The sequence below is a fragment of the Haemaphysalis longicornis genome, unplaced genomic scaffold, assembly GCF_048455015.1.
Source record: "Haemaphysalis longicornis isolate Haplotype H1 unplaced genomic scaffold, Haemaphysalis longicornis Haplotype H1 scaffold_12, whole genome shotgun sequence".
NCBI lineage: Eukaryota > Metazoa > Arthropoda > Arachnida > Ixodida > Ixodidae > Haemaphysalis > Haemaphysalis longicornis.
Genome location: NW_027526225.1, coordinates 62,741,701 through 62,843,915, shown reverse-complemented (window position 1 = coordinate 62,843,915; position 102,215 = coordinate 62,741,701). Strand labels below are relative to the sequence as shown.

General features: G+C 47.2%; 2 protein-coding genes and 2 long non-coding RNA genes across 8 annotated transcripts; 3 read left to right on the top strand and 1 right to left on the bottom strand.

The window, feature by feature from the left end:
* Positions 1–1,317: 1,317 nt before the first annotated feature.
* Positions 1,318–6,746, top strand: LOC144162743 (uncharacterized). Its single transcript, XR_013320758.1, has 2 exons — positions 1,318–1,406; positions 3,219–6,746. It is a non-coding gene; the product is annotated as an uncharacterized LOC144162743 (long non-coding RNA).
* A 4,462-nt stretch (positions 6,747–11,208) lies between these two features.
* Positions 11,209–76,069, bottom strand: LOC144162742 (uncharacterized). 2 transcript variants are annotated; one of them, XR_013320756.1, is made up of 5 exons: positions 75,881–76,069; positions 73,610–73,774; positions 72,651–72,828; positions 69,043–69,101; positions 11,209–16,527 (listed from the first exon to the last, which is right to left on the bottom strand). It is a non-coding gene; the product is annotated as an uncharacterized LOC144162742 (long non-coding RNA). The 2 variants fall into 2 exon arrangements; XR_013320757.1 differs by lacking the exon at positions 11,209–16,527 and having other exon boundaries at positions 65,787–69,101; positions 75,881–76,068.
* Positions 76,070–76,294: 225 nt separating this feature from the next.
* On the top strand, positions 76,295–101,934 carry LOC144162740 (uncharacterized). 2 transcript variants are annotated; one of them, XM_077693379.1, is made up of 6 exons: positions 76,295–76,486; positions 79,810–79,902; positions 82,201–82,375; positions 83,741–83,939; positions 91,023–91,346; positions 100,871–101,934. In XM_077693379.1, exons 1-6 carry the CDS (start codon positions 76,477–76,479, stop codon positions 101,372–101,374), a joined length of 1,305 nt encoding a protein of 434 aa, XP_077549505.1. In that variant the 5' UTR covers positions 76,295–76,476; the 3' UTR covers positions 101,375–101,934. The 2 variants fall into 2 exon arrangements, with proteins under 2 accessions (XP_077549505.1, XP_077549504.1); XM_077693378.1 differs by lacking the exon at positions 76,295–76,486 and adding an exon at positions 79,599–79,671.
* LOC144162741 (uncharacterized) lies at positions 91,359–94,049 on the top strand. Of its 3 annotated transcripts, XR_013320754.1 has the most exons (4): positions 91,359–91,908; positions 92,280–92,514; positions 92,730–92,827; positions 93,631–94,049. XR_013320754.1 is itself a non-coding variant. In XM_077693380.1 (3 exons), the coding sequence occupies exons 1-3, from the start codon at positions 91,779–91,781 to the stop codon at positions 92,752–92,754; spliced, it is 390 nt and encodes a 129-aa protein (XP_077549506.1). In that variant the 5' UTR covers positions 91,359–91,778; the 3' UTR covers positions 92,755–94,049. The 3 variants fall into 3 exon arrangements, 1 of the variants encoding a protein (XP_077549506.1); XM_077693380.1 differs by having other exon boundaries at positions 92,730–94,049; XR_013320755.1 differs by having other exon boundaries at positions 91,359–93,717; positions 93,781–94,049.
* Positions 101,935–102,215: the final 281 nt, after the last annotated feature.

Genomic DNA, 102,215 nt, shown 5'->3' with positions numbered 1-102,215 from the left:
ACCCTGACTTGTATATCGGAAGTTTCATCTGCATATTACTAAAATTAACCCTAATTTTCTAAGATTTTGAAGCACATCACCGACTCTAACGATGATCTCTTTGGGGAAGGGTATATAAGAATTGAGCACCGCGGCCGCTATGAAACGTGTGCAGCAAGTTAACCGTGTTCCCGTATAAAATGTTTTGGACTGTATTAAGCAGGATGTTCGGACTCACACTTCGAATGAACACTCGTTCAAATGATGTGCTGGTGCTTTTGTTTTGTGGAGAAATCATGGTGCTGCATGTCTTCGAGCCTGGCCGCAACGGGCAATGTCCCCACTGTTGTGGCGTGTCCGGTCGATTTTCATGGCTCACTTAGAGCATGAGTTGGCAGCTCTAGGGGAGGAATCTTTCCTTTTGCACTGGTGTACATGCTTTATTGTAATCAGGAGCAACCTCCTGAGCGTTTCTGTTGTGCCGTATTGAGGTCAGCATAGTTTATGAAATCTTTCTGTTAAACTGGTGAACTCACGGTGAACTGATTTACTAGTAGTAGCTTGTTGCCCATCTCATACAATTGTTGTGCAGTGTATAGTATGATCATGTTGCATAAAAACTGACTGGATAATTCTGTTTGTAGGGCAGCGCTGCTACCACCCAGACAACACCAAACATCCTAAGGACATCCCAAAAAAGGCCCTAAATCCCATGTCCCAAACAGCACAGCCTATGGGCATCCCTGGGACTTCCGCACTAGGAGTGTCCTAAAAATGTCCACGAATGGCTGTGATTGGGATGTATGCGGAAGCGCATGCGTGCTTTTTGTTGATTCGGTCAGCCCAATGTTTTGTTTTTGTGCATAGATGAATAAAACGCATATATAGGCGCGTGTAATGCGCGTGAAGGAGGTACAGCCGTAAAGCAAATGCATGGAGGAAGAAAAACTTTTCTTTCTTCCATGAGCAAATGCCTCGCGTACCCGCAGGTAGCGCGTGATTGTTACAGGAAGTGCTTCAGAGAAAGGCTCGTACACTGATTAAACCAACTGAAAACGCTGCTTTTGAGCACGGCAACTTTCTAAGGGAGGAAAGAACCGTCCCGCTCAGATAGCCTGCTGCTTGGTTCTGGGCACGGGTTCTGGGTCTGCCTTGTTGCCATTTTATTTCGTATTTATGTACAATATTTCAAACTATAAGTTAAAAACTGAAATTTCTATTTTATTTTAATTATATCTCAATACATTTTTAAAGCTTCGTTGTTATTCTACACCATTAGAGGCGTCTGTGAGCTTTTTACGAAACTGATTCAGCCGATTCAGCCAATTCAGCCATCGCAGTTTTATAAACATGGCCGCCCGCGGATGGAAATGTGCGCCGTGCTCCCGTGCTACTGTACCCGTGCTGCTGGAACGTCATTTCACAAGGTAACTATTGCAAGTCGTTTATATGTACCACTCAGTGTTTAAACCCTTCCAATGCCCCTCTTGTGTTTTATGCATGATTTCTTGCTCTGTGGTCGAAGGTGGGTGCTCAGTGCGGAAACGGTCGAAAGGCTTCTCCCGGGGTGGCGGGAGAAGTTGCAACGCTTGCTGCACTGTTTCGCGTCGCTCAACTTGTTTTGTACCTCTAGCTGTTGAATATTTTACATGAATTTATTATACAACTAGCGTAGAAGGGCATCACTGCAACAGATAAAAAAAACGCCGCAGATGCCGGAAAGCCGAGCAAGAACAACTCTAGACAAAGAGACATTATTGGGCCTCAATAGTTTGACTAACTAAAACTTCTAGCGTAGCTTAGTTCTTGGTTCTAGGACTCAATCATCAGTCCCGCGCTACCCGGAACGAAATCACTCATTTCTCGCATGTATTTAGATAAAACCACGTCTCGGGTTTTGTCAACGCGCGAGACAGTCCAGTGACAGCCCTCGGTACTGACTGCGTTTTTTTTCTTTTTCTTTTTTTTTCAGAAATGATAGAGCGGCATAGCGCAGGCTTTATGCGTTATAATTTACGCGTTTAACATTTTTCACTGAGTAGCATGTCAGTGTGTGATGTGCTCAATTTACTCAGCTCGCGTGATCGCCTGCCCTTGTATGTGCTAATGACTGTGCTGCAATCTAAATGTGGCTTGCTGCTGTAACTTTGCGGCCGTTTGTAGATGGGCATGTTGGCGACTACACAACCTCCAGAGTAAAGAGAATTCCGGCAAACTATGCAACAAATGGCAACGTGATCTGGGCCGCTTTGACGACTGTTTTAAATAAGGGCACTGTGGGGGTAGTTGTGCATCATGTTTAAAGGGCTGCGAAGACTGACTTCACAGTGCGGTTACTCTTTAAAAGCCTTAACAATTTTTCATGAGCGGCGAACACAACTTTTCACTCATTTTGTTTGTAATCTTTCTCAAATTGCACGATATGCTCTGAATATAGGTATTGCAGTCAGTCTTTAACTGCCAAGCAGCTATATTTCTTTTTTTGCCAGTTTCCTGTAGCCTCTTGTCGGCAAGCAGACACTCAGAGATGAGTTAGCAGTTTTTACAGGCAGCTTTAAACCTGGTGGGCATTACCAGAAAACTGCGACTCCCGTGTCTAGTGTCGTCCTTGTTATTGTTACTCTGTTATATTTCATTGTGCTTTGCACCATTGGATCCCAGGGAAGACTAATGTAATGGTGCATTTGACAAACGTTTAATGGTAAATGGCTGCAGTAGCTTGCATGTGTGTGATGCGTTGTGCCAACAAGCATGATTGTAAGAGCCAGTTCAAAATCTCTTGACTGAAAATTATTTAGAAAAACTGTTTCATTTACATCTGAATCAGGTGAAATGTTTGGGCAATCATGGAATGTAAAGGTCATGTCCATGAAACAGAACTAAATAGCAAAATTTCTATCACACATCAAATTTCTGCGCAAAACAACCTGCAAGCTCCTCAAGGTTTCACGTGGCAGCGGGCTGCTTCAGTGTTGCAAGTTCTGGCCGCGAGGTTTATTTTGACTGTAGCGCAATCACGAGAACATGTAACAGGAAAGGCATTGTGAGAGATCAGCGAAGCTCAGCTTGTACTCGTAAGCATGCCGTTTTACCCATGGTGTGAAATCACCATGGGTAAATGTTTATCTGTACACTTCGGTAATGCTCGAGTTGTGTTTCCTTACTGGCAGTGTTCAAGCTAGCCGGTGTCTGCACTGTTCATTGAATTCATTACAAGTTGTTTTCTAAATTATGTGCAGGCAGCTTCATGGGCCATGGAAAGCCTCCCCAGCCACAAGGAACTCCAAAGGATAAGAAGACAGCAACACAGTTCTGACGTGCTCCAGAAAGAGCTGCGGCACACTAGAAAATCCTTGGAGCTCCAATGCAGTGACTGCCAAGGAATGATATGAAAGTCGTTTAATCTGATTTTCTTTTTCTTGATTGCTCATGTATATTTTCCTGACACTAATCTAAACTGTTTTTTTTTGTGTGTGTGGTAAGCTACTACATCGTAAAAAAACTACGGATTTCAGGGCATCATGCCAGAATAAGGTGCATGGCACCAGTACTCCCTCAGGGTGTGGTTGTCCATTTGGACGTTTGTATGGTCTCTGCTGTGCGTCAACTAACACCACATACATGGCTAACATACTATTACAAAGTGCAGCCTGTCTAGTTTTGAGTGATATCAATATTATTTATCTTAGTGTATGAGAGACAAATTCAAATTTAAAACTCGAGAAATCTTATTTTGCTTCACTTGCCTCTGTATTTTCGAAGTTATTGAAAACAATTCAACAGAAATTGGAGAGATTGCTGTGCATTCATAATACATACCAAGTAGTGGCTGCATGACGGAATTCAAGTGGTTTCAAAATTTCTTGATATTTCTGCTAAAAAAGTCTAAAAAGGGAAATCTTCTGCTTGATATTTACATGACTCAGTGCAGAGCAGTGATAGTTTTTGTACATGTTGGCTGTAGACTGATTTTTTTGCCGTCAAAATTTGGTTGCATTTATTTGGAATTTTTTAATTGCCAAGGTTAAAATGTCGCAATATACATCCTTACACGGTCCCATATTTTCAACGCTAACTGATAAGCATGCATGCACATATATTTCCACATTTAGACCTCAATGCGTAAAATGGTAACAAAATGCAGCCAAATTTTAAAGGTAGGAAAATATGCACACAGCCAACAAGTGCAAAGTGTTATTCTTCTGCTCTAAGCCGTGTAATGTTACCTGTTCATCAATTTTCCTCTGTTAGCTTTTGTTTGCCTTTTAGCAGACAGGTAAAAACCTATTTGGCTGAGAACAAATTTGTCATCATGTGGCCAATTGGCTTGTCTTCTAAGCACACAGCAAATGTCCACCCTTTACGTTGAATAGTTCTACATAATTCTTTTCGAATGTAGGTACACGTGATCCAAAATTTTATTTTATAAGTTTTTTTTTCATTTCATTTCATAGTATTTTATATCAATCAGAACTAGATCAGCTGGCCTTTCGAATGGTTTCTATGTGTGTGTGGTGCAAAGCGATGCCTTACGGTAGCCCCGTAGTGTTCAAAAGTGGCCGCGCGGCCTGAGGGAGTGTGACTGCCACATTAAATGGCCATGCAGACAAAATACAAGCTTGTTTTCTTCGGAAGATTTGTGGTTTTGTAGTGCCCTTTGCATGTGTCGGGCAGCAAATGATGCTTTATTCACGAAGAAATTAATCAGTTCAAGTTAAAATTTTGATTCTCCCGCCAAATCGTGTGTTTTGTGACGTCTGCCATGACATCACAAGGAAGGGTCTTCAAGCTAATTTCAAGTGCGCCGTCCTGCCTGCAGCGGACTGCGGAGCCTTGTTTACCATCAATCCTCTTAAATATCGCCACCATGCTGTCTTCACATTTGCTTTGTTTTTGACTGTATTTGCACCTGGCTTGGTTTTATTACGGTAGGTACTAATTGCTTCGTGAAACATGGGGTACGTCTACAATTAGGGTCACGTAAGACAATGTCGCTTACACCGCTCGGCCAGTGTCGTCTGAGACAACCCCAAAGCGCCACAGTGCTGTGCTGCTATAACAAGCATAGTGTGCGCAATAGTTAACAGCAATATGCACTGGTTCTTCTTTTGTAACTTCCATTGTTTCACCCCACCATTCTTACTGCTATAAAATGAATATGCATTACACTTAAGCGAAAATAGCTTATTCTGCAAGCTTATAAGCCCTGCCTAACTTGCGTTTGCTTTTGCTGGCCTCAGCCAATCGCACGGCTGTGCGTATGGTGTCATGTGTCCTAGTGTGGGAAGTGAGCTAGTGGGTAGCATGGCAATTCCCTTTTTTCCTAATTATGTAGCTTATTTGAGCAACGTTTACATTTAAAGGGGCCATGAAGACAGGTCAAGTTTGGTTCCTTCAAAAGATTGCCTCGGTAGAATCAGGTTGACACCACTTTTAACGTAAACTTCACTCAAATAAGCTACATAATTAGGAAAAAAAGGGAATGGCCATGCGACCCACTAGCTCATTTACCGCAGCAGAACCTATGATGTCATATGCCGAGCTGTGCGATTGGCTGAGGCCGGCAAACGCAAATTAGGCAGAGTTCATAAGCATGCCCAAAGAGCTATTTTCATTTAAATTTAGGGCACATTATTTTTATATCGGTAAGAATGGTGGGACAAACAGTGGAAGTTAGGAAAGCACACATAAACATTGAAGTACCTCTGCGTACTGCTGTTGGTACTGCACGCACTATGCTTCGTTTAGATGCATAGCACTGCGGGGCTTTGGAATTGTCTCAGACAACACTAGTCAACTGACGCAAGCGACGGTGTTTTACGTGACCATATTTGTCGAGCGAGCACCATGTTTCACAAAATGATTATTTTCTCCATGAATAAAAACAAGCCATGTTTAAATACGGTCACAAACAAACCAAAAACATAAGACTGCTTTCCGTGGTGTGGTGGCGCCATCTAGGTCAACTAACAGTAAACAAGTCTCCGCTCCACACCAACTTTAGCTGAAAGACCTGCTCTTATATCACTGCAAACGTCATTCAACACACGTTTTGGCGTTAAAATCACAATTTTAGCTTAAATTGATTAATTTCGCAGTGAACAAACCATCGTTTGCTTCTGGACAAGCGCTGGGGGCACTATAAAACACGAAATCTTTCGAATAAAGCAAACTTGTATTTTGTCTTCATGGCCCCTTTAAAGTCGTGTCAAAATGTTTCTATCGAGGCAATCTTTTTAATGAACCAAACTTGTGTTTTGTCTGCATGGCCCTTTTTCAGTAATGGTTTTCAGTAACTTTCTGTGCACTACTGTGCAGTTACTTAATGGTTTTCAGTAACTTTCTGTGCACTAATGTGCTTTTCCTTTGTCGTGAAACATGTTTCACCTTTTGGTATTTCATAAAGTACTGCACTTTCAGACCTTATTCTTTATGCCATAAATTGCTTAGAAATTAGGTTCACTCTATTTTGTAAATGAATTATTCAGGTGCATGGCACATTTCTGATGTAAAAGAGAAGAGATGATTCTTATCTTTCTGTACATAACTCGTGCTACCTTTAGAAATTTTTCATGTGAAATTTCACTTCTGCTTCAGCTAGTCGAATTTATTGTGAGAAACAGAAGTAAAGTCATGCATCAAGTTATAAAGAACTTTTGTTTGTGGTATTAAAAGTGTATGGTGTACCTTTAAGACTTAAGTGCTGCTTGATTTTGCCACTGATCTCTGTTATGTACGAAATTCGTCCAATAAAATGGTTTTGCAAGTTTTTGCAGAGTTCTAATTGTGCACTTGAGTGGAGGAAAAGCTCCATTGCAATGGAATGTTGAGCTATAACCGCAAGCATTAATGAAACGTGTCCTAAAAAGGACCTACGAGCACCTTTTTGGAACATCCCAAAAATTTCCTTTCTTTGTTCTACATGGGATGTCAGACCTCCCAGCAAAGTCCTGGTCTGGGACATCCCAGCGAGGTCTTTTTTTGTATCACTTGGGATGTTTTTGGAACTTAAGTCGGATGTCCCTGGGAGTTCCCGAACTCCCATGTGGGACATCCCTGGTACTTACCAAGGATGTATGTGCGTTGTCTGGGCACTAGTCGCTGTGCTCTGATATGTGAGTTATAAATTCTCTTTTCACGCGCTTGCTCGGCAGCGCGTCGGTTTGCGGTGTAGTATTCGTTATAGGTGCGGCACTCCGGTTCCAACCCCCCCTCCCCCCCCTCCATCTGACAACGGTAAGCTTTATTGAAATATTTGTGTTCCAGGAATTTTTACTGAACATTCAAAATACATCCAATTTCATACGTCCGTTGGACGTACGGAAGTGTTAAATGCGGACGTCCCACGGACGTACATGGTATGCCCGTCAGGTCTGGGAAGGCCGTCCAGAGTGGGAAGGGACGTGTGCGGAAGTCCAGTGGTTGCTTGGAAATTCGAATACTCAGGAAGACGTCTGAAATCCTCTCCACGTTCGGCAGCTCGTTGAACTGCAGTGTCTTGAGCACTTGAGCGTCGTCGGAAACGCCGCCGAAGTGGAAACGGAACGTGCAGCGCATCGCGCAGCAAACTGGGTACGCGCGTGAGGCTTTTGGCAGCACGTCTGATCGGTTCAGCTAGGTCATTAGGGCGGCATTCGGCCGCGGAGGCCGTGGGTGGTCGAAGTCGCCGAAAGCGGTGTATGTCTAGCAGCCTGCAGAAGCTGCGCGGTGCCTCATTGTAAACAGCGATCGTTGGGGGAGGAGGCACCCGATCGACGGCAGGCTTGGGTGGTCGAATGCGAAAAACGGCATGTACCGATTTCGCAACAAGTCCCCCACGAACCCTTGACAGCGACGGCAATTTAGGTACCATTCGTATTGTCGCCGCCGAAGAGCACTACTACGGTCACTTTTTGCGGTTGATGAGACACCGAAGGCTTTCGCGTTGGAAAATGATAGGTCGAATCATTCATATGGTGTCGGATTGACCAGTGAAGTTTCGGTTTCATTGCGTTGCACACATTCATGAAAAAAAAAAAAAAAAAAACAAGCACGTTTCGTGGCGGGGTCCTAAGTGCGCAGAACTGCCGCGCCTTTCCGGCCGGCACAGCGGGAGCAGTTGTGTCGCGTTCGACACCGCACTCTCCCTCGCATTTCCTGTGCTCCTGTCAATAGAGAGTTTTAGCATTGCGAGTACCGTCCGCTAACGCTGCGGCGGCGGGCAGTGGGGCCCGACTGGGCAGGTGCACATTCGTCCCGGTAGGGTGGATTAGTTCCGAGGGCCGGCCTTCGCCATGCCCGCACATTTGCTCCGCTGAGGGGCAACTTCCTCGCCCTCCCCGTGCGCGCTTACGCAGTCGGGTCCCGGTACCCGCCACCGTAGCGTTAGCGGACGCTACCCGCTATGCTAAAACTCTCTATTAGAGAGTTTTAGCATAGCGGCTACCGCAAGCTCAGTGGGAGGCTCACCGGAGGACTTGACTGAACACTTGCGGATTCATTCTGGAAGGGTGGATTAGTTCCGCGGGCCGGCCCTCGTCCCAAGCAACAACCGGTCGTCCGTCGGCCGCCCAACGGATCCAGCGGACGTCCGCTGGATGTCCGCTTCAGAGCCGATGGACATACCATGTACGTCCGTGGGACGTCTGCATTGAACCCTTCCGTACATCCGAAATTGGATGTATTTCGGCAGTTCAGCAAAAACTTGCAGAATCACAAATGGAGAAGCGTAAGTTCCTACACCGCAGACCGCACACTCCTGGGCAGTTAAGAATTTCCACTGCGCACTGGGCGCCGCCATTTTTTAACGACCGGTGCGCCATCTGGCGGGCACTTCTTGGGGACTGCGCCGCGAGCAGACGACGCCGCAGTCGCACGCTGTTGTTCCGTGCCGCGCGTGCATATCAGACGTCCCAGCGGCATCAAAAATCGGTAAGTGTCATTTATTCGGTATGTCAGCAGCGCGAAGTTTAACAGTGATTTAAGGAGAACGTTCAGAACGTCCGAGAGCTGTCAGGTTTGCTCATAAATTCCGTTCTCAACCCGCTAAGCCGGCGTGCCACCCTACGCACGCTTTGTCCTCACGGGGGTTGTCTGTGAGGCTACGTTTCGCCGCGCCAGCAGGCCCGACTTTTTATCCCCAATGATGATTATTTTCTTAATTCTGGGCAGGTTGCCGTAATTACCTTTACTTTCGATGTAAAGAATCTGCTCGTCCTGGCGTCACTACGCCGTTGTTGGCTGCAATAACAATCAGCGTAAGCGCAAAGTGCTCAACAAGAAACGTGCGAAGTGCACCACGACAAAAGAAGTGTTTGCATGTGCGGAGTCTATTCGCTGCACAAATTTCCTGCGTTCCTCGAGTGCCGCCGCGAATGAGTCGTCACGCTGAATCGGAAAGATTTCGAACCTAGCAAATTTAGGAGGGCAAGTATGGTCGTACGCTGATTTTTGGAAGCACTGTTTATTCACCCTCATGCTCAATCCTTATCGCACATTTCTGCGCTCTGGAGGCATTCTCTGTTCATTTTATTGACGGGAAGCGAACAAAAATCAACCCGACACATATATGCTGCAGCACGGGTACGCGAAAAAGGCGAGCCGAAAGCGAAATAGTAGCGTCGCGGTATGTTAAAACTCTCTAGTTTTAGCATAGCGGGTACCCTCCGCTAACGCTACGGCCACGGCTAGTTTTAGCATAGCGGGAACCTTCCGCTAACGCTACGGCAACGGGTAGCGGAGCCCGACTGGGAAATTGCAAAAAAGTCCCGACGCTACACTTTCCCGCGCCCCTCCTGACGCCGCGCTTTAGTGCCTTGAATACCTAGGCACTACAGCCGCGCCCTCACTGTGGCTGCAAAGCAGCGCTGACGGTGCCACTCTGCTAACCCTCTACCGCACCTCGAATCACAGAGAAAGAAGTATTCTTGCTCCATGCCTCGAATATTGCTGTTCCTTCTCCCCTCCTGCAGCCCCGACCAACGTTACAGGGTATATCTAGTTGCGCTGGCCCCGACGCAACACTCTCCACCCCCTCCGTGACGCTAACGCAGCGCCAACGCCACAATTAGTTCACCCTCTTCTGCGCCTTGGCTGCTGCCGCGTCCTTTGCGCCTATCCGGTTTCTGTACACGGATCATGAGTACTGTTCGCGGACACTTCCTGGTTCGGGGTCCACCAGTGAGAAAGCATGCAGGGGATGCATACAAAGGCTAGGGACAAACAACTTCGCCGTAAAAGAAAAATGAACAAACGACGTCTTCTTGCATGACACCGAAGCTCTGCAGGAAAGCCATGCCAGGCCGTACGCGCGCACTGCGCTGTGCAAACGAAACCCTTTTCGGACTGCAAATCTCTGCACAAACGCCAAATAAACAAGAGATATTGTTCTGCAGTGCACAACCCAAATGATCCACAGAAAAGCTGAATAAACGAAGCTCTTGATGTTTATTTCCATTTGGTCTTTCCACTTTACGAGGAAGCCCTGGAAATTGGTATAATTAAAAAAAAAAGATCAATAAGAAAAAGAAAATAACACAGACGCTCCCAGTTTAGTAAGGGGGGGTTGTAAACGTTTTAACGGAAAGTTTCAAGCATAGGCGCTCCCCAAAGGCACCTTCCTCTTGCCGTTTGGCCGCACGTCACCGGAGCAGTGCAGGAAAACCGACTGCCGCTAGCGGGGAACACCGAAGCATGATTTCGCGCTAACCGCTTCGATACCCAAAGGTTTCGAATATTCGCCACACTTTTATAAGAAACCTTTAATTTAGTCCATCCTCATGACATGCCCAGGGTCATGCTGGTTGTATGTTGTTGCAGTCGAAAAGCTTTAATTTTAGCCTTGTGATGTCTTGTACTGGTTGGCGATGTTTGACTGCAAAGCACAATGACAGACTTAACATCGGGCTGTTGCATACGCACGCTGCCACCCCTTTTTAGTGCACATCAACCACTGTGCAAACAAGGTATAAACAAAAAAAATACAACCACAACTAATTTACAGACGAGCAACTAATTTTTGTGCACAAAGAATCGTTCAGCCCAAACTGATGCACTGCTTGAGTGGCATTTTTATACCTGAGGTTGGTTGGATTTTTCTATATGCTTTGCTTGCGTAAGCACCCGGAAAGACAAGAGAGAGACTTCAGCTGCAGCACTGCTTAAGAAGTTAAGCATTTCGGGCATCACAAAATGCATCCATGCTAATAAACGTGCCAGTAAATCTGTGCACTTTGAGAAAAAGCTCTCGCCATTCGTAGAATTGGAAAAAAAAGATCAGTAAGAGGGAAAAAAAAAAACACAGATGCTCTCAGGCGGGGGAAGACAAATTATTGCACAGATCAGCATACAAGTCCTCTGGTGGCGGTGATGAATTCATGAAGGTGGGAGCAAACTTCTTTCATTGCTTTGCCCGGGCTAAATGACAGAGGTACGGAGGTTTTTATTTCAAGTCCAAGGAATTTGAATGGGACAGCTAGGTAATCTTTTCTTTGCTCCGACAAACAGCGGCATTCAAACAAAAAGCATTCCAATGATTCGGATTGATTACAAAACAGGCATGCGTCGGTTAATGGAACCGTAGGATGGAACTTACATTTGAACAGGTCTTGACTGGTTAATGCCAGTCAGGCCTGTTCAAATATAAGTTCATCCTACAGTACCTTTGTACGGACAACTGTTGAAATCTCGTCGCTAGTGGTGGAAGTTGAACCCCAAGGTATCAGCAATAAATCTAGGCAACTCAAGAAGTGAGCACAGAATGTGTTTTAAAAACATATAAAGGGGCCGTAATTTATAAGCGGCAGTACCAGAGAAGAGTGCACAGCGGAATTACAGTACGGGATGAACATACAATTTGTACAACGCTAACAGCGTTTCAGGGCACATTCCTGATTTGCAGTAAGCAAGCCTAGAGTCCGTTCCCCTTTCAAAAGTACGGATTCGATGTGGGAGCACCGACTCAAAGTGGGATCACACTTATAATGCCAAGGTATTTCAGCGCACACAGTTGTTTAATGGTCTGATTTAAGTATGCAAGATAAATTGACACGTCCTGTTGTAGAGGAAACACTAACAAATAACAGTTTTTGCGTCAAGTGTCTAGAGTAATTTTTCGATTTTCGCCTCCATCACAAAAGCCACCACCGGCACCAGGGTGGAACCCATGTCCTTGGGCTCAGCAGGACGCCTTAGCCACTGCGGCGGGTCACAACCAAAGTAAGGCGACATAATTGACATTTTGCAAAATTTATACGGCCAAAGTAAGGAGGCAAATGCGGCAAAATAAAGCAGGTGTCATACAATAAGATTTGTAGTTGATTCAGCAAATTTAAAACTGTTGTAGATGCGAAGGACGCATGGGGAGTTCTTTCAGTTGACCTCGCTGTTGCAAAATTGTGAATTCGCAACTGCTGACACAGTGCCGAGGGTAACGTCTTAAAATAGGGCCAGGGTCAATTACTAAGCACCGCAGAACCACTGCGCTAAGCCTGGCAAATAGTGGAGCTTGCAGTACAAAGGCGTGCAACTTGGTGGACCCAACAGTACTTTTAAAGAAGGCATGCATGGCAAGAGAAACATTTTTAAAATGTTGCACTCCCTTGTCCTCTGTTATGCCATTTAGAACCACTCTCACGTAACCAGCTTGTCAAGCCTGGCATTAAAGTAAAAAGTAAGAAATTAGCTTGAGTGACCTTGGACAGTTCCACACAGTTAAAATAAGCAGCTGTGTTGCACCAATGACCAACATCCGTTTATTGCACGAGTCACATCTGCAGTACCCACTGAGTGAAACTCTTGCATCTTGGAGCACAACTCCCAGACTTAAGCCAACAAGAAAAGGCTTGCTCTGAGACAATGTTGATAGCGTCAGGTACAGTCAACTCTTCGTGCCACTTTATTTAACAACACATGTAGAGTACACATTTTCATGACAGCTTGCTTAAAAATAAGCAGCACTTCCCAGGGTGTTTGTTGTTCAAGGAAGTTCCTAAACTTTGATTGATCACACAATTGCACTATCCATACATTCTCTGCACACAAAAGAACTGCCAAAGAAATGTGCGACAAATGAGTTGTGCACTCATTTCTAATCATACATCATTCCTAATACATCAAACACATCATTCCTCATCAAACACGTTTGTGCAACACAAGTGAACACAAGACACAACACGCCCAACTACAGGAGGCTTCTTTCAATACATCCCAATTAAAACTAACGATACAAAAGCTATTCACTTTGAAAACAACCCCATAGTAAGGGGTTCACTGTTACTAAAAGCAACCATACAAAAAGGATTCCCTATCACTACAAGCAATCGCGCAAAAAACAAGTTTGAGAACCCTAAAAAACAGTTGTACAAAACGTGGCAGTGAGAGTTATTTCATTCTACAGATAAATGTCCCATGTGTTTGCATGCATGTATACACTATTAAACAAAGGTGGCAGTGGCAGTTTCTTTTTACGTTTCTTATCATACTGTCTTGCTTGGGAACCTGACCTGTTGCTCTTTGTACAAAACGGATCACTAAACACACACATGCACAAGCACATATAAAAAGGAGAAAAAAGTGGTCGTTACAAGATAAATGCTACTACCACCAGAATCTAGCATCTTGGCACAGCTATCACCATTTTCTACCCAAAGCAGGGCTGCCAACTCGAGGGAAGTTTCCTTAATTAAGATAATTTTAAGCTCTGTGGGGAATAAGGTGAATCTTGCTAGTTGGAGGGAAATTTCGGGCTCTGGATGCATATGGAATTTTATAGGTCAATTATAACTTTTTTAAGATAACATTGAATTTCAGAGATTTTGGCTACCTTCGGTTCCTTCCCTCCAGACGTCTTGTGCCTTGTTGTGCGACCATCGGGCCACACTGCTGCAGCTGTTCCGCCAGCAGCAACAGTGCCTGTTTGAGAAGCAGCGACATGGCACCCTGAAGGCCTGACGAGAAATCAATGTGACCTGTTGCACAAGCGTTCTCAATTCTTTTTAAATCTAAGCTAAAGCAAAGATTACGGAAATTGTGGAGACCCGTGACCGTTATTTGGTGTTTGCTATCGGGAAGAGACGCGAGTCGCACTCAGATGAGGTGCAGCTAGCAGACGACGCACCAAGCACGTGGCTCCAGGCTACAGTGCACTAGAGGGGCTTTGGGTAGTGTGCTCGGGAGCCGCGCGCGCCACGCATAGCAACGAAGCGGTGAGTGTAGAAAGGCTCAGATGCTGGTGGCGGCGCTGCAGTCGCGTGGGCTGGCAGTGGCGGCGGCGGCGGCAGCGGCTTCCTCGGCGCGGCTTCTCGGTGCGTATGGGTGTTGTTTGGGTTTTTGAAGTTTGAGCAGAAATGGCGAAGCGGAAACGGCAACGCCACTGCTTTGCCCCGGGGTGCCAGACAGGGTACAAGTGGACAAAAGGTCGGCAGCCGTCCCTGTTTTCCGTGCCAAAAGACGAACAGAAGCGAAAACTGTGGGAGCGCAACTTGCACCGGCAAGACAAGAGCCTGGACGAAACGTGCCGTGTGTGAGCTTCATTTTGAGCCGTCGTGTATTATCAAAGACTATGTGCACGTTGTGAATGGAGAAGAAGTGCGGATCCCACGTGGGAAACCGGAGCTCACCCCGACGCGGTACCCACGGTATTGCCAAACGCTCCTTCCTATTTGTCAAAAAAAGCAACGCAGCCGCGACCGCCGAGGAAAAGGTTGAACAATAACGCCCCTTCCCCAGTTGCCACGAAGAGATCGAGAATTCGCGCCAATGAGCAAGCCGACAATTTGGATTCAAGTAGTGTCTGCTCCACTGATGTAATGTCAGAACCTGTGCCCACTGCTTGCGGGGCATCATCCGCTCCCGAATACCTACTGGCCCTTAATGTGCCCTCCATATATTGGAGTTGCCATCGTGTGGCTGATCGCACATTTCCTCTCTACTGCAAGCTGAAAATGGATGGAAATGAAATTGCATCAGAGAGAGTAGTTATCTTTTCGCACGACGGTGAGAATAACCAGCCCGGCGTCGCCTACACTGCCTACCTTTGGGGTCGAATGATTGAAAAGGGACACGTCGCTGGACCTGGAGAAGCCGAGGATGTTCTACGAAACGTTGATTCGTACGCTGCGTGCAAAGGTGCCTTGTCAACAAAAAGCATGCCAAAGTGTGAGCTGACAAGTGGACTGCAGGAGCAAGTGACTACCCACGAAGGCACCTATTTCAGCAAGCGCTGCCTAGGAAAAGGGCCATCAGAAGGTACGATTCATTGTCGCTAATGGGTTCTGTGAATTATTGATTAATTGCTTAAGCTTTCAGTATCAAATATGGTAGTGTAGATGAGTGTACACTACGTCAGCAATGTCTCATTTTGTTACTGTCTTTTTCAGGTCAAGCGTGCATCTCTTGCAAATACCTCAGAAAGGCCCTTTTAGCGAGGCAGTCAAGGCTCAAGAGGTCAGTCAGGAGGCATGTCATAAGCACTTCTCAGAAGCTCCGTTCAGCGAGGCAAAATATCAGGAGGCTGTCGTCTCGATCAGCTAACCTCAAGGACGAGCTCCGCAGAATGCAGGAGGTAAACGCCTCGAAATTAGAAGACGTACTTCATGCTCAGATTGAAACTTTGCCACCAAAACAACAACAGTGCGTCATGCAGTGTTTTTCAGCTGCGAAGAAAAGGAGCTCCAAGGGAAATGTCTACTCCAAAGACTGGATTTTAGAGTGTATGCTCATGAAGATGAAGAGCGCGAAACTCTATGAGCACCTTCGCAAACACAACATTATTTCCCTACCAAGTAAAAGTACCTTGAAGCGATACCTCAGACTGTTCAAAAGCGGATTCGGATTTAATGAGAAGGTGCTGAGGAAACTAAAAGAAAAGACAACACACATCAGTAGTTTCAGAAGACGTGGTGGGCTCTTGGTTGATGAAATCAAGCTCTCCTAACATTTGACAGTAACTTCTACTGGACATATCGAAGGGTTTGTCGACATGGGCCCCTTCACGACTGATGGTCAAAATGTGCCCTGTGACCACGGCATGATTTTCATGTTCGTTCCATTGACAGGAAAATGGAATCAGGTTATTGGCGCCTTTGCAACGAGCTCCAATGTTAAAGGAGAGATGCTTGCAAAAATTTTGATTGAAGCAAGAATACTTGCAGAAGCCAGCGGTCTATTCGTTGATTTTGTAACATGCGATGGAGCCGCGTGGAACAGGAAAATGTGGGACATTCTGGGAATTGGCGTGAAGTCGGGCAAGATCACCAGCAAGCTTCCGCACCCCGTGGATTCTTCCCGTTATCTCCACTTCATGTCGGATTTTCCCCATCTCCTGAAATGTGTAAGGAACACACTCCTCAAAGGCACTCTCAATACTCCAAATGGCAAGGTATGTGGCATGATTTTGTATCTTGCAATGAGTTGTAATTGTGTGACACTCATTTAATTTTGGGGGGCTTTTGACGCAAAGCAACTTGAAGAAACATTTTGTTCTCTAAAGCCATGTTTATTAAGTACAAATTAAAGAATGTAAATCTGTGTCTTGATATACAGTGCTTCTATTTCAGGTTTCCATCGAGCCTATAAAGAAAGCATACGAAATGGATTTCAACAACGTCAAACTGAAAGCTATGCCTGGCCTTACATCTGTGCACCTAGAGCCTAACGATTTCGAAAAGATGAGAGTGAACTATGCCTTTCAGCTTTTTGGTGACCGTGTGATCACTGGCCTCCAGTTTTACAAATGCAGATTAGAGCCTCCATGGGACAAGATTGATGCAACGTTGTCATTTTTCAGGTAAGGATGAAAATTAAAACTTATGTATTGATTTTATCATTCCTGTTGTTCTTGCTGTTAACATAAAAGAAAAAATAAACATTGCAGTTATGTATCTATTTTCTTTTCAGATTGATCAACGGCCTGATCACAACTATGACTTCGCGCTTCCTTGAAAAAGCTCTCCGTCCTGGCTACAAGGGTGTGCAACTGCTGAAAGACTTTCTTGAGTTCTTGTCTCAGTGGGAAACACATGTAAAAGCAGAAAAGAAACACATGCACGGCGCAGTGAACGTTAAAAATGCAAAAGGAGCCAGTGGATTTTTGAGTAAATCAACTGCCGACGGTTTGAAGGTGACACTATGGAGCACCCTTCACTTGTTGGATTATCTTGCAGCACATGGATACAAGTACATTATGACATCTCGGTTGAGTCAGGACCCCTTGGAAAACTTTTTCGGGATTATCAGGCAATCATTCGGCTCCAACAACCACCCCACACCGACACAATTCCTCATTGTCGTGAACTGTCTTTCTTTTTACAATCTTGCTAAGGTAGTTGGTACAGGTAACGCCGAGCAAGTACAAGGTAGTGAGGATTTAAGTTCTCTTCTGAGTGCACATGATGTTGGTGTTCGAGACACTAGCGTTAGCACGCTTGATACGTTCATTGAGTCAGGAGACTTGGCTTCAGCTGAACGCCTACTCCACAGGGTTCCTGTTGATCACAAAGAGTGCCTTGAACAAAGGAGTGACAGCCGACTCGTACATTACATGGCAGGGTACGTCGCTCGCAAGTTTCTGTCCCATAGCAATTGCGAGAAGTGCAAAGGTAGTCTTTTGGACAGCTCTGTCAACAAAGACAGAACATGCCAGTTTACAGTAATGCGTGACAAGGGATGATTGTTGTACCCCTCACAGGCAGTGTTTAAGGCAGTCAAGCAGTTGGAAGACATATTCACTGTGCATTTCAGCCAAGAGAAGCTGTGCAGTGATAGCATTCTTGATGTAATGTCACTAGCGAAGTTGCAGTTTGGAGAAAGTATCGGCTGCTCGCAGCATGAAGACAGCCTCACAACTGAACTAATCAAGTTTTATGTTCTGACAAGGCTTCATTTTTATGTTAGAGGACTGAATCAGTCACGAGCAGATCGCAGGAAGAAGAAACTGCATGGGAAGATTAGTCGTTGCTCATGAGTGTATTGCTCGACCTGTGAAATAAAAAGTTCGCATTGGTTACGAGGACCTTGTTTTTTTTGCACCATGTCAGCTTATAGTCGCCCCAACAGCTAACTTTCGTTTGTGGGGGTTAATAGTTAATTGCTTAGCGGTAGCTGGTCAGAGTTTTTTTTTTTCACCAATTACCTTTCAGTCGCTAAGCTTAGTAGTGTTTCTTCAGTAATTTTCAATCACGCGGATTAGTAGCTAATTAGAATACTATTCCTCATCACTCTTGCAATCTGCAGCCTTACGTGTGGCCCAGCAGCTAGCGTCATGCGAAAACTAGAGTAGCTTTTCCCTGGCGCGCTTGTCTCCCTTGCCAGCATTTCTGCCTGCCGTTTTGGTAACGCCCTGCCCTTTAGAATAACCGGGAAGAGCCATTTTTAATGAAAATCAGTTGAATAGTAATTGCTATGCAAATTCGCTGCAGTTGGCATAGCAGCCCGAGTGCGGCCGCCGCCAACGCGTACAGCCGATGCAGCCGTGGCGCCACCTCGCGGCGTCGACATGAAGCGCGTCAGCCGGCAACCTTTCCTGAGCACACTACCCAAAGCCCCTCTAGTGCACTGTATCCAGGCACTCTTCCGCGAAGAGGTTCAGTTTGGCCCCACCAGATGGCGCCACCGTTCCACGCACGCGCTCAAAACTGGATATTCACAAACGCTCCACTATGGAGGAATGGACTAGCCAAGTCGAAGCTCGCTGCTGTGCCTTCTTAAAGAAGAAATCTTGGGTACGAGAGAAATACTGTGATGATTGGGAGAAGAATCCTGAGTTTAGGAATTGGCTTGCAAGTAAGCAAGACAGGAGAGAACTTCTTCCACTCCAGAGCATGCAACACCAATAGTGGAGCCGGACTCTCGGAAGTGAAGAAACATGCCGCTGGAAGCAAGCACCAATGCAACGTGGTGGGACAGAAGACACAACCTACGCTGTTCGAGCTCTGTCCTTAAAAAGGATGCTGACCTCTCGTAACAAGCTACAGAAGGCAAAATCCGCATGGCAGCTTTCATTGCGGAGCATAACTTGCCTTTCGCGGTTGCAGCTCACCTCCCGGATCTGATGAGAACCGTCTGCCCGGATTAGCAAACTACAAAGAATATATCTTGCGGGAAGCTGAAGTGCTCCAGGATCCCCACCAACGTGATTGGGGAGGTGCCTCGTGAAGGACTCGAAGAAACTTTGCATCAAAATCCATTTTCTTTGATTATGGACGAGTCAACAGACAATGCAAGCACAAAGCACTCCTGCCCGGTTGCTCGATGTTGACGACAACCTGAATGTGAAGAATCAATTTTCAGCCCTTCTTTTTGTAATACATGCGTTGGCTACAGGCCTTCATAAAGTTATCGTTGAAGCTTTCGAAAAGCCAGGTATACCATACAAGAACAACATGATCGGATTTGCTGCTGACACTGCCAAAAATATGATGGGTTTAAACAACTCAGTGTCGACACTACTTCAAAGTGACGTGACAGGCCCGTTCGTCAAGTGTGTGGGCCATTCGTTTCACCTTTGCACCTCACACGCCTGAGTAACATTACCTCGGTTTGCCTGTGATGTTTATGGCTACTTTCAAAGTAGTTGTAAGAGAACAGCAGAGCTCAAGGAGTTTCAACTCTTCATCGATGTGAAGCCACACACAAGCACCTACACCCCTCGCAGACACGGTGGCTATCGTTGCTGGCTGTTGAAAGGCATCTCTTAGAACAAATGCCTGCCCTGCCCTGAAGCTGTTTTTCAGCAAAGCTGCTCTTATGGACAAGGGAGCTGCAGATCAGAGGACAAGCAGCTTTCGCATCCTTCGACAGTCCTGTCCTTGCTGTTTCTAGACTACGTGTTGCCATTTTTTGCAGACCTAAACATGGAGATGCAGTTTGAGAAGCCCAAACTGCACGTGCTCTAAACGCGGATCGAGACGTGCTACCGGTCGCTTCTTGACTTCTACACAAAAGCAAAGTACCTCAAAAAGACTGAAATTTCTTCGGTACAGTACCAAGACTCGAAAAATTTCGTGCCTTTACAAGAGATTTGCCTGTGGGGTAAAGTCTAGGCGCTCACAAGAGAAGACAACAAGCTGAATCCAGATGAAATCAGGGCATATCGAACCTGACGTCCGAATTTCCTGATCAAAAGCGCCTACCAGAGCTACAAAAGGTTTCCCTTTCAAAAGTTCGGTGCAATCAAACAACTGAGCACCCAAGAGCATGATCAGCAAGCAAGTCGGATCATTGGGACCCCTCATTTGCCCGTTCTCAAACCAGGTCGATGAGGCCAAGATCAATGATCTAGACAGGGACTGGTGACTGCTTCGTAACGAGGATCTTACGGTTGCTTCAGAAGATCTGTGCGACTTTTGGCTACATGACGGAAACAAGAAAGGTAGACGAAACAGAAGTTTCCGACCTTGATAATGTTCATCCGGAAGTTTCTTTGCCTTCCCCATTCGACTGCAGCAGTTGAGAGGGTTTTCTTTCTTATAAACAACATGAAGACCAAGGAAAGCAGCAGTCTGAACACAGAAAGCATTGTGCAGGGGGTTATCCAGAATTTCGATTTTGGGGGGGTGTAGAAATCCTCCTGGGGAGGGGGGGGGGGGGCGTATAAATCCCTGGGCGGGGTGCTAGTGGTTGTGAAATCTTTTTTGAGGTGTGTCAAAATCCTTCTGGGGGGCTGTTGGGGTGTGTGTGTATATACGTATCACTGACGTCGTGGGGCTGTTGCATACAAAACGACAAATCAGTAGGTCGGCATGCTCCAAGTCTCATATGGACCTTTTTAACATATCAACGTACGTGTAGCACATGTGGCAAGTTACGAACTTTGTGGAAGATACGGCCTTACCAAGAATAATATTTCGTAAAGTGCTGTGCACAACAACAACATGAACACCAACGGCCACTGTGTGTTGTGTTTTGTGTGTTCGAGTTGTGTTACACTTCTTGTTTCGGACTGACTATTGCACAATTAAAGTATGAATAAAGTTATTACAGCAGTGCATGTTCCGATGACATGCACAACATCTAAGGCTTTTTAGGGTTTGTCTTGTCACTTTGAATCTATCGGTAACACCTCCCCTCTCCAAATTTGCTTAGGCCCTGTTTTCTGCCCAGTTGCCCCATAAGCTCATTTTTTTATGAAATTACACAAGGGGTGAAGGCTATATAATATATCTCATCATAAACATGAAAGCGATGCAGAAAATAGTGAATATTTAGCACTATATAATTACTGGGGTAAACGAGGGAAATTTTGGCTGAACGAGAGAAATTTAAGGCATTTGCTAGGGAAATTCTGACTTTTTGTGTTAGCAGCCCTGGCTGCACTGCTGCCACTGCTACTGATTTATCAGTAGATCTGCTACTTTTTTCAATTTTTGCTGATTTAGTGATAACAGTGCAAAATCTACTGATCTTTTTTGCTCCTTGCACTACAGGTTTTCCAACGCTACTAATATTTTGATCTTCTGCTTGAGTTGGTAAAAGTGTCACCACTTTCCCAAGAGCCCGTGCTGATTGGCTTTCAGTGCTGTCACAAGAATCGAAAGCCAATCAAAAATGGCCTTTTTGACACCAGATTGGTATGGCAGCACCCAATGTCGAGAATAGGAGCCCAGACTTGTGATTTTTACGTTGTAGGCAGTGCTACTTAACCCAATACCTTTCTCATTCTATATCTGCACCCTCAAGCTTGCAACACCACGCGAGGCACTACCATTCATGCACTCCGCCGCCATCGTTGAAGCTCCCTTTCGCGTTTTACGTGCACTGCCAAGCCTCTAAATGACATCTGCAGACTAAAGTGACTCGTGTAAAAGCACCTCTGGCCCGAAACCGCAAAAGGAGAAATATCAGCAAAAGTACACAGTACAGTATCTTGGAAATGCGAGAACGGCTCTGAAATGTGGGGAGCTCAGACCAAGTAAGAAAAATGCTGTTTACGCATACTGTACGGCATGCAGCATGGATTTAATTGCTGGAAAGACCCTTCTACGTTGACAAACGAAATCAACGAAACATCTAGCTAGAAATCGTGGTGATTCTAGCTAGAAATGGCAAGATTCCAGCTAGAGAAAGGGGGTAGTTCTAGCAACAAAAAATGATTTCTAACTGGCGATGAAGCTTGAAACGAAAGATTTCCAGCTGGTAATGATGCTTATTCTAGGAAGAAAATGACTATTTCTAGCTATAAAAGAAGCTAGAAATTTCGGCGTTCCAGCTTGAAGTGGGGAAGTTTTCCAGCTCGAAAAGCAGCTGCTGGTCTGGCAAGAAAATTTATAGAATGATTTTCTAGATGAAAATTTTTCTAGCTGGATGGAAGTTCTGGTTCAATATTCCAGCTAGAAATAAAAAAAATATTTTCTCCTGGGGAAGAAAACAGCAAAAAATGCAGTCAGCCTATGCTTCTCAGCATGAAAGCATGGATGGCCACAGTTTCAATGGTATAGGAAGCTGAAGTAAGAATGGCATTGTTTGTCACAAAGCACAACCTTCTGTTTGCCGTAACGAACACCTGCCAGAACTCGTGAAAAGGATTTGTCCTGACTCTGAGATCACAAAGCAGGTTGCTTGCAGCAGGACAAAGACACCTGCCATCACTAAGGCCATCACCGGTGAAGAAGGCAAGTCACAGCTATGGCGTCTGCTCTGACAAAACAAATTTTCAGTGATGATCGGCGAGTCGACGGACATCAGCTCCTCAAAACACCTGCGCGTCATGGCCAGAGTTTTCGACAATGAAAAGGTTAGTGATGCCTTCTTTGACCTGGTTCATGTCGGGGACGCTTCTGCAGATGGTCTATACAAAGCCATCGTTAGTGCGTTTGAGAAGGCGGCAGTGCCTTATAAAGAGGAGAACTTGGTAGGCCTTGCTGCAGATGTCGCAGCTGTAATGATGGGGACCAATCACTCTGTGACGACGCTCCTCAAGAGGGGTGAACCCAACTTGTTTATCCTCAAATGTTTGTGCCACTCCTCCCACCTTTGCGCTAGCTACGCCTCTGATAAGCTTCCTCGTGCAGTGGAGCATCTCTTAAAAAGAAATGTGTATAGCTACTTTCGCACAAGTCTCAAGAGTCCTATTTTCAAGATGTTTCGGAGCACTATTCTGGAACTTGTGCTTGTGGCTGCAGGTCACTGGCAGTACGATGCCTTAGAAGCATATTTTGCCACCACTGCTTCTATGGATAGGTTTCTGGCGTCAGAAACAGTTAATGCAAGGCTTCACGACCCAGTGAATAAGCTGTTTGTGAAGTTTTAGAGCTTTGTCTTGCCCGTATTTAACGTTTCAAACAAGCAAATGCAGAGCAAACCGCCCCTGCAGATTCGCAAGGTTGTAGAAACTGCCACAACAGCCCTCCGGACCAAGATGTATCAATGGACAATGGACATTGTCAATAGCTTGCCAATGGACAAGATGTCAGTGACAAGTAGCACATCGGTAGACAAAGTTGAGTACAAAAACCCGCAATCCTTTGTGCCACTGCAGGAAGATATGTATGTTGGCGGACATGCCGCAGCTTTTCTTTTGTGTGCAGACCCCACAGCAACACGAGAAGAGTGCCGCTTCTTTCGTCTAAGGTATCTAGAGTTCTAGGTGTCTGACCTAGACCTAGGTCAGACCTGACCTAGACCTAAACCTGACCTAGACCTAGGTGTCTGACCTAGACACCTAGAGGTGTCTAGGTGTCTAGATACCTAGGGGTGTCTAGGTCTCTAAGTGTCTAAAGTGTCTAGACTTCTGTGGAGGAGATTCTGAGCCAAGTGCCTTTCTGGGAAGCAACAGTAGCAAATGTGGAACTTCTAGACCCTGCCATTGCAAAGACTGGGTCAGCATCATTGATTGCCCCCTGGCAACAGCATTCGCCAAAAATGTGGTTGGTTTGGGCTACCTGCAGACGTTGGACAATGACTGTTAATGCCCCCTGCTGCAGATATGCAATGCGCAGTTCATCAACCCAGAAACGAAGTGTTCCTCAAGATTCTGGCAAAAAGTTGACGCTACTCTCTGAATTCGTCATTTCCCGATCTCGGACGCTCCAAATTCTATCACTGATGGCAGTATTTTGCGCGGAGCACTGAACACCTATGGGTTGCCGGACACATTCAAGGTCACCCTGAGCTGATTGGTGTTGTCTACCTGACGGTCGCCCGTAGGTAACATGATGGGAACGACAGGACAATGTAGTGCATCACTGAGGATGTGAAACGCTGGGCAACAGACTGGGAGGTGATACTACTGGGGGATTCCAACAGGCATATCAACTCCACTGAAAGGGCGACCAAGATTGAAATGGGGAACCGTTGCTTAGGGGTGCACAGGAACTGTCCCTCGAAATCGTCAACCTCCACCCCGACTGTAGGGCGAACCAACCTGGTGCGCCCACGACTATCACTTTACTTTAGACTACGCGCTTGTATCCCCGAGACTCGCCACCTGAATCACCCACATTGACGAAGAAAGGCACATTAGGAAATGACCACAATCACCTGCGACTATCGTTCTCAGGCTATGCCCACAAGGCTAACTGGATGCAGCCCCAGCGGCGACCCCACTTGCGCCTGCCAATCCGTTCAATAGAACGGCTTCCCAGGAGTTCGAGGAGCGCCCTCAAAGGAAAAAGGCGCACACGTATTGAGAATTTGTGCACACTTTGCACTCAGTCACGTACATTCACATGGTGCTGGATAGACGAGCAGCACACAAACCATGGAACCCATGTTGGGACAAAGAGGTTAAGGCGGCATTGAGAGCATGTTGCCACGCCAACCGCAAACACCAGTGGGCAGTGAAAGGTCTAGACACTGAGGCCAATGTGGCTGCTTCGGCGCTGTATCTGGAAGAAAAGCGTAAGGTGCAGGCACCTGTGCAGAGCAAGATTGTGGATCGTAACCTTCGGATTATGCAATCCATAAGGAGTGAAGGCAAATCCATGGCCCAAACATACTGTACTTAACCAATTCTAACGCGCCCCGATCTCTAACGTGCACCCGCATTTTCTGGCAAAAAAAAAAAAAAAAAGCACCTCCGTTTGTAACGCACACGGAACTTTGTGAGCAAGAACAGTGAATGCGAGAGAAATGGGCAATTTATTTCCCGAAGTAATCTCACTCATCTTACTCCTCGTCGCTCTCCGAGAGCTCCTTGTCACTTTCCGCTGACTACAACATCTCGTCCTCGTCCCTGTCCCTACAACATCTCCTCCTCGTCCCTTCAATCAAGCCGACCCTCAGCAGCTATGGAAGGTTTGGACAGTCTGACGATGGTAAGGTGTGATAAGTGCGGCTGGGTGACCGTCCGCAGCGATGCGCCGGAAGGCTTCACGTGTGGAGTGTGCCGAATGGTGGAGCAGTCCGGGAAAGCGCTTCAAGAAAAGCTGGACCGGCTGCAGGAAAGGTTATCCGAATTGGAGGAGCAGGTGCAGCAAGCGGACTCTGAGCGGACCCTAGTAGCTCAGCTGGTCTGCAGGGTGGAGTTGTTGGAGAACAAGCTTGCGGCGCGGGCGAGCAATGAGGAGGAGGAGTCACGGAAGCAACAGGGGATCGAACCTGGCGTGGGAAGCCAAGTTGAGCAGAAGCAGGAGAGTGAACCTGGCGCGGGAAGCCGAGAGGAGACGAACAGTGGCACGGCCAACCTGATGCTAAGCCAGCGGGGAGGAGAGCCACATGGGCCTCTGCAGGAGCCGATTGAATGGGCGAAACAGGCGATGCTTGTAGATGGAGAGGGAAAGGACGGGACAGGAGACACGGAGGAAACCCAGGAGGTACAAGGAGTCTCTTCACCAGGACGGAAGGATCGGGATGAGCAGACTAACACATGTTCGAAACCCCCGACATTCGAGAAAGGCAAACACTCAAGAAGGGAGTCAGGGCATGGAGAGCGGGCAGTCCCTCCATCCCAAGGCTACCAAGTACCGCGGGTGGGACTTCCGCTCACGGTCTCTAGAGAAGTCATCGTGGCAGGGGACGGCAATGTGGGCTGTTTTGCTAAAGAGCTGGTCCAAAAGCTTGGAGGCGACGACAGTGTGGAGTATCTGTACCGGAGGGGCGCGACGGTGGACCAGGCACACAAGTTCATCGGAGACTACGAGAAGCAAGCCAGGGAGATGCCCCGCATATTTCGTGCTGCATGTCGGCCTAAAAGAGGTCTTGAGGGGGGAGGTGGACAGGTTCGGAGCAGAACTTGAAAAGGCGTGGGCGGACAAGGGCTCGAATCTGGTCGTGTGCTCAATCCCTGAGATTATAGGACGAGGACGGACCTCACAGGCGTACGTTGTTCTAGCGAACGAATGTCTGCAGGCAATATGGATGAAGACGGGAGCACGGTTCCTGGACCGGGCAAAACTACTGGGCCCAGGGAGCTCCGCAGCAGCAGATGGGCAGTACACTGGTGACAGGGCGCGCCACGCGGCAGGAGCTACAGCCGAAGCAGTGACCCCTTTTTTAGGAAGGAGCGACCAATCAGGGACGCCACGAGGGTCAAAAAAGGGAGGAGCCAAAAAGGAGCCCAGCCTGGAAGCTCTCTGGGAAGCGGTAGAGCTGCTTGTGTGGAGGCACCGCAAGGGACGTCTCCAAAGAAAGACAGGAGGAGCGGGTGCCCAAGAAGCCGTCGTCTCAGGGGGAGCAGGAGGCACAGGGCGGCGTGAAGCTGGCATTCCTTAACATACAGGGGGGCCGCACCCGTCGCAAGTGGGAAGAAATCTTCCAGGCGATGGCCAAAGAGTGACTCACTTTGTATGCTGTGGCGGAGACCCACCTCCGAGGGGATGAAACTCCCCCAGGTCACCACGGAGTGTGTTGGGAGGGATGCAACAGGAAATAAGGAGAAAGGAAAGGGGGAGGCGTCGGCGCTCTTTGCCTACCCGCTCAAGGGTGGACAAGGGCAAGACAGAGCTGTAAGGAACATCTGCGGATGACCGGCAGAGTGGCGGGGCGACCGACAGCAGTGGGGGTAGTATACATGTGGACCGGTAGAGCCGCCAACATAAGGAACCAGGAGCTATGGGCGTGTCTGCAGGAGGATATCCAAGCAGACAGACAAATTGTGTTATTGGGGGACTTTGTTGCCCATCCGGATGGAGCGCAAGTCAGCAGCGAGATGCGCCAGGATTACAATGGCTCCCAGCTGCTGGAGACAGCAGAGAGGTTTGGCCTGGTCATCGGAAACTTGCAGCAGAAGTGTGAGGGAGGAACTACCTGGTCGTCAGGAGACCGGTGTCGCGAAATTCATGTCTCTCCTTGACGGGTTTTCTTGCCGCTCGCCATTTTTGGGCCGAGAGGAGGCGTACCGCGTAGCGAGGGAATGTTTTCGCCGCCATTGTCGCACCCGGGTCGGCTGGCCATGTGTTTCGGGGAGAGAGGTGGGCGAGAGTGCCGCGGCCTACGGAAGGCTGCGCCCAGCGAATTCTCGGAAGACGCGCGGCCCGATGGAGTGTGTGCGTGGGGTTGGCGGGGAGAATGGGCTGAGAACTTGCGGTGGCCGGACGGACGGCCGGGACGCGGTGTCGGCCTTGAGGGCTGTGCTAGGGAGGCCGAGCGATGACGGCGGTGAACTCCGGGCCCCCGAAGATCGCCTCGAGGAGGTGAAAGTGCGCGGCCGAAGTTCGCCCAAATTGCGTCGCAGATGAGCGGCGCCCCACCACAGACGACCAACAGCCTCCGTCACCCCGGCGAGACCATCAGCCGGACCACAGCTAAGATGTTCTCCCCTCCTCCACCCTTCTTCGGACTCTTTCTACTCGTCTTCTCTGTTGTATTTCTATAAGTGGACTGCACGGGCTTCTTATCCGCCTCCTTCAGTGCACCACGCTGTATGTGTTCTTCGCGGGCCTTTGTTAGCAGTTGGGGGAAGCCTCCAACCCTGCCTATTGTACACTCTACTATTCCCTTCATTTACTGTCGCCTCCTTCTTGGGCTTGTGACTTACAGCATGGAAGAGCTCAAGGACTGGTACAAGGAGGGAAAAGAGGCGGCGGGCCTAACTGAGGGCACCAAAGCAGCTTGGAACGGGAACGCCCAGACGATCATGTGCCTTCTCGCCCTGTTTAGTGAAAGGTTTAAAGAAGTAAGATTCACACCTGTCGGCATCACCGTTGGGAAAGAGAGCAACGCTGAAGAGGTCATCACAAGGACTGCGGACTTCAGATCTCTTGGCCTAGGGACCCAGTCCAAACAGCTCTGCTATGGGGCATCTTTCAAGCCTTCTGTCAAGAGCGGACTAGCACAGTCACTCGGACCCTTGACCCAAGCCTGCCATTTGGCTCTGAGCAAAGATGACCAGTATGGCTCGAAATGGGAGCAGGCCTTCATCCGGTGCTTCAACTACATACAAGATGTGGAGCAAATTGCTCGCTACCTGAAGTCAGCACCTCCTGGCGAATGCAAGACATCGCTCCTCCATCTTGCTTCAATTGCCATGATGATAGGCGGCCGAGAGCAACGAAGGGTGACCTTCCCATTGAGCGCATTGTACCAAATCCTCACAGAGTACGTCCCTGTCCCAGTCGAGAAAGACTCCACTTCCACAGTCCTGAAACCCTTTTTCTCTGAGAATAAGGCCAAGGAACTTGATTTCTCAGGGAAAGGTGCCTTCGCCGCCTACTACTACCTGATGAACTCTGGCACCAAATTCACGTTGAACCTCAGCAACACCTCCCTCTCAGAGCAGGCCTTGTTCCACATAATGTTTGGCACGTACGTAGAAGACTTTGGGGTCCTGTCAGCGATAACAGTGAAGCCCAATTGGAACAAAAGAGAAGACTTCAACGCCAGTTTCGAGACTCTGAAGGCTGCGGCTCCCAAGCTACCTACTGCTGTCAGCCATCCAGAAAATGCTCTGGTGCACCTAGACGTCGACACCAGTGTAAGGTCAACACAAGGTCAACCCTAACGCCCGGGCCATCAGGCGCTCCTAGACCCTCTTGAGGTTGCCCCTTAGTTTCCTACATATTGTGCTCATATACCATCGCGTGCATATGCTTGCAAGATGCTTGATGCCAGGGGTGGGCAACCACCCTCTTCAAACTAAGCATCTTACGGCGAGTACCGTTTCATTCGTTCTTATCAATGTGCTCAATGTCTGTCCCTTGGGAGCTCTGAGCCCAATGGGGTGTCAACTGCAGTGTGTTATTAAGTTGTCAAACCTTCTGTCTGTCTGTTCTGGAATTCCTGTGTATGTGGATAATGTAAATCTGCCTTATTTTGAGGCTGTTATCCTGTGCCCCGTCTTGTGCCTCACGCCAGCGGCCAATCAGGTGTGGACCTAAGTGTCATGCTAGAGACAGGGAAGATCCCTACGGATTGGAGGTGTGGCCGCATGCTGCTTCTATACAAGGGGTCGGGCGAGAGGAGCAGGTTTGTGGCCTACAGACCAATCACCGTAATGTCCATCATGTACAGGGTACTCGCCCAGGTCCTCAGGCGCCGGATTCAAGCTTGGGCAGAATGAACTGGAGTTCTGGGCGAACTCCAGAATGGGTTTCGGCAGGGGCGCCGCTTAGAGGACAACGCCTTTGTCCCTACGCAGTGCGTGGAAGTCACACGCTCGGAGGGGCGAGAGCTGTGGGCAGTATTCTTGGACGCAGAAAAAGCCTACGACTCGGTGGAGCATGTGCTTTTGAACAGGCTGCGAGCTATGGGCCTCCCGGAGCTGGTGATCCAACGAGTCCAAAGCCTGTATTCTGGCACCGAGGTGGTCGTGGAGTGGCAAGGCCGAAGCTCGCTGCCGGTGCCGAGAGGGTGTGGACTACGTCAGGGCTGCCCGCTGTTGCCGCTGCTCTTTATGCTGCTCCTGTGCGATCTGGAGGGGGACTTGCAGAGCAGCGGTAGAGGGTTTGACCTCTCGCACATGGAAGGTAGCAAAGTTGTGCAGCAGCTACTACCCGGTCTGCTGTTTGCGGACGACTTTTTGCTTACAGCGAACTCAAGAGCAGAACTCCAGGAGTTGCTAGATATCTGCTCGCAGCATGCGGATTGGCTGGGTCTGAGGTTCAGCCCCCGAAAATGTGCGGTGTTGCAGTGGGGGCACTCAGGTGAGGTACTGGATTGTAGACCCTTGAGGCTGCAGGGAGAACTGATTCAGGTTGCGTCCTCATACACCACACCTGGGGGTGTGGTGTCGACTTAGCCAGACTACCTGCGGCAGCATGAGCAACGAAGGAGAAGGCAGTCTTGGGCCAGAATGTGCTCAAAGCGAAAGCCTTATGGTCCTTAAACAGGCTGGAGGTGCTAACGGGGCTTGTGGAAAGCGGTGTCAGTGCCAGCCCTTACGTTTGCGAACAGTGTCCTGTGTCCCTCAGCTGCTACAAGGGAGTTCCTGGAGTGCTGCCAACGTGAAGTCGGCAGAATTGCTCTAGGGTGTCACAGGACGACACCGAACGAAGCAGTGCAGGGTGATGTTGGGTGGGCGTCCTTCGAAACCAGGGAAGCCATTGCTAAGCTATGCTTCGAAATGAGAGTCTGGTCACTGGGTCGGGAGAGGTGGGTACACAGGGTGCGTAGGTATCTCCTCTTTACTGGGCGGACAACTCGCTTGACAAGGCGCCTGGGAAAGCCATCGTCGAAGTACGAGGTGCCGTTGCCTAGTTTGAGCAGGCTGAGGGAGACCAGTGTGAGTGGGAAGGCAACACGGGAATGCATCAAGGTGGTGGAGACCCAGCACTGGCGGGAAAACGCTGCCAACAAACAAACCGGCAATGCAAGTGCATATTGCCCACAAACAGTCCATTCGCCAGGAGCGTCTGTATGACAATGCTGTGGGGAGCGGCCTGCTGTTTGAAGCGCACGCAGGGGTGTGCTGAGAACCAGGGAATGGCAAGTGCGGTGTAGACTGTCAACCCGTGCTGGCTGCACTTTCTGTGGCGCCGAAGAGGAGAGTGTGGAACATGTAGTGCTGGCATGCCCACAACTTCAATCGGCCCAACCTAGTGGGCTGACTCTTGAGCGAGCACTGGGCTTTTGGCCCGACCTGCCACCAGGCGGTACTGCAGTGGCTAGTGATGTGGCTAGTGAGGTGAACCGAGCGGGTGCCGGTGGGGCTGTGCAGGTGGAGGTGACAGGAGTGATCGAGCAAACTAAGCGGTGATTGGAGTGCTGGAGGCAGCGATCACTGGAGTGTACGAGTGCAGCAAGGACTGACTGACGTGAAGTGTTAGATGGTAAACTATGTGGCTAGGACACCCATAGCATTGTCCAGTGAGGTAGTTTGCCCTTAAATCCGTATCTGCAATCCGTATGCAGTGCCGCCAAGCGCATTAGCGATGCCCCACTTCTGAACGAACGTTCAACCATGGTCGATGGGATCGTGGCCCACGCCTCGCATGCCCATCCCGCGAGCCTCTCCAGAGGCGCACGCCTCAGCCGACCGCTCGTTTGATTGAACGCGCGAGAGCTGCTGCTGCCATTGCTGTTATCAAGCGTGCAAGTGAACGATTTGACGATTTGTGTGAATGCCGATAGAAAAGCCTAGGCGCCTATGCTTCCTGCGTCCGAAAATATGTTGCTAAAAGCTTTGGCGCCATCTTGAGATGGCGATGGCGATGAGTAGAATGAAATTTCTGCTGTTTCGGCAGTTCAGATTTCGTATCCGACTCTAACGTGCATGCGATTTTTCGGCCTATTTTTCCGGAAAAAAAGTGCGTGTTAGAATTGGGTAAGTACGGTACGTCCGGTCCTTGGACTGAGCTGTCCCCGAGCCACCTCCTCTCATGGATGCGACAATGGGGTGGGAGGTCACTGAGCTCCGCGAATATCTTACACAGCATTTTTGTCTGGTTTTCAGGCCCACAACCCCTACTGGTCACACCCTTCTGGCCGTCAAGACGGGCAACCCTAATGATCCATCCTCATCTGAAGGGTCACAAAGCCAAGATGGCCCACGTTGGGCCCTGTCGAGATGCACGATTGGCAAGGCCCCAGGCCCCCCCAACATGCCAGCTCAACTATTCAAGTGCTTGGGGGCTGACTCGAGGGAGCAACTTCTGGGTAGTGTGTCTTTGGTTTTGAAGTGGGGGGGAGATGCAAGGAAGATACAGGACCATCGGCCCGTCACCGTCACCAACGTGATCTACCACCTGTTTGTAGGAGTAAGCAAGGAGTGGATCAGTGCATCGGCTGAGGCCAAAGGTCTGCTAACAGAACTTAAAAACAGCTTTCGACCAGGTAGGCGCCTAGATGACAACCTGTTTGCCTTTATGCAATGCGCCGAAATACCAAGGAAGGAAGGACGGATGCTGTTGTGTGGCTTTCTCGATGTAGAGAACGCGTACGACAGTGTTCCACATGTGCCCCTCTTCTCCTGCCTGTCTGCTGTCAGCCTGCCACCGCAGCTCCCGTCGACCATTCAACGGCTATACAGTCGTAACGTAGTCACTGCACAGCTAGGCACCGCAGTGTCTGACCCCACTGTGGTCACCAAAAGCATCACGACCAGTGGCGGAAGCCTCCAAAACAAACAAGCCGACGAAGGGTCCTGGCAGCTGTCTTTGTCACGCTCGCAGTGCAGGAAGGCCGCCCGCAAGATGAGGAACGATGGGCCCAAGCTCCCGGCCCGTCCCACAGCCCTCGGCATGGTCCTCTTCCGCACGAAGGTCTCCTCTACGGCGTTCGGGGAGCGCATCAGACAGGGATGTTTGCTCTCGCCCCTGCTGTTCGTTCTGTATGTGTCCAGACTGGAGCGGGCACTGCTGAAGTCCAACCTTGGATTCAGTCTACGGTTCAGTACCACCAGTGCCAGTGAAAATCACGGCATGCCCACCTTGACGTTTGCAGGCGACCTGGTGGTAATGGCAGAGAACAGTCAAGACCTACAGACCAGGTGAAAATATTGTGCCTTGGCCTGCACTTCAATGCGCGCAAATCAGTGGTAGTGCGTCTCGCCAGAGATGATGCTGATTCTACTGCCCTGACTCTGGATGGAGAGCCCCTGGCTTCTTACGATGAGTGTAGGTACCTTGGGGTTACCCTCTGCTACGAGCAAGCAAAGTACAGCAGGCACGAAAGCGTGCTTCGGCAGGCGTCTCTCCAATCCCAGCGGACCCTTCCCTGGCGGTGCATGTGGGGCTGCAACCGCTTCCTAATAATCCCCTATCTCTGGAAGCTGGTTCACGTATCAGGCCTCGCAGCCGTTAATGCAGTTGGCGATCTCTCACCCAGAACACGAGGGGGGTTAGAGGGACAGCAACGGGAAGTTGGAAGGGCCGCCCCTGGCTGTCATGGCCAGGTCGCCAATGGGGTGGTACAGGGAGACATGAGCTGGTCGAGTTTCGAAGCCCGGGAAGCCTCCAGCAAGATCTCATACTGGGCCGTCTGCTTTTTCTGCCTTGCACGCGCTGGGCACGCACAGTCTTCGAATGCCCTATTTGCACGATTCTTACGTGCACCCAACTGTAACGTGAAGTGAAGGTTTTGTAGGAAAATTTGAAGAAAAAAAAAAGACTTTACGCTGATTTTGCCACGCAGATTTAGAATTGAATTTTGAGAAAAGTTCGTGCCCATGGCAATGCTGCTGGCCCCTTTGAAGGTGATTTCAGCTTTGAGCACAATTGTAACGTGCGTACAAATTTGAAGGCTAATTTTAGCAAAAAACTGTGCGCATTAGAATCGTGCAAATACGGTACCTCTCGGCGACCTGCATGAGGACCGATTGGACACGGCGAGTGCATCACTTGGTGAGGAAGTACGGCTTCCTCACAGAACCCGTCATAACTGATAATGCAGTCCAGTGGTCGCTTGAGGTCCGCCGGCGAGCGAAGGAGGTGGAGAACACTCCGCGGTGCGGGGGTATGGAGCATAAGTCCACCCTAGACTCCTACCGTCGTCACAAGCAAGAAATTGCCGCTCTCGACCTCTAAGACAACAGCATGCGCAACAGTCTCTTGTTTGAGGCGAGGTCAGGAGCACTTTGCACCCTCGTGTACTGTAGCTGCTTCGTCAACATCACTGGGTACACCATGTGCCGACTCTGCGGAGAGACTTGAGAACACCTGGCCCTCCATTGCGCGACTCTCCGGCCCACCCCGGTGGATGGCACCACACTCCCACGAGCACTCGGCTTCCCCCAAAAGCCCAATGGAGGTGGTGACTGGCTGGACGTACGAGAGAGGGGTGGGGAGGCCAGGCACATCACGGCACAAAGGTTTGCGGCTACGGTCACCAAACACAGGCAGCGACTGACTCAGTGGTGGACCAATGTGCGCTGGGCCTAATTCAGGCCAGCAGTTTGTGTTGCTCGGTTGGTTGGACGAGCACAGATCGGATCGTCAAGTGGGTGCATGCGCGTGCGTGCAATCGTGTGTGGATCACCGCGCGTTCACTGCGAAACTACTTTTTTTTATAACTGTATTTATGCTCCCGTGTGTGTGTGTGTTTTTTTTTCCAGTGTCCACCCGCTACAAAGGGACAAGCCATTCCTCATCATCATCCTCATCATCACTGTTTACAAAATGGCGTCCCTGTTGCCCGTGGGAGGTTCCACGGGCAAGGGGAACTACCGTATTTACTCGTGTAATGAACCCACTTTTTTTTTCCAGAAAATTCAGCATGAATTTGGGGGGAGGCTTCATTATGCAGAAAAAAATTTCAACAGTTTTAAAGGTTGAAATTCCACACAATAAATTTGCTCAGAGAAGCACTGTCAGAGCCTCGCCATTTTTGTAAAAACACGTAGGTAATTATGTAATCAAACTTCTATTCCTAATGTGGTAGTGGCCCCCTACTCGCCATGCAGCTGCCCTCCTTACTAAAGTCGCTTGCCGCCTCAGATTCGTTGTTGGCCCACAGCGCACCGTCTTCCGTGCCATCAAGGCACTCCCTTTTTCTACACCCAGAAACAGCCCCGCTTTGGGCCCACGAAACACACGGAGATCCCTGTTCCCCACCCAAAAACCTCTTTCTCACACGCAGTGTACACGCAGTCGGTCAACACTGACGTGCCGCCCAGCCGCTCGGCTTCCACGTGCATCAATTCATGCTCCACCACCTTCAGTTTAAATCCGGCTGTGTAGCTCATGTACTGGCCCATTGTACGGCGCGTACCAGGAGCACAAAGAAAGGTCGGAACACAGCTGAACAACAAAACCACAGAGCGAAGTTGCGAAACAGCAAGAGCAGAGGAGTGCGGAGTACGTTTAGTGCTTTGTTCCACGCAGCAAAGTTTTTATGGTGGAAGGTTTGTTTTGCGTTCAGCAGGTGGCGCTCCGCAAGCGCGCAATTTTTAAATTGTGAGCCATGGCATTCGCGCTCACGTCTCCGGCTACTGTTGAGATTTATTTGTGTTGGAATGCGTTTTTAGCATTTCTGCCCGCACTGTGGTGTGATATTAAGTTACTGCGATTGTCTACAGGATCAGCAACCACGCTGAGATAAAAACATGCTCCGGCTGCATTTTTTATTCAAAGTAAATCTCAAGAAGACAAGTGGGCGGAGGGTTCATTATACGAGTGGGTTCATTACGAAAGTAAATACGGTAATAACTAATAAAATCTTTCAGACAGGAACCCCATGCTGCCAAACTGTAGAGCAAACATGTTCCTTATCTGTCATATGCACAGTTCTGCCTCTCGGACATTACTTGAAGCGCAATATTTTTGCAGATGTTGCAGATGTTGCATATATGGAACGTGACAGTTTTCTTGAGAACAACAGTGTGCATGTGCCATTTTGTGTAGAAAAGCACAAGAATTGCAACTCGTCGCTTCTGTACAATTGACTTAATTAGTTCTATTGTTATTGCAGGCTGCACTTACGTCTTCTACGTTTTATGGGTTGTCGAGAACGCGAAGAAAACATTTTCCTGGAAATGACGACTTGCTTCACCACATTGACTGCAACCAGAGTGACATATCCGATGACAGCAGTAACGATCAAGAGGACGAGGCATTTGCTGATGGAAGCAGTGATGAAGAAAGTCTGTCCATGGAGTTCGAGGACGAGGTCCCCGCCCACACCCCACAACAGCCTTGAAAGCAATATATGCGAAAAAGTGCTACACATGGACAAAAACATAATTTGAAGTCAGAAAGCTGTTTCAAAAATCACTTCCCTTTGTCTGCCTAAGAGCCTCTCACAGCAAAGCAGCTTTTCGATTTGTTTGTGTCCAGAACGATGTTGACACACATCGTTGAAGAGACAAACGAGTACTACGTGCAGAAAAATGGAACACCTCTCGACTTGACACTTGAGGAACTTACATTTGTGCTTCTAATGTTTTTCCGTACAAACCTGGTGGATATGCACAGGGTGTGTGTGTACTAAGAACCGAGAAGCAGGTATGAGCTTGTGGCACAAGTTGTGTCTCACAACCAATTCGAAAAATTAACCAGTCATTTGCACTTCATCGGCAATGATACTGCGACGGAACAGACTATGCAACACAAATGCTGGAAAGAATTTCGGGAAAACATGTTGAAGATTTCGCAGGAAAACAAGTTGTGCATTGATGAGATTTTGATTCCGTTTTACGGAAGGTCCCCGGAGTATCTGCCAAACAAGCCAAAGTGCAAGTGGGGTCTCAAGCTTTGATAGCTATCTCCATCCTGACCACTCGACCACGCCAAACTCTGCCGAGGAGCGCATCATTTCGGCCGGCCCGCCTCCCCTAGCGGCGGCGGCGCCAAACGATTGCGCAACGGCGGCGCGCTCCGCTCCACACACAAACATGAGTGCGCCCACGTTGCCCACGCTCCCTGGGCTGGCGGGCAATTCAAACACTCCTCCGACGCCGCTCCTACCTGAAGCCCCTGCAATGGCCAACAACCAACCGCCCCAAGCCGACAACACCTCCATCTTCGTCACTTCTGCCGGGGTGCAATACATGGTGGAAGACGACGAGATTGACCCCGACGTCATGCAAGAGCCCGGCTGGCGCACTATCCGCGCCCGCATTTTCGCGGCGGCCTCCAAAGGGTTGCCACCATCTACTAAAAGCACCGAACCAGAGAGCAAGCCGAAGCGTCAACAGAACACCAAGAAGAAACCAACCATCCCGCGTGAAGACCCCCTCCCCCCCGACGACTACAAAATCGTCATGCGCCCGCAAGGCGGCCTTGACCTGAGCAAGGTAAACGCCGCTCTCCTTGCCGACGCCATATTCATACAAGCTCAGCTCACCAACAACCCAGAAGACCAAATCCGCGTCAACATCCGATCTAATTTCATTGTGGCCAGCACCCCATTTGAATCCTGTGCGCAACAATACCTCCAACTTGCCTTCCTGCAATGGCACAGCACTACCTACCCACTCCAGAACCATATACCACCATCGAGCACAACAACCTCTGGAGCCATCTTCCAAATCCCCCCAGAAGATCCTGAGCCTCTCATCATGGAGAGCCTCACTCGCCACAATCCAACCATCACCGTTCTCGACGCCCGCCGCATGAAGGGCACTGACGCCGTCCAAGTCCTCTTTCTTGGCCCTCACGTGCCCTTCTGGGTGCGCTACCGTGCCGTCACATTGCGGTGCTACCCGTACAAGCACAAGACCGAAGTCTGCATGGCCTGCTGGTCAGCCGGCCACCGCTCTGCTATGACTTCAACGCATACCCAGCGTCTAGTGAGGGTTTTTATGGTGATCAAGGCGGATATGATCTCGTTCTTGGGTCAGGGGTTGCAATCCAGTTGTGTTCAAGTCTCCCTGGCCACGACCGCAACCGCATTGTTGCTGATAACTTTTTTTCAAGTCCTCATTTGGTCACTGAGCTGACACGCAGGAAAATTTCCTACATTGGTACCGTGAGAGGGAACAGACTGCAAACATGCAAGTTGATTAACGAAAAAGAAAGAAAGAAAGAAAAAAAAAAAAAAAAAGGCCGTGGCACATTGGACTCCTGTGTGGCATCTTGTGGTGAGCAAGAAAGAGTTGTAAATTGGTTTGACAACAGGCCAGTGACGCTTATCTCCAATTCTATTGGTGTCGAACCAATGACAGCCGTTTAAAGGTGGGACAAAAGGCACAGGACCCATATTCCTGTAGGGTGCACCGCTGTAGTGCCCAAGTACAACATGTCGATGGGTGGTGTTGACCTCCTAGACAGGATGTGCTACAGTTATTGCTTTCCGATGCAGGCAAAGCAATGCTACATGTACATATTCTGGCACACTGTCAAAGTGGTGGCAGTCAATGCATGGTTTTTGCACAAACGTCACGCACAACAGCAAGGCAATGGTACCATGCCTCTTCGTAGTTTTCTGTCAGAGCTTGCGACTGTATTGGTACTCTACAGAAAACGCCCACCTGGGCGGCCACCTCAGGAAAATCTCCCACTTGTCAGGAGGGTGTCCTCACCGAAATTCCACGACACGTGAGAAAGGAAAGAGCAGAGCACTGGCCACTTTGGAACAAGCGCAGGAACCGGTGCCCAGCGAGCTGCACCTCGAAGTGCCAAATGGACCTGTGCCTGAATAAAAGGGTCATGGTTTGGGCCTGTTGGTGATGCATAATGGGAACTGAAAGCGCAAATTAGACACGGACAAAGAAAGGGGACAACAGGACGAGTGCTAACTACCAACAAAATGTATTTGGAAAAAATTCCCGCGCCTTCCCGCGAGGGGAACACGAGTAAATGCAGAGCATTGGGGCCTCAGTACTGATTGAAGGCAGTGTTGCTTCCATCGCTTCTTCCGTGATGCTGGAGAAGCAGACACGAGTAAACGTGGGCACGAGCGTCAACCAAGGAAGGAAGGAGCAACGCATTGACTGAAACACGAGCGACCGCTAGCCGCTATATTTGCAGCGCGCGCAGTAGAGGGAGAGCAGTACGGGGGGGGGGGGGGGGGGGGGGGGGGGGGAGAGCGCGCATGCGCAAGCAGCGCGCCCCCTTCCACGCCCCACCGCGCTGCTATTACGCGCCTGTTACGCCGAGACCGCGACGGAGCGAACGGGCTGACTACGACGCATGCGCGCGCCAGCTGCTGTTGAGAGAGAGGAGGGAAGGAGAGGCGCACCTGCTGCGGACGCGAAACTGTTGACACCGTCCGACGCAGGAACAGGCGAGGCTAAGAAATGCTCTGCATTTAAAAACCACAATATATACATGCCACGCTTTCCACTTGCATACCACCCCACATGCGCAGAGACACTTAGGTATAATCGCCTGAGATAACAGAGTTCTTTTTGAGAAAGGAATACAGATGGTGTGCTCACGCACTGAGACTGCAACCTATCTATTTTTTCAGCCTCTATAATTTCTCTGGTTAATCTATCTTTATTCTTGCCGATTATGGTGCATTTGTCGAAGAGCGGTTCGCAGTGCGGTTTGTGGTGACACGTGGAACAGTGATGCGCTAACCATCCGCCACTCCCGTTTTTGACATTGCCAGAGTGCTCGCGGAGCCGGTCATTAACACAGCGACCAGTCTGCCCAATGTAACGTTTGCCGCAAGAAAGAGGAATTTCATATACCACGTTTTCTGTGCATGTTGTGCGCTTACATTTATGTTTTATACCGCAACGGCTAGAGCGTTGACCCCAGGGATTGCTCATCCTGCATAACTTGCCCAGTTTTTCTGGGGTAGAAAAAAACACTAATATGGCACGCCCAGCAATTTTCTTTAAGTTGTGGGAAATATTGTGGAGGTACGGTATAACCGCATACTTTGGACGGTTTTCGAGTGAAGCCGGCTGCTCTCCCTGCATTCGGGCTCGCAACTTTTTTAGCCGGGACTCAGCAACAGCGATTTGCAACTGAACCGGATACCCAGAGTTGGACAATTTTTGCGATTGTTGACGGAGGCTGGTAGCCAATGAATGGTCGCACGATTTCTTGATAGCGTTCTTAAAACACGTTTTAATAAAGACAGAAATTGTTTTACCGACCTCCACCAGGTTTAACCCCACTGACAAGCCAGTTGGGAGAATTGCATTTCATTGCCTGGCTTCTTGAGAAGAAAAAAAAAGCGCAATAAAAGCAGTGGCGGCTTAGCTTCCCTTCCGTGGCCACCACTGAAGAGGCCGGCGCTGCGATTGTTTTGACGTCACTTGTAGGATCCCGTTACTACTTTGCTGCGATATGGCCCTTCTAGCCACCATAGCTGCGTAGTTGGCTTGCAGCGTGTGACATTTTGTTTAAGACGCGCCTTCTAAGTGCATTTTCGTGTTAATTTTTGGCATTTGAATTTAATTATCAGTGCGTGAAGCGTAGGTAGTTTTACCTCATGGGGACTTTATAACCGCATCAACCGTGGTAGGCAGCCCGCAAACGACTAGAGTGGGGTGGTATATACCACGCCACTCGAGTCTGCATATATATGCGGACGTATGTGACCGAACCCGGCGTAAGTGTAATGCTATGTTCACACTACGGTCGTAAGGCGCCGATTTTTCGTAACACGTGCAAGCGGAAGCACAACAAGCGTATGCGTCTAGTTCAGACTGTGAACGTACCAACGTTCCCAACGAACACATAAATCGTGGGTGAGAGTGTTAAAGGCTAGGCAACTGTTATGACTGCGATACTACGACCGTTACGACACAGCCAATGACCGATCAGCTTTCGGTCTTCAACAACCGGTCACGAGACCCGACGTGACTTCCGTCCTCCCGGCTGCAGCAGCATCGCGGAGGCGATGGCAGTAGCTGCCGGCGTGGGAAGTGCTAATTCGCCATTCCGCGGTGACGATTGGGTTGGCTTTGTTTGCCCGCGACATGCGTAAAAAGTTGTTCCGCGTGGCCTGTCATACTGTCTTCATTTGGTGTGGTTTATTCGCTGGACATTTGTGGGAAGTGAAAAGTGTGTGCAATGGATTCGCTTGCAAGCGACGATTTATTAATAGAAGAAGTGCGCTGGCGACCGTTGCTGTACGACCATCGTCTGAAGACGTACCGGGATAAACAACTTCAGCGAGATGCATGGGAGCAGGTGTCCAGAGTACTCGGACAAAGTGGTAAGTGCGAATCAATTTACCATTTGTGTGCTCGACAGTGACGTTAGCAGGACTGTTGAAGTATATCAAAACGAGCAGCTTTTCTCGGTGACAGCGTCATCCGGCAGTGTCTGTGCTGCCGCGGTCTACGGCTCTCTCCGTGCCGTGCGCGTCAATTCGCTCATTCGCGTGCTCACTCCCTGGGCGCTTTGTTATGCTATCCAGTTTTCCACCATGCAAAGTTTTGTAAACATTGCGATACTGTCTAGGTGAAACAGCTAGGAAGGGTATTTATGACCAACGTGGTTGTCTGATCGGTGCATGTGAATTTGGAGCATTCCGTGAAAGCACAAAACACTGCACCAAACACAGTGATGGGCTAGCGAAGGAGCTTAAAGGAGCCATGAAGAGAAAATACAACTTCGTTTAATTTGAAAGAAATTCAGTATCTCACTCAGCTCCATTACAGCCACAAAATGTGTTTTTTTAACAAAAAAAAAAAAAAAAAGCAAGACGTATTAAAAAACTTTCAAATTTTGCGCCAGAGTGATGTGTTATGAGCAAGAATGACGTCATACGGGCCAACAATAAAACATAATTTTCAGTGCTTTAACTGCAGCACGTTAGCATTCAAGTGATGCGGTCAAATGGAACTAGAGGCCCCATTACAGACGTCCAGTCATGTGTCGTCCCGACAGGTCAGTTAGGCGGCCGCCAATCGCACAAACAAGGTTCCGTGACGTCATAGAAAACTTGCGGGAAATTGGCTAGGGGGTCGCGACTGCTTCACACATTTTCTTTAATATCTCCGCAATTTGTTCAAAGATTGCGATGATATTGGTATCATTGTTATCGGGGCTAAGCAGTCTTTCTAATAAACCAAACTTGTACTTTGTCTTCATGGCTCCTTTAATGAACTGTAAATAACATGATATCAGCTTCAAAGTTGTCACAGAAATATTGGATTGGAATTTTACCAGTTGGTTAAATCATGCTTTCATCGTTACATGTATTCGAGAAAAGTATTCGAGCTAACAATCGGTATTGTTTTTCTACGTCACGCCTGTAGGTTTAATAGCTACAGAGTGCCATGTATAGCAATTATATCAGAGTACCATGTATTTCTTTTCTCTTTTCACTCGTGCAGTGCCTGGTATTGAACACAGACGGCAGAGCCTCCGGCAGAAGTTTCTCCGGCTTCGGAAGGCGTACGTGAAATCTGGAAGCGGCTCCGACGCCGTCAAGAAGAAATGGGCCCTCTTCGACAACCTCAAGTTCCTCAACGACACCATCCAGAGCAGAAGGCAAGCTATCCGACGTTGGCGTTTTTGAGTTGCTCATTGCCAGTTGGTGCGCTGAGCGCCCGCTAAGCAGTGCTGTATATATACCTGCCCCGATTCCTCTCTCATTTTTCCTATCACCACTTCTCTCTGGAATAGTCTTCAATTTAAATTCATGCTATTCCTGTGCACTAGTTGTACGCGTTGATGTGAGAAAGATATTTTCAGCATCCTGATATACTGTTCAACACCGACAGTTTAAATACGAAACGTTACTGCGTGCATCTCAATATTATTTTTAATTGAACCCAATGTTTACGTTTGAATAATTTTGAAATCCTTCGCATCCAATAAAGTAGTACAGAGTGCATGGCATTTTCCCCTTTTGATTGAATACTTCATGCGCGGTCACATATGTTGTTCTCTTTTTTTTTTGACGCAGTACTGTGTCCAGTATGGAAAGAGGACCCCGTCATTTGCCACCGGAAGTACGACCTCCAAATACATTTACTCCAAGCAGTAATTCAAGCACGTCGGCAGAGGCACTTCTTCAGCAAGGTTCGTACGGGCTTCAAAAGCAAAAATTCAAGGGTTTTCAAGGAGTTTCAAGGACCAGAAATCACATTTTCAAGGTCCCTACCTTATGTTTTTTCTGGGAATATTTATAAATTTTCCAACACAATGGAAAATTTTGATATTGCCTCATACCTAAGAACATTAATGCACATTTAGATAGGCGCTATGGGTGCATGAATGCTCCCCCAGCTTTATTATTTCATAGTTTATATTTAGAGGTTTTTCTTTTTTCTTGGTGTTTTGCTGAGGCTGTTTGATTTCAAAACTTAGTTAATGTTGCCTGCATCTCCTGCTTTGTTAGCAAGAGTATCAGCTGAAATTAACTCAGCAAGTGTTGCTGCAAGGCAGGATGAACTATCTACACGTCCACCATTTGCATGCAAAAGCAAACGCAGATGGAGTGTATCAGGCACAGCAAACATGCAATGAAAGGCCGTCCACAGACTAGATGGAACATGCAAGATAGAGAACAGAAGCCGGTTTTTACGGGATTGTATCGTGACATGAATTCTATTGAGGAGTGCTGCTCCCAATGTTGCCTCGTAATAATGAGAATCCACAACTCGTAATTTCACGCAATACACTGAAACTTGATTGTTACACTGTTTCTTTACATTTTTAACACCTAAAATTTACGACAAACACTTTAAATTCTTGTAAAAAGATAGGGCCACTGGTTAACTCCAGAAAAATCAAGGGTTTTCAAGGACCCTTTAAAAATTCCAGGACTTTCCAGGCCTTGAAATTTACACTTCTAAATTCAAGGGTATTCAAGGTTTTCAAGGACCTGTGCGAACCCTGTTCAGTCATTGCATATGGACAGCAGCGAAGATACCGATAGAACTCGCGACGTTCCCCCTGGCCAAGTTGCAGACGTCTTAGAAGTCGGCGACCAAGTAGCTGAGCCAAGCTCACTGTCTGACAATGACGTTGTTGAAGACGACCATCAAGGACCTCCCGGAAGCGAGGCAGGTTCAAGCCCGTGTGCCACTGCAAGGCCCACCCCACCTACAGGCGCCAGGATAGCTTCCTCACAGAAGAGAAACCAAGTCGACATTGATGAGCTACCCTAACAGAAAATGGGAAGTGGCTGAATGAACTAAAATCTTCGAACTCTGATCAAGATGAACTTTTTTTGCTCAGCAAGAAGCCGCTCCTAGCTAGGCTAGAAGACCGCAAGAAAGAAATGACAAAGATCACAATTCACAAGTTGTTAGTGGAAGCTGCTTTCCCAACTTGTGAGCTGGGAAAGGACAGTGAAGGTGTTTGAAAAAGACGCACGAAGTGCTGTAAACGGCATTTTATTGCCAATGCATTTTTTTCTGGGGAGATTGTTATATTTGTTTGTGGTGGAGCTCTGCTGTGCTCTTTCCTACATAGCAAACATAACCACGCTTCTTTCTGCTGGCGCGATTTTTTCTGAGTGAAATCAAAAGTGGCTTCTCAAAAGCATCAAAATAAATTGTCATGTGTAATAAACAGTTGAAAAGTAAACAGTACATGTAGACAAGACTTCTTCCTCTAGGTAAACTGCCATGGCACTGCGCCAGGACCATGGAAGCAGCTGGCAAAGCTGTCGCGAACGTCTGCTGCCCTACTTGGGTAGGTATTAGAACCTTGTCGGTACGCTTGGTGGGGTGGAGTTCCTCCAGTCCCCTGAAATGAGCTCTCATGAGCTTCCAGTGGTGTCTGCGAACTGCGGAGGGCAGTAGCCACCAACCGGTCTACCCTCCTGCATTAGGAAATTGTGTAGGCAACAGCAGGCCTCAACACCCTCCAGCGTGCACATTTAACGCCAAAAGCATTCTCGACGCACCTGCGAGCTCTTGAGAGCCTGTAGTTGTACATCCGTTTTGCACTGTTAGCCGCCTGCGTGCCAGGGTACGGCTTCATCAAATTTGCCTTGAGAGGGGAAGGAGTCATCGGCCGCAAACACGTAAAGGAGCACTGGGCATGGCAGCGGCATGTCACTAACGAAGCCTTTCTTCTGCCTTGTGCAGGTTGGTCCTTGTTTCGGTTTCTTTAGGAGCGATTCGCGATTTCTTATAGTCCTGCCGTGCCCCCACCAGTGCTCTGTGATTGCTTACGACTGTTTTTGTGCCATGCGGTTGTTATTACGCAGAGACATTGAATCTAATCCCGGACCTACTGTCGAAGAATTACTTCTGAAGGTTTTAGAAGGTCAAGACAAATTGTGGCTTTAACCTGCTTTAACCTGCTTTAAACCTGTGGCTTTAAGGGTATGTTTGTGGATATCAAGCTGCGGTTCGATGGTATTGAAAAAGATGTCACTGAACTTAAGGCCAAATCAACCAAACTAGACGAACTTGACAAACTTGTTTCAATATACCAAAAATCAGTTAGCTTTCAGACATAAACTTACTGACCTCGAGGATAGAAGTAGGCGCTCAAATTTAGTGGTTTTTGGTATTTCAGAAAGCCCCAAAGAGACTGAAGCGGAATTGAAACAGAAAGTAATTGACGCAACGTTCAAAGATAAGCTTGGTGTCACGTGCAAATCGGTAGGGCGCATTCACAGAATAGGGAAACCCGATACAATGAGACCAGTTATCTTGTTCTTTCAAGACTTCAACGAAAAATCCTCTGTACTAAAGAATGCCATAAAACTCAAGGGAACTAAAATATTCGTCCAAAACGACTACTCCAAGCAAACCTTAAAAAAACGGAAACTGCTTTTGGACAGTGCACAAGATGAAAAATCCAAAGGGAAAAACGTTTGTCTAGTTCACGATAAATTGCATGTTGACAAAGAAGTGTTTGTTTGGAACGAAACGGCGAATGAACGTAGAAAAGTCACTCGAAAGGAACAGCCTGCGCATGCTGAGAACGCCAAAAGTGTTGGGAGCAATGATCATGAAGATAGCGATAATGGTAGCTCATGACATGTGACCAACCAACATGTAAGACTACTAAATATAAACGCTCGTAGTATTACAAACAAAACTGAACACCTTGAAGCTATACTTCTAGCGCACAATCCTCACCTAGTTGTCCTTACCGAGACGTGGCTTCACACTTTCGTCCGTGATGATGATGTGGTGCCGCCGGGTTTCAAAATTTTTCGAAAGGACAGGGCAACTAGGGGGGGTGGTGTGGCGGTTATTCTGAAAGACTGTATAAGAGCTACATTGCTATCTCATGTGCCCGATCTTGAGTGCTTGTGTTTAAATGTTACACTTGGCGGCCAGAATTTCGTGTTGTACACAGTGTACCGGGCTCCTGATTCAATTAGCGATTACCTAACAAAATTGTATGCTCACGTGCTACAGTTCAACGATCGAAAAGTAATATTAGCAGGAGATTTTAATCTTCCTGGTATTGACTGGGAAAAATTAGAAGCTGGCTCTGACTCTGTCAATATTTCTTGCATGTTTGATATTATGATTGACCACAATCTTGCGCAAGTTGTGGTTGATCCTACCCGTGTTATAGAGTCAACATCTTCATTGCTTGATCTGGTATTTTTACATCGATCAATTGTCCAGTATGACGTGTCCGTGATCGCTGGCATATCGGACCACAGTTTGGTTAGTGTTTCGTTCCCCTTGCATGTAACCCGCTCTAAGGATACGCATGCCACAAAATCTGTTAAAAATTTTGCGCGCGCTCAAGATTCGCGAATATTTGAGTTTTTAGATGATCATGTGGCCGAGTTTTGTGGCGACAATGTGGAACACCTTTGGAAAAAATTCAAGAACATCTGTAAGTTTTGTTTAGATACATTCATTCCCAACTAAAAAAACACACTAATACCCCTGACACACGGGCGCCTAAAAGGCCTTTGCAGAGAAGGACTGCTACCGAAACGGCGTTTGCCTCCATGACACATGACAAAGGAGAATCTCCTTCACCGCAGCGGGCATTTCCCGTAAGGGGTGTTCGCCTATCTCCTTTCCCGAACGAAAAGGAGCAGCTAGCGGCGCAGCCTCGTAAGCAGGCACTTGCAAATCATAAGCTTCTCAGAACTTAGTGCGACCAAATGCGATTTCATAATACTTTCAGAAAATTTTTAAACTGCAATGAAATTAAATTGCACTAACAAGCCCAATCGTAATGTATTTTGTAAACATCTGCCCGCTGTTGCCAGATTAGGCACAGAACATAGGCCAAAAAAGCACTCCATCGTTGCTGTTTAATACAAATATGTGAAATTACCCATTTATTTTTTTAAACAACAATAAAACGCACGGTCCCTCTCTAAAATAATGAAGAAGACCTATTATCTGCACTTTATTTTTGTTATTGTGCATGCTTTTTCCACAGAACTGCTAGCGCCACTGTAATGGTGTGTCAGTTACGGGAACTACATAAAGGAGATCGGGGGTTGCTGTATGTCAGGCGCGCAACTCCTTTCCACAAAATGTCTTTTGACGTGGCAAAAGGGGTTTAGTTTAAAGGAGATCTAGCGTTGCCGTGTGTCACAGGTATAAGTTTACTCCATGGGTCACGAGACATATACTGCAGTTAAAACGAAAGGCTGAATGTCTCAGGAAAAACAGGGCAGCTTCCCACCGCCTAAGTGAAGTTCGGTCTGCTTTACATGAAGCGATTCAACGTGAGAAAAGCTTTTATTTCAATACTACTTTGGCTAATTTTATTACAGATGATCCCCAGAAGTTCTGGGCCTACATTAGCGATCGCAAAAAGAACGTAGAACAAATTTCCATGAATGGTTCTCTGATATCGGATGCGAAAGCGATTGCTGATCATTTTAACTCCTTTTTTCATAGTGTTTTCTGTCAGTCTTCTCAGCCTGTAGCTTTTGCACATGATCCAAATATTCCAACATGAAATTTAGTTTCATATGAAGGAGTTCTAAACATGGTTCTTCGAATAAAAGTAACATCTTCCGGTGGGCCAGAGGGAATACCGAATGAATTTTTCCGACGGTATGCCGAGCCCTTGTCCAAATACCTTGTTACAATTTTTGAGGCTTCAATCCGTACTGAAATATTACCTAAAGAATTGAAAATGGCTCGTGTTAAGCCAATTCCCAAAAAGTGAGACCCTCTTCTTGTCTCCAATTATCGGCCAATTTCGATTACCGTACTTACCCGATTCTAACGTGCACTATTTTTCTGGAAAAATAGGTCGAAAAATCGCATGCGCGTTAGAATCGGATACGAAACCGAAACTGCCGAAACAGCGGAAATTTCATCCCACCCATCGCCATCTCAAGATGGCGGCAAAGCTTTTAGCAACAATGTTTCGGACGCAGGAAGCACAGGTGCCTAGGCTTTTCTATCGGCGTTCACACAAATCCTCAAATCGTTCCACTTGCGCGCTTGATAACAGCAATGGCAGCAGCGGCTCTCACGCGTTCAAAACGAGTGGTCGGCTGAAGCATGCGCCTCTGGAGAAGCTCGCGGGATGGGCGTGCGAGGCGTGCGCCACGATCCCATCGACCATGGTTGAACGTTCGTTCAGAAGTGTGGCATCGCGAACGCGCTTGACGGCACCAAGGACGAGATGTTGTGGTCAGTGGAGAGCGACGAGGAGTGAGATGAGTGAGATTACTTCGAGAAATTATTTGCCCTTTTCTCTCGCATTCGTTTTTCTGGCTCACAAAGTTCCGTGCGCGTTGCAATCGAAGTTTTTTCGTTTTTTTACCAGGAAAATCCGGTGCGCGTTAGAATCGGGTAATTACGGTATATCATCTTGTAGCAAAATGTTAGAACACATTGTCACAACATTCATATCAAAACACCTAGATGAGCATAACATTTTATCTCCGTGCCAGCATGGTTTTCGAAAAGGGTTCTCAACAACAACTCAGTTATGTACAGTCATTCATTCTCTTGCATCTGTGATTGATAAGGGCGGCCAAGTCGACGTCATATTCTTAGATTTCTGCAAAGCTTTTGACTGCATCCTTCATGATAAACTTATGGTTAAATTACAGCTTATTGGACTTCCCAATTTTCTATTAGCCTGGATTTCTAACTACTTGTCTGATCGCTCCCAGTTTGTGTGCATTAAGGATCAAAATTCAATTCTTCTGCCTGTTACTTCAGGTGTTCCACAGGGCAGTGTACTCAGTCCCCTACTTTTTTTGATATACTGTAATGATGTAGTAAATTGTGTAAACCCACCTGTTAATGTTCGTCTTTTTGCGGATGATTGTATTCTGTTTAACTCGATAGCTAATCCTGACCAAGCAGCTCTCCAGTCCACCCTAAACAATATATTTCTATGGTGCAACCAATGGGGAATGAAACTGAACTTGGATAAATCAGTTCTGCTCCATGGCACTAACAAGAAAAAGCCCTTCCTAACTGAATACACGCTTCATGAAGTTGAGGAATACTTCATGAAGTTGAGAAATCTTGGTGTCACTCTAACAAATAATTTAAGTTGGAATTCCCACATTAAACAAGTATCTTGGTGTCACTCTAACAAATAATTTAAGTTGGAATTCCCACATTAAACAAGTTTCTTCCGCAGCTTTCCGCAAATTATGCATGCTAAGACATGTGAAACACTTAGCTTACCAATCCTTGATACTCCCGAAATTAGAATATGCATGCGTTGCCTGGGATCCTTATACTAAAACTAACATTGACGCATTAGAAAAAATTCAACGGAGGGCAGTTCGTTTCATTTATTCTCTCTATAAGCCTGGTAGTTCTGTCACTAATGTTATGCTTTCAAATGGTATCCCATCATTGCAGTCAAGAGGCAGATTATTGCGCCTAAAATTTTTGTACCTCCTTTCAACCGCAAGCTTGCTCTGAACCCTGACCCCTACCTCATACCATTAAGAACACGTCAGACCCGGCATTCACACGCACTTTCTTTAACACCATATTTTGCTCGTACTAACTTGTTCAAATTTTCTTTTTTTCCTCGTACCATTGAAGAGTGGAACAGCTTGCCTGCAAGCAGTTTACACTCTCCTGAGCTTATTTACGCCGAAATTTGAAATTGTTTTTCTAGCTATTACAGTAAAACCTCGTTACAAGAGACACTCAAGGGACCCAAGAAATGTGCCTCTAGTAACCAAGGTCTCTTATATGCGATGTTGCTAACATGGCAGACATAAGAAAACTAATCAAACAGTCTTAGTTCAAATGTCTCTTATAACCAAGTGTCTCTTGTAATGGTGTCTCTTGTAACAAGGTTTTACTGTACAACTATTCTGCGTTTCCCTCCACACTCTTACCTTTCATTGATTTTTTATAAAAATGTTACGCATTCCGCTTTCTATTTTTCCTGATTTTTGTGATGTTGTAACTGAAATGTTGTGCATAATACGCCTCGAGCTTCGCGATCGCTGCGCCGCCTTCCGCCGCTTCTCCGCGGCGTTGACGGGATTTGCGCTGCGTGACTGATAGGGGTTCGTGCAGTGTTTGGTTCTATTTCACTTCTTTTCGCCTTTCCGCGCCCTAAAAAAACTTGTTATGGTGACGACTATAGGCAAAGAGTACGTTTAGGTCACTTACGTCTTCGTAGAGTACGCGATCGCCTGCAAGAGCTACCCGGGGACGTGGTTCTGCGCGCTTCGTCGCCGTTCTTCCGGGTGTCGGCGACGGCAGCAACATATCACCCATGTCACCTCCAAAACATCAGGTACAAATGAATTCTACTGACGCCTTGTTTAGACCTGATACTGGCACAATGAGAGGCTGGCTTCATTTTGCAGCGTGGACAAGGAATGCGGCTTCGTTTCGCATATATACGCCGCAGAAAAATATGTTTCGGTGATGTGATTACCCAGTCCCGGACAATAACTTATGCATTTTATAAGAATATAAACCATGCGAAAATGTAAAGTATATTCCAAGCCTGTGCGTCGTTAAATGTGTGCCCACATACGCCATATAGCAAGAACCAAGGAAATGAAACCACAAAAAAATAAATGCTGTGGCAATGCGTAATTTAGAAACATAATAGCTCTAACGAAATAAAAAAAAAAACAGCGCAGCTTCTGGCATGCTAAAGACGTTCGTCTAAACTTAAGCCAGGTAGGTTTCACTAGACCAACTGTATACGCGAAATGCACTGCTATTTCGCGAGAATTCGGGGGGGGGGGGTGGTGCGGAGGGGAACGCCGTGTACAAATGCGGAGCGTAATCAAGCAATGGACGTTTTAGTAATCCCACGCACGAATCTCGCGTCACTTTCCTTTTGTTTTTCTACTTCAACGAAGAGCTGATCGTACGGCGGACGCATTTTTGGAAGTATACAGGGTAGGCTGTTCAACAAGCGATGAAATGTGTCATTGGAAGGGTGTGGTATGTGATAAGGCCCTCTGATTTCAGTTTCTGCTTTATTCTGCAGGCTCCCTGTGCCATATGACGATATTTCGACGAAGCATTTAGTCGCGGACGTGGATTATATTGTAAGCCCGTCTCCGCGCTGCTCGCAGAGGATATATGTAGCAGATGAAGGTCTGCGGGCGCACACCTCACGACAAGACGACTCTGTCGTGTGCTGATCCCCGAGTATAATTGTGTATTGTCCATCGTACTTTTGTTGAATATTCCCGAAATTAACACAGAATGGCTTGTAAATGGTGGTGATCAATATCTGAGGTATAATATTGGCAAACTTAACTGGTGTCTGTCAGGTATGAGTGCTCCGCTGATTATGTAAGCGCACAAAACCGATTTAAATCGTAGTGTATAGCCGTAGCATGAACATCTGAGGTACCGGTGGTTACGGAGACACGGCTAGTAAATTCAGGTCAGTGTAACTACAATCGGCTCCATCATACGCCCGTTCCGCGACGCTGGCCTGTGACACACACCTGCGCTTATACAGACCGAAAATACCACACTAAGATCGTGTCGGAAACATTTACACTCTCGTAAACACACCCCATTTTCGAACAGAGTGACTGCTCCACACAAACATGAAGTTCAAACGCCCACAAACGGTAAATCTCAGTCCTGAACGTGCCGCAAAAGCAGCGGCGGCACTGGGGAGCGGGGCGCGGACTCCCGCGCCTGCTTTCGAAACGGGCCGCTAGGGGGATTTCAGTGGCGCCCCTACAGGCCGCGCTCGAGGCGTATAACTGTATCACCTTGCCCCTCCTGCTTTGGCCTCTGGCCAGCGGAATTTGTAAATAAATAAATAAATAAATAAATCAAGTTAATGCTGAAGCCTTGCTTCTATTGAAATATAATGTTGCAGAGTTTGGTGGTGCATCTAAATGAATGTGCTTTCCGTCAATCGCCCCGGCGCAGTTTGGGAAGTTCCACTTGCACCAAAACTGTTACGCAATAGCCTCTATGCTTTGCTCATGTAGTGGCTTTAGAAATCTAGGCTGAAGAACGGTCCACATCGCTTGGCACACCTTCGGGACAAGCTGTGAAATCGTCGATTTGCCGACGCGGAAGGTGTACGATAAGAGATTGGTAGCTGTTACCAGTGGCCAGGAAATGCGGACAACGAACAGCTCGATACAGGAGAAAATGTTTTCATTACAGGACGCGGACATGATATACACTATATTAGCTCTGCACGATTTGCTTTCGAGCGTAATCTTGGCTCTCGATTGCTTTGTCTTCTGGAATCCAGTCCTCTTTAACATCGTGAAGTGAGGACTGGCTGTAGAGCTACGGAAAAATTCCGCACCTGGGCTCGACATTCTACGCGCGCTGTGGGTGGACCCCAAGGGCACGAACTTGAACACAGCAGATGTGCAGGGAATCATGCAGCGAGCCTTGGACGCCATCGATAACTACCTCCCTTCCACTGGCATGCAGCCGTCACCGGAAAAGACTAACCGCCTTCTGGTAGGTGGCTACGACTCTGAGCGAGCGAAGAGAAGCCTTGCACTGGCCGGCAAGACTATCACCCGACCAGCGGAGCAGTGGGCCAGGATCCTTGGGGTTCCCCTTAGTGAATTTGGTGGACCGAAGGAATGGATCCGTCAGCTTAAGCCAATGTGGCGCCGACACCTCCACCTCATCCGCCGCATGGGCAACTGCTAACGCACCATCAGGCAAACGCACCATCAGGACATTATGCCTGGCAACTTTCACTTCTAAGGCATGCTACGGAGCAGCTTGCTTCACACTGAACCAAACACGCTACGCACAACTGGAGGTCCTCCATCTCGAATGTCTCCGCGCAATAACTGGCCTGCCGCGTCACACGGGGACTGAAGAGCTCTACAGGTACTCCGGCCTCCCTCCCCTCAAAGCCTTTACCGAGGCACACAATGAAGGCCACAAACTACGACGGCAAAACACAACTGCGGGCAGAGGACTCCTCACCCCCACAAAAGAACTACCCCCCGATGCACCCAAACTGCCACGCCTGCTGGAGCCTTGGCTCAATGTGCTCCTCAAGCTTCCAAAACCACTCTCCAAAAAGTGCCATCAGCAGGATCATGAAGCCGAGCGTAGAGCAGCAGCTGCCCGTACTGACAGAACCTGGAACTCTGTGTTCATGGCAGCCACCTGGGAACCCATCCCGCACAAAGCCAGGCTAACTGCGATCTCCCCAATTGGCACATGCAGACAGATCCACGTGTACAAGCACCAACCCAGCCCAGACCAGATTTCACTGTCCGCCATTGTGTGTGCAGAGGACGAGGTTTGTGGGGAGACCTGCCGAGGACTGAGGCAGACAGGGGAGAGGGTGGTGATCTACACAGACAGTAGAGAGCCCATAAAAATCCTTGGCCGCACCCCCAGGACTGGCACGCTTGCTCACAGGATCAAAATGGCAAGCACAGTGCTGTACCAGCAATATGGAGTGGAGGTGAGGGTGGACTGGGTACCAGGTCACGCCGGTGGCATTGGCGATGGAGCCGCACAGGCGTTGGCGAGCGAGCTAATGGACGACCGCTCCGCCCTGGTGACCCAGACTATGCCCGCACCAGACGACCCCGACCCAAGAGCCAAAATTCTGGCAGCCAAGAAGGAGCGAAGGCGCGCCCTTTGGCAGCACATCCCCACCAACCACCACCCACTGCCCCAAGGACTGCCACGGGGGCTGAAATCCTCATCCACAAGACACGTGCGGGGGCCGCACTAACAGAAGACGTGCTCACCAAATGGCGGGCCCACCACCGATACAGGCCTGGGGCTACCGACGACGACGGCGACCACGAACAGGGCTCCATAGTGAGCTGTTCCACATGCACCATGGAAGTGTGCCCAACAGTACTGACCCACCTGCTGTGGGAGTGCCCTGGCTACCAGGACCTCCATGCCCAGTACCTGCCACCGCACATCAGCACTCTGCATCAATGGACCACCCCAAACAACAGCAGCCGTGACACACTGCTCTCCCTCTGGGCGTTCGCTCACGGGGCAGGCATCGATCGCCGCATGTGATTGCAAATGCACACCATGTACACGCATGTGTGTACGCACTTCTTTCTCTTCTTTCTTTGTTTCTGTCTTTTCTCCGACACCCTTCTTCCCCCCCTATTAGGCCAAAGAGCCATTCCGCAATAAATAAAGACTTTTCATTTATTCATTCACGGTCTGGCGAGGTCGAGTGCATAAAATGGAAGACTCAGCCCTCAGGAGGCATGTATGAAGTTGGCAAAAAAAGCCAACCCCACTATGAGTAATTACGGCCAAGCCATTAAGCAAAACAGTGCTCTATTGGCCACCGGATATACGAGACGCGTAGGCCAAATTGCAGCGAACAACCAGGAATAGTGTGCAGCACAATGCTTAAAACCCTGAAAAATACAATATCTGCTCATTATGTAATACGAATTGAATTATCACGGTCTGGCGAGGTCGAGTGCGTAAAATGGAAGACTCAGCCCTCAGGAGGCATGTATGAAGTTGGCAAAAAAAGCCAACCCCACTATGAGTAATTACGGCCAAGCCATTAAGCAAAACAGTGCTCTATTGGCCACCGGATATACGAGACGCGTAGGCCAAATTGCAGCGAACAACCAGGAATAGTGTGCAGCACAATGCTTAAAACCCTGAAAAATACAATATCTGCTCATTATGTAATACGAATTGAATTATCACGGTCTGGCGAGGTCGAGTGCATAAAATGGAAGACTCAGCCCTCAGGAGGCATGTATGAAGTTGGCAAAAAAAGCCAACCCCACTATGAGTAATTACGGCCAAGCCATTAAGCAAAACAGTGCTCTATTGGCCACCGGATATACGAGACGCGTAGGCCAAATTGCAGCGAACAACCAGGAATAGTGTGCAGCACAATGCTTAAAACCCTGAAAAATACAATATCTGCTCATTATGTAATACGAATTGAATTATCACGGTCTGGCGAGGTCGAGTGCGTAAAATGGAAGACTCAGCCCTCAGGAGGCATGTATGAAGTTGGCAAAAAAGCCAACCCCACTATGAGTAATTACGGCCAAACCATTAAGCAAAACAGTGCTCTATTGGCCACCGGATATACGAGACGCGTAGGCCAAATTGCAGCGAACAACCAGGAATAGTGTGCAGCACAATGCTTAAAACCCTGAAAAATACAATATCTGCTCATTATGTAATACGAATTGAATTATCACGGTCTGGCGAGGTCGAGTGCATAAAATGGAAGACTCAGCCCTCAGGAGGCATGTATGAAGTTGGCAAAAAAAGCCAACCCCACTATGAGTAATTACGGCCAAGCCATTAAGCAAAACAGTGCTCTATTGGCCACCGGATATACGAGACGCGTAGGCCAAATTGCAGCGAACAACCAGGAATAGTGTGCAGCACAATGCTTAAAACCCTGAAAAATACAATATCTGCTCATTATGTAATACGAATTGAATTATCACGGTCTGGCGAGGTCGAGTGCATAAAATGGAAGACTCAGCCCTCAGGAGGCATGTATGAAGTTGGCAAAAAAAGCCAACCCCACTATGAGTAATTACGGCCAAGCCATTAATCAAAACAGTGCTCTATTGGCCACCGGATATACGAGACGCGTAGGCCAAATTGCAGCGAACAACCAGGAATAGTGTGCAGCACAATGCTTAAAACCCTGAAAAATACAATATCTGCTCATTATGTAATACGAATTGAATTATCACGGTCTGGCGAGGTCGAGTGCGTAAAATGGAAGACTCAGCCCTCAGGAGGCATGTATGAAGTTGGCAAAAAAAGCCAACCCCACTATGAGTAATTACGGCCAAGCCATTAAGCAAAACAGTGCTCTATTGGCCACCGGATATACGAGACGCGTAGGCCAAATTGCAGCGAACAACCAGGAATAGTGTGCAGCACAATGCTTAAAACCCTGAAAAATACAATATCTGCTCATTATGTAATACGAATTGAATTATCACGGTCTGGCGAGGTCGAGTGCGTAAAATGGAAGACTCAGCCCTCAGGAGGCATGTATGAAGTTGGCAAAAAAAGCCAACCCCACTATGAGTAATTACGGCCAAGCCATTAAGCAAAACAGTGCTCTATTGGCCACCGGATATACGAGACGCGTAGGCCAAATTGCAGCGAACAACCAGGAATAGTGTGCAGCACAATGCTTAAAACCCTGAAAAATACAATATCTGCTCATTATGTAATACGAATTGAATTATCACGGTCTGGCGAGGTCGAGTGCGTAAAATGGAAGACTCAGCCCTCAGGAGGCATGTATGAAGTTGGCAAAAAAAGCCAACCCCACTATGAGTAATTACGGCCAAGCCATTAAGCAAAACAGTGCTCTATTGGCCACCGGATATACGAGACGCGTAGGCCAAATTGCAGCGAACAACCAGGAATAGTGTGCAGCACAATGCTTAAAACCCTGAAAAATACAATATCTGCTCATTATGTAATACGAATTGAATTATCACGGTCTGGCGAGGTCGAGTGCATAAAATGGAAGACTCAGCCCTCAGGAGGCATGTATGAAGTTGGCAAAAAAAGCCAACCCCACTATGAGTAATTACGGCCAAGCCATTAAGCAAAACAGTGCTCTATTGGCCACCGGATATACGAGACGCGTAGGCCAAATTGCAGCGAACAACCAGGAATAGTGTGCAGCACAATGCTTAAAACCCTGAAAAATACAATATCTGCTCATTATGTAATACGAATTGAATTATCACGGTCTGGCGAGGTCGAGTGCATAAAATGGAAGACTCAGCCCTCAGGAGGCATGTATGAAGTTGGCAAAAAAAGCCAACCCCACTATGAGTAATTACGGCCAAGCCATTAAGCAAAACAGTGCTCTATTGGCCACCGGATATACGAGACGCGTAGGCCAAATTGCAGCGAACAACCAGGAATAGTGTGCAGCACAATGCTTAAAACCCTGAAAAATACAATATCTGCTCATTATGTAATACGAATTGAATTATCACGGTCTGGCGAGGTCGAGTGCATAAAATGGAAGACTCAGCCCTCAGGAGGCATGTATGAAGTTGGCAAAAAAAGCCAACCCCACTATGAGTAATTACGGCCAAGCCATTAAGCAAAACAGTGCTCTATTGGCCACCGGATATACGAGACGCGTAGGCCAAATTGCAGCGAACAACCAGGAATAGTGTGCAGCACAATGCTTAAAACCCTGAAAAATACAATATCTGCTCATTATGTAATACGAATTGAATTATCACGGTCTGGCGAGGTCGAGTGCATAAAATGGAAGACTCAGCCCTCAGGAGGCATGTATGAAGTTGGCAAAAAAAGCCAACCCCACTATGAGTAATTACGGCCAAGCCATTAAGCAAAACAGTGCTCTATTGGCCACCGGATATACGAGACGCGTAGGCCAAATTGCAGCGAACAACCAGGAATAGTGTGCAGCACAATGCTTAAAACCCTGAAAAATACAATATCTGCTCATTATGTAATACGAATTGAATTATCACGGTCTGGCGAGGTCGAGTGCATAAAATGGAAGACTCAGCCCTCAGGAGGCATGTATGAAGTTGGCAAAAAAAGCCAACCCCACTATGAGTAATTACGGCCAAGCCATTAAGCAAAACAGTGCTCTATTGGCCACCGGATATACGAGACGCGTAGGCCAAATTGCAGCGAACAACCAGGAATAGTGTGCAGCACAATGCTTAAAACCCTGAAAAATACAATATCTGCTCATTATGTAATACGAATTGAATTATCACGGTCTGGCGAGGTCGAGTGCATAAAATGGAAGACTCAGCCCTCAGGAGGCATGTATGAAGTTGGCAAAAAAAGCCAACCCCACTATGAGTAATTACGGCCAAGCCATTAAGCAAAACAGTGCTCTATTGGCCACCGGATATACGAGACGCGTAGGCCAAATTGCAGCGAACAACCAGGAATAGTGTGCAGCACAATGCTTAAAACCCTGAAAAATACAATATCTGCTCATTATGTAATACGAATTGAATTATCACGGTCTGGCGAGGTCGAGTGCATAAAATGGAAGACTCAGCCCTCAGGAGGCATGTATGAAGTTGGCAAAAAAAGCCAACCCCACTATGAGTAATTACGGCCAAGCCATTAAGCAAAACAGTGCTCTATTGGCCACCGGATATACGAGACGCGTAGGCCAAATTGCAGCGAACAACCAGGAATAGTGTGCAGCACAATGCTTAAAACCCTGAAAAATACAATATCTGCTCATTATGTAATACGAATTGAATTATCACGGTCTGGCGAGGTCGAGTGCATAAAATGGAAGACTCAGCCCTCAGGAGGCATGTATGAAGTTGGCAAAAAAAGCCAACCCCACTATGAGTAATTACGGCCAAGCCATTAAGCAAAACAGTGCTCTATTGGCCACCGGATATACGAGACGCGTAGGCCAAATTGCAGCGAACAACCAGGAATAGTGTGCAGCACAATGCTTAAAACCCTGAAAAATACAATATCTGCTCATTATGTAATACGAATTGAATTATCACGGTCTGGCGAGGTCGAGTGCATAAAATGGAAGACTCAGCCCTCAGGAGGCATGTATGAAGTTGGCAAAAAAAGCCAACCCCACTATGAGTAATTACGGCCAAGCCATTAAGCAAAACAGTGCTCTATTGGCCACCGGATATACGAGACGCGTAGGCCAAATTGCAGCGAACAACCAGGAATAGTGTGCAGCACAATGCTTAAAACCCTGAAAAATACAATATCTGCTCATTATGTAATACGAATTGAATTATCACGGTCTGGCGAGGTCGAGTGCGTAAAATGGAAGACTCAGCCCTCAGGAGGCATGTATGAAGTTGGCAAAAAAAGCCAACCCCACTATGAGTAATTACGGCCAAGCCATTAAGCAAAACAGTGTTCTATTGGCCACCGGATATACGAGACGCGTAGGCCAAATTGCAGCGAACAACCAGGAATAGTGTGCAGCACAATGCTTAAAACCCTGAAAAATACAATATCTGCTCATTATGTAATACGAATTGAATTATCACGGTCTGGCGAGGTCGAGTGCGTAAAATGGAAGACTCAGCCCTCAGGAGGCATGTATGAAGTTGGCAAAAAAAGCCAACCCCACTATGAGTAATTACGGCCAAGCCATTAAGCAAAACAGTGCTCTATTGGCCACCGGATATACGAGACGCGTAGGCCAAATTGCAGCGAACAACCAGGAATAGTGTGCAGCACAATGCTTAAAACCCTGAAAAATACAATATCTGCTCATTATGTAATACGAATTGAATTATCACGGTCTGGCGAGGTCGAGTGCATAAAATGGAAGACTCAGCCCTCAGGAGGCATGTATGAAGTTGGCAAAAAAAGCCAACCCCACTATGAGTAATTACGGCCAAGCCATTAAGCAAAACAGTGCTCTATTGGCCACCGGATATACGAGACGCGTAGGCCAAATTGCAGCGAACAACCAGGAATAGTGTGCAGCACAATGCTTAAAACCCTGAAAAATACAATATCTGCTCATTATGTAATACGAATTGAATTATCACGGTCTGGCGAGGTCGAGTGCATAAAATGGAAGACTCAGCCCTCAGGAGGCATGTATGAAGTTGGCAAAAAAAGCCAACCCCACTATGAGTAATTACGGCCAAGCCATTAAGCAAAACAGTGCTCTATTGGCCACCGGATATACGAGACGCGTAGGCCAAATCGCAGCGAACAACCAGGAATAGTGTGCAGCACAATGCTTAAAACCCTGAAAAATACAATATCTGCTCATTATGTAATACGAATTGAATTATCACGGTCTGGCGAGGTCGAGTGCATAAAATGGAAGACTCAGCCCTCAGGAGGCATGTATGAAGTTGGCAAAAAAAAGCCAACCCCACTATGAGTAATTACGGCCAAGCCATTAAGCAAAACAGTGCTCTATTGGCCACCGGATATACGAGACGCGTAGGCCAAATTGCAGCGAACAACCAGGAATAGTGTGCAGCACAATGCTTAAAACCCTGAAAAATACAATATCTGCTCATTATGTAATACGAATTGAATTATCACGGTCTGGCGAGGTCGAGTGCATAAAATGGAAGACTCAGCCCTCAGGAGGCATGTATGAAGTTGGCAAAAAAAGCCAACCCCACTATGAGTAATTACGGCCAAGCCATTAAGCAAAACAGTGCTCTATTGGCCACCGGATATACGAGACGCGTAGGCCAAATTGCAGCGAACAACCAGGAATAGTGTGCAGCACAATGCTTAAAACCCTGAAAAATACAATATCTGCTCATTATGTAATACGAATTGAATTATCACGGTCTGGCGAGGTCGAGTGCATAAAATGGAAGACTCAGCCCTCAGGAGGCATGTATGAAGTTGGCAAAAAAAGCCAACCCCACTATGAGTAATTACGGCCAAGCCATTAAGCAAAACAGTGCTCTATTGGCCACCGGATATACGAGACGCGTAGGCCAAATTGCAGCGAACAACCAGGAATAGTGTGCAGCACAATGCTTAAAACCCTGAAAAATACAATATCTGCTCATTATGTAATACGAATTGAATTATCACGGTCTGGCGAGGTCGAGTGCATAAAATGGAAGACTCAGCCCTCAGGAGGCATGTATGAAGTTGGCAAAAAAAGCCAACCCCACTATGAGTAATTACGGCCAAGCCATTAAGCAAAACAGTGCTCTATTGGCCACCGGATATACGAGACGCGTAGGCCAAATTGCAGCGAACAACCAGGAATAGTGTGCAGCACAATGCTTAAAACCCTGAAAAATACAATATCTGCTCATTATGTAATACGAATTGAATTATCACGGTCTGGCGAGGTCGAGTGCATAAAATGGAAGACTCAGCCCTCAGGAGGCATGTATGAAGTTGGCAAAAAAAGCCAACCCCACTATGAGTAATTACGGCCAAGCCATTAAGCAAAACAGTGCTCTATTGGCCACCGGATATACGAGACGCGTAGGCCAAATTGCAGCGAACAACCAGGAATAGTGTGCAGCACAATGCTTAAAACCCTGAAAAATACAATATCTGCTCATTATGTAATACGAATTGAATTATCACGGTCTGGCGAGGTCGAGTGCATAAAATGGAAGACTCAGCCCTCAGGAGGCATGTATGAAGTTGGCAAAAAAAGCCAACCCCACTATGAGTAATTACGGCCAAGCCATTAAGCAAAACAGTGCTCTATTGGCCACCGGATATACGAGACGCGTAGGCCAAATTGCAGCGAACAACCAGGAATAGTGTGCAGCACAATGCTTAAAACCCTGAAAAATACAATATCTGCTCATTATGTAATACGAATTGAATTATCACGGTCTGGCGAGGTCGAGTGCATAAAATGGAAGACTCAGCCCTCAGGAGGCATGTATGAAGTTGGCAAAAAAAGCCAACCCCACTATGAGTAATTACGGCCAAGCCATTAAGCAAAACAGTGCTCTATTGGCCACCGGATATACGAGACGCGTAGGCCAAATTGCAGCGAACAACCAGGAATAGTGTGCAGCACAATGCTTAAAACCCTGAAAAATACAATATCTGCTCATTATGTAATACGAATTGAATTATCACGGTCTGGCGAGGTCGAGTGCATAAAATGGAAGACTCAGCCCTCAGGAGGCATGTATGAAGTTGGCAAAAAAAGCCAACCCCACTATGAGTAATTACGGCCAAGCCATTAAGCAAAACAGTGCTCTATTGGCCACCGGATATACGAGACGCGTAGGCCAAATTGCAGCGAACAACCAGGAATAGTGTGCAGCACAATGCTTAAAACCCTGAAAAATACAATATCTGCTCATTATGTAATACGAATTGAATTATCACGGTCTGGCGAGGTCGAGTGCATAAAATGGAAGACTCAGCCCTCAGGAGGCATGTATGAAGTTGGCAAAAAAAGCCAACCCCACTATGAGTAATTACGGCCAAGCCATTAAGCAAAACAGTGCTCTATTGGCCACCGGATATACGAGACGCGTAGGCCAAATTGCAGCGAACAACCAGGAATAGTGTGCAGCACAATGCTTAAAACCCTGAAAAATACAATATCTGCTCATTATGTAATACGAATTGAATTATCACGGTCTGGCGAGGTCGAGTGCATAAAATGGAAGACTCAGCCCTCAGGAGGCATGTATGAAGTTGGCAAAAAAAGCCAACCCCACTATGAGTAATTACGGCCAAGCCATTAAGCAAAACAGTGCTCTATTGGCCACCGGATATACGAGACGCGTAGGCCAAATTGCAGCGAACAACCAGGAATAGTGTGCAGCACAATGCTTAAAACCCTGAAAAATACAATATCTGCTCATTATGTAATACGAATTGAATTATCACGGTCTGGCGAGGTCGAGTGCGTAAAATGGAAGACTCAGCCCTCAGGAGGCATGTATGAAGTTGGCAAAAAAAGCCAACCCCACTATGAGTAATTACGGCCAAGCCATTAAGCAAAACAGTGCTCTATTGGCCACCGGATATACGAGACGCGTAGGCCAAATTGCAGCGAACAACCAGGAATAGTGTGCAGCACAATGCTTAAAACCCTGAAAAATACAATATCTGCTCATTATGTAATACGAATTGAATTATCACGGTCTGGCGAGGTCGAGTGCATAAAATGGAAGACTCAGCCCTCAGGAGGCATGTGTGAAGTTGGCAAAAAAAGCCAACCCCACTATGAGTAATTACGGCCAAGCCATTAAGCAAAACAGTGCTCTATTGGCCACCGGATATACGAGACGCGTAGGCCAAATTGCAGCGAACAACCAGGAATAGTGTGCAGCACAATGCTTAAAACCCTGAAAAATACAATATCTGCTCATTATGTAATACGAATTGAATTATCACGGTCTGGCGAGGTCGAGTGCATAAAATGGAAGACTCAGCCCTCAGGAGGCATGTATGAAGTTGGCAAAAAAAGCCAACCCCACTATGAGTAATTACGGCCAAGCCATTAAGCAAAACAGTGCTCTATTGGCCACCGGATATACGAGACGCGTAGGCCAAATTGCAGCGAACAACCAGGAATAGTGTGCAGCACAATGCTTAAAACCCTGAAAAATACAATATCTGCTCATTATGTAATACGAATTGAATTATCACGGTCTGGCGAGGTCGAGTGCATAAAATGGAAGACTCAGCCCTCAGGAGGCATGTATGAAGTTGGCAAAAAAAGCCAACCCCACTATGAGTAATTACGGCCAAGCCATTAAGCAAAACAGTGCTCTATTGGCCACCGGATATACGAGACGCGTAGGCCAAATTGCAGCGAACAACCAGGAATAGTGTGCAGCACAATGCTTAAAACCCTGAAAAATACAATATCTGCTCATTATGTAATACGAATTGAATTATCACGGTCTGGCGAGGTCGAGTGCATAAAATGGAAGACTCAGCCCTCAGGAGGCATGTATGAAGTTGGCAAAAAAAAGCCAACCCCACTATGAGTAATTACGGCCAAGCCATTAAGCAAAACAGTGCTCTATTGGCCACCGGATATACGAGACGCGTAGGCCAAATTGCAGCGAACAACCAGGAATAGTGTGCAGCACAATGCTTAAAACCCTGAAAAATACAATATCTGCTCATTATGTAATACGAATTGAATTATCACGGTCTGGCGAGGTCGAGTGCATAAAATGGAAGACTCAGCCCTCAGGAGGCATGTATGAAGTTGGCAAAAAAAGCCAACCCCACTATGAGTAATTACGGCCAAGCCATTAAGCAAAACAGTGCTCTATTGGCCACCGGATATACGAGACGCGTAGGCCAAATTGCAGCGAACAACCAGGAATAGTGTGCAGCACAATGCTTAAAACCCTGAAAAATACAATATCTGCTCATTATGTAATACGAATTGAATTATCACGGTCTGGCGAGGTCGAGTGCATAAAATGGAAGACTCAGCCCTCAGGAGGCATGTATGAAGTTGGCAAAAAAAGCCAACCCCACTATGAGTAATTACGGCCAAGCCATTAAGCAAAACAGTGCTCTATTGGCCACCGGATATACGAGACGCGTAGGCCAAATTGCAGCGAACAACCAGGAATAGTGTGCAGCACAATGCTTAAAACCCTGAAAAATACAATATCTGCTCATTATGTAATACGAATTGAATTATCACGGTCTGGCGAGGTCGAGTGCATAAAATGGAAGACTCAGCCCTCAGGAGGCATGTATGAAGTTGGCAAAAAAAGCCAACCCCACTATGAGTAATTACGGCCAAGCCATTAAGCAAAACAGTGCTCTATTGGCCACCGGATATACGAGACGCGTAGGCCAAATTGCAGCGAACAACCAGGAATAGTGTGCAGCACAATGCTTAAAACCCTGAAAAATACAATATCTGCTCATTATGTAATACGAATTGAATTATCACGGTCTGGCGAGGTCGAGTGCATAAAATGGAAGACTCAGCCCTCAGGAGGCATGTATGAAGTTGGCAAAAAAAGCCAACCCCACTATGAGTAATTACGGCCAAGCCATTAAGCAAAACAGTGCTCTATTGGCCACCGGATATACGAGACGCGTAGGCCAAATTGCAGCGAACAACCAGGAATAGTGTGCAGCACAATGCTTAAAACCCTGAAAAATACAATATCTGCTCATTATGTAATACGAATTGAATTATCACGGTCTGGCGAGGTCGAGTGCGTAAAATGGAAGACTCAGCCCTCAGGAGGCATGTATGAAGTTGGCAAAAAAAGCCAACCCCACTATGAGTAATTACGGCCAAGCCATTAAGCAAAACAGTGCTCTATTGGCCACCGGATATACGAGACGCGTAGGCCAAATTGCAGCGAACAACCAGGAATAGTGTGCAGCACAATGCTTAAAACCCTGAAAAATACAATATCTGCTCATTATGTAATACGAATTGAATTATCACGGTCTGGCGAGGTCGAGTGCGTAAAATGGAAGACTCAGCCCTCAGGAGGCATGTATGAAGTTGGCAAAAAAAGCCAACCCCACTATGAGTAATTACGGCCAAGCCATTAAGCAAAACAGTGCTCTATTGGCCACCGGATATACGAGACGCGTAGGCCAAATTGCAGCGAACAACCAGGAATAGTGTGCAGCACAATGCTTAAAACCCTGAAAAATACAATATCTGCTCATTATGTAATACGAATTGAATTATCACGGTCTGGCGAGGTCGAGTGCATAAAATGGAAGACTCAGCCCTCAGGAGGCATGTATGAAGTTGGCAAAAAAAGCCAACCCCACTATGAGTAATTACGGCCAAGCCATTAAGCAAAACAGTGCTCTATTGGCCACCGGATATACGAGACGCGTAGGCCAAATTGCAGCGAACAACCAGGAATAGTGTGCAGCACAATGCTTAAAACCCTGAAAAATACAATATCTGCTCATTATGTAATACGAATTGAATTATCACGGTCTGGCGAGGTCGAGTGCATAAAATGGAAGACTCAGCCCTCAGGAGGCATGTATGAAGTTGGCAAAAAAAGCCAACCCCACTATGAGTAATTACGGCCAAGCCATTAAGCAAAACAGTGCTCTATTGGCCACCGGATATACGAGACGCGTAGGCCAAATTGCAGCGAACAACCAGGAATAGTGTGCAGCACAATGCTTAAAACCCTGAAAAATACAATATCTGCTCATTATGTAATACGAATTGAATTATCACGGTCTGGCGAGGTCGAGTGCATAAAATGGAAGACTCAGCCCTCAGGAGGCATGTATGAAGTTGGCAAAAAAAGCCAACCCCACTATGAGTAATTACGGCCAAGCCATTAAGCAAAACAGTGCTCTATTGGCCACCGGATATACGAGACGCGTAGGCCAAATTGCAGCGAACAACCAGGAATAGTGTGCAGCACAATGCTTAAAACCCTGAAAAATACAATATCTGCTCATTATGTAATACGAATTGAATTATCACGGTCTGGCGAGGTCGAGTGCATAAAATGGAAGACTCAGCCCTCAGGAGGCATGTATGAAGTTGGCAAGTTGGCAAGCATCCACGATTCCGCTTTTCTGTCGACAGTAATTTGCTCCCAATGAACCAAGTTCTTTGCCCCTGTGTTTTTAAATACGTGGAGTGCTTAGCGCATCGCCCCTCGCGCAGCTCCGTATCATCGTGACATCGCTGACTGCCCGAACGAAGCTTTGTAGCCAGGCCAGCGACCGAAGCGGTGTGTGTGTGTGTGTTGCGGGCGTGTTCACGATGAAATGCGACGTTGTGTTTCTGCGGGTGGACAGTGCTTCTCGTGCTCTGGATTATCTTTCTCGAGCGACGTACGACTCAACCTCACATTGGGTATGTACAGTGTGCGTGGCTAAAAGCCCTCTCGGCTTGAGCGCCAGAGTCCTCGGCTTGAGCGCCAGACTTGCTGTCCCACCCCGCAAACCGCGCGCGAGGTGAGTGCCGAATTTACAACGGGCAGGAGGAGGCAACTGATCGCCAGTCGACCGCAGTTCAGACTTGCAACGCATGTCGTGACGTTGTGTTCGTTCGAAATGCCTCTCTGGATTGTTTTGAAGTTGAATAAAATGTGTGCGTCAAACCCGGGCATTCAGTTCAGGGCGTTCTGTGCGATTGCACGAAAGAAGTTCTGCGGGACTTCAACGCTTTTTTTATGGAACGTACCCAGGTAAGAGAATATTCATGTCGTGTTATGGCCGTGTTGCATTCAATACTAACGGGAAAGCGTTTGTTTACAATTGTTTGGATAGTCGTAAAATCTCCAAGCACACCGGCACTTCGCTCGCAGATCAGCCGGCGAGTCATTTCGCAAAACATGAGAGATGGCGCCGTATGCATTAGCGTGCCGCTACGCAAAACTGATGAGACGCTCTACTAAAACTCCGCTCGCGGTGTTTACGCAGTGGGACGCAAAAATTTAGCGTTTAGCGTACGCAAAGGCAACAAACGCTGTACTGAAACTCTCTATTGTCTTCACCGAATCACCATGTACCGAAACTGGAGGCTAACATAGAGAACCTCCAACAAATCAGAAGTGATGCAATTGAATTGGATTCTGATATATTTAACTTGATCAAAGAAGAAATTGAGCAGGAGGTTGAGGAGGTGCATCGATACATGCTCTGCCTTTTTAGAGCTAACGCTTACCTCCAACATTGGTTACAGTGCCTCAAGAACAAGCAGCTTTTAGACGCGAGATCTACATTCTTTTTTGAAATGGCCAGCTCCTTCAAAACCCCGAGAGAGTTTTTATACTAGTTAGCCGAAAAACTGCCTGTTCGTCACAATGGGGACATCGAGAACTTACCATCAACCACGGAGCTTGGGAAAACAGAAACGGTCGCTATCGAATTGAGCGTAGCGTAAGCTCCTGAAGAAACGTGCATTGAGCCGTTACCAGGTCAGTTTGAGTACATCTTCGTCCCAGACTTCATGTACGGCGAAGGCTCCCCTGAAAATCTCGAAGCTGTACCTACACACGCATGCAACTACTTGCCCCCACCTATTGTGTTTGAAAAAGGTCGGCTTGATAGTGTAGGCCCACAAATTATGGCATGCATAAAGCCTGTCCACAAAGACATGGTTACCCACTAGGCAAGACTTGTATAGGAGAAAGCATCGTTGGCGTGGAACCTCCAGTCAGTGGAATGTTCCCAACACCTTTACAGCACCGAAAAGTGATTACAAGACTAAAACGCAGACATGGAGACCCGTGAACTGCAGATACAGCCAACATCTATCACTGAACGTAACCGACCGTACACTCAAGTTCAAGACTCAGCAGAACTTTCGGAAAACAGCATTTGCACGTGCCAGAGACGTGCACCATCAGCGCCGAAATCAAGGAAATGTGCAGTCTGGCCTTTTTAATACCAATACAAACTTTCTGTTGTTCGTGTCACCGCTACAACACTCAGCACTTCTGAAGCGGCAACGCAAGTTGAAGCACCGCTGGAAACAGAAGTGATGAACACACCTGGAAACCACTGGAAGGAGAAATGTTACGGACAGAAAGTCCAAGTTTTAGGACGATAGACTATAATTGTTCATGCCCGCCCCATTTCTTACGGGCGGGAGTAAAGGATGTGACAAGACACGACCACCGATATTGTACTGACGCTGTTCAAACAGGACGACGACGAAGCTGCCAACAACGGTGAACGTGTCTAAAGATGTCGACGAAGAACCAATCGACCTTGTTTTGTCACTGCGTGGCTCAACTCACAAGATGCAGCAGCAGAAGCAGCAGACTGTCAAGTAAAACAGCAGCGTCGGAATTCCCTCGACAAGCAAAGTGACTCGCGTGCTTGCCGTTGAGAGGTACACTGAGCGCACATCAAGAGCGGTGCACCAGCGCGAGCCTTGACGAGGAGCCTGAGCTTCTACTCAGGTGTTTCGATGAACTGCAGGATTCGCTGAGCTATAGAATCGTTCTAAAAAGAGCTGCAATGCCCAGACATTACCGATCGCCAGCAGAAACAAAGGTATTGGACTGCCAGCAAGACTGGCAGCCTCCCTGTCCGTTTCATGCTTGTAGCTGTTTGCGGCAGACGCATGCTGCGGCGGTGGGAGTATGTTAAATCCCTTGCTTTGGGTATGTGCAATCAACATCACTATCATCGCACACATAATCCAGTCATTAAAGCAGAGAACCCCGTTCCAATCAGCGATGACACCGAACCCTGCTGCCTGTATTCTCTTGCCTTAACAAGGCACACACAACCAATGCACGTGCCAATCACAGCATACTTGGTACTTTGGTAACTACACATTGATTGGCCCTCGATGAAGGATGAACGAGCAACAGGTATGTACACACTTTTTCACCCCTAATATCTGCCTTTCCCGAAACACCCACCATCAAAGCAACTCCGTCCATACACGTGCACACACTCAGAACCCGCCAAACACTACCCTACTAGTAGCTGAACAAATGGAATTCATAATAAGGCACACATTACAGTATCAGTGGGAGCAGCTCACAGTTTGACCAAGGGTCGCGAGAAGGCAGTCGATCACCTTTCATCAGATCGGTAAAGCTATTGATGAAGGATGCTGCAGTACACAATGCCCAACCATCTTATAGTATGACGTACAAAACGAAAGGAGGGGAGCAAATTCCTCCCCTTCAGCAAGTCTGCTTCATCACCTGTTGAACTTGGTTGGCTGCCTCCATGACATGGTTCTTCACCACCGCAGAGTTGAAGCCTGTGAAGAAGAGAGTTTCCGACCAATCACCATCCTTGAATTTTCTATTATTATTTTTTAAGCAAGTTAGAGTCGCTTCGGCCCCATCTCACGAAACAACACTACTCGCAAACCAATTCATAATTTAACACCACAGCTCTGACGCTGAAGTGCCGCAAAGCAGCGAGCACTCCTGGATACTCGTCAGGGCACGCACTTGATTTGTTTTCACTTCTTCGCACAGCGCCAAAGCTGAGTGGAGAAGCCAACTGTGCACACTATGCCGTCAACAGCTCATTTACAGCACATTTTACAGCTCATTAACTTGGTGTTTGAAATGGGCACTAAAAATGGCTTTTTGCAACCGGTGCCACCAAAGTTTAATGAGCTGTAAAATTAGTTCTAAGCAGTGCATCAAAAAAGCGATTCTCTTACTGCACTTACCAGGGTTCAGACAGAGTATTGGAAAATATAAAGATTACAGTTTTATGGCTTACACTGCTTTGTCTATTGTTCCTCCAAAAATAGCAAATTGTCTCTAATTATGTTGGTAACTAACTGACTGACTCAAAAAAAAAAAAAAAAAAAAATCCACATTTGAAATCAGAGGGGAAAAAGCAGCAAGACTGACAAGTTCACAGAGTTTACTTAACAATTAAGAAGCTGTTTTAAGAGCAGAGCAGCAGAACACTAACACCCCCGTCCTCGTCATGCAAAAATACGTTCAGTCAAGGCTTTAGGAGAAATCAATGGCAATTTAAAAAATAATTTGCATAAAATAGTGTGCACACCCTACAGTGACCAAATATGGAGTATTTTGCTAAGCAAAGCCTGTTGACTCGGAGCAGCACGCTTTCGTTATGGTAACGACCTTGCACGCAACGTTTCAAACTGTGTGACATGCACTGCCTGAACTAGACGTTCCCTTCAGACCAAGGACACCCCGTAATCATGCAGAGTAAAGGCGTTAGCAATTCCCAACACAAAGTTGCTTCACATCCACCCCCGACAAGTAAAGCAGCAACTACTACAGTGCCTGGTGATAGAAATTCCAAAAGCATTATTGGCGTTTACTCTCGATTAACCACATTTGTGTGTAGTCCCTTAGAAACTGAGAACCAGATCAGTGTTTGGCTGTAGAGACAAGGTTAGGGCAGAGAAAAAAACATGGGAACAAGGAGGAGGATCAGCTTTCAGAGCAAGTAATCTGCAAGTGACGGGTTTCCCGTACAAACATGAGGCACTAACAGTTCGTAAATAGAGTCTGTGAAAATAGGTTAGATTAATCTTTATGCTTAGTAATAATTTCAAGTGCTAGAAAAGAATTACATAACCAAGTACTGTACCATTTATTCCCACTGAAGAGCAGTTTGCTCTCATTTGAACCCCCCCCCACCCTTCCGAAACACATGCAGGCTGCCTGGCTGCCATTCTGAACTTGTGAACATGACAGAAGACCAACGTAATACATGGGAAAGCTTTTTAGTTGTATTGAGGCACCTAATGAAGACACAAGATTATAGCACGGACGATGGCTGTTGGATAGGCCACAGTATCAGACTGCATGGAACTTTCATTTCTCCTTTCTTCAATACAAAAAACATTTTACTTTTGGCTGCTTTCTGAGACCGAGCTTGAAATCCAGCCCTCGAGAAACACGAGTTTATGCATGCGCATAAAATCCACTTTGCAGGTATTTTTTACAGCAAGCCTAAGGTACATCATGTGCTTCTAACTAAGCAGTTGTTGTTAGTTTTAAAACAAGCAGGGGATGAAAAAAAAAAGGGGGGGGGGGGAAATAAAAACAGAAAAAGAATGTAGCTACTATCACACTTTTCTCGTCCAACGGTACGCAGACTAAAAATTTTTTCGCCGGCATTCTTCTGGAGAGCTGAAATTTTCGATGCAGGATTTACATCTTTGCTTTTGGTGGCCCAGCGCTGGTGCCTTAGCTCCTTGGCTGATAAATGATGTAGTGTGCCTGGCACAGCATTTAACCCATAGACAATGAAAATTGTGCACTCAGTGACAGAGGCTCGCGCTTTGAGCGCAGTGAACAGTTCAGCACAGATGAGGCTGTAAAGTGACACCCCAAAAGGGCCCTCCCGCCCCACCATCTTTTTAGGGCCATGCAGACAAAACACAAGTTTAATTCATCCGAAAGATTGCCTCATTACAATCACACTGACACCACTTTTAACGCACACTTCACTCGAATAAGCTATATAATTAGGAAAAAAATGGAATGGCCATGCGACCCACTAGCTCATTTCCCACAACAGAACCTATGATGTCATATGTGCCCAGCTGTGCGATTGGCTGAGGCCGCCAAAAGCAAACGCAAATTAGGCAGGGCTTACAAGCTTGCCGAATGAGCAATTTGCACCTAAATGTAGGGCACATTCTTTTTATAGCAGCAAGAATGGTTGGGTGAGCAGTGCAAGTTACGAAAGTGCACGTAAACATACCGATGCGTACTGCTGTTGGCACTGAAAGCACTATGCTTGTTTAGCTGCACAGCAGTGCGGCTCTTTGAGGTTGTCTTACATGACACTGGCCGATTGGTGTAAGCGACAGCGTCTTACGGGACCATAGTTGTCGAGTGAACACCATGCCTCACGAAAAGATTATTTTCTACATCAACAAAAACAAGCCAGGTGCAAATTAGTTAAAAAAAAAAAAACAACGCAAAGGCAGAAAATGGTTCTTCACGGTATGATGGCGCCATCTAGGTTGACTAACAGTAAGTGAGGCTCCGCAATCGGCTGGAGAGCGGTTCCTGTGATGTCACTGCAGACGCCGCGAAAACACACGATTTGGTGGGTGCGTCAAAATTTTAACTTCATTAAATTGATTAGTTTCTTAGTGAATAAAGCACCGTTTGCCTCTGGACAAGCGCTGGAGGCACTATAGAACACAAAATCTTTCGCATAAAACGAACCTGTATTTTGTCTGCTTGGCTCCTTTAATGAGGCCGCACAAGTCGCAAGCAAAGGGAGTCAACAGTTGGTAATGATGGACTTTCGACTACAATTTCAGATGCAAGTGATGAAAAAAAAATAAATAAATAATAGGAAGGAAGACATAAGTTTATCCTTGTTAAGATGGTGCATGTCCTTATGAACTTTTGCACCTTACTCCAGCGCTGCTGTGGCTATAAAACTAGTGCTTCAGGTTCTTAATTCTGCAATCCAACATCAGTGTTTTACTGGGATCCAAACTTGAAGACGCAATGGGTGCTTTAATTAAGTAATTGATTGTAGGGTTTAACGTGCTGCAGTGTACAGCTCTGGATTAGTTTTGAGGGCATTTTCGTTTTCAGCCTGTCAAAACAGCCACCCCTGCGGCTGGAAAATTGAACCTCCATCCTTGGGCTCAGCAGCACGACACCATAACCACTCAGCCAGCGCGGCGGGTACTTAACCGTCGCTTCAAACAGAAGTTATACCTAATTTTAACCCCACCCCTTCATATACATTACATTTCTCGACAATCGGAAGACAACCAGAACAGCCCCGGATCAACTGGCGGAAGAAGTCCCCAAGGGCCACTGAGTGCTGGACCACTCACACTGCCAAGGCTCCGTCAGCAGGCCATCCGGTTGCTGTAGAATGCTCTCCAGCTCGCCATCCAGGGGCAGTACGGTGGACTGTCCGTTTCCCATGACCATCTGGCTGCCAAGGTCTTCCAGGAAGCCTGACAGCATCAGCCCACTCAGGTCCCCAGAGGTTCACTGCTTGGAAGGTTCCTTGGGACAGAGAGGGGGACAGAGGGAAAGTGCTTAACTGGGCTGTGAAGACAAAGCACAACTTTGTTCAATTTGGAAGAAGCAGCCTTTGGCGACTCACTCAGTCACATTCTAGCCACCAATAGGGTTGTCAGGTCTGGCGATTTGTCGCCAAAGTGGCGACTTTTTGAGACTCGTGGCGATGGAAATTTCAGCGTGGCGACTCGGCTACTTTGGCTCCTTTGAGCACTGGTGATTTTATATATTTCTGGGCCCTTCCAACGCCCCACTTTCAACAAAAAAGGCTATGTATGCCATTTCAGTGCATTTCAGCCGTCAAGACAAACTGAACAAACATAACAGAACAAACTTTTAGGCAGACGACGGTAATCAGGTACAGTCTAAAAAAAGGTCCCAACGCATCAGTCACTAAAACACACCACCATACAGTACTACTTCCCTGCCCAAATGAAAATTTGCCCTGCTCTTTTTATTATCGGGTACATAGCGTCAAAGCCTTCAAGCAGTGCCATAAGTCTAAAGTGTAATGTATGCTTCAGTAGTTTATGGGAGCTTGAGATTTCATGCAGGGTGCTGGGAAGTGTGTATGACGATGAATAACAGGCACGAACATAGCAAGGCAGCGAAAGTGGTAAAACATGGGGTGCAGCGAATGCGCAATCGAAGTCATTCATATCCTTTGAATATTTTACCTAAACCTGCCAATTTAAGCTTTTTTGTAGACAGTAGTTAACCATTGTCGCTTTCCCACACCACAGCAAACAAAGTTGAAAGGCCCCACCTTTCAACTTGTGGATCTCCACGAACCAGTCCAAGCTCTTAGACGGCAGCCAACCACCGCTGGCTGGTTGCTCAGGAGCCAGCCCCGCTGGTTACCGTGCCACCATGCATTGGGAGCAGCGCACATCACTGGGCCCGTGCCTCCCATCTCTCCTCTCGACAGCGTCTGCACTTGCATGCAATGGCAAAGAAATTGGAAGAACTCCTCAGTGTTTTTACTGTTTTAACAACAAAGTTGTTTAGCAAATCGTAGTTTTTCATGTCCAAGGTTAAAAATACCAAGAACTTGCCGAGCGCGCGCACATGAGTGCGGGCCTCGCGGCGACCACCCGGCAGTTAACAAAACCAAGAAAATTCCCACCATTCATGTGTGCCTGTCTCGCGACGACCGCCCAGAGTGCCCTGTGCACGTTTGTCAAGCCAAGCATACCCGCTTAGGGAGATTGGCCTAAATTGGAGGGAAAAAAAAAAAAAAAAGAAAGACTCCGGCTTTCGCCGTAATCGTGGCAACAAGCTTGGAACGAGAAAGACACGTCATGGTGTATGTCCTCCAGGGTGATGTCCAATGATGATCACTTCAAAAGAATGAAGGAAGCTTCAACTTATAGCAACAATGATAGATCGTTGCAACAGCAAAGAAGGAGCGAATTGGCTGCAATCGTGTACTTCAACCATCGCGACGGACGTGAAGGTTGCGTACAGGTTCACTACCTTCAAGTCTTACTACGTGTTAGTGTGAACTTCCTTAATTTTTTTAGATGCAGAGTAAAGAACTGTCTCTCACTTGTGGTGTTAAGGGCTTCATGTCACAGAAAAGCTGGCACTGGCTAGCATAAGTGCACAGTAATACAATGCGAATAAGTTCATCTACCACTATCAAGGCAATGCATAAGTGTCTTCCAAATTTTTTTCAAACTTGGTTTAAGTTTTTTGCTTCCACTTGGTTCATCATCCCCATCAATCCTTCTTTTATAAAAGAAAATAATTAAATATGAAGAAGAATTTATCAAAAAAATGTCTGGACGACTTCAGGGGGCTCAATAAATCCTGCATTCAGTTGATTTTCAGCCACCTTCATTGTGCACTTAACCACAGCTTCATTTCCCAATTACCTAAACGTCCCTTGCCCTGTGCTGTCCCATTTTCGCCTCATCTCCTACTGTTCATTGGTTCTTTTCTGTCCTTCACAATATCTTGCAAAAAGTTTGAGATTTTTATCTCCTGCCTGCACCTCGCCCCAGAAGGTCTGGCAAACAACTACCTCAATGCTGTAAGGTTAAATGTGCTTCTGCAAATGCAATGATAATTTTTTGCTGTGCTTTCTACGCACGCTACTACAACCATGCAGATGGGCATAAATCAACAGACAAAAGCATGACTGGTGTGAAAATTTTCAGAGGAAAAAACACAAACCACTTTTTTTTAAATGTGGGCTTGAGTGGGGGTAAAAACGTCATCGCATAACACAATGGCGAAGCAGCAGCGTCGTGCTCCCGAAGCTATGGACTGTGTCGATGCTCCACAGGAAAGCCAACGTAACTATAAAAACAGCAACCTACTCTTCCAAGTATTGTGGCAAAGCCCACTTTTGCACAACTGCCAACACTTTATATGAATGAGACCAAGACAGAGTCTTTCTCCAATGTTTTTCATTATGCATGTATGGGAGGAAGTGCCCCTTTCATAGATTCATACATGGATGCATGCACACACATATGCATGCATACAAATAAAGCACTGGACGAGACGTTCAGAGGAAGTCTCTCTCCTATGCTTTGTGTGCATGTATGCACGAGGAGGAGTCTCTGGTGCATACAAAGCATTAGCATGGACGTGAAAGTTGGCTTTGCCACACTATTCACCAATGCACACTGCTTTCTGCCCTGCCGTTGCAAACACGCCTGAAGCTGGGACTGTTTGTGCAACGTGGACAAACCATCGCTCACCACAAGAGTGCGCACAAAGTCTCGTTGTGAAACCCACTTTGGGAGCTAATTCCTGAGAATCGACTCATTTCAGTACACCAACAAGACAGCTATGGCAGCAGCTTCATTGCAAGGCTCTTGAACTACAGACATGCGCCTAGTCATTTCAATAAATAAAGTTCCTTGTATCAATTCCTTGTACCATCAATAAAGTTCCTTGTCTGTCTGTCAAGAGAAACGCAGAGAAACGTCCGACCAATGCTCAGGGCGCAAAATGCTCGGTACGCATTGGGCGGACGTTTCTTCAGACCGACGATTTGTGCCTTTGGTTGCCCGACGCCACTTACCACCCGTAGGTCGAACGCAGGAAGGCGACGGAAGACGGTTTAAATGACGACCGGATATATTTTGTCGTGGTTTGAACAGTTCGAAGGTTTAAATAGCACTTTCGTTGCTTTCGTCGCTTTCGTCCTTTCATGATTGTGAATTGTGATTGGTCATTGGTCATTGGTCGTTGATGGTGATAATCTTGATTGTGGCCCTGGCCCACGATGGAAGAATAAGTATTCTTCCATCGTGCCCTGGCCACAATTCTATGCTGACCACCTCAAGGTGCGATAAAGCCCAAAAAAAGGGAGAAAAATTCACTCTTTGCGTAGATCTACAGAGCAGCGCCGCTGTTCTCTGATTTCCAAATTCCACACGGATTTCCGCTTTGTGGATTAAGATATCGGCGTTAATCCATAGCCAAAGCCGGCACATGGCCAGAACAACTACCGAAACTAGAGCGAAACCAGCGAAACTGACGGCGCTGTCAGTTCGCGCGGTTGTTTCATAGTGTACTAGAAGATTATTCTAGTGCGCTCTAATACTGCTAATACTGTGTCGCGGCAAATATATATATTTATTTTTGAGTGCCTTATCTACGTCTTTCCGTGGGACAATGCTGCAAAGTAAGTGTTATTATTTCCAATGGCCTCAACCTGTGTATCGACCATGTAGTACTGTGCACTGATATTGCGCTTGCCCTGCTTTTAAATTTGCTTGGCTCACTATTGCGCAAGTTCATCGTTGTAACTTGTTGAAATTAGGTCATAGGGATCTCACAATGTCAGACAATTTTTTGCATTTCCGACAATCCCTTGAGGGTGTCTTCGATCATTAGGTTACTCAGGTCGACATTTTGTGCAGGGTGTGTGTACATACAGCAGCAAGCAAACTTGCGGCCTGTTTTGCTACTACACGTCACGGTTTTGAAGTCCTAGAAATCTGATGGCGTACAGACGCCATCATTGGGCCATTACTGGTCTTTTGTGCGTCTATTGCAACTTTGACACACTCACAGCTTTGACTTGCCCCTGAACCCAAGAAAGGGGCGATGTAGTGGCATAGAACAAAATTCAGTACCTTCTGTGTCCACAGTGGCGTCCTACTGTCTAAAAGACACAGGAACGTGTGCATTCTGGCAGCTGTACACGACACAGCACTGTTTTGGCCAGCAGCCTGGTTGCTACCTTCAGTAGCTTTTTCAGAGACAACTTTTGTGTTAGCGACCACTCAACCCATTTCGCTTGCACCATGGACATTTGTCCCATCCACTGCACAGCCCTGTGGAGTTTGTCACCGCAGAAACTTATTATATGCCCCGTGAAATTTGTCAATTGTAAACTGTGCTGGCGTTCAGCCACAGAATTCCGTGCGCCAATTATGAGGGAGAGAAAGAGAGAATAAACTTTAATTAAGTCAAGAAAAAGCTTCAGAGAGGCATCCTCCTTCCAGGATGCCTTGAGCGTAGACCACGTTGAACCTGGAGCGTGTTTTTTGGGTGGTGAGACCAGGAGTAGCTCAGTCTTCTGGGGGGCGTATGACTTGGCATAGCCAGCGACCACATCTGCTGCTTCTTGTAGGCGGCTTCCTAACTATCTGATTGACCCTGTGATATGGTTATGTTGTCTGCACATAGGCCGTGACGGATCCGCAGGATGTTGTCGAGGAGTAGCGGCAGGCCTAGCAGGGCAATATTGAAAAGTGTAGGAGACAGTACAGCCCCTTGTGGTGTTCCGCGCCCACCCAATAAGAATGGGTCCGTGGCCTGTTCCTCGGCTAAGATGGTTTTCCTTCCCAAGGCAAAATCTCTGATGTAGTTGTATACTCTGGCTCCGCTTCCCTGTGTGTTGAACCTGTGTAAAATTGCTGTGGGCTTGACGTTATCAAATGCCCCTTTGAGGTCTGATGCGAGGATGGCATTGGGGGAGGCACAGTTGCAGGGGCCATCACTTTGTCTTTAAGTTGGAGTGAGATATCCTGCATTGACAGTTGCGGATGAAATCCCATCATTGTTGGTGGGCTTTTACCAGAGTCTTCAAGATACAGTTGCAATTGGCTGAGAACCACATGCTTTAGGAGTTTTCCCATGCACAAAGTAAGAGAGATGGGCCTCAAGTTTTCAAAGGCTGGTGGTTTGCCTAGTTTCGGTGTGAGGAAGACGTCCGATGTTTTCCAATCGTTGGGTAGGATGCCTGCCTTCCAAATTTTTGTTCAGGTTGGCGGTAAGTTCTAAAAGCGAAGGGTCATCGAGATTGATGAGTGCTTTGTTAGTAATTTGGTCAATTTGTGGAGCCGTGTGGCGCCTCAGATTTCGAATGGCCGTGGTAACTTTGTGAAGACAGTTATCGTCATCGAGAAGCTTGTTTTGGTTGCCACTAGAGGGGTGCAATGGCTTCGACGGTTGCTTAGAAAAGTACCGGGCTTTGAGAGTTAAAAGGAGATCTGATTCACTGCCTGGGAATTAGCGAATGACCCTAGCCTTGCTGTGGTGGGATTCCGTCCTACTTTCTTTCGGGCTGATCAAATACCGGAGTAGCCTCCAAGTTTTGGAGGTGCTTAATGTGCCTCGAAGCCCATCCCGAAGGGTTAGCCCATTTTCTCTTGCTAACTTGTTCGAGTATTCTACCACCCTGGCAGTGAGTAGATCAATGCATTTCTTGAGTTTCTGGTTCAAGTGCTGCTTTTTCTAGTGGTTTAGCAGGCTTCATCGGGCTTCTTACATGTGGAGGAGGCAGGCGTCGATGCGAGGTGTGGTGGTGGAAGTCTGTATTGTTTTGGTATGGGCCTTCACATCTCAGTATAGCTGTGCGATCCATTCTTGGATGGTTGAGAAATTGGCTTCCCCACTTTGGTGTCTTTCTGCTCGTGTAGGCGTCGATGCGAGGTGTGGTGGTGGAAGTCTGTATTGTTTTGGTATGGGCCTTCACATCTCAGTATAGCTGTGCGATCCATTCTTGGATGGTTGAGAAATTGGCTTCCCCACTTTAGTGTCTTTCTGCTCGTGTTTCTCTTAGCTTCGTCCAGTCTGTGTGGCGAGGCTGGCGAAGCCAGTACTGACCTCGTATTTTAACCCATGTAGAGGGGTGGTGGCCAGTAGCACATGATCGCTGCCATGGCATTCATCCAAATTGGTCCGTGTAGCATGGGGGATTTTTTTTATGAAAGTGAGGTCAGCGAGCTGCGGGGTCTGTTTGTTCGTATTTCGGACCCTCGACCGATAGCACCTGTTTAGGCGTTATTGAATGGGGGTTTCCATCATGCCAGGAATGTGCAGAGAAAACGTGCTAAGAGGTTGCCTCCCTCAAGAAGTGTTTGTTATGTTTACCCTCAAAGTCAGGGAGTCAGTGTTAGGTCGTTCTGTGGTTGCAGGCTGCAATGACCTGAATGCTCTGATTGAAAGTTAAAAACCACTGGCCTCTTCGTTATCATGTCCGACCCAACTATTTTCTGACATTGCAACATTAATGCGGAGTCATGGCATATCCTCCGCCGAAGTGGATTATTTGTTCAGCCAGATTTACTCGATAAGAACACAGGCTTCAAAACAGGAATGGGTAGCAGTGCACGCATGGTGTTGCTATTATAGCTGAAAAAATATGACCCGCCAAAAAAGGCTCTGGGCACTATGAACTTGCAAACAGAGTTGTCAGAGTTTTGTTTATTATTTATTTTTATTTATTATTATTTAACTTAGTAGTGTTCTTCTTGCTTACAGGATGGGGAATTAGCCATTGACTTTAGGCAGCACTGATGATGCAGTGGGCTTTAAAGACTCTTTACAAGCTGGGAAGAGGTTCGCAGAGGGTTGTGGGTAGGTCTGCTCCCGCCGTGCTGTCTACGTCTGTTTTTTGAGCGCTTTTGTTTCCACCAAGATGAACACCTACCAACTAGCCCAACTTTCCGTTCTTCTACACTATGCTTTGCTGTACATTAGTACTCTCTGTTGCAGATGATCACGATTATCCGAAGGCCACGACACCTCCAAGTCATCTTGAAGGCCAGGAAAGTTCGGACGCTGTGACTGCTTCTATCGAAGTCCCAAGTGAGTGAGAGCCAGCATATCAAAAGTTTGACGAAACACGATGTCACTAACGTTAGTTGGCCAACGGGTATTGTTTCCTCTGAGCAATATTTGCCGCTTGCTCTTGAGTTGTCGGTCACTGTATATTTTAGTTTTATGGATGCATCCAATTCATCATTTTCTTTACATGTGCTCGCGAGACATTGGCCCCGTCACGAGACGTTTGGATCTCCTTTGGCCTTGCCTCGTCTTTATGTCCAAATAAAGATTTGATTCTTTAACATTTGAATAGGCATTGAGGTCATAGAAAATAAACAAGCCATCCAGTGTGTTTTCTATTGCACAATTAATGACTAACCATGTGGGGGACAAGTAACAACCTGAAGTAATTTGTTCATTGTGTCTGGGGACTATGTCTGGGGACTAAGTTTTCCATTTTTGCAAGCTTTTGCACACATAACTGTTCTCGTAAAGTAATGTTGCTGTTACAACAGCTTTTAATACGCTCGCTTTGCTTCTCACTTTGCTTTGCGGCAGTACATGTGGCTGCAGTTCAATGCAGTTCATTTTAAAGCGGAATGTCACAACTTCGTAGCTCCTGTTGCATTCACCAGTGTTTAGTAATGCATTGGTGTACGCACCAGTCTGCGCACCGTTTCAGAGTTTAAATAGCACAGTCAATTGCTGTTTTTTCTGGTGTTGGAGCATTGTTCGTTGCTTCAAGGGGTGGCCACGAAAACAAAATACAACTCAGTTCAGTATGAAAGAACAGGCCTTTGATAAAGCAACCAGTGCCATTCCAGATGGGAAAGGCATTTTTCAAAGCGAAAAATTGGAAGAAATATTGAGAATCTCTCAGATTTTGTGCTGCAGTGACGTGGCATGGGCGGGAGTGACTGAATAGGGGTCAGCACAGAATGCATACCGTAAAGTTCTGAAAGCACGCCCACCCAGAGTGCAGAGATATCAAGTGAAAACTTCGGGGTGGGCGAACTTTCGAATCCGGTGCGAAAAATTACAAAAAAGTGGCCGCAGTGCGAACCAAAACTGCGGAGATATGTGGTTAAAAATGTGGGTGAACTTTTGGGTTGCGTGCGGAAAAAACAAATACTAAGGGACTGCATCAACACATGAATGAGATAATTCGCCTTCATTTGTGTTCCCTTATAAGCGCTAAATCTGCCAATTTTAGGGGTGGGCGGTCTTTGGGGTCTTTTAGTAAATTGAATATTATGCCCTAAAGGGGGCTGGCCGATGTTTCGGGGGAGGGCGTTTTCTCGGAACTTTACGGTGGTCACCAGTATGTCGACTGCACATAGCATTCCAGTGATAAGGTACGATAAAATGGAACTTGAGGGCCCACTACAGTCACCGAGTCATGTTTCTTGGTGGTGGACTAAGTTGGCGGCTGTCTATCGCTTAAACAAGATTTAATGATGTCATAGAGACCTCACTGGAGAGTGGGTGGGGAGTCGCCACTGCTTCATATGTTTTAAGAGAAAAGCTCTTACCAAGAAATTGCCAAGCGCACGCACGTGAGCGCTGTGCTCGCGGCGACCACCCGGCAGTTAACAAAACCAAGAAAATGCCTAGCGCTGATGTGTGCGTGCCTCATGGTGGCTACCCAGCATCCCTTGCGCACTTTTTCAAGCTGAGCATATCCACTTAGGGACATTGGCCCGTAAATTGGGCAAAAAAAAAAAAAAAAAAAGAGACTCCGGTGTTCATCGTAATCGTGGCAACACTTGGTCTGAACGAGAAAGGTGCGTCATAGTATACGCCCCTCCAAGGTGATGTTCAATGATTATCACTTTTAAAAAAAGGAAAGGAGCTCACACTTATAGCAACAATGATGGAGTAAAGGTCGTTGCGGCAGTGAAGAAGAAGCAAATAGTCTGCAATCATGTACTTAAATCGTCGTAATGATTGTGAAGGTTGCTTACAGCTTCGCTACCTTCATGTCTTACGTATTAGTGTGAGCTTCTTTCATTTTCCCTTAATATCTCAATTATTTTTGCGATAAAATAGGTAATACTGTTATTGCGACAAAGGAGCCTTTTTATTGTATCAAGCCTGTATTTTGTCTTCATGGCCTCTTTCATTGTGTCATCTACTGGAAATAAGGCATTGCGGTTACCTTTTTTTTTTGTATCTGGGGTGGGAGCAGAACCGAACTTTATTTCCATGTTTTTTTTTCACCCTGACCGGGGTCTGCTTTTTATTAAGTGCCTCAATCCTTTGCGCACTTTTTCCTTCCCGACGTGTGGAAATAAACTGAAATGAATTGCTTTGTTCTGATTGATGGGGACTTGTTTACAGCGCCCAGTGGAAAGGGACTGTCGACTCCTCCCTCGAAGGCCAAGGGGCCTACAGAGCGGGTGGACCCGAGTATTTTTGAGCTGGTTCACATCTTGGGCGACTCTATGCGCCTTGAAAACTTCCTCATCGAACACGGCCTTGGTGTCGCACCCCCGCCTCCTTTGGCATCTTCAAGGCAAGTCTTGTTGCTGGTTGAAAGTGGTTGAAAACCCTGTAGAGACTGCAATTGGTATGTGATAGTTACGGAAAAGTAACAATGTTACTTTTACACAGCAACCGTAATGAGTTACTTTTGGAAATTGTGTAGCTGTAATTGTAACAGTTACTTTTTTGGCTTAGGTTACTGTAACTGTAACATTGTTACTGTGAGCTGGTAACATGCCCGTGACTGGTCCGGGGTGCCTTCTTTGGAAGCTGTGGCCAAGGCTTCGTTTGCCCTGGACATGAGTAGGGGCTGTGTCCCTGCACTGGTGTTAGCCGATCTCACCTCCCGGAAGGACAGGGGTTGGGTTGGGGATGCGGGTCAATGTTCGGGGCTGGTCACACGCCCACGAAGGTGCTGGAGTGACCTCCGCAGAACGAACCAGTCGGGATGCCGGGTAAATTTCAGAAACGATGCGTGACGTGTTTGGTGGATATTTGTCGGAAGAAAATGGGCTGTCACGTTGTGAGTGTACAATGTGGTGAGAGATGTACCTTGCTGCTTTTTGAGCTGGAGTTTGCTTTCACTGTGCTTACTCATTAAGTGATACATGCGTTGACCTCAAAGCTTACTAGGTGCAAAAACTTTAGGCTCGGTGACTTTCACGTCCCACTGGGCACATGTTGAAGGAGCGTTGCAGTTTTTCTTAGGTAGCAATTCATTTCAACCCACCTTTGTGAAGTTGATTGGCAGGCATCTGCTTCGCTTTAAGGGAACACTGCAATGAGTTGCAAACATTGTCTTACTGCTTTACCGCATTCAAGTCTACAATGCTTAGGCCACATTTGGAGTATATTTTCAGCTGATTTGCACGCTTTTGCTTATAACTGAAAAAGGGACTCAAAAATGCCGTGTACATCATGTCATCTGTTCTGCTGTCATGCTGCTGTAGGTTATGAGGTACTGGATCGTCAAAATGGAAAAATTAAATTGCCAGCACATTCACCATATAAGCTGAGATTGATCAAGCAATAAGTTGATTCTTACCATGCTACAGCTCGAATTTGAAATCTTGGTAAGGTGATAAAACTGGAATAAGCGTTATAAGCTTGTCGCACAGAGGTGCGAAATGTCATTTCAGCTGAATAACTGTCTGAAAGTGCAGATTAAAAAAAAGTTCTGAATATATGTGGCCTTATGCTACAGATGTTTTAGGCAAATGGTGGTGTCAACGGTGTTCTCACACGAGTACTGGCTAATTTACTTCACGAGCCACATTTCGGATGAAGCTCACATACCAGAAAGGACGTTCAGCGGGCATTGTCCGATAGGTATGTCACATTGCACACGTAAGTGTTCGAATATAGTGCCCTGGGTTGTTTCTTTCCATGCTTGCAGCGCAAACGGAACCCCTGGAGTGCTGGAAAAACGTGGGCCTGGCAGAAAAGGCAAGCCAGACACTCCGGTCTGGGGCGTGTGCTCTGAGCTGGGCTTCAACCCCGACCTGCCCTGGTGCAAGGGAAAGGTCATTACCAGTGTCCGAAAAAGCCCGAGGGGCGGCCGTCACTGCTTCCGCTGCCGATTTTGTCGCAAGCAGGTGAGCACCGCTTTTAGTTTAGTGCAGCAGAAAAGCTGACGCCTGTAGCACCAGAATGGCTCTTAAAATGGCCAGCAGTGAAGAGCAACTGAAAATAAAATTGAATGAGCCGGAATGAAAATTGTGAAAATTTGGGGATGGATAAGAATCGAACCCAGGGCCTCCGGAATGCAACTCCAGTGTGCATTTGTGATGACACCACACCCGCTGCATGACTATAGCTGACAGAAGGTGGATGCCGTAAAAAGGTTGTGGCCTTTGATTTAGAAAACTTTTACAACTGCTGCGCGCAACTCGACGTACAATGGGTTTGGTGTTACATGGTTGGTACGTCGTCAGCTCAACACCAAGCTACCCACGATTATATAAGTATTATAATATACCCACTCAGGTGGATTGGCCATTGATGTTAACGGCTGCACTGAGAAGGTTGTGATCATTCCACTAATTGCCATTTGACTGTGATGTCAACATACCCACCCTCAATTCCTGCTTACCCGCTCAAGGGGATTGGCCGAAAACCCGCTGTGCCGGGTTGCATGTTTCCAAACGCTTCCAAACGCTGCACCGCGCCCCCTTGGGACGTGTGATGTCACTTGGTGCATTATTCTATCAAGCGGCTGTTAGAACGGGCCCATCGTTCAGCCTCTGTGGCCTTGAAGTGGAGTTCTGGGTATAGGGACCGGGCTGCCGTTGTATGGCACCACCGTCGCTTCAGCGAACAGCGCCGCCCGTGGCGAACCGCTCGTCAGTGGAATGCCGGTGGCGGTCAGCGCAGCGTAACTGTGCATGGCTTTCTGTCATTTTTCTACGGTGCGGCTTGCAAAGCGTACGTAACCCCACGTGCATTTTTCAGATCGGTAAATCTTGAGCGTGGATGTGACGTTTACGAGGCATGCCATGAGTGTGATTTACGGCCATACTCAGTATTTACAAATAGCAGACGACACTCAATGCGCCAAGCTGGAAGTCAAGCTGGAAGTGAAAGTTCGTTGCTTCATGCAATTTTTTGATGCCTGCATGCAGTTTCGCATATCGAGGAGTATATTGCCGCTAAATGCTCCCACAAAGCAAGCGGTGTGTGCAACCGATCTAGGAATGCTGCGGCGCTGGCCTTGGGCAGTTGATGATGAAACGGCGTCGACGTCGTGCACAAGCGAAAGACAAAGTTGGGGGGTGTCTTATAAGATTTACCTCAAAACAGAAATTGTGATGGACGACGCTTCCGCAACTTTATTATTACCTACGGCTGAAACGTGTTTAATTTCACAGAAATGCTCTCACTGCAGTCATCGGGAATCGTTGATAGAATAAATACCGCATGATAGTAGCACGTTATTGCTTGTCGTGGAGAAGCATTGCTTTACAAGAATTGCAATGGTTGCTGGCTAGTTGGTAAATGCTTTTTCAAAAACCAATTCCTGCGTGGCTGAAGGGCGCAAGACAGGAGGGTGCCCGAAACCTGTACTCAGCTTTACAACTGAATGATGCGGTCGGTTTACAAGCTGCCACCTACGCTTGAAAAATCATGCACACCTTCGTCTAACGACGATGATGGTTTATCGCAAAGCTCTATCGTATGGGTTTCCTTGGTTGCCTTCTAGATTTAAACTTTGACTAATTAATTGAGCGTCGAATTTGACCAGCACGCAGTTTGGTCTTTTGATCGCAGCGTCTTTGACTTTGACCATTTCCCGCAGGAAGAAAGCTTTGCGTTCAACCATCATAATCATTAGATGGAGGGCTAAGATTATTTTGCTGTTTAATTTTGAACTTTCATGCCCCCCTTCTCCAAATCTTAATTTTGTCCAGCGTGTCGGAAATGTGTCTGTGGTGGAGGACTCGGGCTCATGCACCCATATTTGAGGCAACTAATCGCGCGTTTTTGGTGTCTTCACCTGGCATTACACGATTTTTTTAGGTACTCTGTAAAGAATAATTAAGCATTAAAAAACACCGGCTGACGTTAACGCTGCCACATTTTTTAACTATTGGTGCCAGCCTTTATACTACGCAGGTGGTAAAACGGGAGGGGGAGGAGGGATGGTTTGTAGCTTGGGCTGTTGAGTTGGTGAATAACTTTGGCTCTTGATAAAATGACCACCAGAAACGTGGGTTTTCCACTTCGGCTTTCAGGCTCCCATGCTGTCACAGTGTCGCTCACCAAAACGGAAGGTACAAAGCTCACGGTTACAGAAAGTGTAAACTACCGCAACATTTCTACGGCTACACGGTAATCCATCTCGTATGCAGGTGCCTTTCTATTTAAAGCACACGTATTGAGGTATCCCAGCGCTAAGGCTTGTTTGGAAACCGTAGTCATTGAAACCATTGAAGATAATTTAAAGTGGTAGAAATGAAGAATAATATTTCTAATAGTTTTATTCCTACTCAGATCGCGTGGAGCCAGGCACAGAGCGCTGCAAAAAGCGCTCGTGTCAATGTAGCCCATTCCCAACCTTACAAGCATCCAACAAGTTTGCGTAGCCGTTAGTGCATTTAAGAAGAAAATAATACTACTAATAGTAGTTTTATTCGTACTCAGAACGGGTGTAGCCAAGCGCAGATCGCTGCAAAAAGTGCTCATGCCATTGCAGCCGATACCCAACTTTAGAAGCGTCCGACAAGTTTACGTAGTCATTACTGCATCTAAGAACCCAACACTGCTGTCTAGACTTTGTTTCACCGCACAAATACGCTTACAACACCATCAAAACACACAAAGCACTGAAGGAAACACGACAAAAACAATGCGAGGCTGTGTAGGCCAATGCACCAGCTCATTCCACTGACGAGGGGAGCGCCGAGTGGTGGCGCCACCCGTCCAGCTGCCCGGTCCCTATTGGCGCTCATGCTCTGGGTTCGAACCCCAGCAGGTTTAAGCATTTTTTAAATTTTTTATTCCAGAAACATTTTATGTTTTTAGTTCTACACGTTGTTTTTGTTAATAATGGCGATTTGGTATCCTTCAGGTTTCTTTTAGCTCAGGGCGCAGCCTACGACGACGTTTAAAACTAACGTTGTGCATCGTGTGAAGTGACATCATACGCATCACGTGCGAACGCTAGACGGCGGAGAACTTAAAAACATGTGCTGTGGGCTGGGGATTGGCCACATACCTGGATGGGCCATATCATCGTTTCACCAGTTACCCTTTGGCTGTAATGTCAACGTACCCACCACCCACAATTTTCACATACCTAGTTGACGGCATTGGCTGCATATGTTGATCATATGGCCCACAACCAAACTCTAAAACACTATACGCGGAGCAAACATTGAAGGGAGCACTTAGTGGCATCTAATTGGACATTAAAGGGGCCATGAAGCCAAAATGCAAGTTTGGTTCATTCGAAAGAATGACTCGTTAGAATAGCACTGACACCAATTTTAACATAAATTCTAACACAAATAAGTGATATAATAAGGAAAACAGAATAGGCATGCGACACCCTAGCTAGTTTTCAGCGCCGAACCGATGTCGTGTTATAGGCAACTCGTTGCGATTGGCTGAGGCCGACGAAATAAGCTTGCAGAATGAGATATTTGTGCTGAAATTTAAATAGTGCACATTATTTTTATGGCAGTAAGACTGGTGGTGTAGATAATGGGAATTGCAAACGAATGCATAAACATAGAAGCAAAGTGCATCTGGCATTCACTATGTCGGCCAAAGCTGCACAGCTGTCGGGTGTGTGGGGCTTATCTGCCACGGCACTGGCCAGCTGGCATCAGTGACATTGCCGCTTACACAGCCCTGTTTGTCAAGCATACCCAATCTTTCGTGAACTATTGCTATCAACCGCAACAGAAGTAATCCAGGTACAAATCCGGTCAAAGTTCAGGCAGCGATCCCGTCATGATATCGTCGTGCCATCTGTGAAGGTGAGCGGTAAACAATGCGACAAAAGTATTTGCTGTTCGCAGCAGCCATAGTAGTCAACATACTAACATTTGTTTCAGATGCCTTTCCTGAACACGACCTTGCTCACATCAGGCAACACACGCATTAGCAGGAGAATTAAAATTTTACCTAAAATGTTTAATTTCTCAGTGAATAAAGCATTGTCTGCTGCCGCACAAGCGCTGGGGCACTATAAAGCACCAGATCTTTCAAATACAGTAGCCGACTGATTTTTCGGACCTGGAGGGGAACGGAAAATAGTCCGAATAAGAGAGCAGTCCAAAAAATTCATTAATCATTGCTCCTATGGGTCAACTGGTGGTTTCTCGGGAAAGTCCGAAATACCCAGCGAGTCCGAATTTTCGGAGTTCGAAAAAATGGTCGGCTACTGTAAAACAAACTGGTATTTTGTCTTCATGGCCCCTTAAGCACTTTTGCATCAAAGCTCATCAGAAAGGCTTAGGTGTCCTTAATTTTCTTCTTCGTAGTGCAGTACACGGAGCAAGCACATCTGCATTCACCATGGAGCAAGAATATACGCCTCGAGCGCTGCCTGCAGGGGCGCCACTGAAATCCCCTTTTGAAATTAGTCGCGGGAGTTGCCAGCCCGCTCACCACTGTTGCCGTTGCTTTTGAGGCACATTCGCGACTGATATTTTCCATTTGTATGCGTTGGAAATACATATTTATGTGGACCAGTCACTCTGTTCGCAAACGTGGTGCATTTACGAGAGTGTGAATGCTTCTGACGCGATCTTACTCTGGTACATTCGGTCCGCATAAGCGCCAGGTGTGTGTCACAAGCCGGCGTCACGAAACCGGCATATATGCATGCATGGATCTGATTGCAATTCCACTGCCCTGGAATTTACTAACAGTAACTCCGTAAGCAGCGTTCGTTCAGATGCTCATTCTACGGCTATACACTGCGATGTAAATCGGTTTCGTGTAGTTCCATAATCTAGCGGAGCACTCATACCTGACAGCCCACCAGTTACGCTTCATATCTCGGATATTGATCACTACCCTGAACAAGCCAATGGGGCAAATATCACGGGCATTCTACGCAATAAGTAATATTGATAACGCAAAATTACATGCGGGAGTAAGCACAAAGAATTTACGGCTGGGTCGTCTTGTCGCGAGGTGAGCTTCCGAAACAGTCATCGGTTACATATATCTTCCGCTTATATCCGCAGCCGTGACTAAACGCTTTTTCGAAACATCATCATATGACACAGGGAGCCTGCAGAATTTAGCACAAAAGTGAAATTAGGGAGCCTTATCAGATACCACACTCAATCCGACACCGTTTATCGCTTGTGAACTCCCGTAGTGTACTTCAAAAAATGTGTCCGCCGAGTGATCCCCTGTACGTTAAAGTCGAAAAACAAAATAAAGGTTAACGCGCAGCTTGTGTGTGATTTACTAAAACGGCCCTTCCTTGATTTCGCTCCGCATTTGTACACAACGATAGCTAAGCTGCACTGTTTTTTTTTTTTCGTTCTCGCACGAACTATTACATTGCTTCGGGACTTGGCAGTCCATTTACTTTTTTGTGGTTTCATTAACTCTCCTTGGTCTGTTCTATCAGGCGGGAGTGGGCACATATTTAACGACCCATAGATTAGGAATATACTTAACATGTTCGCGTGGCCTCTATTTCTATAAAAGGCACAAGTTATTGCTAGATATATTAGGTAATCACCTCCCCGAATGGTATTTTTGGACGACGCGTATACATTAAAAACAAGGCCGAATTCGTTGTCCGCCCTGCAAAACAAAACCAACCTCTCACTGTGCCAATATCAGGTCTATACGAGGCGTCAACAGAATTCACTTGCGCCTGAGATATTCGGAGGTGACAGTAGTGATATGTAGCTGCCGTCGCCGACGCGCAGAAGCACGCAGTACCGCGTCCCCGGTTAGCTCTTGTTGGCGTTTGAGCACTCTAACAACTCTAATCAGGACGCACCTGTTTTTTAAAATGCCCTAAACGTACTATTTGCTTACAGGCATCCCAATAACAAGATGTTTAGGGCGCGGAAAGGCAAAAAGAAGCGAAAGAGAACCAAAACACTGCATGAGCCGCTATCAGCTGCGCTGCGGACATCCCGTAAGCGCCACGGAGAAGCGCCGGCAGGCGCAGCGAACGCGAAGCTCAAGGCGTATACATATATAGAAGAGGAAACGGCCAATTGTGGCATTGCGACAAGCGCGGGCAAGCGATGAGATGTCACAACAAATGCCAACATGGACTGCAAAGCTTCGTAGGTGCAGCGGAAAGGGGAGGGTGCAGCACCTGATTGACGAACTGATAGTGGCCACTCTTTACTCAGGGGCTGCGCAGGGGAATGCCGACCGTGGTGGTCGTGCAGTTTCTTCTCCCGCAACAGATGACACTAACTTGAGAGGGCAGGCTGGTCTCATAGCTATTCTTTTATTTTCTAACTAATTTTAATGAAACTGCGGAGCATTATGGAGTTTTTGTGCTAATTTCAGATCTGCAATTAGATATTTTGAAAGGCAATTATTTTCTGAGATAACTAATGATTAATTGCCATTATTTTGGGTCACAATTACAAAATAACCACTTCATACAGAATGGTGATCACCCCGTGGCTAGGCAGACAAATAACTAAAGAATACAACGTTGGAAAAACTTTTTTGATTCAGCTATTTTTGGTCATTTTACAACGCACTGAATTTCACTCCTCTCGCACTCCGCCAGAAATAGCTGACAGGTGGTGTCGATTGAAAGCAATAAAAATTTTCCAAAGCCTTCATTTAAAAAATTTGTTTCCAGCATTGTATTCTCCACACATTTAGGTATGAAAAGCAAATAAAAATTACAGTTGTACCTGCCCTGGGTGGCGAGATATCTGAGGGCGAAATTCTAACTTAGAGTTGCGAGAAAAGTGCCGTTTTACCATCGAATTCTGAGCCAACTGAGCTGTAGAGTGCACTTTAAGATGCTGTTTACTATGAAATACGGGGCCTTTTGTTGAGGAAATTTGCAGACTGATAGAAAAATGCCCGTTTGTGGCAGGGTTTCTTTGTTTGTATGTTTGTACCGGTGAACTAAAACACCCCTCGAAAAATATTTCTGGCTACGCCGCTGCCTTCGGGCACGGTTCCCGGGCAGGACGGTTGCAATCCTGCTCCCGCTTTTTGTGCAGCTCTCCCAGCTGCACGGGTTGCCCTGGGCCAAGCCGCCGTCCTCCTCCCCCTCCTCTTCCCCGGCCAGCAAGAGCCCCGGGAGCTTCTTCTGCAACACGGACTCTCTGGGTCGTCCCAACGCCCGGGTGTCCAAGCGGGACATCATCTGGATCGTCTACTGCATGTCCAAGGGCATGTCGTCGAGGATGACTGCGCAGCTGGGCGGCAGCGAGGTCCGGTGCGGCTCGTTCGCTGGGTTCCGCTGGCGCCACCTGGTCCGCGAAGCCGTCTCCCGGAGCCTCGCCGGTCGCCCCCGCTTGGGCGGTGCGGGAAAGAGGGTGCAGGTAAGCTGCCGAGGGGGAACACGTGTTTCCAGCCCCCCCTTCCAATCCTTCTTAAAGGAGCCATGAAGAGAAAACACAAGTTTGGTTCATTCGAAAGATTGCCTCGTTAGAACCGTGGTGACACCACTTTTTAACGCAAACTTCGCTCAAATAAGCTGTATAATTAGGAAAGAGGGGAATGGCCATGCGACCCACCAGCTCATTTCCCGCAACAGAACCTATGGGGTCTATTCGTTTCGGCTGCACCACGAGAACCAGTTGAGGCGGTGCCGCCCCCTGCACCAAGCCGTTCACTTCAAAAAGTTCACGAAAGGTGCAGCGCTGGTTCTTGAATTTGCGGCACCCGCTCAGACGGTGGTGCTGCGTTGGTGCAAGGGCCTTGTTGTCAACCCGCCAACCAGCAGACAATCCTCCCTGTTCTGTGAGCAGACGATGTCGACATCGGAAGACCTCCGTACGCTGGTTGTTCCAGTGAATGGAACGCAGACGCCGATTACACCGATCATCGGCGAAGGTGGAAATCGAGTGCCGCTTGGAGATGGTTTCGCCTACAGGATGCCTGGTATGTTAACTTTTGGACGCACGTGGTCAGTGCCATCATTTTCAACCTCCGAAATTCCTGTTACTGCACCTGTACGACCTCGTTAAGTTACAGAAGTTCGATTGTTCATTGTTATTCCAGTACTGATAGTGCACGGTGTGAATTTCGTTCCCACGTGCTGTTCACATGTGAATATGAAATGTTTACGCGCTTTTCCTTGGAAAATGAAGTCCGCGGGAACAACAACTGGCACCGTGAAAGAAAAGCGAGCAACAAAGGCTGCGGTAGCAAATAATTACAATAATAACAACACGCGTGTGCATTTATGGTTCTAACGTTTGCCAGGGCTACGGCCATATCCCAACTCAATGCGTTATTATTTTCTGCCGCAGATGGGACGGTGATATCCGGGGTATTTCGAGAGGCACTAAGCGCCCCAGACGCTTCGCCCGTCATCATGCCCGATGCTGCACCTGCGGGCGAACAGCCTCGAGGTCGCGGCGCTGCACAGGTGGATGAGCGCCCTGGATCCCCCGAGGCCGATCTTTGGAACGGCCGGAGGACCCGGTTCGTCATTGCCAAATATCAAGAATTCAACCCTTTGGTCGGGACCAAGGGCGGATTTCGGCAAGTTTTATTTACCTTGTCAGTGAATTGCTAAATTGTTACGAAACAAATTTGATCCTCGTTTGCTTAGGCGTTTGTTAGCATATATTGCTTTTAATGTGCTGGAATTGTCCACGTAATCCATGACGTTTCCCTACAGGACAAAAGAGGCCATGTGTCAAAAAATGGCTGACCTCCTCTCAGCCGAGTTCTCCACTGAAATAACCGCTCTGCAGGTGCAGAACAAGTGGAAGAGCCTAGAGAGGTCGTATGAGAAAGCGAAAGCAAACAATGGATCAAGTGGTGCTGCACGAGTTGCTTGCGAGTATGAAGAGTAAGTGCTGTTGCTGACCACTGCATGCACTGACAGGTGCTCTTGAACTAATTCTTTTTTCTTCTTATGCTGTATTCGGGTGGTCGTTTTATAGTGCTCTGGAGCGCTACGGAAAGCGACTCCGTGTTCGGGTGGTCGAAATCGAGCGCTCGACGTATATTCGGGTGGTCGTCTCAGAGCGTCGTACTCCACTCCGAGCGCCTCCGGCTGCTCTGACTCCGAAGTGGAAGCGCCGCCGAAATCTGGAGGCGATCGGGTCACGTGACCCCGGCCGCCGCGGCTCGACCCGCTCGCCTGCCCAGTCGGTGGCGTTCGCTGAGGTTTGTTGTGGAAGTATTTCAACGTTTGTGCTTCTCGTGCTATTACTGAAGGCATCTCCGCATCATGCCGAAACGGAGACGCCCATTGAGTGTAGGGGAAACGTCTCCGCTGCTTCTGCAGCTCGAAATCGACGCCGAGGAGGACAGCAGCTCAGACGGTGACGACTCGCACTTTTACGCGACAAAGTTCGCCGAACTGTTCGCCGCACCGCTTCCTGTGTTCAAATTGCAGGAATGCGTTTGCAACTTTCGTTTGGAGCTAACGCGTCCTATCTGAATGCCGCCATTTGTTAGAATTCTTGGCCGTGTTTGGCTGTTTGCAGTTCCCGTGTTGGCCGCGGCGCGGCGCCACGGTCGCGTGCTGCTCCAAGATCGGGTACGCGTTCGGTTGGGGAGTGGTCACTCTTGCTCGGATTGGGGGAAGCGGCGAATCGGCGTACTCCGAGTTGGAGTGTAAGAGCGACCACCCGAATACAGCATTAGTGAACTCAGCGATGTGCTCGAGAAAGAGCACCATACAAGCCCCACAGTTGTCGTGAGGCCTGGTGCAACAATTGAAAAAACCAGCAGGTGTGACTGCCTCCCTTTGATTTCAGTTCATTATTCCTCCTCATACTGCGTTTTTGTTTTTAGCCAACCTCAAGACTCGGATGACGAAAACAGCAGCAGCTGTGAGGAGCCACCGGCCAGCCCCGCATCAGCTGCAGCACCTGGAGAAGGCAGGAGAGCCCCGGGAAAAAAAAAAAGAAAATGGAGCAATGACTCCACTGTGGAAGCAATGCTTCTCGAATTCAGAGAGGCGAAGAAGGAGCGGGCAGACCGCTTTAAGAAAAAAATTTCACTATTAGACCGCCTGGTCACCGCCGTTGAAAAAGTGGCTGCTGGCTGCGGCCAATAAAAATGCCGAAAAAACTGAAACTTGGGTGTGTGAGTTATGACTACACCAAGGCGAGAAATGGAGTAGCCAGGGTCCCAATACGGGTCCCCACGTCTTAATCCTTTTATCTCACAATCAAATGCAATCTTCACTGCAGCATTTGAAATGCAATGGGAAGCAAGTAACGTTCTTAAAGGCACAAATGAAATTACAAAATGTAGATACAAATGCTTCAGCACTGCGCTTCAGCAATTTTTTTCGGAGGCACTCGCTGTACTCCGCCACGCTGCGGTCAACAACTGCGCCACTTTCTTCGCTGTTGCCTACTTCTTCCAGGTCTGGCAGATCCTGCAGCTCGTCGAACAAGTCTCGCTCGTCATTGCACAGATTATGTAGGACACACGCACCCATGATTATCAAGCAGCACTGCTTGATGCTGGCTGCATCTACTAAGTACAGCCTCCGGAAGCGCTGCTTCAGAAGTCCAAATACAACCTCAATGGCAACTCTTTGCTGGGAGTGGCACTTGTTGTACTTCTTCCAGGTGGGGAAGCTTTGTGCAGTGTCTTTATAGGGGGTCATGAGCCACGGAAGCAGCGGATAGGCACAGTCCCCTGGTAAGTAGCCGTTGCTGCACTTCTGTGTTGCTTCCTCGAAAAAGGGTCCCTCACGGAGTACCCTAGCATCATGGGCCGAACCCGGGAATCCGATAAGCACGTCCGTGAATCTGTTTGCGTTGTCGCAAATCCCCTGCAGAATCAGTGACGGAAACTTCTTCCGGTTGAAGTACGACTGCGGAGATTCCTTTGGGGTGTTGATCTCCACATGGCTTCCGTCCACGCAGCCAATGGTGTTGCGTGGCCCCTTTCCAGCACTCTTTAGCGAGAAGCCAGCCTTGATGCGTTCTTGTTCTCGCTCGTCCGGCCAAGAGATCACTTCAGCAGTGAGGCTGTGCAAGAGGTCGAGCGCCCTCTCAATACACGCGTGCACAGATGATTCTGATATGTCAAACCTGTCGGCGATCGAGTACATGTTGCACTGGTTCCCGAGGTAGGTCAGGACGACAAGACACGTTTTCTGAGCACTGATTCGTGGGCGCCCTCCATGGAACTCCGGGAAGAAAGGAGACGCTTGGTAGTGGTGTGCAAGAAGGTCTCGCGTGACAGTCGGAACACCCGCTTGAATTCGAACTCAAAATATCTGCCAACGACCTCCTCACAGTAGAGTGGAACACGATTCCTGTCCTTTCTCTCCACCTTTACAGCTAGCACTGTGACCAAGTCGTCGAACTCCTCGTCTTCACTTTCGGAGTCTACGAGCTCCATTACTACTTGAATGACAGTTGCTAATGTGGCACAGTCCATCGTCGTCCTTCGGTGCAGCAGCGATGTACACACACGCAAAAATATCCTTCGCACATGCCGCAAAGTGCGCTTAATAAGTTCTCTGGCGTACAAAGCACGTGCACAGCGAAAAAAAATGCGGCGTGCACGACAACACGAAGCAGACGGCCTGCACAACACCTGCACTTTGGCATTCATTTCTCCAAGGCGCTAGTGTCGCGCTGCAGCTGCACCCCTTGAACTGGCGCTGCAAAAAAAACGGAACCTGTCCGTGCGCCATTGTGAACTGGTGCAAGCAGTGCAGCCGAAACGAATAGACCCGTGATGTCACACTAGAATACTCTGCGATTGGCGGAGGCCGGCAAAAGCAAACAAAAGTTAGGCAGCGTTTACCAGTTTGCATAGTGAGCTTTTCTTTTATGACACTAAGAATGGTGGAGTAACCGGTTGAAGTTCTGAACGAACACGCAAACGTACACCAATGCGTATGGAACTACCGCCGGCCGAGGTGGACATCTCGCTGTCGCGCAGACGAATTTTCGGGTTCGAGGCTCCTTGGGGCCAACGAACCGTTCTAGCACGCACAGCCGCGACCTTGCTTGGTATCTTAATCCCTTGACAGGAGGTTTTCATATCGCCAACCAGCAAAGGTAAAAATAGAAACGAGGGAGAAAGGAAGAGCAGGCAGCGACGAGATAGTGCCACTCGTCGCAGAAGCTTCGGAATGGTGGTCGTGTTGGCTTGCTGCTGCCGTTACGAGCTCGTTTTCAGTTTACAACGACTGAAAACATCAGTTTGTTCGAGTACTTAACAATGAAATTGCGTTGCGGTGTCCTGAAATGCCCATGTAGTACGGGCAAATCGTGGAGGGAGTACGACATCCCCGCCGGTGAAGAGATCTTCTTTCATATGCTGCCCAACGACAAACCTCGGCGAAGCAAGTGGCTACGTTTTGTGAACTTTGCAACGGAGGAGAAAGGGGGCTAAAGGAAGTACGAGTGTGCTCGCTTCATTTCTGAGGAAGTGATTACGGCAGGGACCCTTACGTTAGCTCACTCCTGAGACACGGCGCCGCTCGTCACCGACTTCATCAAATCGCCGTCAAAGCGCTCTGAGCTTGGAAAAAAAACAAAAAATACCATTTGCACCGCGCATTGACGCTCGTATCTTTCTGGTCGGAGTGTAGAGCTTGCGCGAACGGCTTTTCATACACGACACCGGCCAACTGGCATAAGCGATACTGCTACTGAAATTGAACTATTATTAACCGTAATAAAAATACGGCACATACGTACCAGTCTGTATTCGTCCGTCGCGACAGAGCTGACGAGGCAGCGGTGCCAACGACTGGTCGTTCGTCTGTTGTGGGTATCGCGGAATGGTCGCTTTCCGGTCCATCCATGTATCCCACAACTCCTGCCGCTCGTGGACCATTGAGCGTTCAAGTGGTGTGAGGTTGTTAAATGCAAGCCCGAGCTCCTCGGCGAGAGCTTTGTTGTCCGGATCAGGCGATTCCATGACCAGGGCTGCGCATGTACTAGGTTTTACTAGTATTTTTAAAATGGCCACCCTCTCGGTTTCGGCACTAGTTTCGGTTCCTGTTTAATTCCCGCGTGTGGGTGGAGTCGACATACTAAGTATCTGTTTCATGTACCGGCTCAGATGACGCCATTGTTCACGTCACGATATGTACAATTTAGCAGGAGATTTAAAAATTTGGCTTAAATTTCCTTGTTTCTCAGTGAATAAAGCATCGTTTGCTTCCGGGAAAGCGCTTGGGGTACTATGAAACACCTAATCTTTTGAATAAAACAAAATTTTGTTTTGTCTTCATGGCTCCTTTAAGTGTTTCTAATCCCCCTTAAGTAACAGAGCACAAGCTCTGTTACTTGAGGGGGATTGAAATTCCTGTTAACATTCCTGTTAACATTCCTATGGAACTTAGTACACGATTCACAGGCTTAGAACCATCAGACACCAAATCAAAAGTTTTACAATCCCAAAGAAATGTTCACAACGACCTTGTTTGCTTATTTTAGAAATTATCTCCCTTCTGTGCTAAAATAAAGACATAAAATTCTCGCTTGCTAGACAGCTAGCGCCATCTAGTGAAAGCTAGATAAATGAAAATTTCTTGTTTATTTTGTACTTCATGAAAGAAGTGATATATTTCAGAAAGAAGCAAACCAGTTAGAAACATTTCTGTGGATTTGTAAAACTTTTCGTGTTGGTGCACGATGCTTTTGAAGCCTATGGGTCATGAATTCGTAAGTACCGTAGGAGTGTGGTCAGGTGAGTTCCCCTGAAGGTACAAACCCAGAAAATGGCTCGCTCGTTGTCGTGTCAATCTGACCTTCAAGCTCGGCCAAGATTAAAGGGCCGTGAAGACAAATTACAGTATTGTTTAATTTGAAAGAACTAGGCTTCAGTTCCTCACTCAGCTCTATTTGAGCCAAGAAAGATGTTTTAACAGCGAAAATGTTTAGCACATTGTAATTTTTCGTGTCTGCAGCTAAAAATTACCAAGAAATTGCCGAGTGCATGCACGTGAGCACGGGCCTCACGGTGACCGCTCGACAGTTAAAGGAGCCATGAAGACAAAATACTAGTTAGGTTTATTAATTAAAAAGACAGCTTAGTCTTGATAACAATGGTACCAATATCATCACAATCTTCGAACAAATAACGGAGACATTGAAGAAAACGTGTGAAGCAGTCGCGACCCCCTAGCCAATTTCCCGCAACTTTTCCATGACGTCATGGAACCTTGTTTGTGCGATTGACGGCCGCCTAACTGACCGGTCGCGACGACACATGACTGGACGTCTGTAATGGGGCCTCTAGTTCCATTTGACCGCATCGCTTCAATGCTAACGTGCAGTTAACGCACTGAAAATTATGTTTTATTGTTGGCCCGTATGACGTCATTCTTGCTCATAACACGTCACTGTGGCGCAAAATTTGAAAGTTTTTAAACACTTCTCGCTTTTTTTTCATTAAAAAACACATTTTGTGGCTGTAATGGAGCTGAGTGAGATACTGAATCCTAGTTCTTTCAAATTAAACGAAGTTGTATTTTCTCTTCATGGCTCCTTTAACAAAACCAAGAAAATGCCGTGTGGTCGTGTGTGCGCGCCTCTCGACGGCCGCCCAGCCTCCCCGGCACATGTTTGTCAAGCTAAGCATGCCCAGTTGGGCAGATTGGCCAAGATTGGCAAAAAAAAGAAGAAAGAACTCCAGCGTTTGCCGTAATCGCGGCAAGACCTGCTCGGAACGAGAAAGACACATCATAGTGTGCACCCCTCCGAGTAGATTGTCAATGGTTAACACTTCCGAAAAAAGGAAAGAAGTTCACACTTACAGCAGCAATGATGGAGTAAAGGTCGTTGGGGCAGCGAAGAAGCAAATCGGCTGCAATCGTGGACTTATCGTAATGGTCGTGAAGGTTGCGTACAGCTTCGCTACCTTCAATTCGTATGCGTTAGCGTGAGCTTCCTTCATTTTTTTAAGGGGGGGGGGACACTGGTCTGAAAACGAGTTCTTTGAATTTTCAAGTAAACTCTGTGAAACTGGTCAGTCTTGCTGCTTTTTTTCCCCCGCTGATTTCAAATATGCCATTATTTTTTCAGTTGGTCAATTAGTTCCCAAGATTTTTCGAGATAATTAGCCATATTTAGTCAATCAATAGAAAAAACAGTGTTGGTCATTAAACTGTAATCTTTATATTTTCCAATAGTACCGTGAACCCTGGTGAGTGCAATAAGAGAACCGGTTTTTTTGATGCACCGCTTGTAACTAATTTTACAGCTAATTAAACTTCGGTGTTTGAAATGGGCACTCAAAATGGTTCCGTACCACTGGCGCCACCGAAGTTAGCGATCTAGTAATGCGATCAAACGCAACTGGGGGCCCCACTACAGTCGCGCATCTGAGTGATGTTTTCAGACGGCGGATGCCAGTCGTCACGCAAACTAGATTCTGTGACGTTGTAGGCAAGTTGCCAGAAAGTGCCTACGGAGTTGCCACTGCCTCACATGTTTTCTGTTATCTCCCTTATTTGTTTGAAGTTTGCAATAAAATCAATAAAATTGCCGTCATTGTTATCTGGACAAAGCAGTCTTTCTATCGAACCAAACTTGTATTTTGCCTTCATGGCCTTTTTAACCCAGCACCTCGTGCTGTCACATAGTGCAGGCATCTAATTGTTTGTTCGTTTCAAGTACAGGGGAACATGGAGTATGAGATAGGGAGAAAGAGTTGGGGCACATTCTGTCTGAAAATGATACGAGGCGGCGCCGACTGCGTCCGAGTTCAGCGCGCATTTGTGCCTCCTGTGCTGAGCAGTGTCTGGATTTCGTCTTGCAGCGCATTTGTCTGTGTGTTCACTGTGTGCTCCCAGCACAAAAACTGAGTTTCTCACTCGACTTGGTGTAACCGCATTCAACCACGGCAAAAAATTTTGTCAACAATATGGCTGAATAGTAGCCCTTTTTCTGTACCTTGAAGCAGGCTTTTATTTGCAGGCTGTTTTTTTTTTTTCTGACTTGGTCATTCGTGGCTTCAGTACCTGGCACCTTGCCGTGGTTCTTCCATGGACATCACCGTGTGCAGTTCATCTGCTACTGGTGCATTCAGCAGCAGTGGCGCAATTGAACCCTTTCAAATTACGGTCAAACAGTTCGGGTAGAATTAGGTTTTTCATAGCATGTGTATACACTAACTTATACACTATTTGTATAATTCGTATACACTAACACTTCTCTAGGCATTTTTTTGCTGCATTCGGTGCGTTTTCAAAGCCAGCAAACTGCTAAGCCTAGCCATTCTAAGCTGAACCAATTGTGCTTTAGGTTCTATTTATTCCTCTCGATGGCTCAACTGCGCTGCTTCAGCGCCAGAAATTTGTCACATATGCTCTTACGTCACGAAAAATACTAGACGGGAGAAATGCCAGTGGTATTATCAAGCAAGACATTGCTCGCCTTCAAACGGGAGCCAAAAAAAGCCATAAAATGTCTGATTCTTAAGTTAAAACAAAAGTTACCCAACCTTTAGCATCCGCTTAAACTCCATAGTCGGAGCCATTCCAAAGGAATGCATGTACTCTCAGCCTGGGGTGGACGACAGCACGAGTCACATTCCTCCTGGCATATTAGCAGATCAGTCACTTTCTTGAACAGCGCGTGGGTGTCATTCTCGCAACCAGCCTGAGTAATCTTTGCAGTATAAGCAGACTCGCCCGCTGGCTTGGCTAAGTTGTTCTGCTGAGCCTGAGGACGTGGGTTTGATTCCTACCCACAGCGGCCGCTATTCTAATGGAGGCGAAAACCAAAAACGCCCATGTGTTCAAGCTTTCGGTGCACGTAAAAGATCCCCAGGTGGTCAAAATCAATCCGGAGCCCTCCACTACGGTGCGCCTCATCGCCTGCGTCGCGTCGGCGCGTTGAGGCCCGCAATCAATCAATCATATTTGCCCGCACTAACTCCCAGACCTTGCTCGCAGGTGGCCGTCTTCACCGTGCAACTCAAGTGGTCGACCGGGAAGCGACCGTCGCTGCTTTTGGCCCTGCAGGCCGAGTCCACAGGCGAACTGCGCTTGGTGCCCATTGAGGACAAGGCCCCGGGACTGGTCGCTGAAGCCATCGCCACTCAGGTCCTCCCTGAGACGCAAATCATGACCAACGGGGGGACGCTGTTCAGCCGCGTCGAAGCCGTCGCAGACAGCGATGGCCCCATGCGTCTCGTCCACAACGCGGGCCTCCGAGATGACGACACAAGCGAGGAGGCTTCGAAGAAGCCACTGCCGCCATTCTTTAACACTCAGAAGCTTCGGGTGGCGTGGCGATACGCACTGACGAGTTTGAAGGAGGTTGCAGGGATTAGGGACTTGGAATTCCTGAAGGCCCACCTTGACTGGCTGTCGTGGATTTCGCTGAATGGCGCGAGGCACTGCAAGGACCCGTTCCTGCGTCTATTGGACTGCATTGCGAAGGCCTACGAGAGCTAGTGGATGGATGGTTGGGGTGGATGGGTTGCCTCGTCTGTCCTGGTGTGCGAAAGTTGAGAGTGCCTAACGTGTTGTACAGTTGCGCCCACGAAATACATCATGATGTGTGATGGGGGGAGTGAAGGGGGTACAATTAATGTTTGTGGTAGTCGCTATGCGTGCTGTGCCACTGTGCATACTGAGGGCACCTCAAGCTGAGGGAGAAGGGGTGACAGTATGCGCATAAGAAAGCATCAGCATCACTTTGTTTGGCAGTCTAATGCCATCATCTACCTACTTGCTGACTGTGATTTCCTGTTTTCTCATTTCAAATTAGTAAGAGTATAATTGTTCACAGAAGTCCCTCTTGGTGTTAGTAGTCAACGTTTGCGTATGTTATGAGATGTTTTGGTTCTTTTTGTTCCATCTTATGATCATTCTGTAGTTTGTGCAATCACGACATCAACAACAAAGTACTGAGCAGGATAAATGGGTGGTAGAAAGTGCGTTCTCCACCTGCTGGAGCCAGGCATTCGTGGATACTGCCTGACCTGTATAAAATAAATTTCTCCTAAAGACTTTTGAAAGATTTCTTTTGTGGCCGTCTGGCCCTCTCCCGTGCCCTCTCCCCCTCTTTTTTTTCTTCTCCAGTTTGCAAGCAAGAGGTTTGTAGAACTTTTGCTTGCCTCTTTGAAACTGAGGGCAAGTTGGAGGAGTGTCAGCGGGCAACAAAATGCAAAGCAGAACTCAGAAATGTTGGTTTCAGTTCACGACTAAACGTTGGTTTGGCTTATGACCACCAGTTCATGCAGGGAGTGGCGGTGAGACAGGGAAGCTGGTTCACAGCGATCACGGAAGGTGT

Coding starts and splice junctions, on each gene's coding strand:
- LOC144162740 (XM_077693378.1), top strand. CDS start 79,611: ATGATGCAGTGGGCTTTAAAGACTCTTTACAAGCTGGGAAGAGGTTCG. Junction 82,376..83,740: donor CCTCCTTTGGCATCTTCAAG/GCAAGTCTTGTT, acceptor CCATGCTTGCAG/CGCAAACGGAACCCCTGGAG. Junction 83,940..91,022: donor GCCGATTTTGTCGCAAGCAG/GTGAGCACCGCT, acceptor CTTTTTGTGCAG/CTCTCCCAGCTGCACGGGTT.
- LOC144162741 (XM_077693380.1), top strand. CDS start 91,779: ATGTCGACATCGGAAGACCTCCGTACGCTGGTTGTTCCAGTGAATGGA. Junction 91,909..92,279: donor TTTCGCCTACAGGATGCCTG/GTATGTTAACTT, acceptor TTTCTGCCGCAG/ATGGGACGGTGATATCCGGG. Junction 92,515..92,729: donor GGGACCAAGGGCGGATTTCG/GCAAGTTTTATT, acceptor ACCGCTCTGCAG/GTGCAGAACAAGTGGAAGAG.